This window comes from Cetorhinus maximus, chromosome 14 (assembly GCF_964194155.1).
Source record: "Cetorhinus maximus chromosome 14, sCetMax3.hap1.1, whole genome shotgun sequence".
Classification (NCBI taxonomy): Eukaryota; Metazoa; Chordata; class Chondrichthyes; order Lamniformes; family Cetorhinidae; genus Cetorhinus; species Cetorhinus maximus.
The window spans coordinates 39,229,983-39,374,161 of record NC_135892.1 but is presented as its reverse complement, the minus strand read 5'-3'; the positions used below and the strand labels follow the sequence as shown (position 1 = coordinate 39,374,161).

Here is a 144,179-nt window from a genome sequence, read left to right as displayed (position 1 = left end):
CTGCCAGATATACCCGTGCATCCTGCTGGACATCCAGCATTTGTTTCATCCTGAAGCTCATCATCTGCTTGGGAGTCAGCATCATCCTGGTCTCCAGCAATCCTCTAATGTTCAGAGCACTTGGGACTCTCTGTCTCTGACGACTCTTCAAGCAAGTGTGGTGGACCTTCCCCAGTGCGTACTGCCATCTGTGCCGGAGCGCTCAAACTTACCGAAGTGCCTGTATCTGAGGTGGTGCAAGGTGCAGAGAGATGATGTGACACAGGTGCATCTGGCTGTTCATCCTCCTCCAATGTCAATGGAGGGTCTTCCAGATCATTACGTGGTCCTGAGGATGATCCACCTGAGGAAGGAAACACAGTATCCATGAGCATTTAAGATTCAGAATACTTGCATTCTGCTAGATTCTGAAATTGGTACTGTAGCTAAGCAAAGACATCTGAATGGGCGGCCATGAGGGTTCAGTGGATTTCACCTGTCAGCCACTGCCCTCTAATTCTCATACCCTCCCCCAATCTCTTCTGTGTCCACTTCACTCCTACCCTCCTCTCCACCCTCGCACGTCAGCTCCAGGATCTCTTCCTCCATCGGCGTTAGCGGTGCTATATTTGGTACTCCCCACCAGTTTGGCTTTGCTCCTGGGCATTGTGACTCCTCTTCTCCTGTAAGGATAATAGTGATTTCATTTGTTCTCCCGCTATATGCCAAAACATTGCATCCTCCTCCCTAATATCGCTGGTTTAAGTGCCCAGCACATTGCAGGATGTATCCCATTCAGACATGCCTGCCATCCTGTCTAGTCCCAGGCAGTCTTCAAGGGCACAGGAAGATCTGCCAACTTAAGCTCGTGGCTTTATTCCCAAAAGCCCTAACAAATGTAAGCCCACACATAAACATTTATTCAAGGTGAAATGGAGCCTCACAGAGTGGAGATCATTCACCCTCTCCCAGCATTGCATCCAGATCCTTCGGACCTGGCTGCTGACTAGTGCTGCCACCTCTGACCAAGCCTTCTTGGTGAGGCATGGAGGCCTCTTATTGCTGTCTTGTGGCAGCAATATCTCCTGGCGATCACTGACAGCGTTGATGAGTACCCGCAGGCAGGCATCAGAGAAGCTGGGGGCTGCTTGACTTCAGCCATTTCCACGCCTTCTTCCATGGCTTCCGGCTCCTGAGGACATTGAAATATTCCTTGAATATTTTCCTCCTCACTTTCACAGTTCAGATTAAATTGTAACTCTCACCCCTCTCCTCATCTACATCCCTTCATTCATCTGTTGTAAACCCCCGCCCTCAGCTGACCTGATTCAGGTGCCCGCTCTCTTCCCACCCCTCCGCTCCCCCACCCCCCCCACCACATCAGCGCTGGCCCTCTCTGAGTTTTGTGCTGGCTGGCTCTTAATTGGCCAGCCAGCGTGTGATTGCTCTAGGGTGCAGATCTCGGGCGGGAGCAGATATCACATCCGCTTCCAGTCCTATTGATCTTGCTCACACAAGCTAAAAGTTTAAATCATTGACCCAGGCTGGGCTGTCCCTCTGAAGGAGGTGGGGTGGGGTGGAGCACGCACAGGCTTAAGGGCTAAATCCCACATAAATCACATCAGACCTCATTAAAGTTCAAGTGGACTATATTTACAAAAGTGCTTTAAGATTAACAAACAAGTGCACCCATGCAACCACATGTGAAATCAAAACTTCTTAATCTTGCATTCCATGTCGCTTCTCCCAGATGCTGCCCCAATATCTGCAGCAGGTGTGAAGAAAGCCTGCTGACCAGTTTGGTTGTCTTCTGGAGACCCAAGGCCTGGAGGGCTTTGGCTTACTTTGGCTGTCCTGCTGTCTTGCTCCCTCTGCAGTCAGAGAAGACAAAGCTGAAGGGGGTCACAGGCAAGGGGAATTCAGAAAGACCGGACACCCTTAGAGAGAGTCCTGAGTGGAGATCCCAGGGGTGTCCAACAGCTGCTCCTCATACCTTTTGATGCCCAAGGGCCCCTGCCTGATTCCTTGAGGAGAAGGGGAACCTGGAGGGAGGCCAAGGTCCCCTCTTGCATAGCCTCTGCAAAAGCTCACCCATGGCTACTGCGATGGAGTCCAGGTCTAAGCCCACCTCTGGCAGAAACTGGGCATTCTGCTGGATCAGGTTCTCCATAGCATCCGCCACCCTCCCACTGGAGACCTCAATGCACGTGCTGGCCTGATCCCGGACACTTGTCATTCACTTGGACATTGCTGATGCCTCTTCTCCAGCAGCCCTCCAAGTGCCGGTAAGCTTGGCTGACCCTGCTGCAGATACATGTCCATGTGGTGACCACCAGAATGTGGGACCCTGCCTGAACTAGATCTAGTACCTACCGAGGTGAGTGCTTTTGGGCTGGTGGAGGGTGCAGGTGACTGCTGTGACAGCTCTACAGGTGCATTTTCTTCCTCCTCCCTAATGTCCTCGGTTCTCTGTGGGCTGGTGGAACTGCTGGCAAGTGTCTCCTCTTGTTCCCTTGCCCTCTTTCTGCTGGCACGTGTAAGTGAAGAGGAGAGACTGGGTGACTTAATAAGCTGCCTCCAACACGGAGGAATGCGTGACCTAGGGGTCACGCATGGATCCTTAGGTCATGCGTGGATCCTTACTGGCTGGAGGCCACCCGCCGATCTCTCCGATGCTGCAGACTCAGTCTGGTTCCTCCCCAGCCAACTGGGCTGCCCGCTGCTCGAGGTCAGTGAGGTTCTTCACGTCAAGCCTGCATCCCCCCCATCTCATTTTCCTGTTGTGCCTCAACTCTTCCTGCACAAAGAGAGAAGATGGGGTTGAGAGCAATTGGGTTTCAGGTATCTTTTTCATGCTTCCACTCTTACAAATAACCCAAAACAAAAACAGAAATACCTGGAAAAACTGAGGTCTGGCAGCATCGGTGGAGAAGAACAAAATTGACGTTTCGAGTCCTCATGACCCTTCAACAGAACTAAGTAAAAATAGGAGAGGGGTGAAATATAAGCTGGTTTAAGGTGAGGGGGTGGGGGGTGGTTGTAGGGACAAGCAAGCAGTGATAGGAGCAGATAATCAAAAGATGTCACAGACAAAAGAACAAAGAGGCGTTAAAGATAGTGATATTATCTAAAAGAATGTGCTAATTAAGAATGGATAGCAGGATACGCAAGGTACAGATAAGCTCTAGTGAGGGTGGGGTGAAATAAGACTAAAAGGGCATTACAGGTATAGATTTAAAAATAATGGAAATAGGTGGGAAAAGAAAAATCTATATAAATTATTGGAAAAAACAAAAGGGAGGGGGAAGAAACGGAAAGGGGGTGGGGATGGAGGAGGGAGTTCAAGATCTAAAGTTGTTGAACTCAATATTCAGTCCGGAAGGCTGCCTAGTCGGAAGATGAGGTGCTGTTCCTCCAGTTTGCGTTGAGCTTCACTGGAACAATGCAGCAAGACATGTGGGTAAGAGAGCAGGGTGGAGTGTTAAAATGGCAAGCGACAGGGAGGTTTGGGTCATTCTTGCAGGCAGACCGAAGGTGTTCTGCAAAGCGGTTGCCCAGTCTGCGTTTGGTCTCTCCAATGTAGAGGAAACCGCATTGGGAGCAACGAATGCAGTAGACTAAGTTGGGGGAAATGCAAGTGAAATGCTGCTTCACTTGAAAGGAGTGTTTGGACAGTGAGGAGAGAGGAAGTGAAGGGGCAGGTGTTGCATATTTTGCGTATGCATGGGGAGGTGCCGTAGGTGGGGGTTGAGGAGTAGGGGGTGATGGAGGAGTGGACCAGGGTGTCACAGAGGGAACAATCCCTACGGAATGCCGCCAGGGGGGGTGAACGGAAGATGTGTTTGGTGGTGGCATCATGCTGGAGTTGGCGGAAATGGCGGAGGACGATCCTTTGAATGCAGAGGCTGGTGAGGTGATAAGTAGGACAAGGGGGACCCTATCATGTTTCTGGGAGGGAGGAGAAGGTGTGAGGGCGGATGCGCGGGAGATGGGCCGGACACGGTTGAGGGCCCTGTCAACTACCGTGGGTGGAAAACCTCGGTTAAGGAAGAAGGAGGACACGTCAGAGGAACTGTTTTTGAAGGTAGCATCATCAGAACAGATGCGATGGAGGCGAAGGAACTGAGAGAATGGGATGGAGTCCTTACAGGAAGCGGGGTGTGAGGAGCTGTAGTCGAGGTAGCTGTGGGAGTCGGTAGGCTTGTAATGGATATTGGTGGACAGTCTATCACCAGAAATTGAGACAGAGAGGTCAAGGAAGGGAAGGGAAGTGTCAGAAATGGACCATGTGAAAATGATGGAGGGGTGGAGATTGGAAGCAAAATTAATAAATTTTTACAGGTCCCGACAAGAGCATGAAGCAGCACCGAAGTAATCATCGATGTACCGCAGAAAGAGTTGTGGGAGGGGGCCGGAGTAGGACTGGAATAAGGAATGTTCCATATACCCCATAAAGAGACAGGCATAGCTGGGGCCCATGCGGGTACCCATAGCCACACCTTTTATTTGGAGGAAGTGAGAGGAGTTAAAGGAGAAATTGTTCAGTGTGAGAACAAGTTCAGCCAGACGGAGGAGAGTAGTGGTGGATGGAGATTGTTCGGGCCTCTGTTTGAGGAAGAAGCTGAGAGCCCTCAGACCATCCTGGTGGGGGATGGAGGTGTAGAGGGATTGGACGTCCATGGTGAAGAGGAGGCGGTTGGGGCCAGGGAACTGGAAATTGTTGATGTGACGTAAGGTGCCAGAGGAATCACGGATGTAGGTGGGAAGGGACTGGACAAGGGGAGAGAGAAGGGAGTCAAGATAGCGAGAAATGAGTTCCCTGGGGCAGGAACAGGCTGACACGATCGGTCTGCTGGGACAGTCCTGTTTGTGGATTTTGGGTAGGAGGTAGAAGCAGGCTGTCCGAGGTTGGGCGACTACCAGGTTGGAAGCTGTGGGAGGAAGATCTCCAGAGGAGATGAGGTCAGTGACAGTCCTGGAAACAATGGCTTGATGTTCAGTGGTGGGGTCATGGTCCAGGGAGAGGTAGGAGGAAGTGTCTGCGAGTTGACGCTCAGCCTCCGCAAGGTAGAGGTCAGTGCACCAGACAACAACAGCACCACCCTTGTCAGCGGGTTTGATGACAATGTTAGGGTTGGACCTGAGAGAACGGAGTGCAGTAAGTTCAGAGAGAGACAGGTTAGAATGGGTGAGAGGAGCAGAGAAATTGAGACGACTAATGTCACGCCGACAGTTCTCAATGAAAAGATCAAGAGAAGGTAAGAATCCAGAGGGAGGGGTCCAGGTGGAGGGAGAATATTGGAGGTGGGTAAAAGGATCCGTTGAACGGGGAGAGGACTCCTGCCCAAAGAAGTGAGCACAGAGACGAAGGCGGCGGAAGAAGTGTTCAGCATCGTGCCAAGCCCGAAATTCATTGAGATGAGGGCGTAAGGGTATGAAACTAAGTCCTTTGCTGAGCACTGAACGTCCAGCGTCGGAGACGGGAAGGCCAGGGGGTATAGTGAATACATGGCTGGGGCTGGGATTGGAAGATGGGGTGGGGACGGAGGGACAGGTAGGGGTGGAGGGTCCTAGATGGGTGTTGGTGTCAATCAGTTGTTGGAGCTTGCATTCCTTAGCACTTGAGAGAGAGAGAGAGAAAAAGTTTCTTGTTGAGGCGTCAGATGAGACGAAGAATAAAATGAAACTGGGGGCATGCGCAGCTTTGAAAAAGGGTGCGGCGGTGCTGCTGGAGGGAGAGGTCGAGTGTGTTCATAAGGCGGCGCATGGCACTGAGTGTGGATCTCAGAATGCGACGGGAACAGCAGTCCGAGAAACGTTTTATGTCCAGGAGATACCTGTAATCCTGGGTGGGCTCGAAACATGAGGGATGGAATTTCAGTTGAAATCCACGTGGGGTAAGCCGGAGACAGTTACTGAGAAAGGAAATATGGCTGTGAAAGTGGGTTTTAGTAAATACCTTGTGAAACACCAGGAGAGAAATGGAAAGCAATGAAGGTGAACAAGGCAAGAGAGAGATTTGAAAATCCTGACGGAGAGTAGCACAAAACTTCTTCAAGGTAGGCATTTCTTGGAGAGAAGTGGCAGTCAATTAAACACAGAGATAAAAACAAAAAACTGCGGATGCTGGAAATCCAAAACAAAAACAGAAATACCTGGAAAAACTCAGCAGGTCTGGCAGCATCGGCGGAGAAGAACAAAGTTGACGTTTCGAGTCCTCATGACCCTTCAACAGAACTAAGTAAAAATAGGAGAGGGGTGAAATATAATCTGGTTTAAGGTGGGGGGGGTTGTAGGGACAAGCAAGCAGCGATAGGAGCAGATAACCAAAAGATGTCACAGACAAAAGGAGAAAGAGGTGTTAAAGGTGGTGATATTATCTAAAAGAATGTGCTAATTAAGAATGGATAGCAGGACACGCAAGGTACAGATAGCTGTAGTGGGGGGAGAGGAGGGGTGGTGAAATAAGACTAAAAGGGCATTACAGGTATAGATTTAAAAATAATGGAAATAGGTGGGAAAAGAAAAATCTATATAAATTATTGGAAAAAACAAAAGGGAGGGGGAAGAAACGGAAAGCGGGTGGGGATGGAGGAGGGAGTTCAAGATCTAAGGTCGTTGAACTCAATATTCAGTCCGGAAGGCTGCCTAGTTGGAAGATGAGGTGCTGTTCCTCCAGTTTGCGTTGAGCTTCACTGGAACAATGCAGCAAGCCAAGGACAGACATGTGGGTAAGAGAGCAGGGTGGAGTGTTAAAATGGCAAGCGACAGGGAGGTCTGGGTCATTCTTGTGGACAGACCGAAGGTGTTCTGCAAAGCGGTCGCCCAGTCTGCGTTTGGTCTCTCCAATGTAGAGGAAACCGCATCGGGAGCAACGAATACAGTAGACTAAGTTGGGGGAAATGCAAGTGAAATGCTGCTTCACTTGAAAGGAGTGTTTGGGCCCTTGGACGGTGAGGAGAGAGGAAGTGAAGGGGCAGGTGTTGCATATTTTGCGTATGCATGGGGAGGTGCTGTAGGTGGGGGGTTGAGGAGTAGGGGGTGATGGAGGAGTGGACCAGCGTGTCACGGAGGGAACGATCCCTACGGAATGCCGCCAGGGGGGGTGAAGGGAAGATGTGTTTGGTGGTGGCATCATTACAAATAACCCATTGGATTGTGTGCCACGTGATAGGTACACTGCAGGTTGTCCAGAAGGGTTCTGGGGCAGTACACTCTAGGGCGGTGAGCCCATGCAGATAGAGGGATAAGGCTCACAGAGGCATTTCATTAATGGTGCTTGCTGGTGCCCTCACACCTAACCGCTTTTCCCCCACATCCCTTCCCAGACAGCATCTGAGCCGTCTATGTGCAAGAGTACATGGACCCACAGTGGCCTCTCCACCTGCAGATAGATGGATTGCAGTAGGACTATGAGGCATCACCTTATCATGTTGAGTATCTCAGCTCTTTTATACCTCAGCTGCACAAATGGTGCCCTTGCCACTGAGGCCCATGTTCCCCCTATCATTCAGTGAGGTGAGTGTGAGCAATTGAAGGTTCACTCATCCTGACGGAGCAGATTAGGTCATTCATGCGTTTTTGGTTTTGTAGGGCAGTCCTCAGGTGGAGGCCCTGGGCACTGAGACTACCTCCCATGCAGGGTTGGTCTGACAGCTCGGCCTCCTCCTTCCATCCTCTGGGTAGAGGCCTCCACTGAATTGAGAATTGAGAAGGACCTCCAAGAATGAATCACTGAATCTGGGGGCCGGAGTGGGCCATCTCCTCCTTCAATGGAGAATAATTGTGATCTCCGGTCACCTTTCAAATATGGCGCCCGGATATGACAGTGGGTTGCGCATCATCCAGCCTGCCCTGTCGCAAAAAACGTTGGAAAACCCCCGACTGCATAATTAACGAAGCTGAAATTGCATAATGTGGCTCGAACTCCTACCGGCCTCCGCAGCAGGAAACACTCCTGGTCCCTGCCCTTGACCTAGTCCTGGAATGAAAAATTCTGCCCATTTAATAAGTACTTGGACATGTACTTGAAGCGCTGTTAACTAGGCTATGGACCAAGAGCTGGAAAGTGGGATTAGATTGCATGGCTTCTTCTCATCCGACGCAATCATGACCTCCTTCCATACTATTCCATAAATTTCTATGAGATTGAGTTTTCCAAGGGTTGTTCTGACAAGTCTTGAACTATTGAACAGTTAACACAGATTAAAGGGAAATGTAAGGCTTTAAAAATTGGAATTACAACGAAAAGAAAATCACGTAATGTGCTGATTTTTTATTAAAGTGCATGTGTTTGAGGAAAAAATGTCCAGTCAAATAAGAATTATTTTATTAAATGGAGTTGAGGTACCCTCACTGCCAGTTCAAACTAAATTGCATTTAAACTCGTCTTTACTGAAATGTGTGTTGTAAAAGAAAATAAACCTATTTCATTTTTGACAATAAAATGAGATGAGAATTGTCATTCTGATAAAAAACATGTATTTTTCTTCCCCAGTAAACAGAACTCCACTTTTTTTGGGCCCCAGTATTGGAGATGGGAGCAGGGCATGGAACTGGGTTACTTAAATTCTAGGTTTAGCTCCCTGCCCAACCATCTCCCACTTGCTACTCGGGTGAAGCAGGAAGAGGGATGGTGTGGTTGTTTAACATGGGCTTGTCTCTAAACTGGACTTGGACCTATTTTGCATCCGATAGCAAGGTCAGCACACCTATGTCATACTCTGTCAGAAGCCTTTGAGAAGTATTCTAGGACAACAGTGACAGACATGTGGGTAAAAGAAGTAAATGTGTCATATGGAATAGTTATGAGCAAGATGAATATGGTGGACGAAGCATTTAATTTCTCTTTCAGTGTTGCGCGAGGGGGCCTGCCTAGTTAGTTGTAATATGCTCATTAGATGCAGATCTGCACTATTTGAACTTATATTTGGATTTGGCTCACTCAGCCTAATCTTGGTGGTGGGGAAACCCTTTAGATTCAATAATCTGGCACAATATAGGCTAAATGGAAGTGAGCACGGATTTGTTAAAGGCAAAACATGTTTGCCTAACTTGATTCAATTCTTTGGTGAAAAACGGGCAGGACTGATGATAATGTGATTGATGGTGTGTTTATGGACTTTTAACCCAAGGAGGCATAATGGATCACATGGCCTCCTTTTATGATTTATTTTCTCTATTAACCTCATTATGTGGTCAAAGACAGTGAAGGCTAAAATGGATAGCAATCACAATTAACCTGTGTCCATTCAATATAATGCAGACAACATAACCAACTTTATGCTCTCTGCATATTTGAATGATTGCTGTGTGCATCCTAGCACCACTTTAAAGCTAGTTTGCACCGCTTAAACCCACAGCCTGCACCCCTTAAAAGGGAAGGTGCATTATAGATTGCACGGGCAGACATGAGGAAGTAAATCTCACCTGGGAAACAGTGAAGAATGGCATAAGTTGTGAGAGAGTGGGCACCAAGTTTTCTGCACACAGTATTGGAGACATGGCAAAGAAAGTGGAAAGTAGGAGAGATGCTCTGTGCCTGAAGGGCCCAGGAGACCCTCTAGAAATGGAGCAGATGGCCACAGAGGTTAAAGCTAGGTGTCAAGCTCCAAGGATCTGGATGCAATGCCACTAGAAGTTCAATGAATTTACACAAGTGGTCAAGATCAGTGAATGCATCTTCAAATACTATATCCAACCAACTGCACACTAGCCTCCAACACTGCTCAAATCAGCACACTCCCATCATTCACCCACCAACAATCTTCATTACTCAGGATTTATATTAACATTCATATGCTTCACTTCACTCTCACACAGTTAGTGCTGCTGCAAGCCTCACACCCATATCTCACAGCTTGCACAGTGTTATATATGTTTCTCTCTCTTCATGTGTAAAAACCCCATTGTTCTACATGTCTTTGGAAATTTACTTTTCCCATAATATAGAAATCTTTCATGTTTTGGGAAAAATAACCGTAATAACCTTGCCCCATTTACCTTGTTAATTGTAAACATCCTACCATCCCTTTGAAAATCAAACAACCCCTTCATTTATCTAAAAATGCAAATTTCCTTCACACCTTATCTACTGACCCTTATACTCTAGCTCATGCATTAGCATTTCAAATACACTTTTTGCACCTAACCCTTTTGATAATTTCAATCTTGCTGTCTATCTGACGCTAAATCAATTAAATAAACCACACAGACAGAACCATCTACACTCACGTTCATAAGCCTACAGTATTATTGTGAAAAATATGATAGTTTCATGACACCATAACGAATAATTTTTCCCAATGGAAAAATGAACGGTTATCATTTTAAAAGATGGCTTTGTTCTCTCACCCCATCTTACATTATTTACTATGCTTAACTATGTACACAAAATATTACATTTCCAGGTGCATGCATTAATATAAATATATATATATATAAATCCTTTGTATCAACAGAGGTCATTTCAGCACAGTGTCCAAGTTTTAAATGTCTAATTTCCTTTGAGTTTCCAACTCTCGACAATGCAAATAGATTTTTTCATCCAGCCACATGTACAATCTGCAAATTAAATGTTTGCGGTAATAAACTCCATCTGAACAGTCTTTGTCTCAAAATTTATCCAGAAATTTTAAAGGATTGTGGTCTGTACAAACAATTGTTTCTGATGAATTGCTTGCAATATAAACCCTGAAATGCTGCAATGCTAACACCAGACCTAGAGTCTCCTTTTTGATGGTTGAATTATCTTCTCTGATATACATCCAGCTTTTGTGAAAAATAGCCTATTGGCTTTTCAATTCGTTTCATCTTCTTGTAACAATACAGCACCAATACCTACATCACTTGCATCAATCGCCAACTTAAACTGCTTGGCATAATTAGGGATAAAAACAAAAAGCTAAAAGCTACTGCGGATGCTGGAAATCCAAAACAAAAACAGAATTACCTGGAAAAACTCAGCAGGTCTGGCAGCATCGGTGGAGAAGAAATCAGTTAACTGATTTCTTCTCCACCGATGCTGCCAGACCTGCTGAGTTTTTCCAGGTAATTCTGTTTTTGTTTTGGCATAATTAGGTACTGCCAAAACTGGTGTCATAGTCAATACAGTTTTTAAACTATCGAATGCATTCTGACACCCATGTGTCCATTGAAACCTCTTGTTCTTTTCTTGTAGTTCAGTCAATGGAGCAATCACACTGCTAAAATTTGGAACAAACTTCCTGTAAAACCCACTCATGCCCAGAAATCTCAAAACTTCTTGTTCTGTTGTAAGCACTAGGAAATTCACAATGGCTTTTACTTTCACATCTCTCAGAGCCACCTTACCATGTCCAATGTTATGGCCTAGATATGTAACTTCTGCTTTTGAAAATTCACTCTTAGCCAAGTTCATCACCAAATTAGCTTCTTGCAATTGATCAAACAGTTCTTTCAGATGTTGTAAATGCTCCCCCCACGTTTGAATGAAAACTACCAAGTCAATATAAACAGCACAATTGCTTAGCCCTGCAATTACTTTGTTTGTCAGTCTTTGAAATGTTGCCGGTGCATTCTACATACCAAACAGCATAACTTTAAAACTTATATAGTCCATCTAGTGTCACAAAAGCTGTTATCTCTTTTGCTCTCTCCAGTAATGGTACTTGCCAATATCCTCTCAGCAAGTCAATCTTTGTGATAAAATTTGATTGGCCCACTTTCTCAATGCAATCTTCAAACCGTGGAATAGGATATGAATCCGCTTTTGTCACTGCGTTTACTTTTCGATAATCCACACACAGTTTGTGTGTTCCATCCCGATCCAGTACCATAATAGGCGACCTCCAATTACTGCAACTAGACTCAATTATGTCATTCTGAAACATGAATTTGATTTCTTTCTGTACTTGTGATAGTTATACTGGATTCAATCTATAAGATTGAAACTGAATCACCCACATCTACATCATGTGTAGCTAAGTTTGTCCGCCCCAGCTTATTCCAACAAATAGCTTTGTATGACTATAATAGTTTCTCCAAGTCACTTTGACACTTGTCTGAAAGGTAACTTTACATTTAAATTTTTAAGTACCCCTCATTGTCTAATTTGATTAGAGGAAAATCAATTTCAGATTCTTTCATTTCTACCTCTTTACTCCTTATCTACCACCAAAAGGTTCCTATAATGCTTGAATCGGAGTTAAAGGTGCTGGTTTAATACCTCCTTTTAGTTATCTTCTCTGTGAAAGTACCTTTTAAGCATATTTACGTGACACACCCTCTACTTCTTTCTTCTATCTGGAGTATTTACTAAATTTACTTCACTCAGTTTCTCTTCAATCCTGTAAGGTCCACTAAACCTTGCCTTTAATGGTTCACCCAATACTGGTAACAAAACTAACACATTTCCCCTCAAACAAAATTACGAGCTGTGGCTCTCTTATCTGCCTTTGCCTTAATCACCTGCTGTGATATCTTTAAATGTTCTTTAGCTAACTCACAAGCCTGTTCAATCTTTCTCTGAAGTTTGTCACATTATCCAGGAGAGTAGTTTCCGACTTCTGATCCACTAACTTCTCCTGAATCAACTCAAGTGGTCCTCTTACCTCATGACCATAGACTAATTCAAAAGGACGAAATGCTGTGGATTCATTAGGAGCATCCCTAATAGCAAATAACAAGAAGAGCATTCCCCAATCCCAATCCTGTGGATAGTCTTGACTATGAGCCCTCATCATAGTTTTCAAAATTTGATGTCATTTAAAGTCTCTCTGTGATTCAGGATGATAAGTTGATGACTTAAACTGCTTTATCCCCAGGCTACTTATTTCTTCCTTAAACAGCTGTGACATGAAATTCGAACCCTGTTCTGATTGTATTTCTTTCAGTAGCCCATATCTTGTAAAATATTTAGTCAACTCTTCTACACTTCTCTTTGCTGTACTATTTCGCAAAGGTATCATTTCCAGAAACTTTGTAGACACATCTATAATTGTCAGCAAGTACTGATTTCCACTTTTAGTCTTGGGGAAGTGCCCTACACAATCAATCAGAACCCTGGTAAAAGGTTCCTATAATGCTTGAATCGGAGTTAAAGGTGCTGGTTTAATAACTGCTGGAAGTTTTCCTGTCATCTGACATGTGTGACATGATGTTGAAATTGACAAAATCTTTATGCAGGCCAAAAAAAAATGGTTGTATTTTCGCATGCGTTTTCCGAATTCCTAAATATCCCCCAAGTGGAATTTGATGAGCTACTTTCAATATTTCATTGCTGTATCGAGATGGTCTAACAGAATCACACAGCGCAGAAGAGGCCATTTGGCCCATCGAGTCTGCACCGACACGTGAGAAACACCTGACCTACCTACCTAATCCCATTTACCAGCACTTGGCCCATAGCCTTGAATGTTATGACGTGCCAAGTGCTCATCCAGGTACTTTTTAAAGGATGTGAGGCAACCTGCCTTTACCACCCTCCCAGGCAGTGCATTCTAGACCGTCACCACCGTCTGAGTAAAAAGGTTTTTCCTCACATCCCCCCTAAACCTCCTGCCCCTCACCTTGAACTTATGTCCCCTCATGACTTCAAATAAGGTGAACAGCTGCTCCCTATCCACCCTGTCCATGCCTCTCATAATCTTGTACACCTCGATCAGGTCGCCCCTGTCTTCTCAGCTCCAACGAAAACAACCCAAGACTATCCAACCTCTCTTCATAACTTAAATGTTTCATCCCAGGCAACATCCTGGTGGATCTCCTCTGCACCCCCTCCAGTGCAATCACAACTTTATATAATGTGGCGACCAGAACTGCACACAGTACTCCAGCTGTGGCCTCACCAAGGTTCTACACAACTCCAACATGACCTCCCTACTTCTGTAATCTATGCCTTGATTGATAAAGGCAAATGTCCCATATGCCTTTTTTAACAACCCCACTAACATGCCCCTCCGCCTTCAGAGATCTATGGACACACACGCCAAGGTCCCTTTGTTCCTCAGAACTTCCTAATGCCATGCCGTTCATTGAATGCTTCCTTGTCAAATTACTCCTTCCAAACCTCATACTTTTCAGGGTTAAATTCCATCTGCCACTTATCTGCCCATTTGACATCTCGTCTGTATCTTCCTGTAGCCCAAGACACTCAACCTCACTGTTAACAAACCGGCCAATCTTTGTGTCATCTGAAAGTTTACTAATCCTACCCCCCACATAGTCATCTATGTTGTTTATATAAATGACAAATAATAGGGGACCCAGCACAGATCCCTGTGGTACGCCACTGGACACTAAAGCATCCTTCTGTCATCACCCTCTGTCTCCTACAACTAAGTCAATTTTGAATCCACCTTATCAAATTACCTGTATCCCATGTGCATTTGCCTTCTTTATAAGTCTCCCATGTGGGACCTTGTCAAAGGCTTTGCTGAAATCCATATAAATTATATCAACTGCACTAGCCTCATCTACACACCTGGTCACCTCCTCAAAAAATTCAATCAAATTTGTTAGGCATGACCTCCCTTTGACAAAGCCATGCTGACTATCCCTGATCAAACCTTGCCTCTCCAAGTGGAGATAGATTCTCTCCTTCAGAATTTTCTCCAATAGTTTCCCTACCACTGACGTGAGACTCACTGGCCTGTGGTTCCCTGGCCTCTCTCTGCAACCCTTCTTAAATAGCAGAAGCGCATTAGCTGTTCTCCAGTCCTCTGGCACCTGCCCCGTGGCCAGAGAGGAACGAAAAATTTGGGTCAGAGCCCCTGGGATCTCCTCCCTTGCCTTCCTCAGCAGTCTGGGACACAAATCATCTGGAGATTTGTCCACTTTTAAGCCTACCAACACCTCCAATACCTTGTCACTCCCTATATCAATTTGCTCAAGAACCTCGCAGTCTCTGTCCCCGAGTTCCATACCTTCATCCTCATTCTCTTGGGTGAAGACGGACGTGAAGTATTCATTCAACACTCTAGCGATGTCATCTGGCTCCTCCCATAGATTGCCCCCTTGGTCCCTAATGGGCCCCACTCTTCCCATTGATATACTTATAGAATATCTTGGGATTTTCCCTATTTTTACCAGCCAGAGCTTTCTCATATCCCCTCTTTGCTCTCCTAATTGTTTTCTTAATCTCCACCCTGCACTTTCTGTACTCCACAAATGCCTCCGCTGATTTGCTCCCCTTGTACCTGCTAAAAGGCTCTCTTTTCCTTCTCATCGTAACCTGAATATCTCTGGTCATCCATGGTCCTCTGGGCTTGTTACTCCTTCCTATCACCCTAGAGGGAACATGTTGAGCCTGTACCCTCCCCATTTCCTTTTTAAACACAACCCACTGCTCCTCTGTAGATTTCCCCACATGTAGCTGTTCACAGTCTACCTTGGCCAGATCCTGCCTTATTTTACTAAAATCCACTCTTTCCCCCAATCCAAAACATTTTTTTGCAACTTGTCTATTTTTTTGTCCATAAGCTTAAATTGTACCATGTTGTGGTTGCTATCACTAAAATGCTCCCCAAGACCACCTCAGCCACCTGTCCAGCTTCATTTCCCAGAATTAGGTCCAGCACTGCACTGTCCCTTGGTGGACCCTCTACATATTGACCTAAAAAGTTCTCTTGTGCACATTTTAAGAAATCCACTCGATCGAAGCCCTTAACACCATGTCTATCCCAATTAACATTGGGAAAGTTGAAATCACCTCATATAATTACCATATTGTTATTGTTTTTACACACCTCCACAAATTGTGCACATATTTGCTCCTCAATTTCCTGCTGACCATCTGGGGGTCTATAATAAACACCTAACAATGTGGCTGCCCCTTTTTTATTCCTAAGCTCCACCCACAAAGCTTCATTCGATGCCCCCTCCAAGATATCATCTCTCCTTATTGCAGTAACTGACTCCTTAACGAATAATGCAATGCCTCCTCCTCTTTTACCCACTCCTGTCTCACCTGAAGATTCTATATCTCGGAATGTTGAGCCGCCAATCCTGCCCCTCCCTCAACCACGTCTCAGTGATGACTACTATATCACAATTCCACGTGTCAATCCTCACCCTTACCTCATCCGTTTTATCTGTAATACTCCTGGCATTAAAGTAGAGGCTATCCAGCCTTGCCTTACTCCCTTGAAACTTGATGCAGCTGTACTCCCTCTGACTTGATTGTTTTACTGTATTATCATGTGTCCCTATTCTGCTAACATTCTGTGTCCCCTCCCCCTGCCGAATTAGTTTAAACTCCTCCCAGCAGCACTAGCAAACCCGCCCGCAAGGATGTTAGTCCCGCTCTGGTTCAGATTTAGACCGTCCCGCTTGTACAGGTCCCACCTTCTCAAGAAACGGTCCCACCCTCCCTCCTGCACCAACTCTTAAGCCATGTATTCATCTGCGCTATTCTCCTATTTCTGAGCTCGCTAGCACGTGGCACTGGGTGTAATCCAGAGATTATAACTAAAGATGTCTTGCTTTTTAGTCTACTTCCTAGCTCCCTGAATTCTTGATGCAGACCTTATTCCTCTTTCTACCTATGTCATTGGTACCAACATGTACCATGACCTCTGACTTATCACCCTCCCCCTTCAGGATGCCCAGTTCAGTGACATCCCGGACCCTGGCACAAGGGAGGCAACATACCATCCTGGAGTCACGTTGACGGCCATAGTAGCGCCTATCTGTTCCCGACTATAGAATCCCCTATTACTATTGCTCTTCCTCTCTCTCCCCTCCTATACAGACAGGCTGCTTGTGGTGCCAGAAGCTTGGCTCTGTCTGCACTCCCTTGAGGAACCGGCGCCCTCATCAGCCTCCAAAATGGAATACCGATTTGCGAGCGGGACCCCAATGGACTCCTGAACTACCTGCCTGTTTCTCTTGGACTGCCTGGTGGTCACCCATTCCGTTCCTTCCTCAAGTCCCTTCAGCTGCGGTGTGACCACCTCTCCAAACGTGCTATCCACGATGTGTTCAGACTCAGGGATGCTCCACAGTATCCCCAGCCGCCGTTCCAGCTCTGAAGCACAAGCTTCCAGGAGCTGCAGCTGGACACACTTCCTGCACTGGAAATGTCCCTGGCATCCCACGTGGAGCACACCATGGCTTTGAGCTCTCCTGCCATGACTTATCCCTTTAAATTAAACCTTTTAAATCAATTATTCTAGGGCCTTTCTTTCCTGATCTTCGTTACTATTTAGTATACAAACTATAAACCACAAAAAGACCTTGAACTATAAGCGATTAAAGTGGTAAATACTTACCTGACCTGACCCACTACTTACCAGTTATTCCTTTCCCTTGTAGCCTCTACTCCTGCAGCAGGGCAAGACCACTCTCTGAAGATTTAAGAAGTTGGATAGCAAGGAAAAAATGTAAAGAGCAACTCTTCCCCTCTGCACCGAATTCCCACTGTGCACCAACTTGCCAATACCCACACTCACTCTGGTTGTATCTCCCTCAGGATGAGCTCTCTCCCCTGTTTGTGTGCAAGCACATTGTAGTGTGCTTCTAAATAGTCCCTTTCTTAAATAGAGCTGAGGTGACTCACACTAGTTAAGCTTCAAACAATTTGTTGTAATACCATCCATTTCTCATCTGTTGAAACATGAGATGGTCTCCACTTCCTCATTAGCACATTACCTTTAAGGTACATTCTGGAATACATTCTGCCTCTACTTCCGAATACGCTGTCTGATATAACTTCCTTATTTGTGAATCCTTCTGCTGTAACTCACCAATTCAACTGAACTAAACACTTCAATTTCATTCTCTTCAACCTTCTCTTCCTGTGCAATCTTTTCAAAAACAGATCCAGTTAATTGAATATCAGCATCTATTCCCTATCTTTTCAACTTTTCCTCTTCCTGTTTGAACCTGAGAGTTTGTGATCTCATTACTACACAACCTGGAAACAATCCAGGGCCTTTTTCCTGCAACACGTCTGTTAAATGCACCTCCACAGGCTGCTTGACTACACAGGCATCACCAACATTTGTGATCCAGCTATATCATTACATAGAATAAATTGAACCCCTGCAATGGGCAATTTTTCCACTACTCCAAAAATCATAGAGTAATAGGGCAGAAATTACTCCCCATTTGGGCGGTACCCCCGATCAGGGCCGTGCCACCATTTTGCGTGGGCAGGCCAATTAAGGCCTGCCCAGCGTAACACACACCTGGAAGCGCTGTGCACTCCCTGTGTGGACCGGGGGAGATTCCCTGAGTTGGGGCCTGCACTCTTTCCCGCATGCGTATGGAAAGAGCGCAGAAATCTCCCTGAGGCACGGAGGTGGCGTACCACAGGGATCTGTGCTGGGTCCCCTATTATTCGTCATTTATATAAACGACATAGATGACTACGTGGGGGATAGGATTAGTAAGTTTTCGGTTGACACAAAGATTGGCCGGGTGGTTAACAGTGAGGTTGAGTGTCTTGGGCTACAGGAAGACATAGACGGGATGGTCAAATGGGCAGATAAGTGGCAGATGGAATTTAACCCTGAAAAGTGTGAGGTGATACACTTTGGAAGGAGTCATTTGACAAGGAAGTATTCAATGAACGGCATGGCACTAGGAAGTTCTGAGGAACAAAGAGACCTTGGCATGTGTGTCCATAGATCTCTGAAGGCGGAGGGGAATGTTAGTGGAGTGGTGAAAAGGGCATATGGGACACTTGCCTTAATCAACTGAGGCATAGATTACAGAAGTAGGGAGGTCATGTTGGAGTTGTATAGAACCTTGGTGAGGCCACAGCTGGAGTACTGTATGCAGTTCTGGTCGCCATATTATAGGAAGGATGTGATTGCATTGGAGGGGATACAGAGGAGATTCACCAGGATGTTGCCTGGGATGAAATATTTAAGTTATGAAGAGAGGTTGGATAGGTTTGGGTTGTTTTCGTTGGAGCACGGAAGACTGAGGGGCGACCTGATCGAGGTGTACAAGATTATGAGGGTGGATAGGGAGCAGCTGTTCACCTTAGTTGAAGGGTCAGTCACGAGGGGACACAAGTTCAAGGTGAGGGGCAGGAGGTTTAGGGTGGATGTGAGAAAAAACTTTCTTACCCAGAGGGTGGTGATGGTTTGGAATGCGCTACCTGGGAGGGTGGTGGAGGCGGGTTGCCTCACATCCTTTAAAAAGTACCTGGATGAGCACTTGGCATGTCATAACATTCAAGGCTATGGGCCAAGTGCTGGTAAATGGGATTAGGTAGGTAGGTCAGGTGTTTCTCACGTCTCGGTGCAGACTCGATGGGCCGAAGGGCCTCTTCTGCTCTGTGAGATTCTGTGACCCGACGTCACTGCGTGTCATTTTACGCGTCAGCGAGTGGGCCCCGCCCCCGCTCGCCGACCTGAAAATTCTGCGTATAGAGTTATGCAGCACAGAAATAGGCCCTTCAACCCATCATGTCCGTGCTGGCCATCAAGAACCTATCTATTCTAATCCCATTTTCCAGCACTTGGCCCGTACATAGCCCTGTATGCTGTGGGGCTTCAAGTGCTCATCTAAATACTTCTTAAATGTTGTGAGGGTTCCTGCCTCTCCAACCTCCTCAGGCAGTGTGTTCCGGATTCCAACCACCCTCTAGGTGAAAAAACGTTTCCTCAAATCCCCTCTAAACCTCCTGCCCCTTACCTTAAATCTATGCTTCCTGGTTATTGACACCTCCGCTAAAGGGAAATTTTTTTTCCTATCTATCTATGCCCCTCATAATTTTGTATACCTCTAGCAGGTCCCCCCTCAGCCTTCTCTGCTCCAAGGAAAACAACCCTCCCCTATCCAGCCTCTCTTCATAGCCAAAACGCTCCAGTCCAGGCAACATCCTGGTGAATCCTCCTCCTTTCCTCCTCACTATTTACGACACCACCAATTTTCGTGTCACCTGCGAACTTACCGATCATACCTCCTATCTTCACTTCTAAATCATTAATGTACACTACAAACAACAAGGGTCCCAGCACCAATCCCTGCGGTACACCACTTGTCACGGGCTTCCTATTGTAAAAACAAGCTTCGACCATCTGCCTCCTGCCACTGATCCAATTTTGGATCCAATTGGCCAAATTGCCCTGGATCCCATGGACTCTTCTTCCATGGGCTCTCAGCTTATTACCACCTCACCTATTTTCAACTTACTTCTTAAATTTACCTTCCACAATGCAATAGGTTCAGCATCTCCATGAATCCCACTTATTACCACTTTTCCCCACAATATTCCCTCTGGACAAGGAATATCACTATGCAATAACATTAATGGTTGACTAGCACCTGTATCCCTTAAAATTTTAAGATCTTTGCCTGCTCCACCCCGTACACATGGAAACACTCCCCCTTCACATACAAAATCTTTAAATATTTCTGTAACCTGCCCTTCAGTACTCCCTTGGGTAAATTGTGAACACATTCCCACTTCTTTACTGATTACTTATTCTTCCTGCTTCACCTGTTCACAAACCACTGGCCTTTCCTAATTCTGTATCTCAGAACCTACAGCATTCTTATTTCTAGAACTTTTCTGTGTTCCAACTACTGCAATGGGTTTTCCCTGTAGCCTCCAACACATTGACTTTGTGTGCCCCACCTTATTACAATGAAAACACCTCCCTCAGCACCTTCATTTTTGGTCTGAAGAGAAACCTCCTGAAAATTTCCAACTGCTCCTTCTCTTCCTTGACTAACTGCCTTCCGGTCACCTTCCCATTTCCTATCCGTCTCTGATTTAAAAGGGTGACAAGAAAAGGTTTTGATCTATGAACTAACTCAATCATCAGCTATCCCTGCCGCTTGCCTTGCCGTTTTAATCCTGTGTTCCTCCACATGAGTTCTCACTACTGAAGGAATTGAATCTTTAAATTCTTCCAAAAGAATTACTTCTCTAAGACCAGGTTTTTCAGCCCCTCCTGCCCAGCAGGATATTACAGTCCCACTGAACTGAATGGAGATTTAAATGGCTCGACACATCCAGTGGGGGTAAACACACCACCTCCGGGCCAGAAAATCCTGGCCTAAGAGCTTCATATGTTGTCTCTGCCTTTAATACCAGTATCTACCGGTCAAAATTACTTTGTTTTACTCTCTCAAACTCAATATAAGTCTGACCAGACTGTTTCCTTATATGCCTAAATTTTTGCCTGTACGCCTTAGGGACTAACTCATATGCACTCAAAATAACCTTTTTTACTGCCTCATAATCCACCGATATCTCTTCTGACAGTGATGCATAAACTTCGTGAGCTCTACCTACCAACCTAGGCTGTAAAAGCAATGTCCAGATTTCTTGTGGCCATTTGATCTGCTTAGCTATCTTCTCAAATGAAATGAAGAATGCCTTCATATCCCTTTCCTCAAACTTCAGAAGAGCCTGCCACAAAATTTAAACATCTCCCCACTTGGTTTAAATTGAAAGTGGTTGTTTCCACATCAGAACCTTCCTCGGCACCTGAGATTTCTTTTTTAACTTCTAGCTTCCAAAGCTGATATTCTCTCTCCCTTTCCTTTTCTCCTTCTTCCATTGCTAATATCTCCCTCTGAAGATCAAGTTTTCTCATTTCCATTTCCCTTTGAAATGCTCTCTCTTTTTCCTGTTCCTTTTCTTTCGCCTCCAACTCAAGTTTTTTCATTTGAAACTGAATCTTAACCAATTCAACTGACTCACTAGCTTCAGGTATCCCTTCCAATTTCAAATGCTGCCTGCACACGAACAGAAGAGAAAGCACATCCTGAGTGGGACACGGCCAGAGCGGATATTCGGAATTTGGTGCAAAGCGGCAATTCGGTCCATAGGGGACGAGGTGCTCTTTGCATTTTTTCCTTGCTATCCAACTTCTTAAATCTTCAGAGCATGCTGCAGCAGGAGAGGCTACAAGGGAAAGGAATCACTGGTAAGTAGTGGGTAAGGTATTTACTACTTTAATTGTTTATAGTTTAAGGTCTTTTTGTGGTTTATAGTTTGTATATTCTACAGTAACGAGGATCAGGAAAGAAGGGCCCTAGAGTAATTGACTTAAAAGGTTTAATTTAAAGGGATAAGTCATGGCAGGAGCGCTCAAAGCCGTGGTGTGCTCCTCGTGCTCCATGTGGGAAGCCGGGGACATTTCCAGTGCCCGGAACCAGCATGTGTGCAGGAAGTGTGTCCAGCTGCAGCTCCTGGAAGCTCGGGTTTCAGAGCTGGAACAGAGGCTGGGGACACTGTGGAGCATCCGCGAGTCTGAGAGCATCGTGGTTAGCACGTTTAGAGAGGTTGTCATACCGCAGATGAAGGGACTTAAGGAAGGGAATGGGTGATCACCAGGCAGTCCAAGAGAAACGGGCAGGTAGTTCAGGAGTCCCCTGGAATCCCGCTCGCAAATCGGTATTCCATTTTGGAGGCTAATGAGGGCGCTGGTTCCTCCAGGGAGTGCAGACAGAGCCAAGCTTCTGGCACCACAAGCAGCCTGTCTGTATAGGAGGGGAGGAAGCGAGGAAGAGCAATAGTAATAGGGGATTCTATAGTCAGGGGAACAGATAGGCGTTACTGTGGCCGTCAACGTGACTCCAGGATGGTATGTTGTCTCCCTGGTGCCAGGGTCTGGGATGTCACTGAATGGCTGCAGGGCATCCTGAAGGGGGAGGGTGATAAGGCAGAGGTCATGGTACATGATGGTACCAATGACATAGGTAGAAAGAGGGATGAGGTCTTGCATCAAGAATTCAGGAAGTTAGGAAGTAGACTAAAAAGCAAGACCTCTCGGGTTGTAATCTCTGTATTACTCCCAGTGCCACGTGCTAATAAGCTCATAAATAGAAGAATAGCACAGATAAATATGTGGCTTAAGAGTTGGTGCAGGAGGGAGGGTTTCATATTCCTGGGTCACTGGGACCGTTTCTGGGGAAGGTGGGACCTGTACAAGCGGGACGGTCTACATCTGAACCAGAGCGGGACTAACATCCTTGCGGGTGGGTTTGCTAGTGCTGCTGGGAGGAGTTTAAACTAATTCGGCAGGGGGAGGGGACACAGAATGTTAGCAGAATAGGGACACATGATAATACAGTAAAACAATCAAGTCAGAAGGAGTACAGCTGCAACAAGCTTCAAGGGAGTAAGGCAAGGCTGGATGGCCTCTTCTTTAATGTCAGGAGTATTACATGTAAAACGGATGAGGTAAGGGTGAGGATTGACATGTGGAATTGTGATATCGTAGCCATCACTGAGACGTGGTTAAGGGAAGGGCAGGATTGGCAGCTCAACATTCCGGAATATAGAATCTTCAGGCGAGACAGGGGAGGGGGTAAAAGAGGAGGAGGCGTTGCATTATTAGTTAAGGAGTCAGTTACTGCAGTAAGGAGAGATGATATCTTGGAGGGGGCATCGAATGAAGCTTTGTGGGTGGAGCTTAGGAATAAAAAAGAGGCAACCACATTATTAGGTGTTTATTTTGGACCCCCAGATGGTCAGCGGGAAATTAAGGAGCAAATATGTGTATAAAAACAATAATAGGGTAATTAAATTAGGTGATTTCAACTTTCCCAACATTAATTGGGATAGACATAGTGTTAAGGGCTTGGATGGAGTGGATTTTTTCAAATGTGTACAGAAGAACCTTTAGGTCAATATGTAGAGGGTCCAATAAAGGACGGTGCATTGCTGGACCTGATTCTGGAGAATGAAGCTGGACAGGTGGCTGAGGTGGTGGTGGGCGAGCATTTTAGCGATATCGACCACAACATGGTACAGTTTAAGTTTGTTATGGACAAAGAAATCAACAAGTTGCAAGAAAATGTTTTGGATTGGGGGAAAGAGTAGATTTTAGTAAAATAAGGCAGGATCTGGCCAAGGTAGACTGGGAACAGTTACTTGTGGGGAAATCTACAGAGGAACAGTGGGGGCTGTTCAAAAAGGAAATGGGGAGGGTATACGCTCAACATGTTCCCTCTAGGGTGATAGGAAGGAGTAACAAGCCCAGAGAACCATGGATGACCAGAGATATTCAGGTTACGATGAAAAGGAAGAGAGAGGCTTTTAGCAGGTACAAGGGAAACAAATCAGCAGAGGCGTTTGTGGAGTACAGACAGTGCAGGGTGGAGCTGAAGAAAGCAATTAGGAGAGCAAAGAGGGGATATGAGAAAGCTCTGGCTGGTAAAAGTAGGGAAAATCCCAAGATATTCTATAAGTATATCAATGGGAAGAGGATCAGCAGGGATTATTAGGGACCAAGGGGGCAATCTATGGGTAGAGCCAGAGGACATCGCTAGAGTATTGAATGAATACGTCATGTTCGTCTTCACCCAAGAGAATGAGGATGAAAGTATCGAACTCGGGCAGAGACACTGCGAGGTTCTTCAGCAAATTGATATAGGGAGTGACAAGGTATTGGAGGTGTTGGCAGGCTTAAAAAAGTGGACAAATCTCCAGGTCCGGATGATTTGTGTCCCAGACTGCTGAGGGAGGCAAGGAAGGAGATCGCAGGGGCTCTGACCCAAATTTTTAATTCCTCTCTGGCCACGGGGCAGGCACCAGAGGACTGGAGAACATCTAATTTGGTTCCGCTATTTAAGAAGGGTTATAGAGATAAGCCAGGGAACTATAGGCCAGTGAGTCTCACGTCAGCGGCAGGGAAAATATTGGAGAAAGTTCTGAAGGAGAGTATCTATCTCCACTTGGAGGGGCAAGGTTTGATCAGGGATAGTCAGCATGACTTTGTCAGATGGAGGTCTTGCCTAACAAATTTGATTGAATTTTTTGAGGAGGTGACCAGGTGTGTAGATGAGGCTATTGCAGTTGATGTAGTTTATATGGATTTCAGCAAAGTCTTTGACAAGGTCCCACATGGGAGACTTATAAAGAAGGCAAATGCACATGGAATACAGAGTAATTTGATAAGGTGGATTCAAAATTGGCTTACTTGTAGGAGGCAGAGGGTGATGACAGAGGGATGCTTTAGTGATTGAAAGCCAGTGTCCAGTGGCGTACCACAGGGATCTGTGCTCAGTCCCCTATTATTTGTCATTTATATAAACGACATAGATGACTATGTGGGGGGTAAGTTTGCGGATGACACAAAGATTGGCCAGGTGGTTAACAGTGAGGTTGAGTGTCTTGGGCTACAGGAAGACATAGACGGGATGGTCAAATGGGCAGATAAGTGGCAGATGGAATTTAACCCTGAAAAGTGTGAGGGTGATACACTTTGGAAGGAGTCATTTGACAAGGAAGTATTCAATGAACGGCATGGCACTAGGAAGTTCTGAGGAACAAAGAGACCTTGGCATGTGTGTCCATAGATCTCTGAAGGCGGAGGGGCATGTTAGTGGAGTGGTGAAAAGGGCATATGGGACACTTGCCTTTATCAATCGAGGCATAGATTACAGAAGTAGGGAGGTCATGTTGGAGTTGTATAGAACCTTAGTGAAGCCTCAGCTGGAGTACTGTGCGCAGTTCTGGTCGCCACATTATAGGAAGGATGTGATTGCACTGGAGTGGGTGCAGAGGAGATTCACCAGGATGTTGTCTGGGATGAAACATTTAAGTTATGAAGAGAGGTTGGGTAGACTTGGGTTGTTTTCATTGGAGCAGAGAAGACTGAGGGGCGACCTGATCCAGGTGTACAAGATTATGAGGGGCATAGGGAGGATAGGGAGCAGCTGTTCCCCTTAGTTGGAGGTTCAGTCACGAGGGGACATAAGTTCAAGGTGAGGGGCAGGAGGTTTAGGGAGGATGTGAGGAAAAACTTTTTTACCCAGAGGGTGGTGACGGTCTAGAATGCACTGCCTGGGAGGGTGGTGGAGGTGGGTTGCCTCACATCCTTTAAAAAGTGCCTGGATGAGCACTTGGCACGTCATAACATTCAAGGCTATGGGCCAAGTGCTGGTAAATGGGATTAGGTAGGTAGGCCAGGTGTTTCTCACGTGTCAGTGCAGACTCGATGGGCCGAACGTCCTCTTCTGCACTGTGATTCTGCACTATTACTTCAATTACGTCTGCTGTCTTTGCTCCTACGGTTAAACCTAACTGCAGCTTATCCACCAATTCTGTTAACTGAACCTTAGTTACATTTTGTAAACCAGTCAGAGTTATAGCTTCCACTCACAGAAAAGTCTTAGCAATGGCTAAAGCTATATTTGCCATCTAACCACCTTAAAATCCCTCACACCAATTCCTGTTTTTCACATACTCGTAGCCTTAAGATTCACCAACTTCAAACCAATCAAGGAATTTCAAATATCCCGCAAAGTGTCCCCAATTTTGTTATGCTGTGGCAGGTGGCACGTGCCAGGCAGACCAAATCCACAAAGGAAACTTAGCCACGCTATCACAATAACTTTGCAATTTATATTTATTATGAGAAGATTTGTGCACTGAATTCAGAAGTAATGAGTCCACTAACATCTTTAATGTTTTTAAAAATTAAATTAAAATATTTATTAACAAAATAAAAGAATTTAAACACATACATACAATTACAGTTACTTGATAGTACAACAAATTCCAAAATTCCTAATTAACCTGGCTCCCAAATACTCACTCCTTTTAAGGCAACAGTCCAAAATAGATTTTAAATTTAAATAAACAATCACAGCACCCATTAGACAGTGGAATTCCAAAGGCTTTTAACACAACTTTACTTACTAGAGCAGCACTTCGTCAGAGTGCCTAGGGTTTATTCCAAGTCTGTGTCACATGGTGTACTTTTCAAGATGTTACATGGCCACACCCAACATACTTCCATCCTTCTTTATATTTGTGACTCTCTCTTTAATGTGTAAAATCTCATTATTCTACACGTCTTCGGAAATTTAGTTTTCCCAATAAAAATCTTTCATGTTGTGAATTTCCTTTGGGAAAAATAAACCTTGCTCTATTTATCTTGTTAGTTGTAAACATCCTACCATCCCTTTGAAAATCAAACAACCCCTTCACTTATCTAAAAATGTAAATTTCCTTTACACCTTATCTACTGACCCTTATACTCTAGCTCACTCATCAGCATTTCAAATATCCTATTTACACCTAGCCCTTTTGATAATTTCAATCTTGCAGTCTATCTGACGCTAAATCAATTAAATCAGCCACACAGACAGAACCATCCAACTCACACCCATAAGCCTACAGTAATATTGTGAAAAATATGATAGTTTCATGACAACAGCAACTCAAACATGACAACTATATCAGTTAAACAGATTACAAGACACTCACTGACATACTTCCTTCTCTCTTGTAGACAAGGTTGCATACAACCGAATGGAGACAGGTGCGCCTACATGTCCTAATGCCCATGGAAGAGATGGTGCTGGTCATTATTGGATGATTACTGCTGAGGCCTTGGCCAGCAGCAGGGCTAAAACCATTGAAGTCAGGGCTAAAACCATTGAAGTTGACAGTATCCTCACAACTACATTCTCTTTCTCACATCTCTATTTCCTCTCATCCACACTTCTGATTTACAAGATGCAGATGGTACAAAAAATATCCCACACCCGCCAACCGCAGCTTACCTTTGTGTCTTTTTCTTTTCAGATAATGAAGAGCTCAAGAGGTGAAGCCTGGCCAGGCAGTGGAGGTATACCAAGAAGAGAGTAATGATGAAGACACAGCACTGTCAATCAATTTTACACTCACAACCATCAGCTGTGATGACACTGCATGTATTTTAGAAGCTGGCTGCAAATAGGGCCTGGGGCAAGGATCGTGCAGGTGATGGATCACCAGAGAATGAGGTTATACATGGGTTCCGTTACAGAGGACTCAAATGAGAAGTTCAATAAAACAACCTACAGGAGAAGGCTATTGGATGCACCATTGCTGGTACATTGGCAGGGCTGTCAGAAAGTCTGCAGTCAATAACAAGGAGCATGGAGGACTCTAGCATCAACTTGGAACAGGCTTTTCTGCAGAGCTTAGAGATCATCTTTTTCAGCATCTAAGTGGTGGCAAATTTGTGAAACCAAACATGGTGCATCATCTTGAAGTGGGTTAATGCACCATTCATACATACATGCTTAAAGTTACAAATTTTGCTGAGCCTTGCTGAACATGCAGATATAACTCAAACATAACTAACTTAGGACAGAATAATTAGGATATGATTTACTGGACAGATATCCAGTAAGAGGACTTAATAACGTCCACACAAGGGGACTTTTTGTTGGTGTCTGAGTTACAAGGTTAGACATTGTTATTTTTAATAATTTGCTGATTTTTGCTGGAAAGAGAGCTGTAAGAATACTGTAAATGTACTGGAGAAACTTTGTACCACTGGGATGCCTTTTGGAGCTCTCCCGTGTCTACACACTGGTCAACCAATAAACTGCCTGGTTCATCTTCAGCTGACCTGTGTCAAGTGTCTTTAGATACTCCACAACAATGATGGCTGATATCGCAGCATTCGTTGCAGAGCAAGCAGCAGCCATTCAGCATCTGAGAATTGCAGTGGAAGCTCAGACTGCTATCATGCACACTCAGACTACTGCTATCATGGTTGTGAATTACAGTAGGCAAAAGGGTTTACGGTCTAGCAGTCTTTCCTCCAGTAGATTAGTAGGATTTCTGAGGCACCCCACAGGAGTGATAGCAGCTCCATAGAGCATTCAACTACTAGTGTCGTGTCTGAACCAGCCAGCCCAGACATGCTGAGATGGTATAGTTTGCATCTGGGCCTTTTAGGCCCAGAGCTGCTCCAAGGTCATCTGCAGTAACCTCCACTGAAAGTCAGCAGCCTTTCACCAGTTATGCTGCAGCCACTGAGGTAACATTAGGATGGGCAAAGATACACAGTGTGCGGGCAGTATAGGGATTCGCAAGGGTGATATTGACTTTTGCAATTTGGCATGAATTCATTTATAAACTTCATTTGGAATATTTATTTTGTGGTGGCTTTTATGTTTTCATTGTGACTAAGTGGACCCTGCAATGGCAATAACAGAGGGATGGTAAAGTGTGGGAATGTTGGTGAATGGAGAATTTGGGTGCCATTACTGATATTGCACTCAGATATTCTTCACAATCGGGACAGAAAGGGGCTATCTAGGTTGCCTCCTCCCTGTTTCCTCCTCATGCTCCTGCTCCTTAGCTGCTCACTGTTAACATGGTGACAAGGTTAGCAAGGTTGATGTCCATTGAATCTTGATTCCCATTCTACTGAGTACTACATGGTTCCTCCAGAGTAGTCTGGGAACATTGGGCTGCATTTTGTGTCCTAGGCATGTAAAATAGGGCAGTGCCTGTTGCATCACCTTCTCACTCACCATCAAGCTCACCCCTATTATGCGGGGTCAAAATCGGCAACCCACCCACCATATTCAAATAGATAATCAAGGATCAATTAGGCTTGTTTACCAAGCCAGCTGATCCCGATAACACAATGCCCGTGCCATAAAACAGTTGGTGTGGGCAGTTGGGTGGGAGTGGGCAGCCCAATTTTTAAAAATAAATCCTTCATCTATCTCAACACCACTTTCCCATGCTATCTCCATATCTCTTAATGTCATTATCTCCAGAAATCTATTGATCTCTGTTTTGAACATGCTCAATGATTGAGCTTCCACAGCTCTCTGGGGTAGATCTAGAATGCCAAAGATTCGTCACCCTCTGACTGAAGAAATTCCTCCTCATCTCAGTCTTAAATGACCTACCCTTTATTCTGAGATTATATTGCCTGGTTTTAGACTCACCAGCCAGGGGAAACATCCTATCTACATCCACCCTGTTATCCCCTGTAAGAAGTTTGTGTCTTTATTCCCTAGAGTTTTGAAGAAACTTTCATTCTCCCCAATCTCTCCTCATTAGACAATCCTGTCACTGCAGGGATTATCTGGTGAATCTCTGTTGCACTCCCTCCATAGCAAGTATATCTCTCCTTAGATAAGGAGACCAAAACTTTCACAATACTTCAGGTGAGGTCTCACCAAGGCTCTACGGAACTGCAGCAAGGCAGCTGAATATTATTTAAATGGAGAAAGACTGCAGAAAGCTGCAGCATGGAGGGATTTGGGGGTCCTGTGCATGAGTCACAAAAAGCTAGCATACAAGTTCAGCAGGTAATAGGGAAGGCAAATAGAATGTTGGCCTTTATTTCAAAGGGAATGGAGTATAAAAATAGGGAAGTCTTGCTAAAACCATACAAGGCACTAGTTAGACCACACCTAGAATACTGTGAACAATTTTGGTCCTCTTATCTAAGGAAAGATATACTGGCATTGGAGGCAGTCCCGAGAAGGCTCACTAGGCTGATCCTTGGTATGGAGGGGCTTTCCTATGAGGACAGGTTGAGTAAGTTGGGCCTGTACTCATTGGAGTTTAGAAGAATGAGAGGCGACCTTATTGAAACATATAAGATTTTTAGGGGGCTTGACAGGGTGGATGCTGAGAGGCTGCTTCCCTTTCTGTAACAGTCTAGGACCAGAGGGCATTATCTCAGAGTAAGGGGTTGCCCATTTAAGACAGAGATGAGGAGGAATTTCTTCTCTCAGAGGGTAATCTGTGGAATTCTTTATCACAGAGGGTTGTAGAGGCTGGGTTGTTAAGTATATTCAAGGTTGAGACAGGCAGATTTTTAATCAGTAAGGGAATCAAGGGCTATGGGGAAAAGGCAGGAAAGTGGAGTTGAGGATTATCAGGTCAGTCATGGTCTCATTGAATGGTGGAGCAGACTCAATGGGCCACATGGCCTACTTCTGCTCCTACGTCTTATGGTCTTTACTCAGGGACTCAAATCCCCTTGCTACAAAGGCCAACATACCATTTGCCTTCCTAACTGCTTGCTGCACCTGTGTGCTAATTTTTAGTGACTCATGAACAAGGATACCCAGGTCCCTTTGGACGCCCGCAATTCCCAACCTCTCACCGTTTAAGAAATATTCTGCCTTTCTGTTTTTTCTACCAAAGTGAATAACTTCACCTGCCATGTTCTAGCCCATTCACTTAGCCTGCTCAAGTCCCCTTGAAGCCTCCTTGCATCCTCCTCACAACTTACTTGGTGTCATCAGCAAATTTGGAAATATTACAATTGGTCTCCACATCCAAACCATTTATATAGATTGTGAACGGCTGTGGACCTAGACAGATCCTTGCAGTACCCCACTAATCACAGCTTGTCACCCTGAGAATAATCTGTTTATTCCTACTCTCTGCTTGTCTGTCCAAGGAGCAATGTGTCTTTCACAATGTCTTTCCTATATGCCTTTGTACAATTATGTATTGTTCAGTCTCATCATTAACATGGTCAAGGTCAGAGCGATGCTGAACCAGTACACAATATCAGATTTGATACTGTTCCCAAAGGCAGAGTCTGTTAGTACTTCTAAGACTTATAGACTTTTGAATAAAACCCAGATTAATAATATTAATTCTTCAATTATAACTTAATCAAGGAACAACACTTGGTCAGCCAACTGTTCCTGGCTGGTTGTTAATTATACAGTAATTCTCAACACACATGGGTTTATAAAATACAGAGCACAAAAAAGGCTTATTTGGTTCAGTGTTAGTACAAAATCGCATCTTGACCATTTGTTAGCTTATTACAATGAATATAATATGAAAATAGTTTATGGGTTGTCAAGTTACAGTGAAAATCTACGATCCAGGCCTACTTACATCTTGTAATGTTCACTCATCTTAACATAGTTCATGCTTCCAAAGTTTTATTTTCATTGCGTAAAAAGACTTTGTGTAGAATTTTCCAGACCCCCCCTCATGGCAGGTTTAATGGTGGGAGGTGGGGGAACAATGTGGCAGGAGCCAGAAAGTCGGTTCCCCACCGGTGTAATATGACAGTGGGAAGGTGCGCACCTGCCCATGATGGGCAGAGGCTAGGGTGAAACTGCGCCCCCCATCCGGGTCTTCACACTGGTCCAGAACACAACTGGGCCAACAAAGTGTGCAAATGTCGGACTTACCTGCAACAAGATGGAGGCCTCCAGCGACCGGACCCTGGAACACCATATACAGCAGTGGGTGGGTGGAGCATTTACCACGTGGATCTTCTAAGTTCAGGATCTTCCTGGAGGTGGATCTTCTCCTTCAAATGTGAGTAAGTGTGATGTCGGGGGGGCCTTTTAAGTATGGCGTCCTGATATGTTGGTAGGGTGCACGCCATGTAGTCTGCCCCACCCCGAAACCCCGGGTTTCCCCCAACTGAGGCCGGCATCGCATGAGGTGGTGTGACTTCCCGCCGGCTACCACAGCAGGAAACACTCCCGGTTCCCACCCGCGCCACGGGGACTTAGTCCTGGAATGGAAAATTCCGCCCCTTATCTCTATGCATGATTTAGGCATTATCTGGAGAGAGAGAGAGTCAGCAGCAGAAACAGGCCTAGTTTGAAAAACTGAGGAGTAAAAAATTGAAGTGTAACATCACAGGAGTGTTTCCTTTCTCCAGAGTTAGAGGTTTGGTCTCATTACCTTGTGCTCTCCTACCTATGGTGAAACCCACATTGCAGCAGGTTTGTTCCTGGCTCATGATTCTCATAAAAATGTATACCTAAGATATATACCTTGAAAACTATTAAATCAATTGAAAGCTATGGGTGGAATTTTCCGTCCCGCCAGCGGTAGGAATCGTGGCAAGCAAAATTTGGTGTGATGGAAAAAGTCTCTTACCTGCCAGTGGGAAATTAGTTTGGAATTTTGTTCTCCAAACTTTGATAGTGGGTTAAAGGTGGCTCAAGTTTCTAATTACCTTTTGCTCATTAAAAGGCCAACTCGCTGCAATTATGTTCCCCCTCCAAATTAAGTGTCCTCCCCCTCCCCCACCAGTGGATTATTAGAACGGTCTGTTTCACACCTGTGTATAACTGATTTGCACCTGGTGAGCTTCACTTCAGTTCATAGCACCCTCGCCTTTGAATCAGAGGGTTGTGGGTTCATGTCCCACTCCCGGAAAACCAAGAACTGTAATTGTACTCGAAAGAGTTGTGACTCTTGATAACTCGAAAGAGTTTGAGATATGGTAGACACTGCTTTCAACTTCCTTTAAGAGCTGTGCTGTGAGACTTTGAGCGCTTGTATTACAAGCTGCACCAAGTCTGAACCTGGGAGGCAGGTTTACGGGGGAAGGGGTGAGAGAGTGGGGAAGGGGAGAGAGTGTCCAGGGAAGTGGGCGTGGCGTGTCTTACAGGTTTGGGTTGATGGTGTCCTGGGGAAAGAACTCATGGTATAGGTGGTAGGAGGGAACATTCAAAGTTAGAAGTGGATGCGGGGTGCAGTAGGGTGGGAGGTCCAGGGTGAAAGTCTGGTAGGTGAAGGTCTCATTGGGTGGGTCACGGAGGGGGACAAGACAAGGGTGGCTTGGATAATGGGTGGGGGCAGGGTGGGCACGGGGATAGTAATGGGTGTCGGCTCCGAGGGGAGGGAAGGCATATGGAGGTGTATCATTATAAGGTCAAGGGTAACGGGGGTGGCTGGGGGAACCAAAGGGTCATAGAGGGGAGAGGAATGATGACATTCATTGGGCCTACAATGATAGGTGGAAGTTGGTGGGTGAGGAGGAGGGTGAAATGTGGTGGACCGTGTCTGCAAAGTTATTTCTCAAGGCTGTTCTTGACAATGCAGTTACTGTGAACATGTGAATCCTTGAAGTGGGAGGAGGGTCTTTTTGGGTGGGTGGTGTTCGAGGTCAGGACAAGTGGCCAACTAAAGGACCATCCTAATAATCATGAGGCAACTGGATGTCAAAGATGCTCAGTTGTGTTCTCCTGTCTACGGAAACCCACATTGCAGCAGGTTTGTTCCTGGCTCATGGGTCTCGTAATGTCGAGATCCCAGCAAGGTGTGGAGCTGCCATTTATTCTGTGCCATTTGCCATTGGCTGTAGTTAGAGGCATGGGTGAAAGGGGGGAGGTGGAATGTCTCCAGAGGGCATGGCTGGTGGAGGGTAGCCAACTCACGACTCCAAGCCTCCATCCTCCTGGGTGAATGGTCATGCATGACAAGGGAGTGTGTGGTTAGTCTTTCTAAGCTTGCCAAGATCATTATATCAAGTTTCAAGGGTGGTAGAGTCAAGTGGAAAAGTGTTCACATGAGGCTTCTTGCACATGGCTGTCATCACCCTGGTCTAAGAGCAATGTCTCCATATGCAGTCATGTATGAATGGTGGGGAACAACCAGGATGTCCTTTACCTAGAAGGCATGGGGCGTGGATGCCATGTCTAGATGGAGACCAGCTGAAGGGCTTAGCATTTGCCTGCTGGCTTTGAGATAGAGGGAAACCTGTAAAGGACATGTTCACTAAATGTATCAATTCATTCACTCATCCACTGAGACATCAGTGAAGTAGTTTCATGAAATTATCATATTTTTCATTATAGTATAGTGAGATATTGTAAGGCAGGCTTATGCATGTGTGGCTGATTTAATTAAATTAGAGTCGGATAGTTTCAACCTTGCAGCCTATCAAAAGAATTTGGCGTAGAAAGGTTATTTGAAATGCTGATGAGTGAGCTAGGGTAAAAGTGTCAGCAGATAAGGTGTGAATGAAATTTGCATGTTAAGATAAGTGGGGAGTTGTTTGATTTTCAAAGAGACAGGGTAGGATGTTTACAACTAACAAGATAAATAGGGCAAGGTTATTACATTTATTTTTCCCAAAAGGAAAAGGCCATATTGACAATATGCAAGATTTTTATAGTATGAGAAAAGTAAATTCCAAAGACATTTGGGAACAATGGGATTTACAGATTAAAGAGGGAGAAATATATTTAAAGAAGGATGGAAGGTTGTATGGGGGGTGGCCGTGTAAGATCTAAAAGATATATTGTGTGAAACAGACTTGGGAAAAATGCCACTAGCCACTTTGCAGAAGTCTGCTGTTCCAGTAACCAAAGTTGTGTGCAAAACGTTTGGAATTCCACTGTCGAGTGGATGCTTGTGGTAACCTTGCTGAGTGCCTCTCTAATTTTAAAATCCATGTTGCCTGAAAGGGGTGTATAGTTGGGAGTCAGGTTCATTAGGAATTTTGGGAGTTGTTATAATATTAAGTAATGGTGTAACTGTAATCTTGTGTATGTGTTTCATTCCATTCTTTTGTTAATAAATGTTTTGATTTAATTTTTTAAATCTCTAAAGGTGTTAGTGGACTCATTACTTCTGAATCCAGTGCACAAATCTTCTCATAATAAATACAAATTACAAAACCATTGTAATAGCATGACCAAGTTTCCCTTGTGGATTTGGTCAGCCTGGCAAATACCACCTGTCGTATCATAACAGCAGGTTTCCGGCAACCCTGCCTTGGTAATGGCTATTACCCAGATGAGATGCAGAACCTGTGGCCAGTTGGCACAGGGCCATGAGGACCAAGAACCTGAACAGTAAGAGGCAGCTCTATAAGGTCAAGAGTCTGCGAACATGGACTAATGCAACAGTGAGCATTGGCCCGACCATGGGTGTATTGCCGGCGGTGCTCTCATCTAGAGATGAGCGAAAGTCAATGTTGGAGGTTTCTTCGTATATTGTGGGATGTGGGTGTTCACATCTGCCAGCTTCTCCAGTACGAGCTGTGGCTGCAAGGACTCTGGAGGAGTAATGCAGAGCCCCTGGCCTGCGAAGAGTGAGTGTCTGTCCGGGTGCCGTTTAAATATGATGCCAGGACCTTAGAGGTACTGGCGGAGTGGGTGACTTTCTGCCTGCCCCCAGCACAAGATTCACCAAGCTCCTCGCGGAAGCATAATTAATGAGCTGAAAAGCAGAAGGTCACATGAGTTCACCACCCCGCCGCCCAGCGGGAATCACGCCGACTTCCACCTGCCACCACACTTAGGGCAGAATCATCCCAGGTTTGTACTAAATGCGGTAGCGAGCGGGAAAAAGAACGTTTTTCCTGCCAGCCGCAATGGCAGGTTTTCACACCATATCGTCCCAATCCCACCTCATTAATCGTGCATTCCCGGGAAACACGCCATTTCAAAGGCAGGCGGACTCTCATTTGCCAGCCACGCTGTCACCTCATCGCTTCATCAGACGTGTGCCATATTTAAAGTGCAGCCATGCATACACCTCTCAGTGCTTCCAGACAAGGACTGCTGCAAAGGTGAGCACCTGGGTGGAGTGGAGGCTCACCGTGATGTTCCCTATCCCCGCCTTGGCTGCAGGAGTGGCAGCAATATCACTAATCCAACATGGGAGGTAGTGGTAGCAGTGGTCAGTGCCAGAGCCTTGCATAAGAGGACAGCCTCCCAGTGCCACAACAGGTCTCATCCATTCTGCCAGGGTAAGTCACTCTTCTCATCACTCTCAAGTCACACACTCACAATCCTATCACACATCCACAGGGACCTCACATCTCAAGGAACAACACCACTAACTCTCACGCACACCCTCACATCTCCATCAGGCTCATTTCCTTTGGAGCTTGTGTCCTCATCCCGTCCATGTCACCGCTCACTGCACAAATATTCCATGCAGTGCCATGTATCCTGCTCACACTCTCCCCATCTATTTTCATGCAGGAGAAGCTGGCTGACAACAGCAGGGAGAGGTCCCATACACATTAGGCCTCTCACTCACTTTGAGCAGCGTGCCATGCACTGACTGGCGAGATGTGGACTGTGCCTGTGGTGGCGGTGAGGTCGGCAGCGAACACCCTCGTGAGGATCCTGCAACACAGCATCCCTCTCTCAACGCAAATGTGAGCTGTCTCTCTTCTGCTTTTGACTCTGCTGCCATACACTAAATATCTCTACTTTGGTTCACTTGGAGCTCTGCCAAGTGACAAACATCCTCAGCCAGCCAGTCCCTCAGTTCCATCCAGGTCCTCACCTCCAACCAAGAGGACTCTTCCACCATTGAAGGGCTGGAAATAAGCACTTATCCACACCTCCACCAGTGCAGAGACACACATCTTGGTGGGACCTAGATCTATAGCAGGCTCGGGTTCACAATCTGGTGGTCACCGCACGGATACGTGTCTGCAGCAGGAGGTGGTGTTAAGAAATAGAGATAATTTAAGTAAGTTATATTGGTATTTGTGGGTGTTAGGAATGAGTTTTAGCTTTAATGTTTAAATTTTATTTGTATTTCTATATCTGTGATAAAAGGTTAAGTTCAGATTTAGTTACATTTTGAAAGCTGCCTGCATTCCTAATGAGTTTTATGATTGTAAGAGAAGTTAAGCAAACACAAGATTAGAAGAACTGGGCAGTTGCCTAGCAACAAGGTCCCAGAGAGGCAGGTCCCTCCCACAGATACACACAGAAGATACTGGAAACAGCAGTTTGATTTGGAAGCTGTTTGAATTAAGCTGGTTTGAAGATAGCTGGTAAGCAAAAGCAACCTAGAAGGCTCAGATAGCCAGTTCCAAGCTAAAGTTGGTTGAAAATAGATGCCAGAGAGAGACTGGAGCAAAAGAGACAGAACACCAGTCCCAAGCTAAGGAAGAAAGTTCCCAAGAATCCAGGAGAGTGGAACAGGAGAAAGTCCCAAGCTGACCTACAGGAGACGGGTTCAGCTGAGCTCCTCGGCACTCAAGGACTGCTGGGGAAGATGGATCTGTGAGGTCTGAGTCAGATGACGAGCCTCTGGATTTGGCCTCCTAACTCATCCTGGGGAGTCCGCGAAGGCAGGGGAACATCACGCAGAGCTGTTGGAAGCCCTCAATAAAGTGGCACATGAGTGTGTCCGCCTGCTCTCTGATGAAGTGGTGCCCACATGTGCGTATATGGAGGTCTCCATGGAGAGCATGGCGTACGCCATTGAGACCCTGGTCCAGCAGAACACAGAGATGCATGCAGACCTGCACTCAATCACCGTAGTCATGGGTGAGTTCTTGCAGTGGCGACAAGAGAGGGAAACGGGTTATCTTGACGTTCCCCCAGTTGATTCTTCCCTCAAGGAGTCAGGCCAGGGTCCTCAAGCACCTGAAGGGAGGAGGAGGTGCAGCTGGATACCCCTGGGTCATCCACCCAGAGCTTGCTCCCTTTGAGTCCCCTTTGCCTGTGACCCCCTCAACCTCGTTCGCTGTCACCGCAGATGGAGCAGCTGGCCCACAGGAGGACAGCCAAAGCAAGCCGAGGCCCCCAGGGCCTCGGTTCTCCAGGGAACCCACACCAAAGGCATTAGAGGCAATAGGGCCAACCTTTGCACAGGCTGTCTCCACCCCTGCTGTGGATGTCAGGGCAGCACCTAGAAGTCTAAGGCGGTCAAAAGTTAAGAAATTCTTATCACAGTTGGTTGCATGGGTGAGCACATTTTGTCACTTTACAATCTGGAAATATACTCACTTTCACCAAATAATGTGTAATGGTGTCATTCAGCTTCATTGACAGTCCTCCCACTGCATTTCCCCACCCCACACCGCCAGCCTATGAGCGATTCTGGAGGGAGATGTGTGTGCATGTGGTAGGGCCTTTCGGAGCCACATGCAAGCACTGTCTCACGTATGCAGATCCTTCCCATATCACAATCATATCAATGTCCTGAGCATTTTCAATGCTGCCCGCTGGGGTTTGCTTTCAGTTGACCATCCGAGCTGACCTGCATCTCCGCCCACCCACTGACCACACTCCTCTGCAGCACCTGATCTCCCCCACCACAGCTGTTGTTTCACTTTCAATTTGGCAAGCATGGTGCATCTAACATTTATCTTCAGGTCCCCCGTTCTTTCCCCTGCCCCAGTCACCCATTTCCTTTCCCCCATGACTGTCAACTCTCCTGGCATCACCTTCCACCTCCCCTATGTGACCTACCAGCTACAAACCTGTTCTCTCAGGATGTCCAGGTGAACATGCACATTCCCTTCCTTCCTGAAAATCCCGCCCCCATCAACATTAACCTCCCTTACCTTCTCCTTCCCATCCCCAGAGTCGGTGTCTGCTTCTGAGTCCCCAACAACCACTGTCCCTTCTGCTGACACCATCGCACCCTTACCCTACCACCTCACTCTGCCATCGGTCTTTCACACCATTCCCTCGTACCACACCTACCTTCAATTTGCTCCCCAGGAGGCAGTCATGGATTCATCAGAACCCTACCTTGCATGTTCACCTGAACAACCCCCCCCACTCCGTACCCCTTCCCCCCTTTGGAACTCCTCTGCACCCCCCTCCCCGCCGGAGTGCCCTCTTCCTGGAACTTCTTCCCTCCCTGTACTCCCCACCCCTTAGTCCTTCCCCCTTTCTGACTCCATCACCCATACTTCTTCCGCCACCCTTACTCTTTCCTGTCTGCGCATTCTTTCCTCCAGCCTTACTTCTTCCTCCAGCCTTACTCCGTCCCCCTTCCTGACGTCTTACTCCTCCTTACGTCCTTCTGCACTCCTTCCCCCCCCCTCTGAATTCCTTCCCTCACATCTTCCAGCCCCCTTACACCTATCTCCCCAGTTGCTGTCTTCTCCCCCTAGTCCCTCCCAACCTCCTACATGACACCTTCGTTCCTCCCTCTCAATCTCACTCCCCCGACACCCTCACTCCCCCTTCCCAATCTCATCCCCGACACCTTCATTCTCTACCCTCCCTACCTCACCCCTAACACCTCTTCCTCTCCCAGTCAATCCTAGACCTTCCTCTCCCACCCCACGGTATATCTTCCTCTCCACCCCCTTGATGGTCATCCGTTGTAAGCAGACCCTCTACGGTGACTTTCCACCTTCCATGAGATTCTTTGCGGTGGAGCCATGTCCACGAAAATCCACCCAGCATGCCATGGATGTTCCTCCACTATGCCGTTGCTGTCGGGCTCCAGCATCTTCTGCTCCTCGGATATCCGCGATGTGAGGAAGGCCCCGGCCTTAAGTCCCGACTTCTGCATGTCATACTTGTCAAGACAAATTCTACACTGGCATGGTTTCCCGCCGATGTGGGTGGATGATCCAGCCTGGGGGTTTGATTCTGGCAGGCTGACTTTATAATAATATGCAGATATATTACAATGAGGTTTCTGATGTCTGAGAGCAGGAAATGTGACCCGCCATTGACAGGCAGAGCAGATGATTGCAAACTGGTTTCATGATTTCGTGAAACCAATTTTTGGCCATCTTGCCATATTGTCTGCTGATGCCACCAAACATGCTCGACACCAGTGGGCACGGAAAATTCTGCCCTTAGTCTCCAGAGCAGAAAATTCCACCCTATAATTAGACAACTGAGTTCCCAACTGTACCTGAGGAAAGCAGATAGTTGATTAGTAAATAAACTAGTAAACATAATAATAGCATTTTGATTATAGAGTCATAGAGTTATGCAAGCACAGAAACAGGCCCTTCGGCCAATCGTGTCCGTGCCGGCCATCAAGCACCTATCTATTCAAATCCCATTTTCCAGCATTTGGCCGTAGCCCTGTATGCTATGGTGTTTCAAGTGCTCATCTAAATACTTCCTAAATGTGAGGGTTCCTGCCTCTCCAACCCCCTTAGGCAGTGCGTTCCAGATTCCAACCACCCTTTGGGTGAAAATTTTTTTCCTCAAATCCCCTCTAAATCTCCTGTTCCTTAACTTAAATCTATGCCCCTTGGTTATTGACACCTCCACTAAGGGGAAAAGTTTCTTCCTATCTACCCTATCTATGCCCCTCATAATTTTGTATACCTCTATCAGGTCCCTCCTCAGCCTTCTCTGCTCTAAGGAAAACAATCCTAGCCTATCCAGTCTGTCCTCATAGCTGAAACACTCCAGCCCAGGCAACATCCTGGTGAATCTCCTCTGCACCCTCTCCAGCGCAATCACATCCTATAGTGCGGCGACCAGAACTGCATGCAGTACTCCAGCTGTGGCCTGACTAGCATTTTACACAGCTCCAACATAACCTGCCTGCTCTTACATTCTATGCTTCGGCTAATAAAGGCAAATATCTCATATGCCTTCTTAACCACCTTATCTACCTGTGCTGCTGCCTTCAGGGATCTATGGACATGTACATCAAGGTCCCTCTGATCCTCTGTGCTTCCTAGAGTCCTACCATTCATTGTGCATTCCCTTGCTCTGTTAGTCCTCCCAAAATGCATCACCTCACACTTCTCAGGATTAAATTCCATTTGTCACTGCACCGCCCATCTTACCATCCCATCTATATCATCCTGTAAGCTAAGGCTTTCCTCCTCACTATTTATCACACCACCAATTTTTGTATCATCTGAGAACTTTCCAATCATACCTCCTAATTCATGTCTAAATCATTAATGTAAACTACAAATAGCAAGGGTCCCAGCACCGATCCCTGCACTACACCACTCATCGCAGGTTTCCAATCGCAAAAACAACCTTCAACCATCACCCACTGCCTCCTGCCAATAAGCTAATTTTAGATCCAATTTGCTAAATTGCCCTGGATCCCATGGGCTCTTACCTTCTTGACCAGTGTCCCATGCGGGACCTTGTCAAAAGCCTTACTGAAGTCCATGTAGACTACATCAACTTCACTACCCTCATCTACACAACTAGTCACCTCCTCGAAAAATTCAATCACATTTGTTAGACATGATCTCCCCCTGACAAAGCCATGCTGACTATCCCTGATTAATCCCTACCTCTGCAAGTAGAGATTAATCCTGCCCCTCAGAATTTTTTCCAAGAGTTTCCTTACCACTGATGTTAGACTCACTGGCCTGTAAGTACCTGGTTTATCCCTACCACTCTTCTTGAATAATGGTACCACATTCGCTGTCCTCCAGTCCTCTGGCACCTCTCCTGTGGCCAGAGAGGATTTGAAAATTAGTGTCAGAGCCCTTGCAATCTCCTCCCTTGCCTCACATAGCAGCCTGGGATACATCTCACCTGGGCCTGGGGATTTACCCACATTTAAGCCTGCTAAAAGCGCTAATACGTCCTCCCTTTCAAAGCAAAGTCCAGGCATCGGAAGCGCATCTTGAGAAGGCCAATGGCTCTCTTCACCACATCCCTTGTGGAGGCGTGGCTCCTATTGTACCGCTGCTCAGCTTCTGTTCTTGGATGGCGGAGAGGTGTCCTACCTCTGAGCTACCTTCTGAGGGTATAGCCCTGGTCACCCAGCAGCCATTCATCAAGCCAGGCTAGAGTACTGACAAGCCCCGGCATCTAGGAATGTCTGAGGATGTAGGTGTCGTGGGAGCTGCCTGGGTTCCTTGCACAGTCTTGAAGAATCAGCATCCTGTGATCATACACTTTCTGCACATTCATGGAGTGGAAGCCCTTCCTGCTGACAAAGGCACCGGGCTCACCTGCTGGCGCCTTGATGGCCACGTGTGCAGTCAATTGCACCCTGGACACGGGGGAAGCCAGCAATGGCCGCAAAGCCTCTGGCTCGCTGTGTCTGGCTTGCCTGGTCCCAACGGTAGAGGATGAAGGTCAATGTACGCCTGAACAGAGCATCTGTAACCTGCTTGACACAAGTGTGGACAGGTGATTGGAAGACACCGCAAAGATCACCCACCAACCCCTGGAAGGAGCCAGAGGCATAGAAGTTGAGGGCAGCTGTGAACTTTAGAGCCACTGGCATAGGGTGTCCACCCACACAGTTCGCGGAGATCTCAGGCCCAATCATCTGACAGATATAGTTGACTGTCTTCCTTGAGAGACGGAGCCTCCTTCAACACTGCACCTCAGATGAGGTAGCTGCTTCGCCGCCTACATACCCTAACAGCAGGATAGTGGTGTCTTCTGCAGCCCCTTCTGCCTTGGACTACTTCTTGGCCCTGCACCCCTTGTGCCTGCGCCTGACCTCCCAAAGGTGGCTCCCCTGGAGGCTAAATGTGCACTCCTGGCCTCCTTCCCCTTCCAGCCCTGCCTTCCTCCTCAGAGGAGGTGCCTCCAGTGGAGAATTCAGCTCCCATTCCCAGGCTTAGGGAAGGCTTCCTGAAACGTGCAGGCCCAAAAAAGATTCCTCACTGCAGAGTGCTGACCTGAAGGTTGTGAGTCCAGTCCAAGCAGCTGGTTTGCGTTTTGAAGTATTGCAGATCACACAGGCAAGTATCAGTAATTTTGAAACATCAATGTTTGACAGAGCACACTCGCGATCCCACTGAGCCCTCTTATCCTGCCTGTGGATGACGTTTATACAAATGTGTCCTGTCCGCCTGCCTGTTGCACCCATGCGTTAAGATTGCACGGGTGCCGAAAAATCGTGGACGATTGGCACCTCAAGGGCCTTGTTAATTAATGGCGGGTGTGCATCGGAGAGCATCGCGTCCCTGCCCAACGAAATATCGCGATGGCGCGTGGTGACGTTGGGACGCTTGCCCGAAGTCACCACGCATCATTTTACGCACGCCAATGGGAAAATTCTGCCCCTGGTTTCACTTCCAAGTTTAAAAATGATAAAACTTGCCAGTAAATAAGCACCAACCTGCAATGATGTGCTACTTCTGTCTACACAAATGGGCTTTAAAAATGACTTTGTATTGAGTGATAAATATTTTCTCATTTTAAATTGAAACTAACCACACTTACAAATGCCCAGCATGGAGTATATAATAGGAGAACAAAGTACTGCAGATGCTGGAAATCTGAAATATAAACAGAAAATGCAGGGAATACACAGGCCAGAGCAGCATCTGTCGAGAGAGAAACAGGTCCACGATCTGCATTAGTTCTGACGAAAGGTCACTGCCCTATGTTTCTCTCTGCATAGATGGTGCCTGACATGTTGAGCATTTCTAACACTTTCCATTTCTTTTGGAGCAAAAATAACCTTTTACCAGCCCGCCAAAAAGCAACAAGACTTATTGTGAGCCCCTCATTCTCCTTCAGCAAGAAACCCAACAGCAGCTGCATGAGGTCTGAGCAAAAATAAAAATGTCAAAGCAATATATAAAAAAAGTTATTAATAAAAAATGACCATTACAATGTGCCAAGTAACAGAGCTAACTAATAAAACCTTTTTTCCTTAAGAAGCAGAGATAGTGAGATACAGACTAGGCCCCAAGTCCTGGTCACCAGGGAAGGGGACTGGAGCTGAGCTGAGGAGTTGGGTTTAACTCAGACACCCCACCTTGTGTTCACCTCTGGTGGTGCACGCTCCGAGCTAGCCTCAGCAGAATTCATACAAAAGTGGGGGTCAGAAGCAGGTTGCCTTTCAACCTGGGTTTTCCTCCTCTCCTGGCCTGGTGTGTGGATAGGTTTTTGGGAAAGGAAAAGGAGAAGGGGGTGTGTGTGCGCGAGTCCACACCAAGCAGCCTATGTGTGTGTGTGTGCATGTCTGGTTCACTCCTAGTATTAGGGTTTTCTCTATCTCTTTCACACACACTCTCACATACACGCTCTCTCTCTCACACACACACAATCACTCACTCTTATACTCACTCCCTCTCTCCCCTGGGCTGAGGAAATGTAACGTTTTTATCTGAGGAGGAGTTTGGGAGGGTTGTGAAGGTGGCAAGGCATACTTCCTCACCAGCCTATCTAACACTCCAGCTGCTCTGGGTCTTGCTGTTGCAAAAACTGCTGCTTCTCCTGGCCATATTGATTCCTGTAGTCCTTTCGTGGACCAGCACCTGGATGGGACAGAAAGTGCACCCAAGGGTGAACTACATCACCCAGAATGTACCCTAGCTGTCAAAACAAATTACCTCATGCTCTTGCTCCAATAACCCCCAACATAACTTTGTCCTGTGGCTCTGAGCCCACCTTGAGCTTGTTTACAAGCACATTGAGGTGTGAGGCCACCACACAAGAGGGACAGTGCTGCCCAAGCCCAACTACTACCCCAAATTCTGAATACTGGTGAGAGTGATGGTTCTTCTGGTGAGTGCAGCCAAAGCCAAGACCATGGCACCACTGCTGCCTCAGTTGTAAAGAGGAAGGAGATTTGAAAAGCAATAGTTTTAGGGCATTCAACAGTTAGGGGAATAGACAGGTGCTCCTGCAGCTGCAGATATGAATCCAGGATGGTCTGTTACCTCTGATGCCAGGGTCCAGGGTGCCACTGAACAGCTGCAGAGAACTCTGAGGGGGGTGAACAGCGAGCAGTTATGGTCCATATTGATACCAATAACTTAGATAGAAAGAGGGATGTAGTCCTACACAGCAGAGTCTAGAATGGAAACTAGCAAGCTGGATCTCTAAAGTAGTAATCTCTGGATTACTAGTAGCATCACACACAAGTAAGTACAGAAGTAGGAGGATAGAGCAGCTGAATGCGTGGCTGAAGAGATGAAGTTTTAGATTCCTGGACACTGGAACTGGTTCTGGGGGAAATGAGATCTGTACAGGTTGGATGGGTTGCACCTGAACAGAGCCAGGACAAATATCCTTGTGGCTCAATTTTCTAGTGCCATTGGGAGGGTTAAAATAATTTGGCAATGGGAACCAGGAGGTAATATTATGTAGGAAAACCATGGTGCACAGAGAATTGGGAGAGGCATACAGCATTAAAGAGTAAATAGTATATTAGGTGAGATCAGAATGAAACGGAATAGGTCTAGATTAAGGTTACTGTGCCTGTACATGAATGCACGGAATGTGGTAAATAAGGTAGATTGGTGAGCTGTAGGTGCAGATAGCCACGTGGAAATATGATGTTGTGGTAGGCCTGGCTCAAAGAAAGGCAGAACTGTGTAATAAATGTTCCTTGGATTCAAGCTGTTCAGGAAAGATGGCGAAAGAAAGAAAGCAGGGATAGCAGTATTGATTAAGGAGAACATTACAATGCTGGAGAGAGAGGATTTCCCGGAGGGGCCAAGGACAGAATCTATTCGGTTTGAGTCAAGAAACCATTACATTGTTGGGTGTAGTCTGTAGACTGGCGGGGAAAATATAGAGGATTAAATCTGCAAGGAAATTACAGAGTAGTTATAATGGGGGACCTTAATTATCCTAATATGGACTGGGATAGTAATAGTGAAAGACAGAGGATGGAAATAGTTTCTAGAGTGTGTTCAGGAGAATTTTCTACATCAGAACATTTCCAGGAGTATCAAGTGTCTGTTAGGGAACATTTAGGAGACAGTGGTCATTGTATCACAAGACTTTGGTTAGCTATGGAAGAGGACAGGAGTAATCCAGAGTATGAATAATGAATTGGGGGAGGGCCAATTTGGATGAGAACAGATCTGGCCCAGATAAATTGGAATCAATGATTGGCAGGTAAAACTGTAATGGAACAATTGGTTGCCTTTAAAGAGGAGATAGTTTAGGTACAATGAAGATACATTTCCTACCTGGAGGAAAGATTGGGCAAACTAATCCAGAGTTCCCTGGATGAGTATAATATGGGGAAGTGTGAGACTATTTAATTCGGTCATAATAGAAATGTAGAATATTTTTAAAAGGTGTGAAACTTGTAAATGTTGGTATTCAGAGACTTGGGTGCGCTCATAAAAGGAACGCAGAAAGTTAGCGTGCAATAAGATGGCAAATGGCATTTTGGTGATGTTGCAAGGGCTTAGAGTACAGGAGTAAAGAAGTCTTTCTACAATTGTACCGGACTTTGGTGAGACCAGATCTGGAATAGAAGGTACAGTTTTTGTCACCATGTTTAAAAAACGATATACTTGCATTGGAGGCAGTACAATGAAGGATCATTAGGTTGGTCTCTGGGATGAGGGTTGTCCTATGATGAGAGACTGAGTAAATTGGGCCTATATGCTCTGGAGTTTAGAAGAATGAAAAGTGATCTCATTGAAACATACAATATTCTTCAGGGGCTTGACAGGGTAGAAACTGAAAAGTTGTTTCTCCTGGCTGGGAAATATAGAACACAGGGGCATAGTCTCTGGATAAGGGGATGATCATTTAGGACTGATATGAGAGAAATTTCTTCACTCAAAGGGTCATGAATCTTTGGAATTCTCTACCCCAGGAGCGTTGTTGATGCTGCATTGTTGTCTATACGTAAGGTTAGGATAGACAGATTTTTGGTTCCTCAGGGAATCAAGGGATATGGGGAGGGGGCAGGAAAACGGAGTTGAAGCCCAAGATCACCCATGATTGTACTGAATGGTGAAGCAGGCTCTACTCCACCTATCTCTTGTGTTCTGTTAGTTTGGAAGAGACAGATTCAACTGAGGCCTTCAAAAGAGAATTGGATCTGAAGGGAAAAAAATGAGAGGACTACAGGGAAAGGGCTAGGAATTGGGGCTAGATAAGTTGCTCTTGCAGAGAGCTGGCGAAGACACGACAGGCTGAATGGCCTCTTTCTGTGCTGTAACCATTCTATGATTCTATTACATCACATTGAGTCATTAATACATGATAAATATGACTTCAGAATCTCTAATGGGATGGAGACGAAGTTAGAAACGTCAGTTTCCAAAACTGCACGTGCTATTCGTGCGTCACAATCTTGTCAATTTCAGCAATCACTGATGTTGTTGATAAATGCCATATATGTCTACATACATCCAAACGTAGACAACATACACAGAGGACATATTTAAATATACCAGACAAAATACATTTCAGCATTTCTTCAGCTTTGGCCCAGAATCTGCTGAGCGTTGAGTTGGGCTTTTTCCCTCTGTCTTCAGCTCCAATCAATTTAATGCTGCAGTTTACTGGTCGTGCGAGTTGATAATGGCAACAACAATAGGGCGTCTGGGGCTTTGATGAGGCGAGACTAACAGTTTATTTCCTTAACCAGTGAAATTTAAGGATTTGAGCCTCAGCTCAGCTGCCACTGAAACTTTAAACCAGGCTTCTGATATTTCTAAACTCAACTATTCTAAATGCTCTCCTGGTTGCTTCCATAAACTTGATCTCATCCAAAGGTCGTCTTCTCCACGCTGGCTCTTGGTCCAGCAATGCCCTGATTTTAAAATTTTCATACTTGTTTTCAAATTCCTCCTATATCTATAGCCTCCTCCAGCTGAACAACCCTCCATGATCTTTGCACTCCTCCAATTTGGGCACCTTGTGTATCTTTTATTTTCTTCACTCTACTACTGGCAATCCTGCATTCAGCTGCCTAGGACATGTGCTCTTGAATTCCCTCCCCAGACCTCTGAATCCCTCTTTAACACCTATCTATCTTATTAAGGTTTGGTCACCTGTCATAATATGTTCATATGTGGCTCAATGTCAAATTTCACCTTGGGATGTCTCACCATGTTAAAGGTGCTATAAAAAAGTTATTGTTAGCAAAACCTGAAGCTGCAGCTTGAACTGCTGAATATTTAAATAATGTTTATTAAAATAACAAAATATGGATTATGATGCATAAACAAATGAATAAGACAGTCTTCTGTCCCTGGTTCAATTAATTCCTCGATTCATGAAATTCAGAAACCGAAGACAGCTGCTACCTGCACATGAACGTGATATAATTTATAGTAATTCATAACAAATCAGATTTAACGAACTTCCTTTTTGCTGGTCAGAAACATTGCTTCCTTGGCTGCATTTTCCGAATCAGTGACATTCACGTCCAGTAAATATGTTTTCTTTCAGTTCTATCAGATAGTTGCATTTCTTAATTATTTTCTGTTACTTCTTTTTATAATGACTCCATTTTAACTTGCATCCTGGTTACATGCTTTAAGTAGCATGTACAGAACGCTGATCATTTATTGCTAACTGGTTTCAAAATGGAAAGTCACGGAAACATATATATCCCATTACTAGGTCCTTACATAAATAACAACCCTAACTTCCTGTGGTGAGTTGAATTTGTTTCTGCAATGCAATTGCAGCAATTTCTAGACACTCGTGGAGGGGTTGATGGTGAACTTTGGTTTATGTGAGGCTAACAGCACAGCAGGAAAAATCGTCTTGTGGCGATTTGCAACTCTCCTTCTCACCACAAATTGTTTTCTTTCATTATACCTTAATAACATTACGCATTGTGGACTCGCCATTATTTTTGCAGCAAATTTTAGGCCAAAGTATTGAAGGAGAATAATCAAATCATTAACAACAGTCTGCAATCACCTTTTAATTTTGTTATGGCAAAGCGGTTGTATGAAATGCTTGCTCACTTTTATCTAGTGGCATGAGTGTAGGGTTTGTTGCAACCAAAGCACATGTCTGATTCATTGCCTTTCAACACACATTGCTATTCCCATGCCACCACCAATACACAAAGCAGCTATCCCATGCTTTCCTCCTGTTCTCTCCAAAGCGTAGAGAAGTGTGACCAGGATGCGGCACCCAGACATTCCCAAGGGGTGACCTAAAGCAATAGCACCACCTTGGATGTTTACCTACAAAAACACAATCAGATCTAAAGTCAATCAACTTGTTTTCTAAAGCAAAAGTTTCTTTATCTTAAAATTTTCACACTGATTTATAGATCTCCCTGTAACCGAATGCCACTGAAAGCAATAAGTTATGTGGGAGATAAAAACAAAAAGCTAAAAGCTACTGCGGATGCTGGAAATCCAAAACAAAAACAGAATTACCTGGAAAAACTCAGCAGGTCTGGCAGCATCGGTGGAGAAGAAATCAGTTAACGTTTCGAGTCCTCATGACCCTTCGGCAGAACTGAGTATAGTTAGGAGAAAGGTGAAGTATAAGCTGGTCTAAGGTGGGGGGGCGGGGGGAGAGAGAAGTTGAGGGTGGGGTGATTGTGGGGATAAGCAAGCAGTGATAGGAGCAGATAATCAAAAGATGTCACAGACAAAAGGATCAAAGAGGTGTTGAAGGTGGTGATATTATCTAAGAAAAGTGCTAATTAAGAATGGAATTCCTGCCTTCCATTCTTAATTAGCACTTTTCTTAGATAATATCACCACCTTCAACACCTCTTTGATCCTTTTGTCTGTGACATCTTTTGATTATCTGCTCCTATCACTGCTTGCTTATCCCCACAATCACCCCACCCTCAACTTCTCTCTCCCCCCCGCCCCCCCACCTTAGACCAGCTTATATTTCACCTTTCTCCTAACTATACTCAGTTCTGCCGAAGGGTCATGAGGACTCGAAACGTTAACTGATTTCTTCTCCACCGATGCTGCCAGACCTGCTGAGTTTTTCCAGGTAATTCTGTTTTAGTTATGTGGGAGATACTGTTCTATGAGAGGAGGCAGCTTCTTGGAATCTAGGTGATGAGTGGTGCTACATCAGCAGAGTAATTTTAAACCTAACATGTCTCTTCCAGCTAGCAAAAATACTTCCATTAATATTATGTTCAGGGCGATTTGAGAGGTGACTGCAAACCCAGGGAGGGTTGGTTGTTGTGATTTGGTCACAGGCTGCACAGAAACTGGAAAATAACCAATTGCAGGATTATTGGGATCCCTTAAAAGGTATATGTGGGCATTCTTGGCAAGGCCAGCATTTGCTGCCCATCCCTTGAACTGAGTGGCTTGCAGGCCATTTCAGAAGGCAGTTGAGAGTCAAACACATTGCCATCAGTCTGAAGTCACATGTAGGCCTGATCAGGTAAGGATGACAGATTTCCTTCCTAGTGAATCAGATGAGTTTTTATGATAATCGTTGATAGTTTCATGGTCACCATTACCGACACCAGTTGTCAATTCCAGATTTTATTAACTGAATTTAAATTCCACCAGCTGCTGGTCTAGAATGGTGGGATTTGAACCCATACCCCCAGCAGATTAGCCTGAGTCTCTAGATTACTCATCCAGTGACATTACCACAATTACTACTTCTTCCCCTAGGTGGGCAAAGCGGGTGAACACTTAGGTAACAGTGATGATCATATCATAAGGTTTAGATTAGTCAAGGAGGAAAGCAAGTAATGATATAAAGTAGAATGTCTAGATTGGGAGGGGGCTAATTTCAATGCGACGAAAAGGAATCTTGCCAGGGTAAAATGGAACCAAAGATGAATAGGAAGAAGTGTAATGGAACAATGGATGCTCTCTAAGGAAGAGGTGCTTCAGGTACAAGTTAGGTAAATTCCATCAAGGCCATAAGGTAGGGGAACCAGAAACAGGGCTCCTTGGATGACGAGGGAAATAATGATGAAACAAAAAAAAGAGGGTGGATGATGCATGCCAGGTGAATTCTTCAAGTGAGAACCAGGTCAAATACAAGGGGCTGAGAAAGGAGGTGAAGAGGAAAATAAGACTGACAAGGAGAGAATATGAGAATGGAATGGTGGTCAACTTAAAAAGAACCTCAAAAATCTTCCACCAGCATGTAAATAGTAAGTGGGTAGCAAGAGGTGGATTGGGTTCTATTAGGGGCAAAGTAGGTGATGTATGTTTAGAGGTGCAGGACAAGGCTAGAATAATTTCTGAGTACTTTGTATTGGTGTTTACTAAGGAAGATGAATCTGATAAAATATCGGTAGAATTGGAGATAGTAGAAGCAATGAATGGGGTGAAAATTGAGATGGAGGCGGTACTGGAAAGGCTGCCTATGCTTAGGGTAGATAAGTCACCCTGTCAAACGGCTTGCATCCCAGGTTGCTGAAAGAAGTGGGGCTATAGATAGTGGAAAGGCTTGCCATAATCTTCCAATCTTCCCTAGATATGGGGGATGTGCCAGAGGATTAGAAAGTGACAAATGTGACATCCTTATTCAAGAGAGAGTGTGGGAATAGTCCCAGCAACTACAGGCCAGTTAGTTTAACATCAACAGTGGGTAAGATTTTAGAAACAGTAATCAGGGGAAAAAATCAACAGGTACTTGGAGAGCTAGCAAGGATTTGTAAAAGGCAGATCATGCTTGACAAATCTAATTGAATTTTTTGATGAAGTAACAGAGGAGTATGATGAAGTGAATGCAGTGGATGTTGTTTATATGTGTTTTAAAAATGCGGTTGACAAAGAACCACATAAAAAACTGGTTAACAAAATTGAGGCTCATGGAATAGTAGGGTCAGTGCTCCTCCTACTGGATAAACAATATTAGCTTAAGGGCAGAAAACAACTAGTTGTGGTAAATGGTTATTTTTCAGATTGGAGGATAGTAGATAGTAGTGTTCTCCAAGGGTCAGTGCTAGTACCACTGCCTTATTTGCTATATATAAATGACTTGGGATACAGATTTGAATTTCAAAATTTGCCAATGATACCAAATTTGGAGGACTGGCAAACAGTGAGGATAATACTAATCGCCTGCAACATGACATAGATAGGCAGCAGAATGGGCAGACAAGTGGCAGATGGAATTTAATACAGAGAAGTCTGAGGTGACGCATTTTGGTAGAATGGGTAGGGAGACCTAATAAAGGCTTAATGGCACAATTCTAAAGAGTGTGCAGGAACAGAAGGGCCTGGGGCTGCATGTGCATCGATCTTTGAAGGTGGCAGGAGATATTGAGAGTGGTTAGCAAAGCAAATGGAATCTTGGGCTTCATAAATAAAGGCATTGAGTATAAAAACAGGGAAGTTATGCTGAACCTTTAAAAAGCTCTGACGAGGCCCCAAATAGAGTATTGCATCCAGTCCTGGTCACAACACTTTATGAAGGATGAGGGTGCTTGAGAGGGTGCAGAGAAATTTTACCAGAATGGTTCCAGGGATAGAGATTTTAGTTTTAAGATTGGGTTGGTAAAGCTGGAATTATTCACCTTGGAGCAAAAGAAATTGAGGGTAGATTTGATTGAAGTGTATTAGAATATGACAGGTTTGGATAAAGTAGACAAGGAAAAACTGTTCCCATCAGTTAATGGCACAAGAACTAGGGAACAGAGTTCTAAGGTTTTGGGCAAGAGATGCAGGGTGAAGGTGAGAAGGAACTTTTTTTATGCAGTGAGTGGTAATGACTGGAACTTGCTGCCCACGAGAGTGGTGGAAGCAGAAACAATCAAAGGGAAATTGGATGGACATTTGAAGGAAATAAATCTTCAGGGCTACGAGAATCGAATAGGGGAGTGGGTCTGACTGGATTTCTCCATGGAGAGTTGGCATTGACTTGAAAGGCTGAATGGCCTCTTTTTTCTGTAAATGACTGAGTAAATGAAAGGCATTGCACTGAACAGTCCAAAGCAGAAACTCCAATGTGTAATTTGTACTACATTAGCTAAACTGAGTAAGCACATTGATAACTGGCCTTAACCCTCAGGAAGGGAGCTGGGAAAAGACCCAGCAAATGTTCTTCCCTTTCATCCATGAATGATCCCTTGTTTGAAAGCAAATTTGTAAATACCAGGTGGCTTTGTTACAGCAACCCCATGTTTGAATAGTGGATTGCTACTTGGTGACCAGGCTTTCAGATGAAGAACTGGGAACGGAGGTTAGTTAATGCTCATGCAAGCATACTCCAGTAAAATCTGGTAGTTTAAGGAGCAGCAATAGAGAGAGGATTAGAATATATCACAGCACCTTAAGTAATGGTGCAATGATATTCTCTGATGCTATGTATGCAAAATACAGCAGGACTGCCACAAAGAAGGTCCTGTTTCTGGCACCAAAGTTCCCTCTAAGCTGTACGAATGTGTGGCTATGCAGCAATTGGGAATTTGCCACATGGGACAAAGTGGCTGTTCACAAGCAGCGTGCATGACTATGTAGCAGTCTTAAACGGAATATGCAGTGTCAAAACAGGCTGCTGCCAGTAGAGGGATCACTGACTGGCACACAACCCCTTTCTCAACCTGCTCTAATATATATCTTGTCATCCTGAGATTGTTGTACAACTCTTGGTTTTGCAATACCTATGTTTTTTCCAGGTACACCATCTCAGTTACTGTTAAAAGGATCTCACCTTTTCTGGGTTTAAACCCAGCTCCTTGACAACAGCAACTGATTGTGCTGCGAAAGCTTCATTAATTTCAAACAGGTCAACTTCATCTAGTGTCCAGCCAGCCTTCTCCACCTAATAAATTTAAGAGGTCAGTGAATGAAATCCACAGTTTAGCAGTGATTTTACACAAGTTGTGTTCCTCTGGATATTGAAAACACTGAGGCTGCTCTTAATGTAAAAATAAATTTCAACTGTTGCAAGATATCTGGTAGATTTATTAATGGCAGTACTTGCATGGTGAATTTATGTATCATGGGTTGTAACAGTAAAAAGGTTATGATTTTGCTGGTCAGCGCCCCAACTCAAGTTAGTGGGGAGATGAGCCAAGATGCAAAAGCAAGCTAATTTCATGATGCCACACCTCTTATTTTCCCCATGAAGCTATGCACTGAAATATTCACACCAGCATGCTTGTGTGACAACGCCAGCAAGCAAGTCAGGCTTGTGTGAATGAAGCATTAAATTAGCAAAGGCAGGTGTGCAGGAAATCATGGAGTTGAGATTGAACAAAGATATACAGAGTTGCTGATGGTGACTGTGACAGAAACTGCTTTTGTGTCTGTATTAGATTATTGATTTTAATTTATTATTCCTAGTAATAACACACAAGAGGTAAATAATCACACAGAAAAAGACTAGGCTGTTCAACACAACCTATTTCAACTTGAAATCCAGGCTTCCTGGATGATTATGTGTCAGTAACAGTATTTGTTACTTATTGAAGTAGTAGGTGGTTTTAATCAACCATTATTGATTGTATGCAAGAGGCAGTGCTTGGTTTACAGTATCTTTGATGGCTTTCCAATTATATTAAGATATTTTAGCTGGGGTAAAAATATTTAATGCCACTATCTAAGTATGTCTAACTTTCAAATTCTCATTATGAGAAATGCTGTCCTCTGTGAATGAGCTTTGCTTCTGTAAATTGAGAGGGTTTGGACTGTGACTGGGTCTACCTCAAGAACTGTTTAAGTCTCCAATCAGTAAAGGGGCTAGGCTAGTGTGGCTCTCATTGCATTGTACTATATAAGATCCAGTCATGTTGAAAGATAAGACTGGAGAAGCATCTTTATTACATTTGATCATGTATATTAACAACTACCTATGTTTATATCATGCATTTAACACAGGAAAATATCCCAAGACACTTCACAGCAGCATAATCAGACAAAAATTGATGCTAAACCGAAGAAAAAGATCTTAGGAGAAATGATTAAAAGTTTGGTATAAATATTATAGGGGGTTATAAGGCAGGTCTTAAAGAATGAGAGAGAAGTGGAGAGGCAGGACACACTGAAGGTTACCTAACTATGTAATACACTGTTTCAGGATGAATACCGTTCTTGATTTCCAACAATTTGTATTAATACAGCATTTTAAGTGTAGAGGCCCCAGGCACTTCACAACGGCATATGGAACAAAACAATTCCAAGCCAAAAAGGAGCTATTAAGAAGGGTTGTTTGCTCTGAGAGGTGAAGTTTAAGTGTCTTAAAGGACAAGAGATGGATGAGTTTAAGGAGAGAATTCCAGAATGTGGAACTCAGGCAGCTGAAGCTCAATAATGAAGGATGGGGAATGCACAGGAACTGAGTTAGAGCAATGGAGCGTGGATGTACATGGATACATAGGTACATAGGGTGGGGTGAGCACTTGACAATTTAAAAGCTGAGGCATTGAAAGCCAGTGAGAGGTCAGTGAGGGCATAGGAATGATACTCGGTTCAGGCAGCTGAGTTTTCGATGAGTTGGTTTGTATAAGGTGGAGGAAGAGAAGCTGGCCAGGAGAGCACTGGAATTATCAAAGTCTGGAGGCATGGACAAAGGTTTCATTGGCAGGTGGCCTGACGTAGAGACAGATGCGGACAATGGGAGTAGTTTGTTTGTGTGGCAGAGGGGATGTGGGATTGGAAGCTCATTTCAGGGCTAAATAGGAGGTCAAGTTTGTGACAATTCTGCTTCAGCCTGAGAAGGTGGCAAAAGTACAGAGCTTTAATGAGGGGACAAAGACAGTGGCTTTGGTCCTCCCCGAGTTTAACTGAGTGAAATTGCAGCTCCTCCAAGATTGATATCAGGCTAGCAGTCTGGTAACACAGACAGAGAATATACGGAAGCTGATTCCGATGTCTTTGTGCAAAGGAGGCATGTAGATAAGGAAGTATAAAGTAGCCAAAGATAGTTCCTTGGAGAAACTATTAGGTGTACAGTGTGGGGATAGAAAGAGAAGCCATTGCCGATCAGACCCTGGCTACAATTGGACAGACAAGAATGGAACAAAGTAAGGGCAGTTCTCAAACTACTAACTGGAGGAAAGCCACTGAGGGAGGATCAAAGGTTGGAGACAGGCTGAGATGGGATAATGCACCATGGTCAGTCACAGAGAATGCCATTCCTGAAATTAACACTGTCTCCTGCCAACGCAAGATGGCAGTCTGCACACATCTACTGGTTCGTGCATGCGTGGAAATCTATTTACGTCATTTCAATGTGCCCAGACTGCCAGTATCAGTCTACCCATGCACAAACCTCTTCTCAAAATTTGGCATTTCCCGGGGAGTGTGTCAGTAGGCAAAGGGTGTCCATAGGGAGTGTTGGGCAGTATTTATGAGGGTCCTCATCTGCTCTTCCTTACCCCCATCCCCTCCCTTCCTCATCTACATCCCTCCTCTCCCTGGGCAAACATTCTTGGGGAACCCCCTTTCAATGCTTGCTTATGTAATGGCTATTGTGACTGCTATATGCTTTCTCCAGGCTTCATGGATGGCAGACGGAGTACAGTTTTCACAGTGAAACCCAACGATTTACTATCACTCCAAGTTCCACATGCAACTCTGCAATTATACCTTGCAAAAACGCACTTCTTTTCAAGCTAACTAGCTATATGAATTGTGGTTACAAGCAGCTGTGATTCATTCCAACATGCTAGTATCCATGACGGAGAGAGTGCATTGTCTTGCCTTAAATGTGGGTGGAATCGTCCCAGATTTACACTAAGTGTAGTAGTGAGCGGGAAAAAGGACGCTTTACCCGCTGGCTTCAATGACGGCTTTTCACGCCATATTCTCCCAGTCCCACCTCATTAATCACGCATTCCTGGGACATGCTGTTTTGATGTCGGGTGGGCGCTCATTCGCCCGCCACGCCTTCGCCTCGCCACTTCCTCACGTCAGGCGCCATATTTAAAGTGCAGCTGCGCGCACGCCTCTGTGCTTCCAGACCAGCACTGCTGCATAGAAGATATGGCCCCAAAAGGCAAGAAGACTGCAGCCCCTCAGTTTAGTGACACGTCCCTCGAGCGCCTTTTGGACACTGTGGAAGCCCTATATCATGGACAAAGGCCAGCAAGCAATATCATCAATCCGGCATGGGAGGTGGTGGCAGCGGTGGTCAGTGCCAATGCCCTGCAAAGGAGGACAGCCACCCAGTGTCACAAGAGGATGAATGGCCTCATTCATTCTGCCAGAGTAAGTCACTCTTCTCATCACTCTCAACTCACACACTCTCAAACCCATCACACATCCACAAGGATTTCACTGAAGGAACAACACCACCAACTCTCTCACACACCTTCACATCTCCATCAGGCTCATATCCTCTCGAGCTTGCGTCCTCATCCTGTCCAAGACTCCGCTCAACACACAAACATTCCTTGCACTCCTGCTCTCACACACTCCATCTGTTTTCATGCAGGAGAAGCTGGCTCAAAGCAGCAGGGAGAGGTCCCAGACCAGGTGTGGAGCATGCCGTTGCGCTGACTGGTGAGGACATGTACCAGGCACTGGCACTGTGGCAAGCACCCACGTGAGGATCCTGCAACATATCATCTCTCTCTTAATGCAAATGTGAGTGCTCTCTCTTCTGCTTTTGACTCTACTGCCAAGCATTAATTATCTCTACTTTGGTTCATTGGGAGTTCTGCCATGCGACCGGCTCCCTCAGCCACCCAGTCCCTCAGATCCATCCATGTCCTCGCCTCCAGTCAAGAGGGCTCCTCCTCCATTGAAAAGCTGGAAATAAGCAGCCTGGAAGACCCATCACAGCACTTACCCAACCTTCTGCCTGCTCCCTGATGAAGTGGTGCCCACATGTGCATGTATGGAGGTCTCCATGGGAAGGGTGATGGACACCATGGAGACCCTGGTCCAGCAGAACATGGAGATGCGCACAGACCTGCAATCCATCGCGGTAGCCATGGGTGACTTCCTGCAGAGGCAATGCGAGAGGGAAACAGGACACCTCAACATCCCTCCAGGTGCTCCTTCCCCTCAAGAAGTCAGGCCGGGGTCCTTGGGCACCCAAAGGGAGGAGGAGGTGTAGCTGGGTCATCCACTTAGGAATCTCAGAGATTGTCCTGTCCCTCAGAGTCCCCTTTGCCTGTGACCTCCTCAACCTTGTCCTCTGTCACCGCAGAAGGTGCAGCTGGCTCACAGCAGGACAGTCAAAGCAAGCCCCGAAGGCCTCAGCTCTCCAGAGGACCCATGCCAAAGTCATCAGAGGCAACAGGGACAACACAGGCTGTCTCCGCCCCTGCTGTGGATATCACGGCAGTACCTAGAAGCCTAAGGCGTAGAAAAGTTAAGAAATTCTGATCACATGTGGTTGCATGGGTGAACACATTTTGTCACTTTACAATCTGAAAATATATTCACTTTCACTGAATAATGTGCAATGGTGTGTTCCAGATTTATTTGCAGGCTTCGCGGCTCAGCCCCCTGCATCCCCCATCCCCCACTAGCAGTTCAGCTGGGCGCAGCCGGCCCATGAATGATTCTGGAGGGAGAAGTGTGTGTGTGGCAGGGCCTTTCAGAGGCTCACACAAGCACTCTCCCATGCATGCGGATCCTTCCCCCATCTCACACATCTCAATATTTTGAGCATTTTCAATGCTGCCTGCTGGGGTTCACTTTCAGTTGTCCATCTGACATGACCTGCATCTCCGCCCACCCACTGAACACACTCCCATGCAGCACCTGGTCTCGCCCACCACAAATCTCGTTTCACTTTCATAGAAACATAGGAAATAGAAGCAGGAGTAGGCCATTCGGCCCTTCGTGCCTGCTCCGCCATTCATTATGATCATGGCTGATCATCCATTTCAATAGCCTGCTCCCGCTTTCTCCCCATATCCTTTGATCCCTTTCACCTCAAGAGCTATATCTAACTCCTTCTTGAAAACATACAATGTTTCGGCCTTAACTACTTTCTGTGGTAGCGAATTCCACAGGCTCACCACTCTCTGGGTGAAGAAATTTCTCCTCATCTCAGTTCTAAATGGTTTACTCCATATCCTCAGACTGTGACCCCTGGTTCTGGACTCCTCCACCATTGGGAACATCCTTCCTGCATCTACCCTGTTTAGTCCTGTTAGAATTTTATAGTTTTCTATGAGATCCCCCCTCATTCCTCTGAACTCCAGCGAATATAATCCTAACCGACTCAATCTCTCCTCATATGTCAGTCTGCCATCCCAGGAATCAGTCTGGTAAATCTTCGCTGCACTCCCTCTATAGCAAGAACATCCTTCCTCAGATAAGGAGACCAAAACTGCACACAATATTCAGGTATGGTCTCACCAAGGCCCTGTATAATTGTAGCAAGACATCCCTGTTCCTGTACTCGAATCCTCTGGCTATAAAGGCCAACATACCATTTGCCTTCTTTACTACCTGCATGCTTACCTTCAGCGACTGGTGTACAAGGACACCCAGATCTCGTTGCACATTCCCCTCTCTCAATTTATATCCATTCAGGTAATAATTTGTCTTCCTGTTTTTGCTACCAAAGTGGATAACCTCACATTTATCCACATTATACTGCATCTGCCATGCATTTGCCCACTCACACAGCTTGTCCAAATCACACTGAAGCATCTCTGTATCCTCCTCACAGCTCACCCTCCCACCCAGTTTTGTGTCATCTGCAAATTTGGACATATTACATTTAGTTCCCTCATCTAAATCATTAATATATATTGTGAATAGCTGGGGTCTCAGCACCAATCCCTGCGGTGCCACACTAGTCACTGCCTGACATTCGGAAAAAGACCCGTTTATTCCTACTCTTTGTTTCCTGTCTGCCAACCAGTTTTCTATCCATCTCAATACACTACCCACAATCCCATGTGCTTTAATTTTACACGCTAATCTCTTATGTGGGGCTTTGTCGAAAGCCTTCTGAAAGTCCAAATAAACCACATCCACTGGCTCTCCCTCATCAACTCTACTAGTTACATCCTCAAAAAATTCCAGTAGATTTGTCAAGCATGACTTCCCTTTCGTAAATCCATTCTGACTGTCCGATTCTGCCAGTTTTCCAAGTGCTCAGCTATTAAATCTTTTATAATGGACTCTACAATTTTCTCCACTATCGACGTCAGGCTGACTGGTCTATAATTCCCTGTTTTCGATTTAACAATCATGGTAGTGGTACAGTTTTTCTTCAAGTCCTCCATCCTTTCCCCTCCCCCAGTCATCCATTTCCTTTCCCCCATCAGCGTCAACCCCCGGCATCACCTTCCACCTCCCCACCGTCACCTACCAGCCACAACCCTTTTCTTTCGGGGATGTCTAGGTGATGGTGCACATTCCCTTCCTTCCCAAAAATCCCACCTCCATCCACATTCACCTCCCCGACCTCCTCCTTCCCCCTCAGAATCCACTCAGCATGCGATGGACGTCCCTCCAGGGTCTTGTTGCTGTCGGGCTCCAGCGTTTTCTGTAAAGCCCTGACGGTAAGTCTCGACTTTTGCATGTCTCACTTGTCAAGACGTGTTGTGCATGTTTTCCCGCTGGTGTGGGCAGTAAATTTAACAAGGGGGCTGATTCCATTGAGCTGGGCTTATAAATATGTAGATGTATTAAAATTAAGTTACCGACGTCTGTCGGCGGAATTATGCAGCCCACCATTGACGAGCGGAGCAGATAATTACAAATTGGTTTCATGACGTTCTGAAACTGATTTCTGGCCTTCTCGCCATATAGTCCACATGCTGCCAAACACACCCACTGCCAATGGGAATGGAAAATTCCGCCCTGTGTCTTTATGTATGATTTAAATAACCTGCAGTGCACAAGTACAAATTAACAGTTTCACATTTCTTCCTGAGTACCCGTTAAAAGGATGCCACATGCCCAGCTGCGATGATTTCAACAGCGTCATCTTTGGTCCTGGCTGCTGCATACTTGGGGGCTCCAAATGATGTCACGCAGCAACATGCTCGAACTGTGTGTGCTCGGAGCATGCGTGGCATTGGCAGGTAATGCAGGCTAACGTTAATTAGGGCTATTTAATTATAGTGAGAGTGGCAGAAACTTTATAAAGTCAGATAGCATGGAAACCAGGAAAAGAAGTAGGTCAGTCAGCAATTTAATGAGAATGGCATCAGGAGAAAAGAATGGATCTCATAAACAAGATGAATTCAAAGAAGGCTTGGGGGAGATGGGAGAGAAACTAGAGAGAGTGTTCAGGCTTTGGTGGGCAAGGGAAAGAAAGGAGGCAGCAGAAGCAACTAAATGGATAGATCTGGTGGCAAAGGAATCCAAGAACTCTTTTACTTGTTATATGTGAGGATGGAGTGGACAAGAGCTTAAGCTCAGGATTGGTGGTGTAGAAAAGAAGCCAAGGGTTATTTTTGCTTTCCAAGATAATCTTGAATCATGGAATTAGGAGTTTGAATGTGGACTTGTAAGAAAATTGGGAACACAATTTTCCAGGGGATACAATTTTGGAAAGGGAAGGGGAAATGTGGATGGTAATGGATAAACGGAAATGGTGTCAAGTAGCCTTGTTAATGATCACAACCACAAAAATTGAAAAGCCAAGGGGGACGGTGAGGTTGAAAAGGAGGCTGTGAATATGGATGGGAGAGTTTATTTTGAGGGAGATACTTAGAGAGAACAGAATGGTGGTGAACCCCGAACTGACAGGGGCAGCAAGGGGAGCTGAGATGGACATTGAAGTCACTGAGGAGATGTCACTCATGTGGAAGCTGAGACTTAGTCTAACAAGAGTACACATTCAATTCACATACTGAAGATGAGGAGGATCATGTAGTGGCAAGTGGATTTTGGACACGGTAAAGGCACACTCTGAATCACTGGGGATGTGAGATCCACTGACACCAAAACTAAGGAGTCTATGTAGCGTAAAATTCCGTCTCAATGTATGTTTAATATAATCACAAGTTGAAGTTGCAATGCTCTATTGCAGAGATTCTGACCTCTTGTTCCAAGCTATTATTCATTCCATACTTATAGAGGTATAGGTGAATATTGGACTATTTGTGGAAAAACCTAACAAAGGGAAGAATGTGAGAATGAGAGGATGGGTTGTCTATATTATGAGCTTATTCACGGTACAGTGCACAGGACAATGACACAAAGAGAAATAAAAAGCGCACTGTGATTCCAGGTTTGTCTATCATTGAGTGGAAATAGTCTTGGCTGAGTGGAGACACAGTTTTGGCTGTATCCCATGCATTATGATTTCCTGAACATCATAGCTCTTCTGTTATTTAAAGGCAGTAGGAAGTGTTGGCCTTCTTACTGAGTTTGCTTTGGGGCCATGCACTGTCTACCTATTACCAGGATAAAGCACCTGCTGCAACTGGAATGAACAGAAAAAGGAGGTGGAGACTTGTTATGTCTCCTCCCCTTTTGCATTGTCCAGGGATACCCAGAGGTTAAGTGGATCAGCTTCATCTACATCAACCTAACAGCTCCCAGCACAAAGACTTCAGTATGTGCTCCATTAATTGGATTCAGTGGTGGCAACACTCCTTTTTTTTCCTCTCCAAACATTTAGAATGCAATATAAATTTCAGAGCATTGTAACACTGCACACCAAGCACACAGGCACACAAACTCCTCAGGGGTTGGCTGATTAATTTCTCCTTTCCAGGGCATAGAAACCCAGGCCGTGATTTTCCGTTCCCGCCTGCGGCAGGTGTCATGGTGGGCAGAAGCAGAAAATATCGCAAGATGAAAAAAATCAGGTTCACTTTGGTAGGAAAACAGAGTCCTATTGTCCTCTCGGGGTTTCAATGGTAGACCGCATTTCCTGCAATGTCAGGAACACCATTTGAATACATTTAAATGTCATGAATGCTCATTATAAAGCCTACTTGCCGGTATCATCCTCCCACACTGGATCAAGAGATGCATTTCAGAACCGAATTAAGTGATGTGCATCTGGAAACTAGCACTTCGCTTCTGACTTCAAAGTTTGTTTGTCTGCCTTTCATCGCGCAGCACTTGTGGCACTCCACTCAGCCCCAGGCTTTGCAAGCAGCACCACATCATTTTCAGGGGATATCATGGCAAGGCTCTATCTACCAGATCAGCAATAAGGCCGTGGTGCAGTGGAAGGGGCCGCAGGGCAAGGCCTCCACCGGGGAGGGGCAATAGCAGACAGAGGTTGTGGATAGGGCCGCAGGGCAAGGCCTCCACTGGAGAGGGGACAGAGGTTCGACTCAGAAACATGACATGGGGAGTGGGGTCAGGTCATCTTCAGTGTCTGCACTGCAGTGTTGCTTTGGGCTGCATTAGAGTGCTTAAGTTGGAGTTTGGTGAGTGAGGGAGTTTGGTAAAGAGGGGAAAAAGGTGCTCTTTTCTTTTTCTACCTTTTTTCCAGCCTCCAGTAGCTGGCTCTAACTTTGCTACATGGGAAGAAAATGATTGGTGAGTAACTGGTAAATTAGTCTACTTATTCTAATTGTAATAAATAGTTTTAAAAATTACGGTATGGAAGGTCAGCTTGGCTGAGTGTAATGTGCATCCTGTGATATGTGGGAAGTCATGGTCGCACTGTATCCTAGATGAACACATCTACAGAAGCTTGAGTTCCGAGTTTCGGAACTTGAGCGGCGGCTGGAGTCACTGTCATGCATCACAAGGCAGAGGACTACATGGATAGCACGTTTAGGGAGGTGGTTACACTGCAGGTTAAGGGCTTGCTGGCAGAGAGGGAATGGGTGACCGCCAGGCAGTCAAAGAGATTCAGGCAGGTAGTGTAGGAGTCCCCCGAGTCTATCTTGCCTGCTAATTGGTTTTCCATTTTGCATATTGGTGGTTCCTCAGGGGAGTGCAGCCAGAGCCAAGCCTGTAGCACCATGGATGGCTCCGCTGCACAGGAGGGAAGGAAGAAAAGTGGGAGATCAGTAGTGATAGGTGATTCCATAGCCAGAGGATCAGTCATTTCTGTGGCAGTAAACGTGACTCCAGGATGGTGTGTTGCCTCTGGTGCCAGGGTCAAGGATGTCACAGAGTGGCTGCAGGACATCCTTCGGGGGGAGGGGGAACAGAAGTCGTAGTCCACATTGGGACCAATGACATAGGTAGGAAGAGGGTTGAGATCCTGAAAGCAGAGTTTCAGGAGTTAGGAAGGAAATTAAAAAGCAGGACCCCAAGAGCCGTAACCTCAGGATTACTCCCAGTGCCACATGCTAGTGAGCATAGGAATAGGAAGATTGATCGATTTAACACGTGGCTGGAGAATTGGTGTAGGATGAAGGGCATCAGATTTCTCAGGCATTGGGACCAGTTCTGGGGCAGGTGGGACCTGTACAAGATGGTCAGGCTACACCTTAACAGGATTAGGACTAATATCCTCACAGGGAGATATGCTAGTGCTGTTGGAGATGGTTTAAACTAGCTTGTCAGTGGGGTGGGAACCTGAGGGGTTGCTCAAATTGTATGGAAGTAAAGCTGGTAACTGGAAGTAGAAAAGTAGCAAGTGAGATTAGAAAGTAGTCAAAATGAAAGCGAGCATCAGCTAAACATAGAATGTGGAATAATGTCAAAAAGACCAAGTTAAGGGCACTCTACGTGAATGCATGCAGCATTCGCAACAAGGTGGATGATTTAAAGGCACAAATAGAGGTAAATGGATATGATCTAATTGTCATTACCGAAATGTGGCTACAGGGTGATCATGCCTGGGAACTGAATATTCAAGGATATTCAACATTTAGGAAGGACAGGCAAAAAGGAAGAGGAGGAGGCGGTGTTGCGCTGATAATAAGGGATAGGATCAGTACAGTAGTAAGTGAGGATCTCAGATTGGAAGAACAGAATGTGGAATCTGCTTGGGTGGAGCTAAGAAACAGCAAATGGCAGCAAATATTGGTAGGACTTGTTTATTGATCACCAAACAGTAGTCATAGTGTTGGGCATGGTACTAATCAGGAGATTACAGAAGCATGTAGCATGGCTAATACAGTATTCATGGGTGACCTCAATCTGCACATAGACTGGGTAAACTTAACGAGTACTAATACTGTGAAAGACGAGTTTCTGCAGTATGTTAGGGATAGTTTTCTAGAGCAGTATGTTGCCCTGTTTAAATAAATCATACACACACCAAGACACCCAGCCTTAGAGAACAAAGAAAAGAAAAGAACAGCACAGGAACAGGCCCTTCAGCCCTCCAAACCTGCGCCGATCATATTGCCCGTCAACTAAAATATTTTGCACTTCCGGGGTCCGTATCCCTCTATTCCCATCCTATTCATGTATTTGTCAAGCTGCCTCTTAACCACCACTATCGTAACTGCTTCCACCACCTCCTCTGGCAGCGAATTCCAAACACTCACTACCCTCTGCGTAAAAAACTTGCCCCGCACATCACCTTTATAGTTTTCTCCTCTCACCTTAAATCTATGTCCCCTTGTAATTGACTCTTCCACCCTGGGAAAAAGCTTCTGACTATCTACTCTGTCCATGCCACTCAATTTTGTAAACTTCTATCAAGTCGCCCCTCAATCTCCGTCGCTCTAGTGAGAACAATCCGAGTTTCTCCAACCTCTTCTCATAGCTAATAACCTCCAGACCAGGCAGCATCCTGGTAAACCTCCTCTGCACCCTCTCCAACGCCTCCATATCCTTCTGGTAAGTGATGACCAGAATTGCACGCAATATTCCAAGTGTGGCCAAACCAAGGTTCTGTATAGATTCTGTATATATTATTCTTTACAGAATAATACACAGAGCTAGAGAACTTCTCTAAAAATGCAAATGTTAGATCTAACCTATTTACTTGTACCTCAAACTTAACACCTCTATCTTTTCCATGTTTCAAACCCCCTCAGACAACCTGACGCCTATCAATATTTTGCCCAGCTTAATTAAATCATACACACACAGAGACACCCAGGGCTAATTCCTAATCTTGTTGTAAAAGAAATTCTGGGATGATTAACCATAATACGATAGAATTTTACATTATGTTTGAAAGTGAGGTAGTTCAATCTGAAGTCAGGGTGTTAAATTTGAACAAAGGAAATTATGAAGGTATGAGGGGCAAATTGGCTGAGATGGAATTGGAAAATACATTAAAAGGTGTTATCACAGAATCACAGTGCAGAAGAGGCCCTTTGGCCCATTGAGTCTGCACCGACTCATGAGAAACACCTGACCTACCTACCTAATCCCATTTGCCAGCACTTGGCCCATAGCCTTGAATGTTACGATGTGCCAAGTGCTCATCCAGGTACTTTTTAAAGGATGTGAGGCAACCTGCCTCCACCACCCTCCCAGGCAGTGCGTTCCAGACCGTCACCACACCCTCTGGGTAAAAAAGTTTTTCCTCACATCCCCCCTAAACCTCCTGCCCCTCACCTTGAACTTATGCCCACTTGTGACTGACCCTTCAACTAAGGGGAACAGCTGCTCCCTATCCACCCTGTCCATGCCCCTCATAATCTTGTACACCTCGATCAGGTCGCCCCTCAGTCTTCTCTGCTCCAACGAAAACAACCCAAGTCTATCCAACCTCTCTTCATAACTTAAATGTTTCATATCCCAGGCAACATCCAGGTGAATCTCCTCTGCATCCCCTCCAGTGCAATCACATCCTTCCTATAATGTGGCGACCAGAACTGCACACAGTACTCCAGCTGTGGCCTCACTAAGGTTCTATACAACTCCAACATGACCTCCCTACTTTTGTAATCTATGCCTCGATTGATAAAGGCAAGTGTCCCATCTGCCTTTTTCACCACCCCACTAACATGCCTTCAGAGATCGATGGACACACACGCCAAGGTCCCTTTGTTCCTCAGAACTTCCTAGTGCCATGCCGTTTATTGAATACTTCCTTGTCAAATGACTCCTTCCAAAGTGTATCACCTCACACTTTTCAGGGTTAAATTTCATCTGCCACTTATCTGCCCATTTGACCATCCCATCAATATCTTCCCGTAGCCCAAGACACTCAGCCTCACTGTTAGCCACCCGGCCAATCTTTGTCATCCACAAACTTATTAATCCTACCCCCCCCATAGTCATCTATGTCATTTATATAAATGACAAATAATAGGGGACCGAGCACAGATCCCTGTGGTACGCCACTGGACACTGGCTTCCAGTCACTAAAGCATCCCTCTGTCATCACCCTCTGTCTTCTACAACTAAGCCAGTTTTGAATCCACCTTATCAAATTACCCTGTATCCCATGTGCCTTTGCCTTCTTTATAAGTCTCCCATGTGGGACCTTGTCAAAGGCTTTGCTGAAATCCATATGAACTACATCAACTGCACTACCCTCATCTATACACCTGGTCACCTCCTCAAAAAATTCAATCAAATTTGTTAGGCATGACCTCCATCTGACAAAGCCATGCTGACTATCCCTGATCAAACCTTGCCTCTCCAAGTGGAGATAGATACTCTCCTTCAGAATTTTCTCCAATAGTTTCCCTACCACTGACGTGAGACTCACTGGCTTGTAGTTCCTTGGCTTCTCTCTGCAACCCTTCTGAAATAGGGGAACCACATTAGCTGTTCTCCAGTCCTCTGGCACCTCCCCCATGGCCAGAGAGGAATTAAAAATTTGGGTCAGAGCCCCTGCGATCTCCTCCCTTGCCTCCCTCAGCAGTCTGGAACACAAATCATCCAGACCTGGAGATTTGTCCACTTTTAAGCCTGCCAATACCTTGTCACTCCCTATATCAATTTGCTGAAGAACCTCGCAGTCTCTCTCCCCGAGTTTGATACCTTCATCCTCATTCTCTTGGGTGAAGACGGACGTGAAGTATTCATTCAACACTCTAGCGATGTCCTCTGGCTCCACTGATAAATTGCCCTCTTGTTCCCTTATGGGCCCTACTCTTTCCCTGGTTATCCTCTTCCCATTGATATACTTATAGAATATCTTGGGATTTTCCTTTCTTTTACTAGCCAGAGCTTTCTCATATCCCCTGTTTGCTCTCCTAATTGCTTTCTTAAGCTCCACCCTGCACTGCCTGTATTCCACAAATGCCGATTTGCTTCCCTTGTACCTGCTAAAAGCCTCTCTTTTCCTTCTGGTCATCCATGGTTCTCTCGGCTTGTTACTCTTTCCTATCACCCTAGAGGGAACATGTTGAGCCTGTACCCTTCCCATTTCCTTTTTGAACAGCCCCGACCGTTCCTCTGTAGGTTTCCCCACAAGTAACTGTTCCCAGTCTACCTTGGCCAGATCCTGCCTTATTTTACTAAAATCCGCTCTCCCCCAATCCAAAACATTTTTTTGCAACTTGTTGATTTCTTTGTCCATAAGAAACTTAAACTGTACCATGTTGTGGACGCTATCACTAAAATGCTCGCCCACCACCACCTCAACCACCTGTCCGGCTTCATTCCCCAGAATTAGGTCCAGCAATGCACAGTCCCTTGTTGGACCCTCTACATGTTGACCTAAAAAGTTCTCCTGTACACATTTCAAGAAATCCACTCCATCCAAGCCCTTAACACTATGTCTAACCCAATTAATGTTGGGAAAGTTGAATCTTTGGAATTCTCTACCTCAGAGGGCTGTGGAAACTCAGTCATTGAGTATGTTTAAAGTAGAGATTGACAGATTTCCAAATGCCAATGACAAAAAGGGATATGGGAATAGTGTGGGAAATAGGCATTGAAGTGGATGATAAACCATGATCATGTTGAATAGCAGAGCAGGCTCGATGGCCTACTCCTGCTCCTATGTCCCTATGTTTGGGGGGGAGGTGTCCTCTGCACCAGAATGAGGAAGAGTTTGTTTTAAGGGGGACATAAGCGAGTTGGGCCAGAATGAGAGGACTGCGGTGTGAAAAAGCGCTTCATTTTTCATGGCTGACCTCGCAAAGACTCTCCTTGTCCTAGTCCAGGGAGGGTGAGGGTATGTCCGTCCAGGGTCAGTAGTGCCCAGAATGTTCAGCACAGGCAGACTTTGTCACACCATGTGCATCGATGCATGGCATTTTTTGGAATCATACTGGACTGCAGGTGGCACTGTCACAGTCAGGGGAGACATCTGCAGTCTACAGATGGGGAAAATAGAGGATTCTGGGGAGGAGGCCTCAAGATGGGGAGGGGTGAGGTCCAAAGGCACAGCCACCTCCAAAGATTCAGGGGGCAGTACAAAGATTTCCACCACAAGCACAAAGGGTTCAAGGATTGGAGGGGGAGGATTGAGAGTTGTTGGATGCAGGGAAATCTGGAAATTGAGCTCCTCAATGGGAGGGATTGTTATAGTCACACAGGGAGGGTTCAAGCCGGTCTGGGAGTGAGAGCCCAGCACCAACATCTTCCAACCTGAAACAACGACCAATCAAAGGACTGCACTGGGAGACCGACTGAAACTCTTTCGAGTTATCAACAGTCACAGATTGCAACTCTTTCGAGTACAATCACAGTTCTTGGTTTCCGGGAGTGGGACATGAACCCACAACCCTCTGATTCAAAGGCGAGGGTGCTATGAACTGAGCCACAGCTGACACCTCGGAGACCGACTGAAAACTCTTTCGAGTTATCAACAGTCACAGATTGCAACTCTTTTTGAGTACAATCACAGTTCTTGGTTTCCGGGAGTGGGACATGAACCCACAACCCTCTGATTCAAAGGCGAGGGTGCTATGAACTGAGCCACAGCTGACACCTCGCCTGTTGTGGTCAAACTCTTTCGAGTTATCAACAGTCACAGATTCAAACTCTTTTGAGTACAATCATAGTTCTTGGTTTCCGGGAGTGGGACATGAACCCACAACCTTCTGATTCAAAGGCGAGGGTGCTATGAACTGAGCCACAGCTGACACCTCAAAAATTCTTTCGAGTTATCAACAGTCACAGATTGCAACTCTTTCGAGTACAATCACAGTTCTTGGTTTCCGGGAGTGGGACATGAACCCACAACCCTCTGATTCAAAGGCGAGGGTGCTATGAACTGAGCCACAGCTGACACCTCGGAGACCGACTGAAACTCTTTCGAGTTATCAACAGTCACAGAATGTAACTCTTTCGAGTACATTCACAGTTCTTGGTTTCCGGGAGTGGGACATGAACCCACAACCCTCTGATTCAAAGGCGAGGGTGCTATGAGCTGAGCCAAAGCTGACACCTCGGAGACCGACTGAAACTCTTTCGAGTTATCAACAGTCACAGAATGTAACTCTTTCGAGTACATTCACAGTTCTTGGTTTCCGGGAGTGGGACATGAACCCACAACCCTCTGATTCAAAGGCGAGGGTGCTATGAACTGAGCCACAGCTGACACCTCGGAGACCGACTGAAGGGGCACACAATTGAATTGTGTTTCACCAAATGAGGGGAGATGCACACCTGAGACACATTAGGCACCTTACAGTGGCAATGCACGGAATCAGGAGAGTTAAGCACTGAGGCACATTCACATGAGATGAATCCCCATTCTTTGCACGAATTGATCTCCTTGTACAAACCCCTTGTTCCAAATGCTGAAATTCCCCAGAGCCATAACAAAGTGCGGGGCTATTGGGCGACTGGACAAGCTGAAGCTGTGTCTTAAATACAGCTCAGAATACGGTCGCTGGCAGCTGACCAGATGAGAAGCCGCTGCCCCCATCAAATATTCGCATGTCCTTACTAAACATTTGCCCTAATGGCTTTTCCAAATGAGTCCAGTTAGTGTGTGTAGTGAATGAGGATCCCAGCAACAGGCCTGAAAGCTGCATACCAAAACGCCTTGCCAAGGCAATGCCATAGCAGTGGCTCATGTCGAAGAGGCGGTGGGGGGGGGGGGGGGGGGCGCGCAACCACTGTGAAAAGTAAAGTGTGTTGGCCAACATTTTAGTGGGGCAAATAGGTGCTGACACTGGACCTACAGTCACTCACTAGTTATCAACAGAAATAGGACCTTTGGAGGCTCATGTTCACTCATGTCTCTTTTTCATTTATGCTGAGGAGACCTTCAGCATGATGGATGTTGGATTTCTAGTTGCCTGCATCATCACATACAAGCCAGGAGAGAAAGAGGAGAAGCTGCGATGGAGGCACCAGGCTCACCAAAGGGAGGAGCTTCACCCTGATGAGCAAGGGGCAGCAGGGCCCCCTCTGGACACAGAGGACGAGGCTCACAGAAAGGTCGGGCTTAGGTGGCTCACAAGACCAAGGGTGTAGAGAACACATGCCTTTTCTGTGGCTATTAAACAGGCAGTGTCGCTGACGCCTCCGCATGTCCAGGGATACAGTGGCGCACATCTGCCACATTCTGCAGGATTTGACGCCAAGGGGACTAGGAAGACATCTGTTGCCAGTTGCTGTTAAAGTCTTCTACAAGTAACTTCTACACAACTGGCTATTTCCAACGCTCCACTGGGAACCTCTGCAGGATCTCTCAAGCTTCCACAACAAGTGCATCCAGGAAGTAACAGACGCCCTTTTTCCCAAGGTCCACAACTACACTAACTCTGATAGAGGTCAAGCCAGCCAGGACGCCAGAACACAGGTCTTTGCTGCGATTTCTGGTTTCCCACAAGTGCAGGGTGCCATTGGCTGCACTCATGTGACTATAAAATCTCCATGGCAACAGGCACTCTGATACATCAACAGGAAAGGCTTCCACTCCATCATCGTCCAGCTGGTCTGCAACCACAAGAAACAAATCCTGTAGGTTTGCACCAGATACCCAGGAAACTGCCACGACTTCCACATCACAGTAGGTCACAGATCCCGGACATATTCGAGGGACCACACAGGATCCAGGTTTGGCTGCTTGGGTGACAAAGGGTACCCTCAAAGGATGTGGCTGATGGTGCCCGTGTGATGGCCACAAAATGCAGCAGAGGGAAGGTACAATGAAACTCATACCACACCAAACAGTGGTGCAGCAGACCATTGGCATATTAATTCTGGTACCTGGGCAGATCTGGCAGCACACGCCCCAGAGGGTCTCATGGACCATTGTGGCTTGCTGCACGCTACACAACCTGGTGCTGCAAAGGGGAGAGGACTTGCCAGATGCCGACATGAAGGAGCTGCTCCTCCAATGAGAAAGGCATTGAAAGGATGAGGACGATGAGATCGAGGAAGCCAAGGCTTCAGGGGAGGATGCCATTGCGCGGCCAGACAAGGTAGGCGTGCATGTGAGGCCCTCACAGCCACCAGATTCCATGAAGAAGGTGTTGAGTAGGACTGAGTCTCCTCTTGGACAAATGCCCTCCATTGTGGGACCAAACTAACATCAGAATGGCTCTCCTTCTCATTTCAACCACCCACTTCAACTGGAGGGTGACCAGTTAAACATCAGACTCACATTTTCCTGATCCTTTGAAGTATGATGAGGCCCCGGGATCATATGTCCTTGCTGATATAAGGTCCTCATTGGAGGGGGGGGTCCCGGCATCAGACATCAGAAGATACTGCCTCTTCACGCGTCTCTCCAGCATCCCACATGCTACAGCAGCCTAGTAGAGGCAAGAGCTCTCTACCATCCTCAGTGCACCTGTACCTGTATGCCCTCAGTCTGACAAAACCCCTTAAGGAAATCCATCTCCAGCAACGGGACAACACTTTATCACTCGTCTCAATGGTGATACTGAGGGGTGACACTCGGGCGATTGCAACTGAGGATGTTACGCAGGTCCGCACGCATTTTTACATGACACACTTCAGTGTTTCACCTTCATCTCTATTACATTACATTGACATCTGGCATTCTGCAGGCCTACATGTAGCCTGACCTTTCCATAAAGATTGACCACCTCAGATAACCATGCTCACACACTTGCTGGCCACAAATTAAAATGCCTCCTCTTGAACATTGAACTCCCCTGATGGCCAGCCCTGGTTCTTGCAACCTCGCTACAGCAATGACATCATGGAGAACTAAATGTGAGGCTTGGTTCACATTAAAGAGCACACTTCAGCTTCATTACATCCTGGGTCCTAGGCCATTGCTGCCCTCAACATCGTCATTTATATAAACGACATAGATGACTATGTGGGGGGTAGGATTAGTAAGTTTGCGGGTGACGCAAAGATTGGCCGGGTGGTTAACAGTGAGGTTGAGTGTCTTGGGCTACAGGAAGATATAGACGGGATGGTCAAATGGGCAGATAAGTGGCAGATGGAATTTAACACTGAAAAGTGTGAGGTGATACGCTTTGGAAGGAGTAATTTGACAAGGAAGTATTCAGTGAACAGCATGACACAAGGAAGTTCTGAGGAACAAAGGGACCTTGGCGTGTGTGTCCATCGATCTCTGAAGGCGGAGGGGCATGTTAGTGGGGTGGTGAAAAAGGGACACTTGCCTTTAGCAATCGAGGCATAGATTACAAAAGTAGGGAGGTCATGTTGGAGTTGTATAGAACCTTGGTGAGGCCACAGCTGGAGTACTGTGTGCAGTTCTGGTCACCACATTATAGGAAGGATGTGATTGCACTGGAGGGGGTGCAGATGAGATTCACCTGGATGTTGCCTGGGATGAAACATTTAAGTTATGAAGACTTGGGTTGTTTTTATTGGAGCAGAGAAGACTGAGGGGCGACCTGATTGAGGTGTACAAGATTATGAGGGGCATGGACAGGTTGGATAGGGAGCAGCTGTTCCCCTTAGTTGAAGGATCAGTCACGAGGAGATACAAGTTCGAGGTGAGGGGAAGGAGGTTTAGGGGGATGTGAAGAAAAACTTTTTTACCCAGAGGGTGGTGACAGTTTGGAATGCGCTACCTGGGAGGGTGGTGGAGGCGGGTTGCCTCACAACCTTTAAAAAGTACCTGGATGAGCACTTGGCACATCATAACATTCAAGGCTATGGGCCAAGTGCTGGTAAATGGGTTTAGGTAGGTAGGTCAGGTGTTTCTCATGTGTTGGTGCAGACTCAATGGGCCGAAGGGCCTCTTCTTCTCTTCTGATTAAATTCTTTGATGAGGTAATAGAGAAGATTGATCAAGGTAGATCAGTAGATGTTGTATATAGAACCATAGAAAAGTTACAGCACAGAAGGAGGCCATTCGGCCCATCTTGCCCATGCCAGTCCGAGGACACCCAGGTGCCCTTTCTAATCCCACCTTCCTGCACCTGGCCCATAGCCCTGCAGTTTACAGCACTTTAGGTGCAGATCCAGGTACTTTTTAAAAGAGTTTAAAGTTTCTGCCTCTACCACCAACTTGGGCAGCGAATTCCAGACACCCACTATCCTCTGTGTAAAGAAGTTCTTCCTCATGTACCCCCTACACCTTCTGCCACTTATCTTGAATCTATGTCCCCTGGTTCTAGAACTCTCCATCAAGGGAAACAATTTTATCCTGTCCACTCTATCCGTTCCCCTCATAATTTTGTACACCTCAATCAAGTCACCTCTCAGCCTTCTTTGTTCTAAGGAAAATAACCCCAACCTATCCAATCTCTCCTCGTAGCTACACTTTTCTAACCCTGGCAACATTCTTCTAAACCTCCTCTACACTCTCTCCACAGCTCTTACATCCTTCCTGTAATGTGGTGACCAGAATTGCACACAATACTCCAGTTGTGACCTCACCAGTGTTTTATACAATTCCAACATTATATTCTTACTTTTATATTCTATACCTCTGCCAATGAAGGAGAGCCTTCTTTACAACCTTGTCTACTTGAACTGCTGCCTTCATGGACCTGTGTACTTGTACGCCAAGATCTCTCACTTCATCTACCCCTCTTAGTATATTCCCATTTATTTTGTAATCCCTGTAACTGTTTGACCTCCCTAAATGTATGACCTCACACTTCTCTATGTTAAAATCCATCTGCCACTTTACCACCCACTCCACCGACCCATCTATATCGTTTTGGAGATTATGGCTATCCTCTACACTATCCACTACTCAGCCAATCTTCGTGTCATCTGCAAATTTACCAATCGTGCCCCCCACGTTCAAGTCCAAATTGTTAATATATAACACAAACAGCAAGGGTCCCAACACTGAGCCCTGTGGAACACCACTTGAGACAACTTTCCATTCGCAAGGGCATCCATCGACCAATACCCTTTGTTTCCTGTTACAAAGCCAACCTTTTATCCAGTTTGCCACATTACCCTGAATCCCACGGGCTTTTGCTTTCCTGACCAATCTGCCATGTGGGACCTTGTCAAATGCCTTGCCAAAATCCATGTACACAACATCCACTATACTACCTTCATCAACCCTTCTTGTCACTTCCTCAAGAATTCAATCAAATTTGAATATGGGCTTTTGGAAGGCTTTCGACAAAAAGGTCCATGGAATTAAGAGGAAAAGTAGTAGTATGGATACACAATTGACTCAGGAAACAAAGTTTGATGGTGGATGCATGTTTTTCAGACTGAGAGGTAGTTTGCAATGATGTGCCCGAACGGTCAGTTTTGGGTCCATTAATCTTGCTAAATTTTATGAACGACCTCGGTTCAGCTGTAGACAGCAGCATTATAAGGTTAGCAGATTACACGAAACTTGGCAAAGTAATAGGTAGTGATGAGGAAATGTTATAGGCTTCAAGATAACATTGACAAGATGATGAAATGAAGTTGGAGTTCAATGCAAAGAGTGTGAAGTGATGCACTTTTGGAGGACTAATATGGATTACTGTATAAATGGCATGACTTTGAAAAGTGGAAGTGACTTGAGACATCTTGGTAGCCATGTAATTCCGAGGTGCAGAGGAATCTAGGTGTTCTACTCCATGAGTCACAAAAAGTTACTATGCAGCTATAGCACATAATCAAGAAGGCTAATGGAATGCTGTCCTTTATTACGAGAGGAATTGAACACAAAAGTAAGGATGTTATGCTTCAGTTATACAGGGCGTTGATGAGACCACATCTTGAACAGTGTGCGCAGTTTTGGTCTCCTTATTTGAGGAAGGATGTAAATACGTTGGAGGCAGTTCAGAGGAGGTTTACTAGATTGGTACCTGGAATGATTAAGTTGTCTTATGGGGAAAGGTTGGACAGGTAGGGTTGTTTCCACTGGAGTTTAGAAGGGTGAAGTGTGACTTGTTTGAAATATATAAGATCCTGAATGGTCTTGACAAGGTGGATGTGGAAAGGATGATTCCTCTTTGGGTGAGTCCAGAACTAGAGGGCACTGTTTTGAAATTAGGAGTTGCACTTTTAGGATGGAGATGAGGGGAAGTTTTTTTCTCTCAGGGTTGTGCGACTTTGGAACTCTCTGGGGGTCATTCAATATTTTTAAGGCAGAGGTGAATAGATTCTTGTTAGGCAAGGGAATTGAAGGTTATCGGAGGGTAGATGGGAATGTGGAATTCGAAACAGATTAGCCACAAACTTATTGAATGGCGGAGCAGGCTCGAGGGGCTGAATGGCCTATTTCTGATCCTATTTCATATATTCCTTTATACACAAATTCTTAAAGATAGTGAAACACTATATAGGTTATTTGGGCTTATAAGTAGAGGCATAGAGTATAAAAGCAAAGAGATTGTGCTAGAAGTTTATAATTGTTGGTTAGGCTTCAGCTGGAGTCAAAGTCATAGAGTCATACAGTACAGAAACAGGCCCATTGGCCCATCGTGTCCGTGCCGGCCATCAAGCACCTATCTATTCTAATCCCATTTTCCAGCATTTGGCCCATATGCTATCGCACTTCAAGTGCTCATCTAAATATTTCTTAAATGTTGTGAGGGTTCCTGCCTCTACCACCCCCTCAGGCAGTGTGTTCCAGATTCCAACCACCCTCTGGGTGACAAAATTTTTCCTCAAATCCCCTCTAAAACCTCCCGCCCCTTACCTTACATCTATGCCCCCTGGTTATTGACACCACCGCTAAGGGGAAAAGTTTCTTCCTATCTACCCTATCTATGCCCCTCATAATTTTGTATACCTCTATCAGGTCCCCCTTCAGCCTTCTCTGCTCTAAGGCAAGCAATCCTAGCCTATCCAGTCCGTCTTCATAGCTGAAATACTTCAGCCCAGGCAAAATCCTGGTAAATCTCCTCTTCATCCTCCCCAGTGCAATCACATCCTTCCTATAGTGTGGCAACCAGAATTGCTCCACCTGTGGCCTAACTAATGTTTTATACAGCTCCAACATAACCTCCCTGCTCTTATGTTCTATGCCTCGGCTAATAAAGGCAAGTATCCCATATGCCTTCTTAACCACCTTATCTACCTGTGCTGCTGCCTTCAGGGATCTATGGACATGTACACCAAGGTCCCTCTGATCCTCTGTGCTTCCTAGAGTCCTACCATTCATTATGTATTCCCTTGCTGTGTTAATCCTCCCAAAATGCATCACCTCTCACTTCTCAGTATAGAATCTTCAGGCATGATTTGGGGGGGTGTAAAAGAGGAGGTGGCATTGCATTATTGATCAAGGAGTCAATTACTGCAGTAAGGAGGGATGGTATCTTAAAAGTCTGGGGAAGATGTAAAGGTCTTACAAGGGGTACTGAGGAGATTGACCCCAGTGAAACCAGGGATGAGGGATTTCAGTTATGAGGAGAAATTGGAAAATTAAGGACTGTTCTCTGGAACTGAGAGGGTTTCTGTTTTCTGAAAGGGAAGTGTTTTCAGACTTTATAGAATTATCTGACTTCTCCGGTGAAATAACCAAGAAAGAAATGAATTATTCTGCTACATTTTGCTACACTCTGTAACAATATATGTAATAATTATTTGAATAGAAAAAACATGCAGGGATATGAGGAAAAGGCAGGGCAATGGCACTAGGTCATGATGCTCATTTGGAGAGCCAGTGCACGCACGATGGGCCGAATGGCCTCCTTCCATGCTGTTAAAATTCTGTGATTCTGATAATACAGTAAAGCCTAGTATTAATGTACGACGCTCTGAAGGAATTTGCTTGTCTTACCGCTTTCTTTATTGCTGGAATAGGGCCAACACCCATAACAGCAGGATCCAATCCAGCCTGTGCCCAGGACACCACGCGTGCCAAAGGTGTCAGATTTCTTTTAAGAGCTTCTGATTTCTTCATCAGAATTACAGCTGCAGCCCCATCATTAATACCTGCAGCAATAGGAACAGGAACCAAAATAACATCAGTCCAGTTATTGCGATAGCTAATCCCTCTGCTCAGGAGATGAAAATGACTAGGGTTAAAGGGAAGGCTCCTTACTCACCTGATGCATTAGCAGCGGTGACGCTGCCTGTCCCATCACTTAAAAAACACGGCTTCAGTTTTGACATTGCTTCATAACTGCTCCCATGACGGGGAAATTCATCAGTTAATACTTCAATAGAGCCTGAAGAAAGGTATGTTTATGTTCAGTTATTTATAAGCCAAAACCAACACTGAACACTTAAAACACTTTTAAAGTACTTGAACCACTTTGAGACAGTCCCGAGTGCAGTGTCATTTTTGGTGTCTATTTCATGTGAAAACTACTGAAATTAAGATCTACTTCTCATCCCATCAAGTTTCAAAACAAAGGATAAAATGCATTAATGCTGTAACAATTTTTACTGCCCTAATATGCTGAGTTTGTGTTCTTCAGTAATTTTCTTCACTCATGGCACAGGACATGTCCAGAATCAGTTTTACCAAAGTCTGTACAGAGTTAAGAATGAAAAGGTGCTGAAGTCAGGAATGGAAAACATCCCATTTGTACTGTAAAGGTGCTTCACCAAGAGAGCTTGATTCTGAAGTGGTTTCAGAGGGAGAGGGTACAACAATCATCCATAAAATTATTCCAGCATGGAATGAGAGAGGATGAAATGCAGTTATATATAGCCATAAGATTGGATGCAGTTAGTTATTATCCATTCATTTAGTACGATGCCCATAAAATAACAATCTTAAGAGAAAATAGGGGAAAAGCATTTTAATACCCAGCACAGACATCCCTCACACGCCAAAACAATTTGGGTGGGATTTTCCAATCCCACCAATGGTGGGCATTGTGGCGGGCAGGATCAGAATAATCGGAAGGTGGCCAAAAGTCAATTTTCTGCCGGCGAGAAAACAAGTAGCAATTTTCCCCTCCCAGCTTTCATGGCTGGTTGGGTTGCCATGTCAAGAAACGCATAATGTCGTTGCTTCTCATGAATGCTCCATAAGAACCTAGTTCACCTGAACCATCCCAATCTAAATGCCCCACCAGAGTGATTCACAGCTGGATATAACCGACGTGCACCTGGTGAACTACACTTCACTTGCCTTTCACTGCGCTGCTCTCGCGGCTGCTCTGACTCTACGCCAAGGCTGCTCAGGCAAGACCAATGGTAAGGGAAGTGGGGGAGTGGAAGGCACATGCTTGACTGTCGGGGGAGGGGGGGGGGGGGGGGGGGGGATGATGACTACAGCCTGGGAGGGAATGGGTAGTCAGAGACACATGACTGGGGGGGGTGTGGTTTAAAGGAAGAGAGGGCATAAGACTGAGGCTGTCTGGATCAGTGCGCACCACGTAGTCGGGGTCAGAAATTAAAAGCAGTCCTGGGGCAGTGTGCAACATGCTACAAGACTATGCCTGGCATGCATGTCTTGGTCCTAGTCCAGGGAATGGGAGGGCCTCTCTGTGCTGTGTCAGTCAGGTACAGTGTGGTGCGCTGATGGTGGTCAGCCCCTCACACTTTTGAGACCTGGGGATTGGTGCTTGGCACTGGGCAGCAGATGGCACAGGTGCAGTCACAGTCAGGAAAGGCATCTGCAGCCTGTAAATGGGGAACTGAGAAGTGGCCGATGGTCTCATGGGAGGGGTCTCAGTAGGTTACTGCGCATAGGGCTTCAAGATCACAGAATCGCACTTCGGCCCATCGAGTCTGCACCGACACGTGAGAAACACGCATAGGCAAGATGGGGAGGGGGAGGTCCAATTCAGGCATGGGGACATCCACAGAAAATAGTTCGGTGGGAGGACAGGGATATCTACTAGAATAACGATGGGCTCGAGGGCTAAAGGAGGCAAGAGAGTGATTGGAGGGAGGGTAGGAGGAACTTGGATGGTGCCGGGGGCGGTGGGGGTGGGAGGGGGGATGCTGGAAGCTGGTCTCATAGTAAAAGCGCAGCAGCACCATTTTGACAGCCAATGTAATGGTGCAGTTGAGAAATGACCTTGGGAAAAAAATCGCAAGGAGAAGGGTCTGAGGGCTTGTGGAAGGAGTTGACTACTGCACTTTTGGGCCAATTGAAGGGGTACTACAACAATTCCTGCTTCAGGACATGGAGAGCAAGGTTCAGCTGAGACATGTTAGGAAGATTCAAATGCCAATTGAACGATTTGGGCACCTTAACTCATGTGGCTTTCTTGCGAGAATCCATTACAGCTTGGGGCCAAATGTAGATTGGGTTTGAATGACCATTTGTCCCTTTCATAGGAACTTGCAAAGGTCAGAAGGATCCAAATATAAAAGGGGCCACAGCTAAAATACATATGCAAGATGGTCTAAACAACCCTATACATCGCAGATGAGAGGTTCAGGCTTTACACTTCAAAACGATTACAGTCATTACTGTAAAGCACATATCTTTTTATTTCTGTTGGACTGTGGTTTAAAATCACAATGGCTGCAGTTTGAAAAACATGTCCACTGGAACAGTGTGAGGGATATATACAATGTTGCTATCCTGGAACAGAATGTGCCATGAAAGACAGGATGGTGCCGAGGAGGAGTCTGGTCTAATGGGGAACTGCCTGGCAACAATGTTTTAATTGGCTCCGATGGCCTCATCCTTGGAAGGCTAGGCAAGCCTATGGAGCAGGTGGCCATTCTATATTGGGATAAGAACTCCACCAGCGCTCATTGTGAAGCAAGTAGACATAGTCCTTTCAATCATCATGCTGACATTTCATTGCCTTTGGCAGCCTTCAAGAGGCAGGAACAATACTGCAAACATGAGTGCACTCATGGCAGTACGCCTGGAGCAATGTAAGGTGCCTCAAGGAGAACAATCATCAAACACTTGTTATCACTTGACCATCTGAGGGCTGATCTGAATCCGGACTGTGCATCTTTCCAATGGCCATCCCTCATGCATGAATAATGTTCTGGTCTCATCCTTAGATGGAGTCTCCCGCATGAGATTGTTCTTTAGAATGCTGTAATCAGTCACCGTCAATCATGGATGTGAGCCTGAGAATCAGGTTATCTGTGTGTGCAAAGAGACAGCTTCAGCAGCACTCTGATGGTCATTGACATGCACTCATGAGCTTTGTCAGGAGCTTCCCAAATTCACATCCAGTATTGCCATGGCATCTAGGAGTGGTGACCCTGTCAGTCTCAACACCTCATTTAAGCATTACTTAGTAACTTCGTTAATAATAAAGGCGACACAGCAGATGTAGTAGAGCTTCGCTCTTATCCTATTAGAGGCCTCCACATTTTCATTCTAGCAGATTAAGATATACATAAGGAAACCTAGGACACTGATGGCACTGTTGCGATCAGATAACCATGTCAATTACCCTTAGGAGAGCTAGCACAGGGATTCTGTCAAGCCACGCTAGCCAGACCTGTGGCCGTCTAGCAGACATTTCAGGAGTCACCCAGTGCTAACTAAGTCCATAGCTCTGCGTCATACTGGTGGAGGGTGGGAACAATTGTAGGAGTAATGTTTAGCTGCAAAAACGGTCATGACACCACGCTGCAGGCCGCCATGAATGGCTAAGGTCTCTATCACTTAAACTGTAACCCACAACCAAACCTGACAGACTTTACATGGAGGCCATTGAAAAATGTACCGGGTTGGGATGACTCCAATGCAGATCGCCATTAAAATCTATAACATTCACAGAGAACAGATTTCAGTGCAGCAGCATCAGGAGAATAAACAAACCTGCAAAAATCTATACTCATAAGGCGACATGATATGATCCACTGATACAAGTCTGACATATGAACTGCCCAACCACGATGTTGATAGAGCAACTGGTTTTGTTCATGTCGCTGCTGCGGACAGAAAGGCTGTACTGAGATTGGGCAAAACACCATAGACCTGAGGGATATGATGGGCGATAAGTGAGGAGGGTGGGGGGGCATCTGTTACACTTGTATGACCTTGGAGCATTGCATCAGATAGAAGAGCCATTCACGAGATGAGACTTTCAGAATAGCAAAGCATATTTACAGATGTGAAAAGTATATACAGTGAGTGAACACCCGTGCCATCACTGTGCTCTCAGGACTTCTTAATTTTCTTTACACTACTCCTAAGTCTAGGTGCACCCCTGACATCCACAGTGGAGGTGGAGGCAGCCTGCTGTGCCTTGTTGTCTGAGATGACATTAGCAGGTGTCCTCTGGAAGTCTGAGGCTTGGAAGGCCCCGGCCTGCTTTGGGTCTCCTGGTGTGGGGCAGTTGCACCCTCCTCGGCCTGAGCAGCTGGAGCTGTTGATTGTAGGCAGAGGGGATTTGGAGCACCTGGACAGCCTTGGAAGTCCTGGGTGGATTGCCCTGGGGTGTCTGGCTGACACTTCTCCTCCTTGTGCCCAAGGGCACCTCCTCGCCGACTCTTTTAGGAGAAAGGGCCCCTTGAGGGAGATCGAGATGCCCCGTCCCCTCTCGCCTAGCCATTGATGGATCCCACTCATAGCTAGGGTAATGCGTGCAGATTCAAGCACGTATCGGCAAAACTACTGGGCTAGGGTCTCCATGTCAGTCGCCATCTTTCCAATGGTGACCTCGATACAATCGCAGGTCGGTGCCACGACATCAGACAGAATGTGGACGGACTCCTCCAGCTACCGTTTTAATCTGGTGACGGCCTCTGACAACCCGTCTGCCCTTGCAGCTTCCAACGTTTCTCTGAGGGCTGATTCCAGAGGCTCATCATCCAACTTAGCAGGAGCTCCGAGTGTCGGTGTACTTGGCTGTCACTGTCTCCACCTGCTGTGGATCCGTTTGTGTGTTGTGCCCACCAGGTTGTAACCCTGAGCCTGCTCTAGAACTAGGACCCACCGAAGCGTGTCTCTGCACTGGTAAAGAGTACAGGTGAAGGCAGTGACGGGTCTTCTTCGCATGCTTCCTCAGGATCCTCATCTGAGGTGTTCTTGGGGATGAGGCTGATGGGCTGGCTGGTGGCTTCCCATGGCCTTGTTTTGCTGGTGGCTATAATAGAGAGAAATGATAATTGGTGATTGTCGGGAGAGTCACCTACATTAAATAGCACTTTTCAGTGTTGGCGGGTGGGCAAAGACTACTGGATGGGCCCTCATTAGCTTGTTGGGAGATGCCAATCTCAACTTCGGTGCAGGAAGTCTCTGTCCTCATCAGCCAGCTCTGCCGCCTGCTCCTCAAAGGGGGTGAGTGGCCTGAGCTCCGGTATCCCCACTCCTGTCTGCGATCTCTCCCTCTCGTGTGCATGAACTTGCGTAAAGACAGACGGACAGACTGTGAGCAGGACAGATGCAAAAATAGATGATAAGCATGCTGCCTTCTATGTGTGCTGAATGGACCAATGCAAGAGCTGAAAATGCGACTTGTGCAGGATGTATGAAGGGATGAAGATGTAAAAGTGTGTGTGAGAGAATCAGTGGTGATATCCCTTGTGCTGGTAATGTGAGAGATTCCTGTGGACTGTAATCCTGTGAATGCCTGATGGCCTTATGAGAGTGAGAGTTGACAGTGAGGAGAAGGTTGACTTACCCTGGCTGAGCAGATGAGATCATTCATCCTCTTCCAGCACTGAATAATGGTCCTCTTCTGAGGTCCGCAGGCGCTGACCTCCCTGGCAAACTCCTTTAAAGCCTGCATTGTGAGGTTGGTGGACCCCTGGCTCCCATCCCGAGAGTAAAGGACATCCTGCCAGTCCTCGACTGCCCGGACAAACTTCTCCAGGCACCTGTCATTGAACTTTGGGCTAGATGGTTTGGTTCTTCTCTGTGCCATTCTGGTTTTTGCCACGACAAGCCCTGGGCTGCAAAGAGAGCGTGTGTTCGTTTAAATATGGCGTCCGGCCCTTTGACCCGATGAGTTAATGGCAGGGCGGACGAATCCCAGCCCACCCTGCCACAAGATACGACAAGCTGCTTGTTTATGCACACATAACGAGGTGAAAAGCAGACGATGTGGCGCAGCAAACTGCCCCATGGGAGCCACGCCGATTTTCCCACCCGCCACTGCACTTAGTCTCCAGAGTGGAAAATTCCGCCCATGAATAGCTTGTAGAGACAGAATATACAACCATGATGTTAAACTTCAGGAGTGCACAACTATGATTAACCAAACCCTGATAATTTTGCTCTTGAAGTAGATGACTCAATCCTGTTTGTGTTTTTATATTTTATTCACAAGTTTAAATTTAGTGGGCCCAGAGGTCTTCTCTTAGGGCTATTGCCTCATTGCTGGTAAATACTAAATCAGAACACTAAGATCTGTTAGTATCAGCTACTTGAGATCCACGCCAATTTGTTGTTACTTGGGCCTAATTATGAAAATTAACTGGGACATTTTTGATGGAGTCTGCAGTTTGAGGTACCAGCGGGAGAGTGTGTGCAACCTGTTGTCTGACCATATGACTTGTCAGATGTTCATTGTGTGCAATGATCTGGATTGAAAGTCTTTTTTTGAGTCAGGCCCTAACCAAAAGGGAAACTGAAACTTCAGGGGCAGAATTTAGTTGTGGTGTCATGGCTCCGAAAGTTGGGTCAGGAAGGTGGCAATGTGGCTCAGATCTCTAGTGGCCAGCTGAACACAATGGCCAGCCAATAAACGGAAATGATGCGTGATCACATGCTGGGAGTGAAAGTCACACAAGAACACCTGACACAAGTGCTGGTGCGAGTGCCATTTCTGATAGTCAGACCAGAACACAGTATAAAAGGCCTGTGAAACTGACGGATCCTGTGAATCTGAGGGGAGCTGAACGTAAAAGGAAATAATTGCTATAGAAAACTTGAGAGTACCCATCATGGGCACTCCAGTTTGAGTTATTGTGATAAACTTGACAGTGACTAAAAATGATTAATGGAAGAGATGTCACAGAGTGGACACCGGATTGTCCCAAGATTCAGCGACACCTCACTTGCTGATCTCTTCCAGGCTGTTAGAGATAGCAGGGTGATTTGGTTCACATCAAAAGGTCTGAAGAGGTCATCCTGTATAACCAAAACTGCCTGGTCACAAGTCATGATGGAAATGAGCAGCGAGATTGTGCCCAGTGCAGGAAGAGGATGAATGGCCTTTTCTGAACCACAACAGTGAGTCTGAGTGAATGCTGTGCAGATTGTGCATGAAAGGTGGGTGGGGACAGAGGGGTCACTCAATTTGTAAGTGATTGGTTGCACGTCATGCATATCCTGTACACCCTCACCAGCTGCTTCAGGATTATTGGAAGCATGTGGGTTTCAAGAACACAAGAATTGGGAGGGGTAGACCATTCGGCCCTTCGAGCCTGCTATGCCATTCGATAAGATCATGTTTGATCTGATTGTGTCCTCAAATTCACTTTCTTAACTATCCTCCCCATGACCGTGACTCCCTTGTCAATAAAAAATTTATCTAGAATAACATGTGTGTACATCTTCCTCTCCACCTCACAGAAAAGTGCAGGCATGGGGGTAGTTGTGGGCTCGTGCATCCATCATTGGACCGGCGGAAGTCCACTGTTGATGGCATTTCCTCATCCTCATCTATAGCCTAATTCGCTTTCCACTTGTGCTTGCAGGACAAAAGGCCCCACAAAAGGGTGGAGCGGGCGGATGCACCATCACATCATTTCCCTACACCAAGCAAAAGTGCATATACAGTGCTGGGTAGACGTGCAAGTCAGCTCTAAGTCACACACTGGTGAGCTCCTCACTGTTGAATGGACACAAACAATACAGGTAGTGACAGCGGAGGCCACTGACAGTTGGAAGACTGTTGGAGGCCAGACCCATGCTGCACCCTGGGATGATGACGGGCCTCAGAACTGCTACAGCTGCAAAGACACAACATGGGAGAATCTGCAGAGTTGTCCGAGGTATTCTGATGAGCAGGCAATGGAAGAGTCCATCCAAGCCATGGCCTCAGCAACATCTCAGGTGAACGGACACATTTCTTCTTCCATGGAGAGATTGGTGATCGTCATGGAGAGGCAGAAGCAGAAGACCCCTCAGTTGGTGCTTGGTATGAACACAAACCTGCAGACCATCAGCTGGCATCATGACCACCATTGGCCAGCAAGAGGCAAACGGTGCCTCTGGACATCCCTCCAGGAGAACCTCCACCCGCAGAAAGCAGGGAGGTGTGACCCCTGAACCGAGAGGACTGAGGAGATGCCAGCTGCAAAACTTGAGTGTACTTCTCAGGGCACTCCTAGTGTTGTCAATAGCTCCCCACCCTCTCTGCCAGTGAACCGAACTCCACCAGCAGCAGCAGCTACAGAACACCTCTAGTTGCCAAGGCCCCTCCAGGCCTCCGGCAGCCTGAGGATACCCACCACAGTCATCAAAGGCCACAGAGCATGGACATCAGCAGTCGACCTTCAAGTCATCTGCAGATGCTGGGGCGCACTTCGACGCAGCACTCAAATGTTTTAAGAAGGGAATATAAACACACCGCAGTAGCAATGGGGTTTCTATGTCTTCATAAATATTATTATGTCTATGTTGCATTAAACTTTGGTTTTACAGTACTGTGTGCTACAGTCATTGAGGGTGTTCTGATGTCGGGCAGGGAAAGAATTGGAGCACTGATCCGCGGGTGTGCATCGGGCATGATGTTTTGCAGCCTCAATGAGTGTGAGCATCAGGTCACCAAAAAGGGATGGGCTATGTGAGATCTTGACCTGGTAGACATTTGACTTCAATGGCCACAGGGGAAGACTTTTGTCTGGCTGTCCTTCATTGCATACCGGAATCAAGCGAGGATCAGATTTATAACATGTATAATGTGGGGAAGTGTGAGGTTATTCACTTTGGTCTTAAGAATAGAAAACCAGAATATTTTTTAAAAGGTGTGAAAATTGAAAATGTTCATGTTCACAGAGACTTGGGTGTACTCATACAAGGGACACAAAAGGTTTGCATACAAGTACAACAAGCAATTAGGAAAGCAAATGGCATGTTGGCTTTTTATTGCAAGGGGATTGGGGTACAAGAATGAAGAAGTCTTGCTGCAATTGTATGGGGCTTTGCTGAGGCCACACCATGTGCAGTTTTGTCTCCATGGTTAAGGAAGGATATACTTGCATTGGAGGCAGTACAGTGAAGGTTCACCAGATTGAGCCCTGGGATGAGAGGCTTGTCCTATGATGAGAGGCTGAGTAAACTGGGTCTATATTCTTTGCAGTTAGAAGGAGAGGTCAATCTCATTGAAATGTTGAAGATTATAAAGGCACTTTACAGGGAGATTGTTTCCCTTGGCTGGGGAATCCTAAACAAGGGATTCAGTTTCAGGATAAGGGTCCAATTGATCATTTAGGATTGAAGTGAGGATAAATTTCTTCAAAGGGTTGTGAATCTTTGGAATTCTCTACACAAGAGGGTTGCGGGTGTGCTATCATTGAATTAATTTAAGGCTGAGATAGATTTTTGGTCTATGGTGGAGTGGGTGGGAAAGTGGAATTGAAGCCCAAAATCAGCCGTGATCTTATTGAATGGCAGTGCAGGCTGGACAGGCCAAATGGTCTTCTCCTGCTTCTATTTCTTATGTTTCTCTCATCTCCCTTGCATCAACCTCCACCATTCTGGCATCTGCAGATTGTAGGTGCTCATGCCCCTCTTTCTGAGCTGAGCTATCTCCTCTCCACGCTGTCTTCATCGTCTGATAAAGCTTGTGCCACCTCTTCCTTATCAGGGCGAGAATAGTTGCAGGGATGAAACACTTCAGTTATGAGGAAAGACTGGAGAAGTTAGGACTGCTTTCCTTGGAGAAAAGAAGGCTGAGAGGAGTTGTGATAGAAGTTTTCAAAATCATAAGGGGTCTGGACAGAGTAGATAGGGAGAAACTGTTTCTGCTCGTAACTGGATCGAGAACCAGAGGACACAGTTTTAAAGTGTTATTCAAAAGAAGTAAATGTGAGGTGAGAAGAAGCTTTTTCACACAGCAAGTAAGTAGTCAGGGTTTGGAATGAACTGCCTGGAAGCATGATGGAGGCAGGTTCAATTGAGGCATTCAAGAGGGCATTGGATGATTATTTAAATAGAAACAATGTGCAGGGTTATGGGGAAAAGGCAGGAGATTGGCACTAAGTTAAAATGCTCAGAGAGCTGGTGCAGACATGAAGGGCCAAATGGCCTCCTTCTGCACCATAACAATTCTGTAATTCTGACTGTTTAAGGTCTGGAATGCACTACCTGAGAGTGTGGTAGAAGCAGGTTCAATCAAGGCATTCAAAGGGAGTTAGACTGCCATTTGAAAAGAGAGAATGTGCAGGGTTATAGGGAGAAGGCAGGAGAATGGCACTAAGTGAAATACTCATTTGGAAAGCTGGTGCAGACACATTGGGCCAAATGGCCTCCTTCTGCACTGTAACAATTCTATGAATTCCGTGTTCTCCCCTTGGCATGGCCAAGCTCTGTGGGGCATAGCATGCATGATGAGACACGACACCCTCTCTGGATTGTACTGAAGAGCTTCCCCTAACCTGTCCAGACAACGGAAACGCATCGAGTCGAACAATAGTCTTTCGATAAAAACAAAAAGCTAAAAGCTACTGCGGATGCTGGAAATCCAAAACAAAAACAGAATTACCTGGAAAAACTCAGCAGGTCTGGCAGCATCGGTGGAGAAGAAATCAGTTAACGTTTCGAGCCTTCACGACCCTTCGGCAGAACCAATAGTCAATAGTCCTACGATGATGGCCCATGTGGAATTGTGCCTAGCGTTATATCTTTCCTTGGCATCAGTACATGGGCTCCTCACAGGCGTGAGCCAGATGCACAGAGAGCAGCCTTGTTTCCTTCAGTTTCTACTGTGGACAGAACAAATGCTGAATGTATGCATCATATGTATGTAGGCATCATGGCAGCCTGATACCTGGCACACATCTGAAGAATTCATTTTTGATGCTCATACACAATCTGTGTGTCTAATGAGTAGAACCCCTTCCTGTTGATGAATGGAGCCATTTAGATAGAAGGTGCTTTGATGGGGACATTTGTGCAGTCAAACATACCCTGCATTCATGGAAAACGAGCCACAGCTGCAAAGGCCATGGCTCAGCCTGGCTGTCTTCTTCCATCCACTATTTAATGAAGTCACTGGCCTTCTTGAAGAGAGTACCGGTGACTTCCTTGATGAAGTGATGAATGGCAGCCTGGGAGATCCCACACAAGTCTCCGGTCGAGCCCTGGAATGAACCTGTGGCATAAAAGTTCAATAAGGCTGTAATTTTAAGTGTGACTGGAATTGGGCTACCACTGTAGCCCTTTGGGCACAAGACAGCCTACATTAGGGTGCACAGGTCAGTCACTGTCTTGCCAGAGAAGGCAGAGTCTCCCCAGCACTGTCTCACTGCCATTTGTAGGTAGATAATCCCCTGCTGCCTTGCCATTTAGCCTTGTACTGCTTCCTGCAGCTGCTCCTGGGGCGCCTGTTATAATGTTCTGCAGCACTGTCTTCAGCCTAATCGCACAACCCTTTAAATGCCAATGAATTCAACATAACTGGGTGTATGACTCCAAACTGATGCCTGGTAGTGCACTACCACTTTTAAGAGGTGGACCTTGACTCCTCCAGTGAGTATGGCTACTTTAAGGGCCTGGCTCTCTGACAAAGGACAGCTTCCTGTAAGATGCACCATCCCCTATGCCTCAGGCCAGCCCCTAAGACCTCCAACTTCTTCTGCCCAGATACAAGCTCAGTGATGGTGTCAATTCTAATGCAAGTCAGCAAACGCCTGAAAAGCTTCCAGGTTCAACTCGCAGGTTTCAGCAGCCATGAGAGACCTGTGGGGTTTAGACTGAATTGAAAAGGCACCACTAAATTGGGGTGGTTTCAATTTTAAATTGTTTTAACAGGCTTATTAATGAGCTCAATTAAGGCATATTGCACGCAGTCGGCCCTTCCTGCCTCTGACTTGATCGTGGAGGTTTTCCCACGCCAGGTAACTGATGCGTGGCCTCTGCATGATTTAGTGGCCTTGCTGCCATGTTGCCCACAGAGCGGGCAGGATTAAATTCCACCCAAGTTTCCAGGGAAACTGATTGAAACTAGATAAAAGACACAGAGCCATCTGAGCTCAGATCACCCAGCTGTGCCATGCAGCCAGGCTGAAGAAAATGAGTTAGATCCAGGAGCTGGCAATAGGCAAATACAAAGTTGCTGCTGCTGAAATTTTTACTTAAAGTAATTGACTGACCAGATTTGGCCATACAGTTCGCAGGGTCGTCACTAATGCTTTGGACAAAGGTAACGTTGGCAGATCTATACCATCAAGATGTCGTGGCACGGCTGAGGAGTTTCTGGAGAAGTATGACATTTTGTTGAAGATTGTACCAGTGAACAAGTTGATTGGGAGCTGCTGTCTGATGAGAATGGGTGGCTAAATCTTTAAAGAAAAGGATTTAGAATTCTACCTGAAGAAGATCAGAGTCTGGAAGGATTTTATGGCTGAAATTGGTGTCATATATGCTGAGTGGGCTGCCCAGTAAATCCATGAGATCTATCTTTGTTGTGTCTGCTATTTAATGTGTAATTTATAATATATATTGACTGCAATTGTCCTGTTAATTCATCTTTAATTTATGTTGATTTTGGTTTGGTTGCTAAAGGAAAAGTTAGAAAAGGTGAAATCTTGTCCATTGGTTTTTCTCATTGGGTTGATTCAGTAAATTTGGTTCTTCCGGTTTGTTGATAACACATATATAAAAAGGCACGTTTGTGGGAACAGGGATTTAAACTTTACAGGAGACATGAGGCTCCTTATGACCCATGAAGACAATCCCTAATGTTACGGACCCTGTTGCTAAGGTGAGGTTATAACATTTCCCTCTTAATTTGCTTTGGTTGTTACACGTGACATCAAACAAGCCTGATCACTATTACAAATGTCAAAAGAAACAATTAACACATGTAATTTGATTAGTGCTCTAACTTGAACTCAGCTTTTACACATATCCTCCAAATTGACACAAAGTGGGTACAGGGCGAGAACTCTACAGACCACATCATAAACTTGTGGCATCAGTACTTAACTCCATACACTCCTATAGTCAGTCACAGTGTTTAGCACCATTGTTGTCACTGTGTATACAGACTGAGTGCGGTTGTAGGCTTTTACAGTAGCTACAGAAATATAATTAGCACCAGCTCTCTTTGAAGGATTGGCTGTTAAATGCTTCAGACCAGGAAGACCCAAGATTCATTCTGCATCTTCACGCTGATCTGGTTGATGAAATTGGTTTTGGGAAAGTTGAGGGAAAGGCTCAGTCACCAACTGCAATGCAGTGGTTGCTGTTGGAAATGCAAATTTGTATGAACACTTGGAAAGAGCAACCTATCACTTGGCTTGGTTGAGGTCCCCTCTTCACAATCAAATGACCTGCAACATGCAATATCAAGGCTGACTAATGAAAGAATATACAATTAGGGTTAAGTATCAATGCCCCAATGTTAGGCAGCACTTTCAGAAGAGGAAGGCAGGAGTTAATTGATGTAGACTGAAACTCTCTTCTGCAGTCTACTTCCTCCACCCAAAAAGCAGAGCTGACCAAGATCAATGCTGAAGATCGAACTATCTCCCACGAGGGATCGCACCAATACCTTTTCTAGATGGGACAGATACAGGGACAATTTCCTTCTCAAAAAATCCCGCTTTTTGTGCCGTCTCAGTTCTTTTCTGGGACTGTATAGCAAACTTGTCCTGTTCCTCCCGACTAACGCTCCATTTCTTGGCCACATTCTCGGCTGCACGAGAAGGAAAACAACAACAAAATAAAACTTTGTGCTGTAAAAATCACAATCAGCTGTTCTCCTAATTGTTGACGTGAAGATTGGGCAGAGTATATAACAGATGTTGATCGATATTGTCTTTTTTAAAGTATTGGCCATAGTCAAAATTACTCCCCTTGTCTAAGAACTCGGCGTGGGTATTAGTGCACTCTGGCATAAAGTCGCTCAATCTGCGGTTGCTTCACACAGTTTGTTTTAACCCAGAGTAATATCCATCACAGAAGGCCCATCGAGTCCATGCTCACTTTTGATGGAGCAATCCACTTAGCCACAGTCCCCCTCTCAGTCCCCTTAGCCCGCAAGTTTACTTCCTTCCACCAATTTCCTTTGGAAATCACTGATTGTTTCTGCTTCCACCACCATCATGGGCAGCAAGTTCCAGGTCATTGCTACTCGCTGTGTTAAAAGTTCTTCCCCACATTTCCTCAAGTCTCTTGCCCAACATCTTAAATCTGTGTCCCCTAGTCCTTTTACTATCAGCTAATGGGAAGAGTTTTTCCTTGTCTACCTTATTTAAGCCCATCATAATCTTGCACACCTCAATCAAATCTCCCCTTTGCTCCATGGAGAACAATTCCAGCCATTCCAACCAATCCATATAACCAAACCCACCAATCCCTGGAATCATTCAGATAAATCTCCTCTGCACCCTCTCAAGGACCTTCACATCTTTCCTAAAGTTTGGTGACCAGGACTGGATTCAATATTCTATTTAGGTCCTAAGCAGAGCTTTTTAAAGGTTCAGCATAACTTCCCTGCTTTGGTACTCAATGCTTCTACTGATGAAGTCCAAGATCCCATTTGCTTTGGTAACCACGCTCTCAAAATTTCAAAGATCAATGCACATGTACCCACAGATCCCTTTGTTTCTGCAGACTCCTTAGATTCGTGTCATTATATTGCCTCTCCCTGTCCCTTCTGCCAAAATGCATCACCTCACACTTCTCTGTATTAAATTCCATCTGCCACTTGTCTGTCCATTCTGCTAGCCCATTTTTGTCCTGTTCCTGGCAATTCTCTCTGTTCAGAACTCCTCCAAGTTTGATATCATCAGAAAATTTTGAAATTTTACTCCATATTCTAAGATCCAAATCATTTATATATCGTAAAGAAAGTAGTGGTCCTAGCACTGACTCTTGGGGAACACCACTTGTCTACTACGCTCCAGTCCAAAAAACAACTATCTACCGCAACTTGGTGCTTTCTGTCCTTAAGCCAATACTTCTATCCAATTGTACTGGAGTTGGGGCCTGCCACCCCTGGAGAGAGTTCGAATGTACCCACAGTGGCTGCCGGGTGCCAAGGCAGGCTGGTTAAAAGGCCTATCTTCGGGCTCCAGCAGTTCATCTCAGTTGTAAAAGAAAGCAAAAAATACGAAAACAGCCCTCATCCCTCCTAATTTCCCATGCTCCCCATGCCCCATCCATGCCTGCTCATGCCACCTCATGCCCCCCCATTAGTCCCCATGGCTCCTCATGCCCTCCATGCCAATCATGCCTCTCACCCATCTCCAACGTGGCCCTAATAGCCCCTATGCCAGCTTAGTGCCAACCCATGCCCACCCATTCACCTCCCTCCTTTGCCCTTACACACTCCATGCCAGCTCACCAAGGATTCACCATGGGCAGAGCTCAGGAGCCATGTTGAGACAAAATAAAATAATACTCTAAGTGTATATTGCAGACTTCACTTTAAAAAAAAACTTTCTTTCATAAAATACCCATCCAATACATTTAAATTCCTTCAAATGCTTAATCCCTTACAAAAACAAACATTTGTAGTCATAGCTCCACCTCAAAAGACAGCTAATCTTTTTATAAGCACCTGGAGCTGTCAATCAAACTGCAAACGTACAGGCCTGTGATGATAGGTTGTGGAGGCAGTCAGGCAATACTAATACTAGAATGAAAGTCCTCGGGCTTATTTCAACAGACAGCTAGCGAAATTGCAAGCAGAGTTACAGCAGGATGTTCTTTAAATTTAACATGCTTTAAATGGGTTTAAATGACTTGACAGTTCCACTGAACTCATCCACTTTTCACGTAGATTCATGTCTACTCTTAAAGATCTCAAACGACATCTTACCTCTCCCAAAGGGGTACCTTAACCTCTCCCAAAGGGTACCTTACCTTTCGAAAAAAACTCCAGCTGCTTTAGACTTTTTCCTCAAATACCTAAAGCCTACTGTTGTGGTTTGGACATCTCAGTAACAAAAATTGCATCTGTTTGAAGGCAACTGCACTTTTACATGTGCAGTTGCCTCTGTGAACCATGCATATGCAAACAATAACCTTCCCACATTCCCTGCTGGCAAAAATGGTGGTTGCCAGGTTCAGGGGTGTGACTTATGGAATTGGGGCTGTGGTGCCATTTTGGCTAAGGTGCAAAGCCATAAGACCATAAGACGTAGGAGCAGAAGTAGGCCATTTGGCCCATCGAGTCTGCTCTGCCATTCAATGAGATCATGGCTGATCTGATGATCCTCAACTCCACTTTTCTGCCTTTTCCCCAAAACCCTTGATTCCCTTACTGATTAAAAATCTGTCTATCTCAGCCTTGAATATACTTAACGACCCAGCCTCTACCGCCCTCTGTGGTAAAGAATTCCACAGATTCACTACCCTCTGAGAGAAGAAATTCCTCCTCATCTCAGTCTTAAATGGGTGACCCCATACTCTGAGATTTTGTCCTCTGGTCCTAGACTCTCACACAAGGGGAAACAACCACTCAGCATCTACCCTGTCAAGCCCCCTAAGGATCTTATATGTTTCAATAAGGTCACCTCTCATTCTTTTAAAGTCCAGAGTACAGGCCCAACCTACTCAACCTCTCCTCATAAGAAAATCCCTCCAGGCCTGGGATCAACCTAGTGAACCTTCTCTGTGCTGCCTCCAATGCCAGTATATCTTTCCTTAGATAAGGGGACCAAAACTCTTCACAGCGTTCTAGGTGTGGTCTAACTAGTGCCTTGTGACTTTCTGACTTTAAGAAAATTCAGGCCTAGGATTGTTCTTGCACCCTTTCTTGAATAAGGATATATTAAATACATTTGCTTCTCCAATCCTCTGGCATCTGGAAATCTGGCATTGGGAAGCTTGGAAAATTAAGGCAAGCCCTTCCACTATCTCCACTGGATGTCCATTCCACTTCACTCATTTTTATTTATTTCTTCAGCTCTTTCAAACCTTCTACAACATAAACTAGCCCTGATCAAGACAGTGGCCAAATTTCTTATCATGGAGGAACATATGAATAGTGTTGATTCCTTGGGTTGATGATAGTGGTAAAGTGAGGGATATGCCACCCATGAGGTTACAGATTGTGGTTCAATACAATACTGCTGCCGCTGATGGGTGCCCAGTTTCGAGTTGCTAAATCTATCCTGAATCTATCCCTTGTAGCATGGCGGTAGTACCGCACAACATGATGGAGTGTATCTTCAGTGTGAAGACCGGACTTAGTCTCCACAAGGACTCTGTAGTGGTCACTCTTACCAATACTGTCATGAAAAGATGCATCTACAACAGGTAGATTGGCGAGGACAAGGTCTGGAATGATTTTTCCTCTTGTTGGTTTCCTCACCAACTGTTGCAGGACCAATGTGGCAAATATGTCCTTCAGGACTTGCCCAGCTTGGTCAGTAGTGGTGTTACCGAGCCACTTTTAGTGATGGGCAATGAAGCTCCCACCCAGAGTACATTCTGTGCTGTTGCCATCCTCAGTGCTTCCTCCAAGTGATGTTCAATATGGAGACATAGTTATTCATCAGCTGAGGGAGGGCAATAGGTGGTAACCAGCAGGAAATTTCCTTCCCAATGTTTGATCTGGTGCCATGAAAATTAATGGGGTCCAGAGTCAATGTTGAGAACCGTCAGGGCAACTTCCTCCTGATTGTGCTGCCACCTCTGCTGGGTCTGTGCTGCTGGTGGGACAGGACATATTCAGGGATGGGGATGGCTGCGTCTGGGACATTGACTGTAAGGTGTGATTTGGTGAGTATGACTATGTCCATGGGACAGTTCTCCCAATTTTGGCACAAGCACCCAGATGTTAGTAAGGAGGGCTTTGCAGGGTCGACAGGACTGGGTTTGCTATTGTCATTTCCAGTGCTTAGGTTGGTGCCGAGTGGTCTATCCATTTTATTCCTTACCATTTCACATATGGCTATACTGGGCATGGCAGATCACGCTTCCATAGCACAAACCTGTCAGACTTTCCTAGGAAAGACTTTATGCTCTAATTCTTGAGAAAAGTCACCCACCTCCTGAAATCCACAAAATTTGAAGGCTTATTTTATTTCTTATGTATTGAATTGTTATTCACTCTCCCTTTTTTCAGATGTTTCCACGTATCTTCTACTTAACCAAGTCAAAGTTGGCGATGGCAACATGCTTTATAACTAAAATAACTAGGATGGAGCAAAGGATATAACTGTGCAACCTAGCCACATCCCTCATTCAGCACCTATGGCCACAATATTGCCATGCATTTGGATTCACAGCTGTATCTATAACTGGAGCAGAAATAAGAGAATACAGAAGACTTGATTTATTTTCCACCACCCATGTCCTCAGGGCCTCCCAAAGTCCTTTACAACCAATGAGGTGCCTTCGTAGTATAGTCCCTATTGTAATATGGAGAAATATAGCGAACAATTTACACACAGCAAGGTCCCATAAATACCAATAAGATAAATGATCAGCTGCTTTGTTTTAATTGTAGGATTGGCTACAAACCAGGAGAACTCCAATGGTCTTCAAATAGCATCAGGAGATCTTCTACGTCCACCCGAGTGGGCAGATGTTGCTTTAACGTCACAGTGGAAAGACTGCACATCTATCAGTGCAGCTTTTCCTTGGTGCCACACTGAAATCTTAGCCTAGATTATGTGCTCAAGTCTCTGAAATGGGATTTAGCAGTGAGAGTAGTTGGCACTTGAACAAATTGCTCTCAGGCTTGCAACATTCTCCACTTGATTCACTCAAGTGGTAGCTAGTGGCAGCTCTTACCTGTTATTCCCATGTGGTAACAATGAAACGCATCCATCAGACCATCACAAAGAATGCTATCCTGAAGCGATACATCACCCATTTTGACTCCAGTTCTCATCAGTGCCACATGTGGAGTCTAGAGTACAAAATTGAATGCAGCTTTTAGTTTATCACTTTGCAGTAGATTGGCACTGTTACTGCTGCTAGTGCTAAGATCTGGTTAAAAGGAACCATTAGATTCATCAAACTTCAGTATTTTTAAACAAATATTCAAACCTACATTTTGTTATCAACATAAAAAAGTAATTTCTACATCATTGCGCTAAATAGGTTAAATATTGTAGTGAAGCACAAACGTGTAGACTGGATGTTGACAGGTGCTCACCCATGATGCGATGTGTGGTAATGTACTGTCATCACCCATGTTGACCAAATAGCCATTTGGGTGAGGTACCCTCATATCCTCCATGCCACCATCCCGTCCCCATCATGGCCTTAATAGCCTCTATGCCAACTTAGTGCCAACTCATGCCCATGCCCTTACACACTCCATGCCAACTCAGCCAGTATCCACCATGGGCAGACTTGAGGAGTCATATTGAGATGAAATAAAACAAAGTTCTAAGTGTATATTATAGACTTCACTATAAAAAAACACTCATTCAATACATTTAAATTCCTTCAAGTACTTAGTCCATAATAAAAACAATCATTTGTAGTCATAGTTCCACATCAAAGACATGTAACACCTAGAGCTGTCAATCAAACTGCAAACTTACAAAACCTCTCACTGTGAAGATGATAGGCTGTGGAGGCAGTCAGGCAACACCAATCCTATAAGGAAAGTCCCCCAGGCTTCTGTCAAAAGATAGCTAGTCCAGGATGTTTCCCCCCAAAATTTAAAGGGGTTGGAGTTTAAATGATTTGATTGTTTCACCAAGATTGTTTCATAAAGAACTTTTATCAACATTCATATCTACCGCTTATCAATCTCAAAGGGCACATAACCTTTCCAATAATGGTAGCACTGGCCAGAGCTGGGACCATAAGCAGTCCCAGATTCTAAGTCCAAGGTGAGGTCAATGCAGGGCGAGGGTCGGTGAAGCCTGTGGGATGGTGCAGTGGTGGGAAGGGAAGGTGAGGCCTCTGAACTCCACCTGCCAGCCTCAAAATTGAGGCCAGGCAGGAACAAGCCTCGCCTGCCCCTTGTAAACTTGTGCTCAAGTCAGAGGTGGATGGGTGGGTGGTGGCATGGGGAATTTTACAAGCTTCCCTGTGAAATTCTGATCCATAGGCATGTTCTTGAGAATGTAACAAGCAGGGTGGATAAAGGAAAACCAGGAGATGGAGAACCAGTATTTGTATTTCCAAAAGGCAAAGGTGCCACATAAAAGGTTGCTGCATAAGACAAGAGCTCAAGGTGTTGGGTGTGATATATATTGTACAGAGCTCTGGTTCAGCCTCAAATGGAGTACTGCATCCCGTTCTGGGCATCACACTTAAGAAAGATGTGAAGGCAATAGAAAAGATTCATGAGAATGGTTCCAGAGATGAGGAACTTCAGTTGCGTAGACAGATTGGAGAAGTTGGGACTGATTTCCTCGGAAAAGCGAAGGTTGAGAGGAGATCTGATAGAGGTATTCAAAATGATGAGGTGTCTGGATAGAGTTGATAGGGAAATAATTTTTCCATTCGTGGAAGGATTGAGAACAAGAGGACACAGATTTAAGGTAATTGGCAAAAGAAGAAATGGCAACATGAAGAAAATCTTCACACAGCGAGTTGTTAGGATCTGGAATGATGTGCCTGAGATTGTGGTGGAGACAGGTTCAATTGAGGCATTCAAAGAGGGAATTGGATTATTATTTGAGAAGGGCTACGGGGAGAAAGTAGGGGAGTGGCACTAGGTAAATTGCTTCTACGGACAGCTGTCGCAGACAGGATGGGCTGAATGGTCTCCTGTGCTGTAATAATCGTGATTCTGTGATTAGCATGGATAGAGGGTTGACTAACTAACAGGAAACAGAGAATAAGTGTAAATGGATCATTTGCAGGTTGGCAAACTGTGGAGTGCCACAGGGATCAGTGCTGGGCCTCAACTATTTACAAACAATATCAATGATTTGGGTGAAGGGACTGACTACTGTAGTCAAGTTTAATGACGATACAGAGATAGGTAGGAAAGCAAGGCAGATTAAAAGAGCCTGCAAAGGTTAAGTGAGTGGGCAAAGATTTGGCAGATGGGAGTATAATGTGGGAAAATATGAGGTTGTCCACTTTGGCGGGAAGAACAGAAAAGCAGGATGCTATTTAAATGGAGAAAGACTGCAGAATGCCCCAGTACAGAGGGATCTGGATGTCCTTGTACATGAATCACAAAAAGTTAGCATGCAGTACAGAAAGTAATTAGGAAGGCAAATGGAATGTTGGTCTTTATTGCAAGGGGGCCTGGGGTATAAAAATAGGAAAGTCTTGCTGCAATTTTATAGGGCATTGGTGAGACTGCACCTGGAGTACTGTTTTGGTCTCATTACTTAAGGAGGGACATACTTGCATTGGAAGCAGTTCAGAGAATGTTATCTAGGCTGATTCCTGGGGTGAAGAGATTGTCTTATGAAGAAAGGTTGAGCAGGTTGGGCCTTTACTTATTGGAGTTTAGAAGAATGAGGTGATCTTATTTAAACATATATTATTCTGGGGAAGGGTTAGCAGGCTTGATAGAGTCGTTGCTGAGAGGATGTTTCCCCTTGTGGGGAATCTAGAATTAGAGTGCACAGTTTAAAAATAAGAGTTCTCCCATTCAATAAAGATGAGGAGAATTGTTTTCCTCTGAGGGCCATGAGTCTTTGGCATTCTCTTCCACAGAGAGCAGTGGAGCCTGGGTCAATGAATATATTCAAGGCTGAGTTAGACAGATTTTTGAATGACAAGGTGAGCAGACCAGAAAGTGGAGTTAAGGCCAGAAGCAGATTAGCCATGATCTTGATGAACGGCAGAGCAGGCTCAATCAGCCAAGTGGCCTACTCCTGCTCCTATTTCTTATGATCTTAGGTGGGTTCAATCGTGGCTTTCAAAGAAAATTGGATAATTAATGGGAGAGAGAAAATCTGCAGGGATCTGGGGAAAAGGTGGGTGAGATTTAAGATTCTATAATTTTATGATCAATGGGATGAAGAGAAATGTAAGAATTCCATTTCTCTACCGGCTTGAATTTCTGCATTTTCACAGAATCACACAGTGCCCGTCGAGTCTGCACCGACACGTGAGAAACACCTGACCTACCTACCTAACCCCACTTACCTGCACTTGGCCCATAGCCTTGAATGTTATGACGTGCCAAGTGCTCATCCAGGTACTTTTTAAATGATGTGAGGCAACCCACCTCCACCACCCTCCCAGGCAGTGCATTCCAGACCGTCACCACCCTCTGGGTAAAAAAGTTTTTCTTCACATCCCCCCTAAACCTCCTGCTCCTCACCTTATGTCCCCTCGTGGCTGACCCTTCAACTAAGGGGAGCAGCTGCTCCCTATTCACCCTGTCCACGCCCCTCATAATCTTGTACACCTCGATCAGGTCGCCCCTCAGTCTTCTCTGCTCCAACGAACACAACCCAAGTCTATCCAACCTCTCTTCATAACTTAAATGTTTCATCCCAGGCTATATCCTGGTGAATCTTCTCTGCACTCCCTCAAGTGCAATCACATCCTTCCTATAATGTGGCGACCAGAACTGCACACAGTACTCCAACTGTGTCCTCATCGAGGTTCTATACAACTCCAACATGACCTCCCTGCTTTTGTAATCTATGCCTCGATTGATAAAGGCAAGTTTCCCATATGCCTTTTTCACCACCCCACTAACATGCCCCTCCACCTTCAGAGATCTATGGACACACACATCAAGGTCCCTTTGTTCCTCAAAACTTCATGTCATGTCGTTCATTGAATACTTCCTTGTCAAATTACTCCTTCCAAAGTGTATCACCTCATACTTTTCAGGGTTAAATTCCATCTGCCACTGATCTGCCTATTTGACCATCCCGTCTATATCTTCCTGTAGCCCAAGACACTCGACCTCACTGCTAACCACCCGGCCAATCTTTGTGGCATCCGCAAATTTACTAATCCTCCCCCCGACACAGTTATCTATGTCGTTTATAGAAATAACAAATAATAGGGGACCCAGCACAGATCCCCGTGGTATGCCACTGGACACTGGCTTCCAGTCACTAAAGCAGCCTTCTGTCATCACCCTCTGTCTCCTACAACTAAGCCAATTTTGAATCCACCTTATCAAATTACCTGTATCCCATGTGCATTTGCCCTCTTTATAAGTCTCCCATGTGGGACCTTGTCAAAGGCTTTGCTGAAATCCATATAAACTACATCAACTGCACTACCTTCATCTACACACCTGGTCACCTCCTCAAAAAATTCAATCAAATTTGTTAAGAATGACCTCTCCCTGACAAAGCCATGCTGACTATCCCTGATCAAACCTTGCCTCTCCAAGTGGAGATAGATACTCTCCTTCAGAAATTTCTCCAATAGTTTCCCTACCACTGACATGAGACTCACTGGCCTGTAGTTCCCTGGCTTATCTCTACAACCCTTCTTAAATAGCGGAACCACATTAGCTGTTCTCCAGTCCTTTGGCACCTCCCCCGTGGCCAGAGAGGAATTAATAATTTGGGTCAGAGCCCCTGGGATCTCCTCCCTTGCCTCCCTCAGCAGTCTGGGACACAAATCACCTGGAGATTTGTCCACTTTTAAGCCTGCCAACAGCTCCAATACCTTGTCACTCCCTATATCAATTTGCTCAAGAACCTTGCAGTCTCTCTCCCCGAGTTCCATACCTTCATCCTCATTCTCTTGGGTGAAGACGGATGTGAAGTATTCGTTCAAAACTCTACCAATGCACTCTGGCTCCACCCATAGATTGCCCCCTTGGTCCCTAATGGGCCCTACTCTTTCCCTGGTTATCCTCTCCCCGTTGATGTACTTACAGAATATCTTGGGATTTTCCCTACTTTTACCAGCCAGAGCTTTCTCATATCCCCTCTTTGCTCTCCTAATTGCTTTAAGCTCCACCCTGCACTTTCTGTACTCCATTAATGCCTCCGCTGATTTGCTCCCCTTGTACCTGCTAAAAGCCTCTCTTTTCTTTCTCATCGTATCCTGAATATCTCTGGTCATCCATGGTTCTCTGGGCTTGTTACCCCTCCCTATCACCCTAGAGGGAACATGTTGAGCCTGTACCCTCCCCATTTCCTTTCTGAATGCCCCCCACTGCTCCTCTGTAGATTTCCCCACAAGTAGCTGTTCCCAGTCTACCTTGGCCAGATCCTGCCTTATTTTACTCAAATCCGTTCTCCCCCAATCCAAAACATTTTTTTGCAACTTGTCTACTTCTTTATCCATAACAAGCTTAAATTGTACCATGTTGTGGTCGCTATCACTAAAATCTTCCCCCACCACCCCCTCAGCCACCTGTGCGGCGTCATTCCCCAGGATTAGGTCCAGCACTGCACTGTCCCTTGTTGGACCCTCTGCATATTGACCTAAAAGTTTCTCCTGTACACATTTCAAGAAATCCGCTCCATCCAAGCCTTTAACACTATGTCTATCCCAATTAATGTTGGGAAAGTTGAAATCACCTAATATAATTACCCTATTGTTATTGTTTTTACACACCTCCACAAATTGTGCACAAATTTGCTCCTCAATTTCCTGCTGACTATCTGGGGGTCTATAATAAATACCTAACAATGTGGTTGCTCCTTTTTTATTCCTAAGCTCTACCCACAAAGCTTCATTCGATGCCCCCTCCAAGATATCATTTCTCCTTACTGCAGTAACTGACTCCTTAACTAATAATGCAGTGCCTCCTCCTCTTTTACTCCCTCCTGTCTTGCCTGAAGATTCTGTATCCCAGAATGTTGAGCTGCCAATCCTGCCCCTCCCTCAACCACATCTCAGTGATGACTACTATATCACGATTTTGCTGTGACTATTTTCATTCTTTTTGATGAAAATTAACATCACCTTATCTTTCCTGCATATTGGTACCATCTGAGGTCTACAAGCAATATTCTCCCCTCCAGCATCTTGAAGATACTTGAGCCTAGTTTTATAAGATGACGAGATAGTGATAAGGAAGGTTCCATTGACTCTATAGCACAGAAACAGACCATTCAGCCCAACTGGTCTATGCTGGCATTTATGCTCCACACAAATCTCCCCCCACTCCTCTTCACCTAAGCCCATCAGCATACCATTCTACTATTTTTCTCCCTCATGTGCTTAGCTAGCTTCCCCTTAAATGCATCCATGTCATTTCTCACAACTACTCCTCGTGGTCATGTGTTCTTACCACTTCTTGGATAAAGATGTTTCTCCTGAATTCCCTATTGGACATACTTACACTTACGATTGCATGCTTTTGAATCCTTACAAATGGAAACAATTCTACTTCTACCCTTGATCATTTTAAAGACCTTCACCTCTCAATCTTCTCCTTTCTGGAGAAAAAAGCCCCAGCCTGTTCAGTCTTTCCTGATAGTACCAACCTCTCAGTTTCAATACCATCCTTGTAAATCTTTTTGGCACCTTCTCTAATGCCTCTACTGTAGATTGCAGTGTGTAGGTCAACCTTTAAAGCTTTGAAAAATTCTTCCAAAAATAGGGGTCAACTTATATGCTGAGTATGAAATGTGAAAGGCCAGTTTTGGCATAGGTGGCTGTCCTTTTGAAATGTGAAAAAAACACATTAACAAATTAAATCAATGGCCCAGGTCTTTCAGTCAGCAGCACATGAGGGCCCACCATTGGCTGCGATTTAAACTGCCTACTCAACTTTTTACTTTGGAGCCTTAGGACCTTCTGGTCCTGGCTCCAGTTTGAATCCAATGACAAACAGAGTCGGGCGGCCTAGTGGCCAGCTCGCACCCCTTTTTTACAATGAACTGAAGACACGTCTGCAAGGTCTGTCTTCAGTTCAATATCTTGCAGAGTTTTTAAAAGGACCTGTGAACCCCAGAAACCGCCACCTCCTGACATTGCTCCACCTTTCCCCAACCAACAATGCTCACCCCACCTCAACTCCCCAGCAATGTTCAGCCCCATCGCAACAATGCTCACCGTCCCTACCATATACCCGACAATGCTCACCACCCACCCTGCAACAATGTTTCCCCTCTCCAAATCACCCTCCCCCACCAACCTTCAGCTGCACCACAGGCAATGCTGACTTTTCCAACATCAGTCGGACAGGAGCCAGAGATGCTGGAAGTTCAGTCGGGAGAGGGAGTGTGCAAGGAGGGTGAACAATGTTGGGGTGAGAGATCTGTAGGGAAAGGGTGAATATTGTCAGGGGGTGGGGAGGTGAATATTGTTGGGGGTGGGTGAGCATTGTCAAAAGAGGGGGTGAACATTGGCAGGAGGGAGGGGAGCATTGTCGGGGGGAGCCTGTGTGAGCGTTGTGGGGGGAGGGTGGTGAGCATTGTCAGGGAGTGTGGTGAGCCTTGTTGAGGTGGAGGGTGAACATTATCAGAAGGGGCTGAGCATTGGTGACTGTGTCGGTGGGGGTGCTGAGCTGTGTCGGATTGTTGTTGCGCCTTGACACTCCTGATTTACTTCGAGCTGTGCTCCACAGCAGGCTTTATACCTGCGAGGAAAGTCATTTTCCAATCCAGTCCTCACTGGACACAGGTGAGGTACCAGAAGATAGGAGGTCTGCAAATGTTGTACCAATATTTAGAAAGGGTGCGAGGGATAGGGCCAGAAACTTATAGGGCGGTCAGTCTGACTGCGGTGGTGGGCAAATTATTGGAATCAATTCTGACAGGGCAAACTGTCACTTTGAAAGGCACAGATTGATCAGGGATAGTCAGCATGGTTTTGTTAGGGGAAGATCGTGTCTTACAAACTTAATAGAATTTTTTGAGGGAGTAACAAGAAGGATTGATCAGGTTGATGCAGTGGATGTTGTCCACCTAGATTTTAGTAAGGCATTTGACAAGGTCCCACATGGCAGACTGGTCAGAAAAGTAAGATCCTATGGGATACAGGGAAAGGTGATGAGTTGGATCCAAAGTTGGCTCAGCAACAGGAAACAAAGGATAATGGTCGATGGATGTTTTTGCGAGTGGAAAGCAGTTTCCAGTGGCATTCCACAGGGCTGAGTGTTGGGGCCCTTGTTATTTGTTGTATATATGAATGATTTGGACTTAAATCTGGGAGGCATCTTTGGGAAATTTGCAAATGACACAAAAATTGGCTATGTAGTTGACAGTGGAGAGGATAGCTGTTGTCTCCAGAATGATATCAATGGTTTGGTTGAATGGGTGGAAAAGTGGCAAATGGAATTCAATCCCAAAAAGTGTGAGATAATGTATTTGGGGAGGGCAAACAAAGCAAGGGAATACTCAATGAACAGGGGAATATTGAGAGGGGCTGAGGAAGTGAGCGACCTTTGAGTGCATGCCCACAGGTCCCTGAAGGTGGCAGGACAGGTGGATAAGGTGGTAAAGAAAGCATATGGAATAATTTCCTTTATCGGACGAGGTATTGAATACAAAAGCAGGGATGTAATGCTAGAACTGTATAAAATGCTGGTTGGGCCACAGCTGGAATTCTGCATAGAGTTCTGATCACCATATTACAGGAAGGACACAATTGCTCTGGAGAGAGAACAGAGAAGATTTACAAGACTGTTGTCAGGGCTTGCAAATTGCAGCTATGAGGAAAGATTGGATAGGCTAGGGCTCTTTTCCTTAGAACAGAGGAGGCTAAGGAATGACCTAATTGAGGTGTACAAAATTATGAGGGGCCTAGATAGGGTAGACAGGAAATACCTGTTTGCACTAGCTGAGGGTTCAATAACCAGGGGGCATAGATTTAAGGTGATTGGTAGAAGGATTAGAGGGGACATGAGGAAAGACTTTTTCACCCAGAGGATGGTGGGAGGCTGGAATTCACTGCCTAAATTGGTGGTTGAGGCTGAAATGTTCAATTCATTTAAAAGGTACCTGGATTTGCATCTGAAGTGCTGTAACCTGCAAGGCTACGGACCAGGTGCTGGAAAGCGGGATTAAAAATGACCGGCTAGTTTCTTTTTTCCTTTTTTTATGGCTGGCGCAGACACGATGGGCTGAATGGCCCCTTTCTGCGCCATAACTTTTCTATGGTCCTATGGAAAAGCTCTAAGTCAGGGATTTCCAAACTGTGGATGGTGGGGTTGCAGGATGAGATTTTGGGGTTGCAAGCTCCGTAATGATGGCCATGGAGGCCCATCGGGAAAGTCCTGGGGCCAGCTCCAAGACCTCATGATATAAATGTACGATTTTTTTTCCCCCCAGCTTATGTTTCACAGGGAGAGGAGTGAGCAAGCTGCTCATAAGGAGCCTCACTGCCTTTAGTACATCCATTTTTTTTTCTGGTTCTGAATCTAATCTACTTCAAAACTCGAGATCATTGGTGTAGTATCACGTTCCCTGGCATAGGGCCTATGCTTCAAAACTGCTCATTCTCAGCCTATTCAATGTGGGTGCTGAAACTTTTTTCAACTTATTAGTGATGTTTAATGTTTCCAGCATCATTTGCTCTTTTATGGTAATTTATAGTAACATGTTTTCCAGAGATTTAATTTCTTACTTTCCTTTTTGCTAGTTTGGGCAACTTCAAAATAGTCAGTTACAGAATCGGTGTCTCATTAGACCCATAACTAGCCATTACTCTGAAATCTTTGCTGGACTCAGGGTTTGATTTGGCCCACTTAAAGTGCATATATACACATTGCATTTCTGGTGATGATGTAAACATTCTGACAATTTTTAAGGACCCATTTCAGTATGTGCTTCTCAAGTTCAGCTAGTCCCTGTTCTCGTGGCAGATTTGGTCTTAGGTATCTTCTCCCATCCTCACACCAGGTTTTACTAACACCAAATCCCCTCATTGCTACAGTTAGCAAATGTTACGACTTCTACTTAAAACAAGCTTTGTATTTAATTATTTTTGCAGGAGGGCTCATTTTTGATTGTTAGTTGCCATGCAGGACATATTCAACCACGAGGTGAGCGAGACAGTTGCCTAGGATGGCAAAATTTGACGGTGGCGGGGGTGTTGTGGAGGGAAACAGCAAAAAAAACTGAACTGAAACTGCATAGAACTTTAAAACAATATGAGCAACTTCCCAGGAGCACCATTAGTTTCCACAGATGTCATCTACAGAAACTTCAAGCACTTGTGGACAGTTGCTCATGTCATTTTGAAGCTCTATGTAGTTTCAATTCAGACCAAAGTTCTGGAATTTTCTGACGGAGCTCTTTCCATGCCCTGCCCTGCCCTGCCCACCCCCTCCGTGCATGCGCACTGAACCTCCAATGACAGCAACCCCATCATCCCCTGTGCTCAAATATCCATGACTGACAACAACTTCCCCTTTCCCCACTCCACACCGACCCTTGGTGCTCACTGATCCTCGTCACTCGCATTTCACCTTTCCCCCAATCCCATGACCCATTCTCTGCTGCCACTCATACTTTTTCCATTGGATTGGTTTTGATGTTCAGCTGCTTGTGGTCACCTTTCAGCCCAATCAACCACCTTCACACAGTGATCTACAGGGAGGGGGCCTTGCACTCCTCTGATCTGCAGCTCAAAGTCAAGTAACAGCCTTTGAAATGGGAAAGATCTGTGACTAATAAAAAGTGGAGCAGGGAAATGGAAAAGCAGAGGGGAGACGGTTTCATCTGACATGCTGGGATAAGGGATGGTGATGAGAGCGAGCTTCCTCTCTCAGACAAAATCCAGGGAGTACTTAGAAGTCACGTACCTTTATGACAGATAGAGACAGAAAAATTGTCTGGGGTACAACATCATACACGGAAGACCGAGAAAGAAAAACCAGAAGGCTCCTTTCTGAAGTACCTTTGTTCACAACATCAAGAAGATGAAGGTAGCTGCCATTCAATAAGATCATGCCTGATCTGATTTCAATCTCAGCCCCACATTCCTGCCTTCCCCAATAACCTTTCACCCCCTTGTTAATCTAGCCTTTTGTGATTCATGCACTAGCCTAAGGTTGACCATGAAATCATTAGCCCAGAACATCTGATCTCTGGATGGTCATACCCCAGAGGTACCCCCAAACTGGGGACCCTTTGGAAGTCCCTATGCGCTGACAACGTGGACATTGCCCGGAAATTGTGGACCTAATTACCCTGCAGATGGAAGCCTTCAAACCTCTGAGTTAAAAGTCAGAGACTTTGGACGGTCCCAGCTTACTTACCAGAATAGTTGCCCAGGAAAAGTTAGAAGGATTGAAACCAGTTCTAACTCTAGAGGAGCTGTACAACTGACCCCTGCCAGCCCTCCCACCACCTGACTACCCATCTGACCACACGGCTAACACCTCACCCGACCCAACTAGCCCCAACAGGCTGACAACTGTTGGCACCTGACTACACCCCTGTCTACCCCACCCGACCCTCTGATGACTTCCCCAAGCGACAACAACCTCCCCCCCTCCCGCCACACCCCAACAATACCCCTCCACCCCGACCTACTGACTACCCCTAGACCCCTTGACTACCCTCCCCCAGTCAAGTACCACCCCGACCCCTTGAATACCACCCCCACACCTGACTACCTTCCCTGAACATCCGATTAACCCCCAAACTCCTGACAAACCCCTGGTCCTATCAACCCTCCAGACCCATTCTACCCCCTCATCCATCCACCTGCTACCCTACTCCCTCACCCACTTATTTTCTCTCCGTAGCTTCTCAAAGTGGATTTGGGATAATTAAACTTACCTGAATGTCGCAGCTAGTGCTTGGTTTTCCCTGACGCTCCTGCACTATGAAGGAGGGCTCTACATTTCTGAGGAGGCCAGGTTCAGGGTGGGAATGTGGCGCTCCAGTGCAAGGTAACTAAATTGGAATGGATTAGCAATCTGACACTGACTGTACTCATGCACAATCAATAACCTCATGGCCCAGCATATCCCCCACTCTACCATTACCATCAAGCCAGGGGATCAACCCTGGTTCAAAAAAGAGAGAGTCCAGAGACAGCACTAGGCATACCTAAAAACAAAAGCAAAAATACTGCGAATACTGGCGATCTGAAATAAAAACAGAAAGTGTTGAAAAAACTTAGCAGATCTGGCAGCATCTGTTGAGAGAGAAACAGAGTTAATATTTTGAGTCCAAAATGAGTTTTCTTTGGAACTGAAGGAAGGCAGAAATGGCAAGGGTTTTATGCTGTTGAAAAAAGGAGGGATAGTCAGGCAGAGAAAAAAGTGAAGGTCAGGGATAGGTTAGTGGGTGGCTAAATTACAAAGATGTCATGGAACAAAAGGCAAAAGGAGCGGAAAGCAAAACATCAGAATAAGATACAGACTGGCACGCAGGGAAAAATAGCTCTGTCCTCCAATGCAGCAGGCACCTCAAACCGCTGGCAAGTACCACCAACTGTGCCTTCGCAAGAACCTCCAAATCCAGTGGCAAGAAAGGTGGTCCAACAGCAGCCTCCTCTCCCAAGCTACTTTGCCCAGGATCAAGTCACTAATCACTCAAAACTACCTCTGCTCAATGGGACATATCGTTCGTATGCCTGACACCAGACTCCCCGAAGCAACTGCTCGATTTGGAACTCAATTGCAGTAAGAGGAGGACAACAGTGAACATGAGGACAGTGGAAATGCTTTAGGGATGTCCTTTAAGCATCCCTGAAGAGGTCAAATATCCCTGCCAAATCATGGGAGTCCCTGGCATGTACTGACCCAAATGGAGAAGGCTCACCCAGGGAGGCATCGAACATGAGAGCCTTTGTCAGAAATATGCAAAGGCGAAGTCGAGGCTTCGGAGGGAGTGTACAAACCTCCAAACAACCCATCTACCTTTAAGCACCACCTGTCCCACATGTGCCAGAGTCTGCAGATTGTGCATAGGCCATCTCAGAACCCATTGAAACGGAATGGAAACAAGTCACCCTCAATCCAGGTACTCATCCAGGCATTTCTAGACTTGTGTCCTTTAATGGTGGAAAGATTTTGGGGAACGAGGGGGTGAGTTGCATGCCAATTTAAGTTTCTGGTCAATGTGACCCCCAGGATGTTGAGGATGTCGGATTCAACAAAATTAATGTCATTAAATGTTATGGGGAGATGGTTAAACTCTCTCTCGTTGGAGATTGTCATTGTCTGGTACTCCTGTGGCGCAAATGTTAGTTGACACTTATCAGCCTAAGCCTGGATGTTGCCCAGGTCTTGCTGGAAATGGAGATGGACTGCTTTATTATCTGAGGAATCGCAAATAGAACAGAACACTGCAATCATCAATAACATTCCCACTTCTGACCTTATGATGGACGGAAGGTCTTTGATGGAACAGTTAAAGGTGGTTAGGTACAGGACACTGCCCTAAAGAACTTCTGCAGAAATGTCCTGGGGCTGAGATGATTGGCCTCCCACAACCACAACCTTTGTTTAACCCCTGCCAGATTAGAGTTTTCCCCCAAAACCCACTGACTTCAATTTTACTTGGGCTCGTTGGTGCCCCACACGGTCAAATATGGCCTTGGTGTATTCTCACCCACCATCTGGAATTCTGCTCTTTTGTTCTTGTTTGCCCAAGACTGTAACAAGGTGAGAAGCTGAGCAATCCTGGCAGAACCCAAAAAAAGCATTGGTGAGCTGGTAAGTTAAGTGTTGCCTGTTAGCACAGTTGACTTTGCTGATAATTATGAGCATGTTAACTGGGTGATAGTTAGCCGGACTGGATTTGTCTTTTTTTTTAAATGGACAGGACATACCTGGGAAATTTTCCACTTTTTTGGGTAGAAGCCAATGTTGTAGCTGTATGGAACAGCTTGGCTGAAGCCATGGCTCATTCTGGAGCGCAAGCCTTCATTACTATAGTCGGGATGCGGTCAGGGCCCGAAGCCTCTGCCATATCCATGCACTCAGCCATTTCTTGATGCCACATGAAGAGAAACAAAATGGTTGAAAACTGGCACCCGAGATGGTGGCGACTTCAGGAAGAGGTTGTGATGGATCATCCACCTGACACATCTGGCTAAAGATGGTCACATATACTTTATCCTTGTTTATTGCACTCACATAACTTGTGGGGATGTTCACGTAGCCTCCTCCATCTATTAGAAGTTTAATTGTCCACCACCATTCATGGCTGATATGGCAAGATGATAGAGCTGATCCGCTGGTCATGAGATTATTTATCTCTGTCTATAGCATGCTACTACCAATATTCAACATGCATGTAGTCCTGTGTTGTAGCTTCACCCATTTGGCACCTAATTTTCAGGTATGCCTGGTGTTGTTGTTGGATCTTCTACACAACTCAGAGCTCTGAAGAAGAGTCATATGGACTCAAAACGTTAACTCTGTCTTTCTCTCCACAGATGCTGTCAGACCTGCTGAGTTTTTCCAGCATTTTTTGTTTTTATTTCAGGTTTCCAGCATCCGCAGTATTTTGCCTTTATTATAGTTGAGTGAGGGATATGGCAGACCATGAGTTTACAGATTGTGGTGGAATATAATTCAGTTGCTGCTTATGGCCCACAGCACCTCCCATACAGCCAATTTTGAGCTGCCCCATAATTGGTCATCAGCCAAGCTATTCCAGAGATCAAGGGTAATGTATCTAAGTTTGCTGATAATACAAAGCTAGGTGGGAATGTAAACTGTGAGGAGGACACAAAGAGACTGCAATGAGATATGGACAGGTTAAGTAAATAGACAAGGTGGTAAATGGAGAAAAATGTGGGGAAGTGTAAGGGTATACACTTTGGAAGTAAAAACAAAAAAACCATGAAAAGGCATCTCATGGAAAGACAAAAATCACGAATGTGATAGTCCTCTCAAAGGCAAAGCTCACAAGCATATTGGTACTCATCAAGCAGAGGTGACATCACTGGCTTGGACAGGATGGAAGATGGTCGCATGCCTGGATATTCTGCATGGCAAGGTAGCCGGAGCCAGACAACTAGTAGAATGCCCAAAGTGCCTCCTGGAACTAAGTGTGCCCAGTAACTCTCTCCCCTCCTGATGCCCCACAAAATCACCTAATCAAAGAAATTAGGATGGGCAATAAATGCTAGCCTTGACAGTAACCCCAGTAATTGCTTAGTTTTAAATCCGCACTTAATTCAAGAGGTCTGTGATGAGAATGACCACTTAGTGTGACAGACAAACTGTGCTCATACCTTACTCATGCTCTCCATGCCGCCTGCTACCACAATGTTGGAGCTGCCTGTTATGATGGCCTGTGTTGCGAGACACACCGCTTTCAGCCCAGAGCCGCAAATCATCTGACAACTCCATGCTGGCACCAGATATGGGATTCCTGCACTGACACTAGCCTGACGGGCAGGATTCTGTCCTTGGCCTACAAAATGGTAGAAGAAAAATATAGTAGCAATGCTTTTTATCATAAAGCACATCATTATTACTATAAAAGAGAACAAAAGGCAAAAAAGTTTTAATCAAATATTACTGAGGTTATGTTTCTTATATGTGAGATTTGATTTTTATCATACACTTTTTTACTGCTATTTTCCCATCTCCTCCATCTTGCTGGCTAACAGTTGCACATACTGGTCACAAGCCCCTTATACAATAGCCCTACAATGAGCTTTTAAAATGAATGGTTATTCTATCATGTGAGATACCATAGCTGAGCTGGATCCTCACTATGTTAGTATATGCATGGTTCAAAAACAAAAGACAATGGTGAACAAGTGTTTAAAAAACAATGGGGGATGAAGCCTGAAAAAACACAAAAAGATTGGGTCGCATTTGGGAGACTGATGCATGTTTGCATCACAGGATCCAGAAAGGCAATCAGGAGCAAGGAAGTCAAAGATTCAAAACAAAAATAAAAACACCTGGAAAAACTCAGCATCTGCGAGAGGAACACAGTTAACGTTTCGAGTCCGTATGACTCTTCAACAGAACTAAGGAAAAATAGAAAAGAGGTGAAATATAAGCTGGTTTAAGGGAGGGTGGGACAAGTACAGCTGGATAGAGGGCCAGATGTCAAAGACAAAAGGACAAAGAGGTGTTGAAGGTGGTGATATTATCTAAGGAATGTGCTAATAGGTGACATTAAGGGTAGAAAGCAGGACGAGCAAGGTAAAGATAGCCCTAGCGAGGGTGGGTTGGGGAGAAGGGATCGAAATAGACTAAAAGGTAGAGATAAAACAATGGATGGAAATACATTTAAAAATAATGGAAATAGGTGGGAAAAGAAAAATCTATATAAATTATTGGAAAATGGGGGGGGGGATCGGATGGGGGGGGGGATCGGATGGGGGTGGGGATGGAGGAGAGAATTCATGATCTAAAATTGTTGAACTCAATATTCTGTCTGGAAGACTGTAAAGTGCCTAGTCAGAAGATGAGGTGCTATTCCTCTGTTTACGTTGAGCTTCACTGGAACATTGCAGCAGGCCAAGGACAGACATGTGAGCATGAGAGCAAGGTGGAGTGTTGAAATGGCAAGCGACAGGGAGGTCTGGGTCATGCTTGCGGACAGACCGAAGGTGTTCCGCAAAGCAGTCACCCGGTCTGCGTTTGGTCTCTCCAATGTAGAGGAAACCGCATTGGGAGCAGCGAATGCAGTAGACTAAATTGAGGGAAGTGCAAGTGAAATGCTGCTTCACTTGAAAGGAGTGTTTGGGCCCTTGGTGAGCAGAGGGTAAGTAAAGGGGCAGGTGTTGCACCTTCTGCGGTTGCATGGGAAGGTGCCGTGGGAGGGGGTTGAGGTGTAGGAGGTGTTGGAGGAGTGGGCTAGGGTGTCCCGGAGGGAACGATCCCTGCAGAATGCCGCCGGGGGGGGGTGGTGAAGGGAAGATGTGTTTGGTGGTGGCATCATGCTGGAGTTGGCGGAAATGGCGGAGGATGATCCTTTGAATGCGGAGGCTAGTGGGGTGATAAGTGAAGACAAGGGGGACCCTATCATGGTTCTGGGAGGAGAGGAAGGTGTGAGGGCGGATGCGCGGGAGATGGGCCGGACACGGTTGAGGGCCCTGTCAACCACCGTGGGTGGAAAACCTCGGTTAAGGAAGAAGGAAGACATGTCAGAGGAACTGTTTTTGAAAGTGGCATCATCAGAACAGATGCGACGGAGGCAAAGGAAGTGAGAGAATGGGATGGAGTCCTTACAGGAAGCGGGGTGTGAGGAGCTGTAGTTGAGGTAGCCGTGGGAGTTGGTTGGCTTGTAATGAATATTGGTGGACAGTCTATCACCAGAAATAGAGATAGACAGGTCAGGGGAGGGAAGGGAAGTGTCAGAGATGGACCATGTGAAAACGATGGAGGAGTGGAAATTGGAAGCAAAATTAATAAATTTTTCCAGGTCCAGATGAGAGCATGAAGCAGCACCGAAGTAATCATCGATGTACCGGAGAAAGAGTTGTGGGAGGGGGCCAGAGTAGGACTGGAACAAGGAATGTTCCACATACCCCATAAAGAGACAGGCATAACTGGGGCCCATGTGGGTATCCATAGCCACACCTTTTATTTGGAGGAAGTGAGAGGAGTTTAAGGAGAAATTGTTCAGTGAGAGAACAAGTTCAGCCAGACGGAGGAGAGTAGTGGTGGATGGGGATTGTTCGGGCCTCTGTTCGAGGAAGAAGCGGAGAGCCATCAGACCATCCCGATGGGGGATGGAGGTGTAGAGGGATTGGACGTCCATGGTAAAGAGGAGGCGGTTGAGGCCAGGGAACTGGAAATTGTTGATATGATGTAGGGTGTCAGAGGAATCATGGATATAGGTGGGAAGGGACTGGACAAGGGGAGAGAGAATGGAGTCAAGATAGCAAGAAATGAGTCCCGTGGGGCAGGAACAGGCTGACACGATCGGTCTGCCAGGACAGTCCTGTCTGTGGATTTTGGGTAGGAGGTAGAAGCGGGCCGTCCGAGGTTGGGAGACTATCAGGTTGGAAGCTGTGGAAGGAAGATCTCCAGAGGAGATGAGGTCAGTAACAATCCTGGAAACAATGGCTTGATCTTCAGTGATGGGGTCATGGTCCAGGGAGAAGTAGGAGGAAGTGTCTGCGAGTTCAAAGATTCAAGTTGAATGCTCTGATCAAATGGCAAGAATCAGCCAGAGATCAGCATCGGGAATTAAAGTGAAAAACATGAACGATACAGGATGCCATATGGCCAATTTTGCTGGTGTCAGCTCTTTGAATGAGATATCCAATTAGTCCCACTACCCTGCTCTTCTCAGTGTTGTATTATCACCTCTGAGTATTATTTTGTGTCATCTCCACTGGTCACCATGTTGTATTATGGTGCCAGCTGTGGTGGCTCAACGATGAAATTTTGAGACTTGTATATTTAAACATGAACCCTTTATTATTAACCTTTAACTATATACAGGTCCCAGGTTACTGTCATGCATGGTGCTGTTGCCATGCAGGTAGGCTGCTTCCAGAGTGTTCTCTCTAGAATATTCCCTCAGTCTATTACCATGTGATTCTATACATCATGCCATGGGTGGGGCTATTCTACTGTCAGATGTTAACCCTTGTTCTGCTGAGCAACTTTAAATTACAATGGTATGCAGGCACATACAGCATCACAGAACACCCCACAGCCTAGTTATTTTTTTAAATTTCAAGTGCTTATCTTTTGAATGCAATTAAATCTGTTTCCTCTACCCTTTCAGGTAGTGCATTCTAGATCAGAACTCACAGCATAACGTTATCTCTTGTTCTACCTCACCAGCACTTCTCTTGACCCTTCCACTGTCTCTAAATTGTCAGACTGCTTGTGCAACATTCAGTACTAGGCGAGCAGAAATTTTCTCCAACTTAATATTGGAAAGACCGAAGCCTTTATCTTCAGACCTCGCCACAAACTCTTTTCCCTAGACAATCCACCCACTCCTATTCCATGCCTCTCCCTGTTAACCGTCTGAGGCTGGTACATCATCGGTTTACAACATCAGTGACGTATTTCACCTTAAGGTGAGTTTCTAACCACTTATTTGCACCATCATCAAAATCACCTACTTTCGTTTCCATAACATTCCGTGATCCCTCCCCTGACTCAGTTCACCTATTGCTGAAGCCCTTGATTGTGCCTTTGTTACCTCTAGATGACTATTCCAATGCACTCCTGGCTGGACTCTCATCTTCGACTCTCCGTAAACTTGAGCTCATTCAAAACTCTGCTGCCAATGTCCTCATCAAATGCAGTTCACCTGTGCTTGCTGACCTACACGCGTCCATAGTTCAGTAATGCCTCACTTTTAAAATTCTTACCTTTGTTTTCAAATCCCTAATCTGCCCTAATTCTTCTTTTGTATCTCAATGTTAATTTTTGTGGAACTTTTTACTCCATTAAAAGGTGCTAGTGCTATAAGCGCAGGCTGTGGTTGTAGTCTATGGGTTGGATTATATACTCCCCACTGGCAGGTATGAAGGTAGGGTTCAAGCAAAACCCAGCAGGTTTGTGAAAGAAGGAAATCTAGTGGGCAGCCCTAATTCTTCTTTAGCCAGAGAGTGGTGAATCTAAGGAGTTCATTGCCACAGAAGGCTGTGGAGGCCAGGTCATTTAAGTGTATTTAAGACCGAGATAGATAGGTTCTTGATTGGTAAGGGGATCAAAGGTTACAGGGAGAAGGCGGGAGAATGGGGTTGAGAAACTTATCAGCCATGATTGAATGGCGGAGCAAACTCGATGGGCTGAATGACCTAATTTCTGCTCCTATGTCTTATGGTCTTATGTCTTATCTCTATTTATAAAGCCAAAGTTATTTGTCTACCTTATCCAAATGTGTGTCATAATCTTGTACACCCCATCAGCTCTCTCTTCAACCTTTTTTGCTCCAAGAACCACCCCAGCTTCTGCAAACTAACCTTGTAACCAAATTCCCTCATCCTTGAAATCATTCTGGCAGTTCACATCTTCATCCTCTCAAGGACCATCCTTCCTAAAGTGTGGTGAACAGAACGTCCAGTTGTGGCCTAAACAGAGCTTTATAAAGGTTCAGCATAACTTCCCTGCTCAACAGCTCCATTGTTGACATGGGTGTTCTGCAGTAAATAAATACAACAGCTGTCTTTCTGCCAATTTTCTCTCATTCTTCCCCTGCTTTCATAATTCCCATGTATCCTCAACGCTTCTGACTGTACAGACGGCTTCTCCAAGTTGGAGGGTGTTTCAAGGCACTCCTTGTCAACTGAGACCAACAATGAGTTGATGTGTGCTGATTGGTAGCCTGTTATCAAACCGACACATCTCCTGTAAATTCAACTATAATTGTAAAATTGCTGTGAATCTGACACAAACACTGTACTGGAAGAGACTCTTTCACAGATCAAATGCTGTGCAGCATCAATTGAACAAAGCTATAATTCACAGCAAGTTCCTTAAAGGATGTAATAGTGCCATCCTATTCAGTACTGCAGACAATGAACTCATGACTGAAGTGGAATAACTTCTAATTTTGAGGCTGAGCAATTACAAATTATTTGAAGTATTCTATACCATGCTAGCTGAAAAACAATTTTCAAGTCTCCAGCCTTGTAATCGCATAATACATTATTAGTTTAAAATTTAATGTTTGATATATGTGGCATAATTAGAGCGAACCATGAACAGTACCTGCAAATGCCCTTTAGCTTGTGCTTATCAGTCTGCAGACATCCAGGTGTTCTGCAATCAATGTTCTTCAAAGTTTTGGAAATGTATTTGCCCTGAATGCTCAACAATATAAGCATGAAATGTATTTGCTTAGTATGCTAAGAAGGTCTATTTGACATTTTCTTGCATGTAAAACAACGCTGACTGCGTCCCACACAGCATAACTAGCCTGCTGTGGTGCATACAGATGTGGAGGGGCTGAACACTTGAAAGTCTGTTATCATGACATCATTGAAGTGAATGGGCTGATACAACATCAGGATACAAAAATTAATCAACAAATGTGCATGCCTCAAACAACAAGCATTATGAAACATGTTCTGTGGCTAAAGCACTACTTAGCAAATTGCAGCCAAGGTGCTTTTGACTTACTTGTGTTCAGGCAAAGTTAGTGGGAGCACTGCGGTGAGTTCTTGGAGGTTTTTGCTTACCAAAGGAAGGCAGAAAATAACATTGCCTTGCATGGATATAGGGGCAGTTGCAGTGTCACTTGCTTTGCAACATAAGCAGGACAAGCAAAGGAGGGGGAGGCAGAAAAGGTAAGCTCTGCAAGGAGAAGGGTCTGCACAACAAAGGGTGTTCTGGGATCACCCCTGCTTTGCAGCAATGAGACACGCAGTACCTAAGAAGACTACTAACGCTTTACAAAGGAGGTAGGAATGGAGTTGTGCCACCTCCTTCATGATGACCTGGAGCTTTAAACCATCACAAGAATGGCCCTGGCAATGACTGTGAAGATCACTGTCACCCTTAGATTCTATGCCATAGGATCCTTCGTGGTGGGAGCAGGTGACATCAGTGACATGTCAGATAGATGGGGTGTATAGAAGCATCAGGTTCAGAGGCACTGTACAAAATGACAGGGTACTTCATTCTGTTCTCCCTGTAAAGGGAAACTAGTATGAAAGGACACGTGGGTTTGCCAGGCCTTTCTGGTAGTGCTGGGTGCCATTGTGTACGCGAACAGAATTAAACAGTCTCCCCACATCAGCAGGGATACTGCAAATGCAAAGGATACTACTTTCTCAATGTGTTATTAGTGAGCGACGACATCAAGAACTTCATCTTGGTGAATGCCTGCTATCGTGACTGAGGCCGCAATGCTTTTATCCTGTTACAATCAGCAATACCGACCATCTTTGGGCCTCCAAAACACCCCATTGTTTTGGAGGCCCAAAGAGGCTGTTTGGTGAAAAAGGGCTATCCCCTCCACACATGGGCTCATGACCCTCCTCCGCCATCCCATCACAAGGCCAGAGGGGTTCAATGAAAGTCATGGAACCACTTGCATTACCATGGGGAAAGACAGCCTTCGTCTAAAATCAAAGCTGCGCCCTCCATAACTTTGCAATTATGAGCATTCAGCCACTAACTGGAGGAGGGTCTTTTTCAACTCTTTCGAGTACATTCACAGTTCTTGGTTTTTTCCGGGAGTGGGACATGAACCCACAACCTTCTGATTCAAAGGCGAGGGTGCTATGAACTGAGCCACAGCTGACACCTCTAACTGGAGGAGACTCTTTCGAGTTACCAACAGTCACAGATTGCAACTTCTTTCGAGTACAATCACAGTTCTTGGTTTTCCGGGAGTGGGACATGAACCCACAACCCTCTGATTCAAAGGCGAGGGTGCTATGAACTGAGCCATTAATCCCCATCCTCAATGATGGGGGAGCTCAACATATCAGTGTAAACAGCAGGGCTGATGCATTTGCAGCCATACTCAGCCAGAAATGCTGATTGCACAGTCCACCTCTGCCTCCTCCCGAGGTCCCCAGCATTACAGATGCCAGTCTTCAGTTAATTCAATTCACTCCAGGTGATATCAAGAAAGGTTGAAGGCACTGGATACTGCAAAGGCTATGGGCCCCAACAATAGTACTGAAGACTTGTGCTCCACAATTAGCCGTGCCCCTACCAAGCTGTTCCAGTACAGTTACAAAGTCTGGTCAATCCCCCACTATCAACATCCTGGGGGTTATCGCTGACCAGAATCTGAACTGGACTAGCCATATATTGTGGCTACAAGAGCAGGTCAGAGGTTGGGAATTTTGCAGAATGTAATTCACTCCTGACTCCCCAAAACCTGTCCAGGCCAAAATCCTGGAACTCCCTCCCTAACAGCACTGTGGGTGTACCCACACCCCATGGACTGCAGCTGTTCAAGAAGTCAGCTCACCACGACCTTCTCAAGGGCAATTAGGGATGGGTAATAAATGCTGGCCTAGCCAGCGACACCCATATTCCATGAATGAATTAAAAAACACAACCCAGCAATGTGGAAAATTGCCCAGGTATGTCCAGCCCACAAAAAGCAGGACAAATTCAACTCGGTCAATTATCACCCCATCAGTCTACTCTTGATCATCAAAGTGATAGAAAGTATCAATAGTGCTATCAAGCAGCACTTACTGAGCAATAACCTGCTCACTGACGCTGTTTGGGTTCCACCAGGGCCACTCAGCTTCTGACCTCATTATGTCTTTGTCCAAACAAGGGCAAAAGAGCTGAATTCAAGAGGTGGGTGTGACTGCCCTTGACATCAAGGCAGCATTTGACCGAGTGTGGCATCAAGGAGCCCTAGCAAAACTGAAGTCAATGGGAATCAGGGTGAAATCTCCCCACTGGTTGGAGTCATACCTAGCACAAAGGAAGATGATTGTGGTAGTTGGAGGTCAATCATCTCAGTCCCAGGGCATCGTTAGAGGAGCTCCTCAGGGTAGTGTTCTAAGCCCAACCATCTTCAGCTGCTTCATCAATGACCATCCCCCCATCAGAAGGTCAGTAGTGGCAATCTTCGCGGATGGTTACACAATGTTCAGCAGCATTCAGATATTGAAGCAGTCCGTGTCTGTATGCAGTCAGACCTAGACAATATTCCGGCTTGGGCTGTAAGCGGCAAATAACATTTGTGCCACACAAGTGCTAGGCAATGACCATCTCCAGAATCTAGCCATCTACCCTCGACATTCAATAGCATTACCATCGCTGAATCCCCCATTATCAACATTATCCTGGGGGGTTACCATTGACCACAATATAGATACTATAGATACAAGAGCAGGTCAGAGGTTGGGAATTCTGCAGAATGTAACTTACTTCCTGACTCCCTAAAGCATGTCCATTTACAAGGCACAAGTCAGGAGTGTGATGGAATATTCTCCATTTGCCTGGATGAGTGCAGCTCCAACAACACTCAAGAAACTTGGCACCATCCAGGACAAAGCAGCCCGCTTGACTGGCACCCCATCCACAAACATTCACTCCCTCCGCTATTGATGCACAGTGGCAGCACTGCGTACCATCTACAAAATGCAAATCAGCAACTCACCAAAGCTTCTTCAACAGAATCTTCCAAACCCGTGACCTCAACCACCTGGAAGGATAAGTGCAGCAGATGCATGGTAACACCACCACCTGCAAGTTCCCCTCCAAGTCACTCATTATCCTGACTTGGAACTATAATGCCCTTCCTTTCGCTGTCACTGGGTCAAAATCCTGGAACTCCCTTCCTAATAGCACTGTGGGTGTTCCTACAACACATGGACTACAGTGGTTCAAGAAGGCAGCTCACCACCACCTTCTCAGGGACAATTAAGGATGTGCAATAAATGCTGGGTGAAAGGGACCACATTGTGAAGCTTCACTTCAGTTTAAATGAAATTCCCTTCCCACAACATGGACCCACTATTCCCTAACAGTATATCCATTTCAGACATCGCTGGCTCAACATCATTCATAGGGGCAGATACTGGTGTAGTGGTAATGTCACAAGGATAGTAATCCAAAAGCCCATACTAAAGCTCTAGGGTCATGCATTCAAACCCCACCACGGCAGGTGGTGGAATTTGAATTCAACTAATTTTTTTTAAAATCTGGAATTAAAAGCCAGTCTCAGTAACAGTGATCATGAAACCGTAAAAACCCATCAGGTTCACTAATGTCTTTTAGGGAAGGAAATGTGCCATCCTTACCTGGTCTGACCTACTCCAGGCCAACAGCAATGTGGTTGACTTTTAACTGCCCTCTGAAATGGTCTAGCAAGCCATTCAGTTCAACAGCAATTAGGGATAGGCAACAAATGCTGGCATGACAATATCCCAGAACAGAAAACATTTTTAAAAGATCAATAAAGGCCAACAGTAAAACTCTTCACTCAATAACTTTATCCAAGAACCATCAATAACAGAAAAAAAACTATTCACTGTTGTGCATCCCCTTCGTGCCCATCTTCTAGATGCCCTCGCTTGCCTAGTGCTCCTACGCAACGCAACCCCTGTGGCGACAGCATGGCTGGTGAAAGGCTGCTGATTTTAACTGAGGGAAACTGCAGATGACCTTGCTGGATGCCCTTGAGCAGCTTTGCATCTTTAGGGTCCTGCTTTAGACTGCACTACCTTGGCAAGAGTGACAGGATTATGGGCTGATTGGCTGAGAGGCAATAGCAAGGGCGCCAATGCCAGTGGTAGCACAAATGCTGGCATTCTGAGACATGACAGGAGGCTCGTGCCCTACAGTGCCAGTGCCACTGTCACTTCTATGGGACAATGCCTCAGTAATCCTCACAATCTACTGAAGCACAGGTTGCTGGACTGTTATAAGAGTTGAGGTGAGAGTGACTGGATTTGGCCAACTGTGGCATCAAGGAGCCCTAACCTGAAGTCAATGGGAATCGGGGAAAACTCTCCACTGGTTGGCATCATACCTCACTTAAATGTTGTGTGTGTTGGAAGCCAATCACCTCAGCACCAGGACATTACTGCAGGATTTCCCGAGAGTGGTGTCCTACATCCAACATTCTCAGCTGCTTCATCAATGATCTTGCCTCCAGCATGAGATCAGAAGCGGAGATGTTCACTAATGACTGCACAGTTTTCAGTACCATTCGCAGCTCAGATACTGAAGCAGTTCATGCTTGCACGCAATAAGGCCTGGGCAACATTTGCGCTTGGTCTAAGTGGCAAGTATAGTTTGTGCCACACAAGTGCCAGGCAATAAACATCACCAGCAAGAGACAATCTAACCATTTACCCTGCATGTTCAATAGTACTACCATTGCTAAATCCCACATCAACATCCGGGGGGGGTTACCACTGGACCAGCCACATAAATACTGTAGCTACAAGAACAGTTCAGAGCTGGGAATTCTGTGGTTAGTAACCAGAGCGCCATCCAGGACAAGGCAGCCAGCTTGATGGGCATGCCATCCATGCCTTAAACATTCATTCTAACCACCACATTAGTGCACTACAGCAACTTACCAAGGTTCCCTGGACAGCACCTTCCAAGCCTGTGATCCCTGCCCCCTAGAAGAACAAAGGCACCAAATGCAGGAGAACACCCCCGCCTGCAAATTCTCTTCCAAGTCACACACTATCCTGTCATCGAAATATTTTGCCACTTCTTCAGTGTTGCGGGGTCAAAATCCTGGAACTCCTTCCCTAATAGCACTGTTGATGTAACTACACCACATGGACTGAAGCATGCTCATCACTGCCTTCTCATGGGCAATTAGGGATGGGCAATAAATGCTGGGCTTGCCAAAAATGTGCACATCCCATGAACAATTATAAAACAAAAGCCTATATTCACATCAGTGATGGCAGCGGTTTGTGACTGGAAAGCAGCAGTCCGAGTCTGCCTGCCAACAGCCAGGAATCTCATGACCACCATCTGAACTTTCGCTGCACCACTGAGACATCAGCAGGCCTCGACTGCTTATTATGCAATGGAAACTGAGACAGGCTCCATCAAGGGTCAGTCTGGCCGTGCTGTCACAGGCTTCCACAATGGAAGTGGTGGTAGACAAGATAAACTCCAAGCTCTGTGCGATGCTCTGCCCCACAGGGAAGCCTGACTCCTGCATGTTCCTAGCTAGTGACTGGAGGCTATCTGGCAGGCTGCCAATGCACAAGTGAACCAAGCATCTCAGTGTGCATTATAGAGTCATATACAGTACAGGAGGCCATTCGGTCCATCAAGTCCATGCCAGAGCAATCCAGTAATTTCCACTCCCCTGCTTGATCCCCTTAGCCCTGCAAGTTTATTTTCTTCTCCTTTTCTTTTGAAATCATTGATGGTTTCTGCTTGCACCACCCTTGTGGACAGTGAGTTCTAAGTCATGACCACTCACTGCCTAAAGTAGTTCTTCATGTTTGCCCTGCATCTCTTGCCCAAAAGCCTAAATCAGTGTTCCCTAGTCCTTGTGCCATCAGCTAATGGGAAGTTTTTCCTTGTTTACCTTATCTTCAGCGTTTTCCTAAAGTCTGCCCCAACACAGTTCTCATCTGAGTCCCCTGACATCACCCCTAGGGAGTTTGCACATGACTTGACCTATCCCCCCCATCCTGGCTGCATCCCACTTGTGTCCGGTACTCATCACATGCAGTTCCCGACTCTATTCTCGCCTCTAAGGTCTGTGCAGTGCCAGTATCTGCGTTGATGTCTGCGAATGCAAGGACATGAGGTGGTGCTTCTTCTTCAGAGGTTTGTTCTTCCTCTTGCCCTTGCATTCAAGGCTGCGGAGGCTGATTAGGTGGCAATTCTTGAGTATCTGAATGCAAAAAGTCTAAAGGGAGTGTAGGGGTGAATGAAAGAAAGTGGGCAATCCATGGTCTCTTCATCTGTGGTTTCTATTTCATCCTCTACATCTGTTCAAGGGCAGCCTGCAAGATCATTCTTTAATTGCAAGCTTCATGTGTAGCTCTTGTGGCAGAACATGCCTCTCAAAGATTGGTCTCTTCAGCTACCAGCAGAGGTGGGTTATATGAAGACATCCCATCTGAAAAGGATTATTTGCTGACTGTCCATCATCTTTCATAGATGGAAAGATGCCAACAATGAATTCTTGCTCCCTGATCATTATCGAGTGACCCAGTTTATTTAACTGGATTGCAATGTATGCAAATATAGGGTGAAACTAGAAGTAGGCTACAATGTGATGTCCTCTCTAGAATCAACTATCATGTACCTACATATGAATGATATGCACCTGAAAAATGTACCAGAGACCTGCAGGGTAAAATGATTAAAGAAAAAAAAATCTAATATAAAAAACTTCAACTTTTTAAACTATAGACTAACATCTGTAGTTCTCACCCCCAAAAGCATCTTTGTCACCATTCTTAACCGCATTCCACCTATCTTGTGTCTGCCTTGGCTCAGTGATAGGATTTTCACATACAAGTCAGAAGGTTGAGAGTTTAAGGTCACTCCTGAGATTTGAGCATTTAATCTGCTGACACTGAGATGAAACATTAAATTGAAGCTCTGTTTGTCTTCTCAGGTGGACGTAAGAGATCCCACAGTATGATTCGAAGAAGAGCAGGGGAGTTCTCCCCCGTGTGCCTCAGCCAACATTTGAAAAGGATTATCTGATCATGATCACATTATTGCAAAGAGTAAATGTGCGTAGGCTCTTTCCACTTAGATTAGGAGAGATAAACACGAGAGGACATGGCTTTAGGGTGAAAGGGGAAAGGTTTAGGGGGAACATTAGGGGGAACTTCTTCACTCAGAGAGTGGTGAGAGTGTGGAACGAGCTACCATCTGACGTGGTAAATGCGGGCTCACTCTTAAGTTTTAAGAATAAATTGGATAGATACATGGATGGGAGAGGTCTGGAGGGTTATAGACTAGGTGCAGGTCAATGGGACTAGCGGAATAATATTTCGGCACAGACTAGAAGGGCCGAATGGCCTGTCATCTGTGCTGTAGTGTTCTATGGTTCTATGGTTCCAGAGGTATTGGGTACTAAAACACAGAAGTTATGCTGAACCTTTAAAAAGCTCTGGTTAGGTCACAATGAGAATGTTGAACCAGTCCTGGTCATCACATTTTAGGAAGGATGTGAGAGTTCTTGAGAGAGTGCAGAGGAGGTTAACCAGAATGGTTCCAAGGTGGCTTAGTTGTAGGAGGCAGAGGGTGATGACAGAAGGATGCTTAGTGACTGGAAGCCAGTGTACAGGGATCTGTGCTCGGTCCCCCATTTGTCATTTATATAAACCACATAGATGACTACATGGGGGGTGGATTAGTAAGTTTGCGGATGACACAAAGATTGGCCGGGTGGCTAACAGTGAGGTGGAGTGTCTTGGGCTACAGGAAGATATAGACGGGATGGTCAAATGAGCAGATAAGTGACAGATGGAATTTAACCCTGAAAAGAGTGAGGTGATACACTTTGTAAAGAGTAATTTGACAAGGAAGTATTCAATGAACGGCATGGCACTAGGAAGTTCTGAGGAACAAAGGGACCTTGGCGTGTGTGTCCATAGATCTTTGAAGGCGGAGGGGCACATTAGTGGGGTGATGAAAAAGGCATATGGGACACTTGCCTTTATCAATTGAGGCATAGATTACAAAAGTAGGGAGGTCATGTTGGAGTTTTATAGAACCTTAGTGAGGCCACAGCTGGAGTACTGTGCGCAGTTCTGGCCGCCATATTATAGGAAGGATGTGATTGCACTGGAGTGGGTGCAGAGGAGATTCACCAGGATGTTGCCTGGGATGAAACATTTAAGTTACGAAGAGAAATTGGATAGACTTGGGTTGTTTTCATTGGAGCAGAGAAGACTGAGGGGCGACCTGATCGAGGTGTACAAGATTATGAGGATCATGGATAGGGTGGTTGGGAGCAGCTGTTCCCCTTAGTTGAAGGGTCAGCCACAAGGGGGCATAAGTTCAAGGTGAGGGGCAGGAGGTTTAGGGGGGATGTGAGGAAAAATTTTACCCAGAGGGTGGTGACGGTTTGGAATGCACTGCCTGGGAGGGTGGTGGAGGCGGGTTGCCTCACATTCTTTAAAAAGTACCTGGATGAGCACTTGGCACGTCATAACATTCAAGGCTATGGGCCAAGTGCTGGTAAATGGGATTAGGTAGGTAGGTCAGGTGTTTCTCACGTGTCGGTGCAGACTCAATGGCCGAAGGGCCTCTTCTGCACTGTGATTCTGTGATTGTGTGTGAGGGAATTTAGCTATACTGTTAGGTTGGAGAAGCTGGGTTGTTTTCTTTGGAGCAAAGGAGATTGGAGGGAGATTTGATAGGCGTATAGAAAACCGATAAACAGGTTTAGATAAGATGAAAAAAGAAAAGCTGTTCTCATTAGCTGATGATAGAAGAACTAAGGGACAGTGATTTAAGGTTTTGGTCAAGAGATACATTTGGGAACATGAGGAAGAAATTTTTATTTTTTTTTTACACAGCAAGTAGTAATGACCTGGGACTTGCTGCCTAGGAGGGTGATAGAAGCAGAGATGGTAAATGATTTTAAAAGGAAATTAGATGGATATTTGAGGGAAGTAAACATGTAGGGCCATTGGGATAGCACAGCGCAATAGACTGTGACTGGATTACCATAGTAACTACACTTCAAAAGTACATAATTGGTTGTGAAGAGTTTTGGGATGTCCTGAACACATGAAAGGTGCAATATAAATGCAAGTCTTTGTCTTGTTTCTTTCTTTGTGTGCAACTCTCACTTAATTACTACCCAAATACCATACTGTACCTGCGGTTAAAACCTGCCCTAAAATTACTTCAGACACGTCTTCTGGTTTGATACTTGCTCTCTTCAGGACTTCTTTTATCACCACCGAAGCCAGGCCATGGGCAGTCAGACTAGATAAATTGCCATTGAAGGAACCTACACAGATAAATAAATCCATAACATCAAAATTTACTAAGATACCACAAGTTATGCAATGCAAATAACCCAGATTCCCAGAAGGAAATATTTATTAATGGGCACTTTGTTAAATTGCTGTTTCTTATATGTTGGATTGTTTCACTACTATTTTGAGAGTCTGAAGATTTGGAAAGACCTGTTCTTAGCACTATGTCTCTGTAACCACTAGTGGTACACAAATTTGAAATCTGAATATCAGGATCTGTTGTCAGCAATTTGAGATATTTGGGAATGTGACCTCAGTGTAAACATAATTAAGCAACTCTCAAATACAAAAACAAGAGATGCCAGGGTAGAGTTTCTCCAAAGTATCCCCAATCTCTTGCCATAGCTTTGACAGGACCCCCGCAGAAACAGTATAAATGGCTGTTTCCACCAATTTCCGCCTAAATTACAGGAGATCAGGAAAACATCTACAGAAAATCAAGGTGCCCCAGTTTTGGTGACATTAAAACAGAAACGGTGGAGGCATCAGAGACTTGGAGAGTGGCAAATGTGACACCCTTCTTCAAAGAGGATGTAAGGACATTTCTAGCAACATTCCTCAAACAGTTAGTTTAACAACAATAGAGGTAAGGTCTTAGAAACAATAATCAGGGTGGGGGGGAGCGGGGCGGAATCAACAGGTACTTGGAGAAGTTTGAATAAATTAAGGATAACCAGCACAGGTTTGTAAACAGCAGATCTTGCTTAACTAATCTAATTGAATTTTTTGATAAAGTAACAGAGAAGGTGGATAAAGCGAATGCGGTGGATGTTGTCGATATGTATTTTAAGAAAGCATTTGACAAAGTACTACATAAAAGGCTGGTTAACAAAAAAATGCACACGGAGTAAGGTCAGTGTCCAACTGGATAAAGCTTAAGGACAGTAAACAGTGAGCTGTGGTAAATATTTCTTTTTCAGACTGGAGGATGGTACACAGTCATTTTTTCAAGGGTCAGTGCTCGGATCACTGCTCTTTTTTGTTATATATAAATGACTTGGACCTTGGAATATATAATAAAATTTCAACATTTGTTGATGATACTAAACTTGGAAGAGTGGCAAACTGTGAGGATGAGGTAAATCACCTGCAACAGCATGTAGATAGGCTAGCAGAATGGGCAGTCAAATGAAATTTAATACAGCAAAGTGTGAGGTGATGCATTTTGGCAGAAGGTATAGGGTATCAGTACTATAGGCTTAATGGCACAGTTCTAATGAGTGTGCACAAACAGAGGGACATGGGGTGCATGTGTCTCTTTGAAGGTGTCAGGACATATTGAAGAGTAGTTAGCAAAGTACATGAGGATCTTGGGCTTCATAAATAGAGGCATTGAGTATAAAAGCAGGGAAGTTATGCTGAACCTTTATAAATAACTGTTTTGGTTCCAAACACTGCATCCAGTTCTGGTCACCACACTTCAGGAAAGATGTGAGGCTCCATGAAGTGTAGAAAGATTTACCAGAATGGTTCCACGAATGGGGAAATTTAGTTACAAGGTTAGGTTGGAAAACCATGGGTTGTTCTCCTTAGAACAAAGCAGATTAAGTTGAGATTTGATAGAAGTGTACAAGGTTATGACAGGCTTGGATACAGTAGACAAGGCAAAACTGTACACATTGGCTGATAATTCTGTGTCACTGAGTCCATGTACTAAGATTTTAGACAAGAGATATTGGGAAGATGGTGATGGCCTGGAACTCACCACAAGTGACCGCAAGTGTCGTGGAAGCAGAAATAACCGATGATTTGAAAAGGAAATTGGATGGGCACTTGAAGGAAATAAACCTTCAGGACTATGGGAATTGAGTGGGGGATTGGGACTGACTGGACTGCTATGAGGCGAGCCAGCATAGACCTGATGGCCGTAAATGACTCCGGCTCTAAATATGCAGCAGGACTGTCAGCATCTTTAAGTTGAAAATGGGTTCATAGTTTAGGAATAGATCCTCTGCCAGAATTCCCCAAAACCGGATTACTAGTCTACAATGTTAATCCATTTCACAGAATCTTTACAGTGCAGAAGGAGGCAATTTGGCCCATCGAGTCTGCACTGGCTCTCTGAAAGAGCATTCCACCCAGTCCCACTCCCCTGCCTTATTCCCGTAACCTTGCACATTCTCTCTTTTCAGGTAACAATCCAATTCCCTTTTGAATACCTTGATCGAACCTGCCTCCACTGCCCTTTCAGGAAGTTCATTCCAGACTCCAACCACCTCTGGGTGAAAAATTTTTTTCCTCACATCACATTTACCCCTTTTGCTAATTATTTTGAATCTGTGCCTTCAAGCTTTTGATGCTCTCCTGAGTGGGAATAGTTTCTCACTATTTACCCTGTCCATGCCCCTCAGGATCTTGAATACCTCTATCAAGTCTCTTCTCAGCCTTCTTTTCTCCATGGAAAAGAGACCTAACCTCTCCAATCTATCTTCATAACTACAGTTCTTTATCCCTGGAATGATTCTTGCGAATCTCCTCTGTACTCTCTCCCATGCTCCACATCCTTCCTCAAGTACGGCACCCAGAACTGGATGCAGTACTCCAGATGAGGCCTAACTAGTGTCTTATACAAGTTCAACATGACCTCCATATTCTTGTACTCAATGCCCCTATTAATAAAGCCTAAGATACTATGCTTTATTAACTGCTCCCTCAACATGCCCTGACTGGTCTGCAGTTGCCAGCTTTATCCTTGCACCCCTTTTTAATCCTTTAACACCTGTTAATCTCTCTGTGAATGTTGACGGACCTTCTGTGCATTTCCAGCATTTTAATTTTTTTTCTGTCATCAAACAATTGCTCTTAGTCACTTTGTCTCTGAGCATTTCCTACAATTCTCTGTAGGTACAGCAGCTGGGCAGAATAGGGAGCGGCATTTAAATGAAAAACAAGCTTAAAAGGTAATGTTATATTGTTATATTATTCTAATATGATTTAAGAATTATATATTCATGCTTATGTATACATAAGTATTCAGAGTGAGACATCACTCGCTATTCCACTACGGTCAGATGCCAACAATATAATCTGCAGTATATGGTGAAATCTGTTAAATACACTCCACCATTTGTGTCTAAAAGTATGATTATTTCAAACTGCTAGGAACCACAAGGCATGGTGACAGCATGTGTTTGAGAGTAAAATCCAAGCATTATAACCAAAATAAATGCTGAATCAGATTGAGAAAATTCAACCTGAATTAGTGCCAGAGAGAGAGAAAAAACTGAGTGAAGTGTGCAAAGCAAAATGGCTGCCGCTGCAGTAATGAATGCATAGCCCCAGCTCAGGATGAATTAGGAGGGTTATGATGTTACGGGGGCATTTGAGAAGCTTACCAAATGTACAGGCTGACATTCAGTAGTTTTCTAGCGAAGAGGGCAAGCTCAGCAACATCCTTTTGTGGGTAGAAGAGAAAGGTTTAGATTTGTTTAATAGCTGGGAAATCAATGAGAATGACAGTAAAAACCTAGATAAATTTTTGAGAAAATTAGCACACATCTCCAGCCAAAGTCTAATCATTGATCCATCAATATGAATTTCAAAGTCTGAAGCAGGGATCCAGGTGAGCTGATTGACAATTTCTTAACGGGATTGAGAAATGAAGCCAAGAAGTGATAATTCAAGGATGAAAGGTTGGTAGATCAGCTCATTTGGGGCTCTGCACAACCTGATGTACAATAAAGCTCAGATTGGAAAAAAACAAGCTTACAATATTGCAGGTTGTTGACACTACCAGAGTACATGAAGCCATGAGTAGACAGATGAAGATGCTGACCACCTAAACGACGAGCCTTCAGTTAAGTCAAGAGAAAGGCAGCAGGATTGATGCATTGAAACAGCAATAAAAGAATGCACTCCAGACAGAGAGACAGATGAACAAGAGCTGTGGACAATATGAATTCACAGACAGATGGGAATGTCCCACATAAGAATCAAACCGTACAGCTTGTGGAAAGTTCAGTCACTGGGAAAAGACATGCAGACCACAGAAAGGAGGTGCTAAAGGTGTTACCAGAGGCAGAGCAACAGGACAAATGAGAAAGAAAAGAAACCAAAACATCCATATCCTAGAAGATGAGGGCGAGTCTGAGGCATAGGAACTATATAACTGCATGAAATGGCTGGATGTGACAGTTCCCAGAGAAAAGGAATTCACACAACTATTCAGATCAGGAACAAGGTGAGAAGTAAGTCCACAACTAAAAATCTAAAGCTTGATACCAGAGCACAGAGTAACATTATCCTACTCAGGCTATACCAGAAGATCTTTCCTGAAAATTTGAAAGAAAATCCAAGTGACGTCATGCTAATGGCCCACAGGGGGACTGGGAATTGACAGTTAGGAACAACTCAAATTAGAGGGTCACATAAAGGAAAGAGAGCTCCAAGAGATGGAGGGGAAAAATAATGATTTTCAGAGTCACAGAGCCCACAGATTGGGTAAATTCCATCCTTGTGAGAGGGAAGCTAAATGGGCGACTATGAATTTACCTGGATCCTAAAGATCTTAATCTAGCAATAAAGAGGAATCACTACCCTAGTCCAACACTGGAAGAGATCATGCACTGGCAGGGGGAAAAGGTTTTCAGTAAATTTGATGCCAGAAACGGATACTGGAACTTGACGAGGAATTTTCGCTGTTGACAACATTCAGCATACCCTTCAGATGGTAAAAAATTCCTGCGTCTACCTTTTGGTCTTAAAGTAATCCAGGATATGTTCCCACAGCAAATAGGTGAGACATACAAGGGATGCAAATGAGCAGTCAGTATAGCTGATGGTATCCAAATCTATGGTGTAGATGAAAAAGATTATGACTACCATTTATATGAAGCCATGGGGAGAACAAGGATAGCTGGGATCAAGTTAAATGCAGAAAATGCATTGAGAAGGTGACAAAATGTACACACCTGGCAGAGTCAAGCTGAGCTCTGAAAAAATTACAGCTATCTCTGACGAAAGCTCCAAGAGACAAGAAAGAGCTGCAAGGTTTCCTTGGCTTGATCCAGTACATGAGTTCTTCACATGTCAGAACACACAGCCAACCTACAAGAGCTGATGAGAGAGGATGTTCAGTACCAATGATCAGAGTCAGATGAGAGGAGTTTCAGAAAACTCAATGTAGTAGTTTGCAAGGAGATAGGTCTACAACAGAAAGAAACCTGCCACTCTAACAAGTAGATGCTTGTTGGGAGCAGCTCTGATATAAGAGGGAAAATTGATAGCATTCGCATTCAAGGCTCTAACATCAGCTGAGACCAGATATGCCAAGGTAGAAAGAGAGGTTTTGGCAATCATTTGTGGATGTAAGACATTCCATATATATCTCTATGGGAGAAAGTTTATAGCGGAGTGTGATCAGTATCCACTCAAACAGGTCTACAAGATAAATCTGTATAAAGCACCGGCAAGACTGCATTGGCTACTCTTGAGGTTTCAAGTTGTGATTTCATTCTAAATGCAAGCCAGGAAGCGAAATGGGGCTAGCAGGTGCCATATGAGAAATATGAAATAAAAGGTTTAGGTGTAAAGATCCATCACCTAGTAACATCACAGAAACAATCAAATTAGAGATGAGACCAATAATGATGAAGTGTTACATATCCTATCTCAGCAAGTGATCCAGGGATGGCCTGATAAGATACAACAAACACAGCCAGCAATATGGCAGTAACGGTCTATCCGAGATGACATCCCACTAGAAAATGGTGTTCTGATGGATGAATCCAGAATCATTGTACCTAAAACGATGCAAAAAAAATTTCTTCAGAAGATACATAAAGGCCACATGGCAATGGAGAAGTGATCAGCTGTATACTGTAGTAGGCATTTACAAAGACATTGGAAGAAGGGTATCTACATGCAGTGTATATCAGAAGAATAGGAATACATAGCAGAAAGATGAGACTGATAACCACTGGAGTACCAACCAAACCATGACATACTGTGGGAGCCAATTTATTCACAAACAATCAAGAATGGTATCTCACAGTAGCATACTTTTACTCCAATATTTCTATTAGCGTATTTTAGTGATAACACTATTACTTTTATCAAAGCGGTGAAAGATTTAAGAACTATAACAATCATCTCAGCAGTATGAGTTCTGTTCGCTGAAAAAGGGATTCCTAAATAATGGAACCCAATTCACCTCCAGAGAGTTTAAGGAATTTGCTGAACAGTATAGGTTCGACATCATCACCATATTAACCAAGGGGACACAGGTTTATAGAAAGACACATCTAGACAGTCAAGAGAACACTTGTGAAGGGCTGAAAGACAAAGGGAGACCCAAACCTTGCCTTATTGTTAACTCCTACTTACTCAAGGCTGACATGAAATTGTCTGCAGAGCTACTCTACGGCAGAAACAAGACAACTTTGCCAAGCAAGATACCTCCTCTTGGCCAATGGAGGGTGTAAGACACCAACTCACTGATGCACAAGTGGAAGGAGGTCAACACTTCAACAAGCATGCCTTGCCCAAGTTGTTGCCCAAACTGTACATGTACAGGGTCCAATCATGAAAATGTGGAACCCAGCAAAAGCTGGAAAAGCAGAAAAGGTCATCAACAATACCTGCAATTTCACTAACATGTGAGACATCAACAGCATCACCATGCAGTGTGACAATGTCAGCAGCAAGTGACACAACATCATGCACGACTCCCACAACACCAGGAGCAACACGCGCAATATCATCAGTACAGCATACCGACTCATCACTGACAGCAATGACTACCAAATCCACAACATGAAAGCTGAACATCCTACCACCTAAGCGAATCCATGAATAATGCCTTCTGAGAAAAGAAAACAAGGTATAAAAGGCTCTTAAGTTTGTTCAGTGCAATTAAAAAAGTCGATTGTTAATCTTCTTTCCTTTAGACATAATATTTTAAAAATTAATAATTGTAAGTTATATTGGTATATAGAGGCTTTTTTGTAAGAAGGAAGAAGAATGCTATATCATATTACTCCAATATAATTTAGGAACTAAGCTCATGTGTACATAAGTGTCCAGACTGCCCTACAGTCATCAGGTACCAACCAACCATGTATCAGTCTGCAGCACAAGGTGAGATCTGTGAAGTGCACTTGAAAAAAGCTCCAGCGTTTGTGGCTAAATCTGTGGGCAGAATTTTTTGGATGGTGGGGTTTCCCGCCCACCACCAAAAGAATCAGTGGGGAATACATCTCCATCGATCACAGAAATCCCGCCTCAGAGAGCTGCCGGCCAATCTCATTGACTGGCAGCTCTGTAGTCCCAGCAACGCCAGCGCCAGTAGTGGTCAGGACTGAGACAACAGGCAGTCCCTAGATTCTAAGGGCAGGGATGATCCTCCACTGTGCGGTTTGCAGGGGGTGGGGGGCCAGGTTTGGGGCGCTGTAAAACTCCATAGGTGGCCTGACTGCAATTTTTCATGGCAGCTCACCCTCACCCTAACTGAAACCCTTAAGTGGCCATTAATGGCCACTTCCCACCTGGCTTCAATTTTGAGGCTGGCAAGAGGACTTCAGGGGCCAGAGCAAAGCCCAGCAGATCACCCTGCTCAGGCCTCAGGCGGGAAGCGTGGGTGCACGTATACCTCCTTCAAGGGCCCCCTTTCCACACTGGGCACCCTCCTTCAAAGTCTGCTCTCTGTAAGTGCTCTCTCCCCACCCTGGCCTTTTAATCAAGACACCACCTACCTCTTGAGACCTCACCTCTCCTCCCTGTTCTGAGGCTCCCCTGCACTTACCTGGTGCTGGACTCTTAGACTTTGGCCTGGATTTGGACTCAGGAGCCATTTAAATATGGCTTATGATTCTGGGATTCATACACCCATTCCTGCCAACCCCAATTTTACCTGGCACAGGATAAGGGTACATTAGCGAGCTCAAAATGTGCACTCCCAAACTTGCCAGCTCTATTGTGGGGTTAGGCATCTCCTAGCCACCCCACGATTTATATGCGGTCCAGCCAGCTACTCCATGACTCGTGGTTCATGGATTTCAGAGAAGTCGTGAACCATAGTCTGGATTCGGGAACCTTTTGAAAGATATGTTGAAAAGGTCTTATCCATGTCCCCCATGCCAACAGATGCCAACGCGTGCCCCTCACCCACTCCCATGGCCCCCTATAGGAGTTTGCTTGGTCAGCTGGCGAGAACTGTTGACTTTGCTTGATTGACATCTTTATGTGGTTTTAAGTTATCTTTTTTGTGGCATCTTTTGTCAATGTCTCAATGTTTATTTGCACAAGATTAAGAAGTGTGATGTTTGAAGCCCCTATTATAGATACTTTAATGGTTTGTTTGATTAACACTTTTGTAGGAATGTCAGATTTTTTCAAAAAAGATTTCGAATGGTTGGTTTTTAACAATTGTAAACATGAGAGTGCTACTATGGGGTTCGTGTACATAGTGTGAATGCATATGGAAGGGCTGTGAATTGACCCACTTGGGGTGGGTGTGAGGGCATAAGTTGGCATGAGGGCTAAGGTGCCATGGGCTGGGTGAATGGGTATGGAAAGGCAATATGTTGGCATGGAGGTGGGGTAGGGAGCGGGTGTGGGGGTGAGGGGAGAGGGCTTGAGGGTCTAAAATGTCATAACGCAACTAGGACAAAGTCCCAGAGCACCAAGGCGGGCCATTTAACCAGCCGGCCTTGGCACTTGGCTGTCCCCATGGCTGCGTACAGTCTGATTCTGGGGGTGGCGGGCCTGACCCCAGAGCGAAGATCTGGCCATTCAGGGGCCTTTCTACCTAGTCAGGTGTGGCAAGCAGGAAATTTCCTGATTCGACCTACCTGAATCAGTAGCAGAAATCAGAGCCTGAGAAGGGAGTTTACCCGAATGAGGGACTAGGTAAGTGTACGAGTCTCACAGCAGGCTGGGGAGTGAGGTCCGGGGGATGGGGAGAGAGGGTTTGGAGTCTTGACGGAGAGACCAAGGAGGAAAGGAGTTCCCATAGGCAACAGACCAGGAAATGGGGTGGAATGGAGGGGCACCGATGTGGAAAGGAGGCCCGAGGGAGTCATTTCCCCCTGCTTCCCACCAGAGGCTCAAACAGGCCACCCCTGCCACTGAACTACTCCTCCAGTCTCAAAATTGAGGCTGTGCAGGAAGCAGCCTTTTAAGGGTCTCAACTGGGGCTAAGGCAGGCAGGACACCCTGGTCCTCACCCATTCCCCCATAAAATTTCACCTGTAAACCAGCTAGCAAGGGACCATAAAATTCAGCCCTGTGGTTGCTTATTAGTTATTACTTTGTAGCTGGGAACCATAAGACAAGGTACATTCCTGGAAAGTACAAATGGGGAGGTGGGCAGTGTAATGGTAATGTCACTGTACTAGTAATCCAAATTCCATCATGGCATCTGGTGGAATTTAAATTCAATTAATAAATATGGAATTAAAAAAGCTAGTCTAAGAAAGCTGGTGACCATGAAACCATTGTTGATTCTCATAAAAACCCATCTAGTTCACTAACATACTTCAGGGAAGGAAATCTGCTGTCCTTACCTGGTCTTGCCTCCGTGTGACCCACAGCAATGTGGCTGACTCAAATGCTCTCTGAAATGACCTAGGAAGCCATTCAGTTGTATCAAACTACCACCAAGTCTAAAAGGAATGAAACCAAACAGACCACCCGGCATAGCCCTGGACACTGAAAACGGCACACCCAGCCTGTTGACTCTGCAAAGTCCTCCTTATTAACACCTGGGGGCTTGTGCCAAAATTGGGACAGCTATTCCACAAACTAGACAAGCAGCAGCCTAGCAGTCATAATCATGACAGTCATACCTTACAGATCATGTCCCAGACACCGCCTTCAGCATCCAATGCCCCAGACACAACCGACAGGACAGACCCACCAAAGGTGGCGGCACAGTGGTATACAGTCGGGAGGGAGTTGTCAATATTGACTTTGGACCCCATGAAGTCTCATGGCAGCATGTCAAACATGGGCTAGGATACCTCCTGCTGCTTACCACTTATCATTCTCCCTCAGCTGATGAATCAGTAATCCTCCATGTTGAACACAACTTGGAGGAAGCACTTGAGGATGGCAAGGGCACAGAATGTACTCTGGGTGGGGGACTTCAATGTCCATCACCAAGAGCGGCTCGGTAGCACCACTACTGATGGAGCTAGCCGAGTCCTAAAGACCATGGCTACTAGACTGGGTTTTCGGCAGGTGGCGAGGGAAGCAAGAGGGCAAAAAAAATACTTGTCCTCACCGATCTACCTGTCGCAAATGCATCTGTCCATGACAGTATTGGTAGGAGTGACCACTGCACAGTCCTTGTGGAGGTGAAGTCCAGTCTTCACATTGAGGATACCCTCCATTGTGTTGCGTGGCACTTTCACTGTGCTAAATGGGATAGATTTCAAACAGACCTAGCAACGCAAAACTGGGTATCCATGAGGTGCTGTCGGCCATCAGCAGCAGCAGAATTGTAAAGAACCACAATCTGTAAACTCCTGGCCTAGCATAGCCCCCGCTCTACCATTACGTTCAAGCCAGGGGATCAACCCTGTTTCAATGAAGGCAGGTGAGCATGCTAGGAGCAGCACCAAGCAAATCTAAAAATAAGGTGTCAACCTGGTGAAGCTGCAACACAGGACTACTTGCATGCCAAACAGTGGAAGCAGCATGCAATAGACAGAGCTAAGTGATCCCACAACCAATGGATCAGCTCTGCAGTCCTGCTACATCCAGCAATGAAAGGTGAAAGACAATTAAACAACTAACTGGAGGAGGAGGCTTCACAAATGTCCCCATCCTCAATGATGGGGACCCCAGCACATCAGTGCAAAAGATGAGGCTGAAGCATTTGCAGCTACCTTCATTCAAAAGTGCTGAGTGAATGATCCATCTCAGCCTCCTCCTAAGGTCCCCAGCATCACAGATGCCAGTTTTCAGCCAATTTGATTCACTCCAATGATATCGAGAAACGTCTGAAGTATTGGGTACCACAAAGGCTATGGGCTCTGACAATATTCCGGTAATAGTACAGAAGACTTGTGCTCCAGAACTAGCTGCGCTCCCACCAAGCTGTTCCAAGTACAGCTACAACACAGGCATCTACCCAGCAATGTGGAAAATTGCCCAGCTATGTCCAGTCCACAAAAAGCAGGAAAAATCCAACCCAGCCAATTACCATCCCATTGTTCTAATCTTGATCATCAACACAGTGACAGATGTCGTTGACAGTGCTACCAAGCGGCACAAACTCAGCAATGATCTGTTCACTGATGCTCAGTTTGGGTTCTGCCAGGGCCACTCAGCTCCTGACCTCATTACAACCTTCATCCAAACATGGAGAAAAGAGCTGAACTCCAGAGATGAGGTGAGAGTGACTGCCGTTGGTGTCAAGGCAGCATTGGACCAAATGTGGCATCACCTAGTAAAACTGGAGTCAATGGGAATTGGAGGAAAACTCCCCAATTGTTGGAGTCATACCTAGCACAAAGGAAGACGGTTGTGGTTGTTGGAAGTCAATGATTTGAGTCCCAGGACATCACTGCTGTAGTTCCTCAGGTAGTGTCCTAAGCCTAACCATCTTCTGCTGCTTCACCAATGACCTTCCCTCCAACATAAGGTCAGAAGTGGGGATGTTCATGAATGATTGCACAATGTTCAGCACCATTTGCGACTCCCCAGAAACGGAAGTAGTCCGTGACCATATGCAGTAAGATCTAGGCAATATTCAGGCTTGGGCTGATACGTGGCAAGTAATATTCATGCCACACAAGTGCCAGGCAATGATCAGCTTCAACAAGAGAGAAGCTAACCATCACCCCTTGACATGCAATAGCATTACCATCACTGAGTCCCCCATTATCAACATCCTGGGAGTTAACATTGACCAGAACTTGAACTGTCCAGCCATATAAATACTGTGGCTACAAGAACAGGTCAGAGACTGGGAATTCTGTAGACAGTAACTCACCTCCTGACTCCCCAAAGCCTCTACAAGGCACAAGTCAGGAGTGTGATGGAATACTCTCCACTTGCCTGGATGAGTGCAACACCAACAACAATCAAGAAGCTCGACACCATCCATGACAAAGTAACCTGCTTGACTGGTGCCCTTCAACCTTCACTCCCTCCACCACTGATGCACAATGGCAGCAGTGCGTTCCACCTACAAGATGCACTGCAGCAACTCGCCAAGGCTCCTTCAACAGTACCTTCTAAACCCAGGACTTCTATCACCTAGAAGGACAAGGGCAGCAGGTGCATGGGAACCTGCAAGTTCTCCTCCAAGTCACCCACCATCCTGACTTTGAACTATATCACCGTTCCTTCACTGTTGCTGCTTCAAAATGTTGGAACTCCCTTCTTAATAGCACTGTGGATGTACCTACACTACATGGACTGCAGCAGTTCAAGAAGGCAGCTCACCCACCACCCATCTCAAGGACAATTAGGGATGGGCAATAAATACTGGCCTAGCCAGCAAAGACCACATCCCATGAACCACATCCCACGAATAAAAAAAAGAGATGTTCACAATCTTCAGAATAGAAATGGAATGCTGGCTTCATCCATTTATACAAACTAAATATTCTTTTTGTAAATTAATTGGCTTCTTCTAAATGTTCTGTGCAGTTTTAATGATACCCATTAAAGGACTGCTTTGATTTGTGTTAAAAAAGCCTGAAGTAGCTGAAAAACTGCTTGTTTTCCCTTCTCTGGATTGTGAAATGGGACTCTGTGGAGCTAAGAGACATTTATGCCTCAGTCAAGCGATTTTGATAAAGGCTTTAGGATTTGGAAAACTAATTACATTGAGGCAGTTTAAATAGTGAGACTTTGGGCAGTTTAAACACTGAGACTTCAAGACAGTTTTTTTTTAAAATAGAGAAAAACTTAATTAATTTTCTACTTGGCTTAAATTTAGGGTGAGTATTTTGACTAAAGGTACGCAGGGGAGCTCAGTCCCATGTGTTGCAAGACCTGCAGAATGTGGGAAGTCTTAGACCCTCCTGGCAGTCAGGATGACCACATCTGCAGGGAGTGCCACTGGTTTGGCCAGCTTGTGCACCAGGTTTCGGAGCTTGGGCATTAACTGGAGGCACTGCAGTGCATCCTCGAGGCTGGGTTACGTGGGCAGCACGTTTTTAGACGTAGTCACCCTGCAGCTTAAGGAAATGCAGTCAGAGAAGGAATGGGTGACCATCAGTCAGAAGAAGTGAGGCAGGCAGATGGTCAGGAAAGCCCCAGAAGTGCATCTCACTCAAGAACAGTTTTTCTGAGTTGGGAAATGGTGAAAGTGACGGTGTAAAAAAGGAGGTGGTGTTGCAATATTGATCAAGGAGTCAATTACTACAATAAGGAGGAATGATATCTTAGAAGGTTCCTGAAATGAGGTCATATGAGTAGAACAAACACAAAAAAGGGGGCAATCACACTACTGGGATATATAGTCCCCAAACAGTCAGGGAGAGATAGAAGAGCAGATATGTCGGCAAATCTCAGATGTGTAAAAATAATAGGGTAATAATAGTAGGGGATTTCAACTTCCCCAAAACTAACTGGGATTGACAAAGGGTGAAAGGCTTAGAGGGAGCGGAATTCTTAAAATGTATCCAGGAGAGCTTTTTAAGCTAGCACGTAGAAAGTCCGACAAGAGAAGGGGTGGTGCTGGACCTAATTTTAGGGAACAAAGCCGGGCAAGTGATAAAAGTGGGGGAGCATTTCGGAGATAGTGATCATAACTCAGTAAGGTTTAAGCTAGTTATGGAAAAGGACAAAGATGTACCAGAAGTAAAGGTTCTGAATTGGGGGAAGGCTGATTTTAATATGATAAGACAGGATCTGGCCAAAGTGGACTGGGAGCAGTTACTTGTAGGAAAATCTACATCAGAGCAATGGGAGTCATTCAAAAAGGAAATAGTGAGAGTGCAGGGCCAACATGCCCTCGTTGGTCCCACCGTTCACCTTTACAAGTCCAGAGAACCCCGGAAATCGAGGAACATTCAGGATTGGATAAGGGGAAAAAAAGGGAAGCTTATGGTAGATACCAAGGACTGAAAGCAGCGGAAGCCCTAGAGGAGTATAGAAAGTGCAGGGGATTACTTAAAAAAGAAATCAGGAGAGTGAAGCCCCCCTTCATGCCCCCCGCATGAAAAAACATTGGCAGGTAAAATAAAGGAAAATCCAAAGGTGTCTTATAAGTATATTAGGGGCAAGAGGGTAACCAGGGAAAGGGAAGGGCCCATGAGGGACCAAAATGGCAATCTATGTGGGGAGCCAAAAGTAGGTGAGGTTTCAAATGAGTGCCTTGCATCTGCATTCACTATAGAGAAGGACGATGTAAGTCTAGAATTCAGGGAGGGGACTATGATATACTTGAACTAATTAGCATTCAGAGGGAGGGGGTATTAGTGGTTTTAGCAGGCTTAAAAGTTGATAAATCCCCATGCCCAGGTGAGATGTATCCCAGGCTGCTGTGGGAGGCAAGGGAGGAGATTGCAGGGGCTCTGGCACTAATTTTCAAATCCTCTCTGGCCACAGGAGAGGTGCTAAAGGACTGGAAGACAACTAATGTGGTATCATTATTCAAGAAGGGTGGTAGGGATAAACCAGGGAACTATCGGCCAGTGAGTCGAACATCAGTGGTAGGGAAACATCTGGAAAAAATTCTGAGGGACAGAAATAATCTCCACTTGGAGAGGCAAGGATTAATCAAGGATAATTAGAATGGCTTTGTCAGGGGGAAGATCATGTCTGACAAATTTGATTGAATTTTTCAAGGAGTTGACTAGGTGTGTAGATGAGGGTAGTGCAGTTGATATTGTCTACATGGACTTCAGTAAGGCTTTTGACAAGCTCTCACATGGGAGACATGGGACATGGGTTGATATGGATGTGAAGGGTCCAGTAATCTCTATTTTTTTCATCCAGAGAGTTCAAGTTTTCTTTCTCTCCCTCTTTGGGGAATTCTGTCTATGTTCTACCCAAACTATCTCCTCTTTGAAGGCCTCCCATTATTCAATTCCTGGTTTGACTCTAAATTTTAATTCCAATCCAAAATTAGCTTAGTGGCAGGAGGCAGAGGGTGAAGGTTGAAGGTTGTTCTTGTGACTGGAAGCCTGTGTCCAGTTGGGTACTGCAGGGTTCAGTGTTGGGTCTCTTGCTGTTTGTACTGTACATTAACGATCTAGACGTGAATATAGGAGGTATGATCAGAGTGTTCGTAGATGACACGAAAATTGGTGGTGTGGTAAACAGTGAGGAGGAAAGTCTTAGACTACAGGATGATACAGACAGGTTGGTCAGATGGGCAGAACAGTGGCAAATGGAATTTAATCTTGGAAAGTGTGAGGTGATGCATTTTGGGAGGGCTAACAAGGTAGGGGAGTACACAATAAATGGTAGGACCCTAGGAAGTACAGAGGATCAGAAGGACCTTGGTGTGAATGTCCATAGATCCATGAAGGCAGGACAAGTAGATAAGGCATATGGGATACTTGCCCTTATTAGTCAAGACATTGAATACAAGAGCAGGGAGGTTATGATAGAGCTGTATAAAAAGTTAGTTAGGCCACATCTGGAGTACAGTGTGCCGTTCTGGTCACCACACTATAGGAAGGATGCGATTGCACTAGAGAAGGGTACAGAGGAGATTCACCAGGATGTTGCTTGGGCTGGAGCGTTTCAGCTATGAAGAGAGATTAAATAGGCTGGGGTTGTTTTCCTTGGAGCAGAGAAGACTTAGGGGGCACCTGATAGAGGTATACAAAATTATGAGGGGCATAGCTAGAAAGAAACTTTTCCCTTTAGTGAAGGGGTCAATGACCAGGAAGGTGATTTAAGGTAAGGGGCAGGAGGTTTAGGGGGCAATTTGAGGAAAAATATTTTCACCCAGAGGGGAGGGAGGGTGGGGGGGGGGGGGCTATCTGGAACACACTGCCTGAGGGGGTGGTAGAGGCAGGAACCCTCACAATATTTAAGAAGTATTTAGATGAACATTTGAAGCACCATAGCATAGAAGGCCAAGGGCTGGAAAATTGGATTTTTAGATGACCAGCGAGGATACGATGGGCCAAAGGGCCTCTTACCGTGTTGTAAACTCTATAACACTGAGTAGAGTTTAAGGAGTGTGAATACCATTGATTCTCTTACCCCAGCCTTGTTAAGGAAAACAGCCAATTAGGTGCTGGGTTGAGCACCATGCGAGATTCTTATGGAGCGTCCGATTGGCTGGGAGCCGTGCAGCTGGCGCTGCTGCCTAATCGGCAGAAAACGCTGGATAGGCCACGGCTCCAAAGGCCCTGCACACCAGAACCCGGCTTCCCAAACAGTTTGAAAGGAGGGCAGGGAAGGAAGCCGCGGCTCCCACTTGTCCCCCTCCATACATTGAACGGAGTGTTCTTACCAATCGGGGTTCTGGCAGCAGATACAATGACCACATCCTCCTTCTGACTCATGATGCGAGCAATGGATACGAGTGTTCGGGGAGGAGCCAGGGTAGAGAGCGGCGACACATCACTGCTCCGGGGGCGGGGGCTGGCTACTGCGCTCCTCCCAAATTCAGTCCACAGATGTTTTTTAAGTAGAGGAAGGGGAAGGTTTCCGTGCAGGGGCTGAAAGGTAACCAAATCTGTGCTGGTGGTACTCAGATCGGGTCTGTAATAGACTGCGCCAGTGACATCCGTGTGGAGTACGAATAAATAAATAAAATGCAATTAGGTTAAGAGGAGGAGAAAGAGAGCACCACCGACCTTGATTGGGGGTTGGAGGGCTCCATCACGAGCTTTATAGTGGAACAAGTCAAAAATGATTAAGAAAATGCAGAAGGACAGATGGAACCCAGTGGGACCCGAGGAACAAAAATGCTGGCGGGTGCGTCAGAAGGAGGATAAGGAACAAAAGGGAATAATGATCATCACTACTCTGTACTTGTATAGACGAGTTAATGTCAATATCCAACGAAGTAATAAAGGAAGAAACCGCAAGTCATTGGCTGCAATAGGCGTTAATACCGATGAAGATGAAGGGGAGGTTAATTGGGGGAACTTAGATGAGGAAGCAGCTGAGTATGGGGAGAGGGCAGGTCAATGACTATCAACTGTCCACCGCACCACAGTGCGAGAAGGCACTAATTAACCCCATTGCTCCCATGACTGCATCATCACTTGGTGAAAAATAGCTGGGCTATTGTGAAACCCTTGTGGCAGGTGGGTCCATGTATACTGCCGGTGTGCCATCGTGAAAGCAAACTTATCTGAGATACCTCATCTAGCAAAATAGCCAAAGCCCATTCGCAATGTCTAATACTGAAATGATCACTTGACCCTAAACTGTTAAATATAGTAGTAGGGCTGGCTGCTATTGGGTTTTCCCTGGGCATTACCTCGTTTAGAGCTGTATAGTCAATGGTCAGT

The 144,179-nt window shown here is 45.4% G+C and overlaps 1 protein-coding gene across 2 annotated transcripts; it reads right to left on the bottom strand.

The window, feature by feature from the left end:
* Positions 1-47,944: 47,944 nt before the first annotated feature.
* Positions 47,945-143,282, bottom strand: acat2 (acetyl-CoA acetyltransferase 2). 2 transcript variants are annotated; one of them, XM_078556804.1, is made up of 9 exons: positions 143,171-143,282; positions 126,636-126,770; positions 111,676-111,857; positions 96,463-96,580; positions 91,265-91,408; positions 77,762-77,884; positions 77,494-77,648; positions 53,404-53,514; positions 47,945-48,986 (listed from the first exon to the last, which is right to left on the bottom strand). In XM_078556804.1, the coding sequence occupies exons 1-9, from the start codon at positions 143,220-143,222 to the stop codon at positions 48,816-48,818; spliced, it is 1,191 nt and encodes a 396-aa protein (XP_078412930.1). In that variant the 5' UTR covers positions 143,223-143,282; the 3' UTR covers positions 47,945-48,815. The 2 variants fall into 2 exon arrangements, with proteins under 2 accessions (XP_078412930.1, XP_078412931.1); XM_078556805.1 differs by lacking the exon at positions 53,404-53,514.
* Positions 143,283-144,179: the final 897 nt, after the last annotated feature.

Coding starts and splice junctions, on each gene's coding strand:
- acat2 (XM_078556804.1), bottom strand. CDS start 143,222: ATGAGTCAGAAGGAGGATGTGGTCATTGTATCTGCTGCCAGAACCCCG. Junction 77,885..91,264: donor ATCTGTCCCATCTAGAAAAG/GTATTGGTGCGA, acceptor ACCTTTCTTCAG/GCTCTATTGAAGTATTAACT. Junction 53,515..77,493: donor TTCCAGCAATAAAGAAAGCG/GTAAGACAAGCA, acceptor TAAATTTATTAG/GTGGAGAAGGCTGGCTGGAC.